This window comes from Beta vulgaris, chromosome 8 (assembly GCF_026745355.1).
Source record: "Beta vulgaris subsp. vulgaris cultivar EL10 chromosome 8, EL10.2, whole genome shotgun sequence".
NCBI lineage: Eukaryota > Viridiplantae > Streptophyta > Magnoliopsida > Caryophyllales > Amaranthaceae > Beta > Beta vulgaris.
Window position 1 is genome coordinate 57,185,073 of NC_079209.1, and position 144,179 is coordinate 57,329,251.

Here is a 144,179-nt window from a genome sequence, read left to right on the forward strand (position 1 = left end):
TGGTACGCCCGGGTGTACCATAAGTGAACTCCTTCTTATATGCAGCTTTTTTAGTCATTGCATGTCGAGGGATGATAAAACGTTAATAGCTAGTGGGCATACTGCCCACTAAACAATTATTAATTATTTTTTCCAAAAAGTTACCTTTTTATTAAAAAAAGACCTTTTTATTAAAAAAAATATGACAAAGACAATATTTTGTCAAAAAATAAACTTGTGATATTTGCTATAAAGTTAAACTGATTTGCGTTGCCCATTCAACTTTTCCCCCCAAAAGTGCAATTGGTTATTTATAAAACCCCTGTTTGTATGTTCAAAACACGGATTATTGATAAATAAACCCAATTTTGTGTGTTTGAAACCCTTATTTTTGTCAAATCAACTCTTATTTGTGTGTATAAATATGTTGAAATGACAATATTATCCTTATTAATTGGCAAGGAGCCCACTAATTATTAGCATTTTTGTCACCCCTCCTACATGTCTGCATACATCATTTTCTTATTTTCAAAGTAAGGAGAAAACATTTCCCTCAAAAAAAAGAAAATAAACATTAATTATTTTTTGCAACTTTTAGTCGAGTAACTATATCTTTACTAGTAAGTGTTGTCTTTATCACTTTGCAAGCATCAATTTCACTCTAGGGGCTTGTTATATTAGTTATTCAGAGAGGCGATGGTCCTATTTAGCAATTAGCGAATAGTTGTTAGCTGTTAGCCGATTGTATTAGCTGATAGTTACTAGTTAATTGTATTAGCTGTTAGTATAAAGGTGTTTGGTAAATATATGATAGTTGATTGCTACATTATTGTGTAAAATAATCAATAAGGACATATGCATAATCTATTGTTGTATCTTTCATTATTTATTAATGTAATTTTTAACAACTTTGGGACATAAATGTAATTGCTCCACTCATTATCAAACCTCTAATGTCAAAAAGCACATACCCCCAACTTTTTCAAACAGAGATTTTTGGACTCAATAAGCTAATTGAAACTTTTTTTTACCAAACACTCAAGTTAGACAATTGACTAATCAAATCCTCTAATATAATCTCGAAACTCTTATAATATAGCAAAAGAAGAAGTTTTACCTCTACTCTAACTCAACCCTAAAATGTACACTCATTAGTCTATCTTCCTTGATTGACCTACCTTTATTTTGGACAAACATTAGAGTAATTTAGACGTCTAAAAACTAAGAAGATACTATTAGTGTAGCTTAAGATCCGAGATCAAAGCTAGCCTACCATGTGTCAACGACTCATCAACGGAAATCTCACCGTGATCAACTACTTTTGGAATAAACTCGTTTGATTCCATTGACTTTTTATAGCATTCTAACCGAAAGGTTAGTTCTTGGATCATGCATGCATGAACACACATATAGTGTTTCCTACCCAAAAAAATGCAATAATTGGTGTTTTTATCAAGGGATACTTTGTTGGGGACATGCTCACATTCAAAAGCGTGAAGTGATGGGCATGTTTTAGTTTGAAAGATTGGCTTGTCTTTCTATAATTAATCGATACTACTACTGTTTTTCACTGTTTTCTCATGTGGCTTTGTTGGATAATGCCCAAATAAATTTGTAGTACCCTATAACTAATAATAGATGCATGAATTGAGGTCGTCGTTGGTGTCTTTCTTAAAGGATAAAGGAATTATGGGAATTGCGTTGGGAAGGAAAATAAACATTAGGGTTTATAATTGAGGAGAAAAGCTCTTGATACCATGTATGGTCCACTTTTTCAATTATTATGAAAGTCTTAGAGCATTCAAATTTCAAACTCATTGGAAAATAGAGATTGCTTTTTATAGGGGTACTTTTTACATTTGTCTCCCACATAACTGTGCAATTTTGGTCCTCTAATACTATCTCAGTCGAGGCTGGTAAAGGCCTGATCTCAGATAAGTTTTTGTGGCATATTAAATATATATATATAATACATAAGTTGTGTTAATTATATAAAAGATCTTGTAGCGTAATTATTAAAGATACAACTTTTAGTATAATGTTTTAGCGATTAAAAGTTGGCATCTCTTAAGTTTTTTATTCAAGATCAGCCACCTGTCTATCTATCGTAATTTATACTTCTTCTTTGACATGATCACAATTTATACTTTTTTAGATAGATAAGTTGAAATCTCTTACAAAGGGTGCGTTCTGTTCAACTTTAAAAATTAAGTTTCAGGTCCAATAAGTTCAGATAAGTTCAGATAAGTTGCAATAAGGTCTAATAATAAGGGCAATAAGCTCCAATAAGGTCCAATAAGTTCCAATCAGGTGCAATAAGTTCCAATCAGGTCTAATAAGGTCCAATAAGTTCCAATCAGGTCTAAGGGTGCGTTCTATTCAACTTATTGGACCTGAACTTATTGGAACTTATCTGAACTGAACTTATTGAACCTGAACTGAACTTATTGGAACTTATTAAACCTGATTGGACCTGATTCAACTTATTGGACCTGATTGAACCTGATTGGAACTTATTGGACTGATTGAACCTGATTGACCTTATTGACCTTATTGGAACTTATTGACCCTGATTGAAACTTATTAGACCTTATTGGACCTGATTGAAACTTATTAGACCTTATTGAACCTGATTGAAACTTATTTGACCTTATTAGACAAAAACATTGACCATGAATAACATAAATATTACCACTAACGTAAATACTACCCCTCAAAATTTTTATGGAATAATTATTATATCGTCCTTTAAAAATAATGATTATTAATTATCTCTTATGATAATTAATTTAACAAAAAAATTACTATTTATATATTTGCCTATACATAACTTTCATCACTAATATATCTAATAGTGTTGTTTTAATTTTATAAAACACTAGTAGAAAATCAAAAAATTAATTTTATAAAATACTAGTAGTTACTAATCTAAGCTGAGCAAAAGGCAGTGAACTTTCATTGTAAAGGGCTTGATTATGGGCCTGATTCTCCTTTTCCTAATCAATGAAAATAAGCTGAACATTTATTGCTAACAACAACTCCTTCATTCATTTCTTCAGCTTTCTTCACCTTTCATTTATTTGAATGTTACTAGAAGAAAGAGAAAAAAATGTTCAAAGTCACAGTAGCTTCAACACCTCTCAGATTTCTTCTCATTACTTCTCCTTCTCTTCTTCTCAACACAGTAGCTTCAACACCTCTCAAATATTTGTAATTATAATTATTATTATTATTGTTAACCTTAATTATTTGACCATGATTATAATATTATTCAATAGCAATATGAATAATCAAATAATAGACAATAATACAAGTATAATACTATACATTGTGATACTTTAATAAAAAATTCTAATAATAACATAATCAGCTAATAGTAATATGAATAATAAAATAATAGACATAATACAAATAAATAATAAAATAATAGATATAATACAAATAATAATAAAATAATAGACACTAATACAAGTATAATACTATATAATCATTGTGGTACTTTAATTAAAATTCTAATAATAACATAATCCGCTAATAGTGATATGAAATTATGAATAACAAAATAGTGGACAATAGTACAAATGTTTATTAAACATTGACTATTTGGACCTTATTGGACCTTATTAGACCTGATTGGAACTTATTTGACCTTATTAGACCTGATTGGAACTTATTGCACCTGATTGGAACTTATTGCACCTGATTGGAACTTATTGGACCTTATTAAACCTTATTGGAACTTATTGCACTTATTAGACCTTATTGAACTTATCTGAACTTATCTGAACTTATTGGACCTGAAACTTAATTTTTTAAGTTGAACAGAACGCACCCTAATAAGGTCCAATAAGGTCCAAATAGTCAATGTTTGATAAACATTTGTTTTATTGTCCATTATTTTGTTATTCATAATTTCATATCACTATTAGCTGATTATGTTATTATTAGAATTTTAATTAAAGTACCACAATGATTATATAGTATTATACTTGTATTAGTATCTATTATTTTATTATTTATTTGTATTATATCTATTATTTTATTATTTATTTGTCTTATGTCTATTATTTTATTATTCATATTACTATTAGCTGATTATGTTATTATTAGAATTTTTTATTAAATTACCACAATGTATAATATTATACTTGTATGATTATCTATTATTTGATTATTCATATTGCTATTAAATAATATTATAATCATGGTCAAATTATTAAGGTTAAAAATAATAATTATTATTATAATTATAATATTTTGCAATTCGTCTTTAAATAATTAGAGATAACATGTTAAATATATAAATAGTAAATTTTTTTTGTTAAATTAATTATCATAAGAGATAATAAATAATAATTATTTTTTAAAGGATGAATTTTATTAATTATTACTTCATAATAAATTTTGAGGGGTAGTATTTACGTTAGGGGTAATATTTATATTACCAATAGTCAATTTTTTTGTCTAATAAGGTCAAATAAGTTTCAATCAGGTCCAATAAGGTCTAATAAGTTTCAATCAGGTCCAATAAGGTCTAATAAGTTTCAATCATGGCCAATAAGGTCGAATAAGTTTCAATAAGATCAATAAGTTCCAATAAGTTCCAATAAGTTCCAATCAGGTTCAATCAGGTCCAATAAGTTGAATCAGGTCCAATCAGGTTTAATAAGTTCCAATAAGTTCAGTTCAGGTAAGGTTTAATAAGTTGAATAGAACGCACCCAAAGAGAGAAATATAGGAAATTCCTCTTGCAAAGAGAGTGTCTTGAACTTAAAACAGTGTATATTTTTAGAAGATCAAACATGATACTAATATTAGTATATCATCACCTACTTGTCTAGATACTAGTTACATTTTAACTCAATCATATATATATATATATATATATATATATATATATTATATATATATATATATATATATATATATATATATATATATATATATATATATATATATACATGAAAACTGTTAATTACTTCCTCCGATCTTTATTAGTTTGCTCTCATTCCTTTTTGGGATATCCCTTATTAGTTTACCCCTTTCTTTTGTTTTTATTTTTGGAATGGGACCACTAATTTTTCATCACACATATATTCAACTTTAATATAAAATAATAGTTTCTCTTTTTTTCTATGATCCATTTCTCCTAAAACTCTGTGTAAAAAAAAAGAGGGTAGACTAATAAAGTCCCGAAAGAGTGTTTGTGAACCATTCAGAAATTGCCAAAAGCTGTAATTTCTGCTTTTCTAAAGCTCTACAAGTCTACACTCTACTATAGTATACTATTGGCCCGTTTGATAGTCGATAATAAATTGCGGTAATGAGAATGAATTTTAAGTGTAATTTATTAGGGGAGCACCCTTAAAATCTCCATGGGGAGGTATTTCTTTTTCCATGGACAAATAATCTCACCTCTAAACTTGTGTTTTTGTCTTCAAGGGGAAATAATTTTCATTACCACTCATTACCACCTACAAGGTGGTATTGGATGAGAATAAAAATTTAAAAAGCAACTTGACAATTTAGGATAAATTAGCATTACTATAGGAATGAACAATGATATTTCACAAATTTACACTCAAATTCATTCTCATTACCACCATTTATAACCAATTACCAAACGAGCTGTATATGTCTATTTGGCTGCATTGGGAGGGTCACTCTAATCTCAAAGTGGCACTAGTATAGATCATTCTAGTAACCACGTGTCAATAAAATACAACTAAATAATGCACAAGATCTCAAACAGAAGGTGCCTTTTACGATTTTATGGGCCCATGGTCTCAAGAGTCCCCACAAAATGGAAATTTATCTTTTTCAAATTTAAGATAAATAGGAATCACTTTCAGTTGCTTTCTACAATTTCAGGTCAATGTAAAATTGCACATATCATGGAGAATTGAAGAAGACATGGACATTTAAATTGATTTTTAAGCCATAGTGTGCCCTTTTTTTCTGACAAAACACATGTGATTACTTTGGATAATCTTTATTTTGTGCCACTTATTATTATTGAGAACGCATTGTGTCGGACTCGTCCGACCATAATCTTGGTCGGACGATTTTCAGGTGGTTCCAATTTTTTTTAGGTAGTCTTTATTTTTTTCAGGTAGTCTTCATTTTTTTTCAGGTAGTCTTCATTTTGTTTTCAGTTAGTCTTCTTTGTTTTTCAGTTGGTTTTTGTGCTTTACTTGGGTTTCAGTTGGTCTTTATTCTTTTTCAGGTAGTCTTCATTTTTCTTCAGGTAGTCTTCATTTTGTTTCAGTTAGTCCAATTGAAAGAAAACAGAGTCCAACTGAAAGAAAACAAAGTCCAACTGAAAGAAAACAAAGTCCAACTGAAAGAATACAAAGTCCAACTGAAACAAAACGAAGTCCAACTGAAACAAAAGAAAGTCCAACTGAAACAAAACAAAGTCCAACTGGAAGAAAACAAAGTCCAACTGAAAGAAAAAAAGAACTAACTGAAGAATTAAAAAAACCAACTGAAAGATAAAAACAACTAACTGAAAGAAAAAAAAATACTAACTGAAAGAAAAAAAGTACATTCCCCCACTCTTCTACCACGTATAGTTATTGAAGAAAAAACTACTACCACGTATAGATCGAGAGAACCTCGTATTGATGTTGAAGAAGGGAGGATGCAAAAACTACCACGAAAACTCCAATCATCAAGTTGGAAAAACGAAGTGTAGAGGTGCAGTTAAAAAAAGGCTTAGAAAGAAAAATAAAAGGAAAAAGAAAAAGGTAAAACCAAAAAATCCCAAAATACATCAGACCCATTTGTTTTCCTTCTCTCGTCTTCTTCGCTGTAACTTCATCACACCACCAACACCAAATCTTGCGGTTGAAATCGCATCATTATCATCAAGTTAACAACTGTAAGGAACAAAACAATGCTGCTTTCTACTTCCTATTCATTTCCATTCCATCAGGTAATAATACTACAATGGCTAATCAAAACCAACATGGGTTCACCCTTTCGAGTTCATTAGATATGGAAGATGCTGGGATATCTCCTAGAGGGCCTAAGAGACAGAGAAATGATGATCAAGTTCTTCGCTACGACGAGAGTAATAATGGAGAGATCATGATAAAGTTTGGGAATGAGAAGCAAGGAAGAGAGAATGAAAATGGGTATCCCATTAGATCTGGTGGAATGAATTTTATAGGAATGGGAGGAGAAATAGCGGACTTAGAATATTGTATAGTATTGGGCTCAGCCCGTCTGACGAGAATATTGAGTCAGACGGTCTGACCCAATACTTTCACATTATTATTTTGTGAGGTGAGAGAAAAATTTATTAGAATAAAGGCATATATCACTACAATTAAAATATTTTCTATCATATAAAAAACTGATCAATAATATTACTTCCTCCGTTCCGTTTTAAATGAAACGTTTGCTTTTTCCCAACGCGCTTCTTTAGTCATTAATATCTATAGTTGTGTACACGTAAAAAATATAAAAAAGTTATAATTTGATAATATGCATCGAGACGAATCTAACAAGATCCCACTTGACTATGTTTTTCTTTATATAATAGCGATAAATTGGAGTCAAATGATCAATGAATAGTGTCATTTCATCTAATGTTTCATTTAAAACAGAACGGAGGAAGTATAACAATTTCCTACTTCAAAACATTTATTCTAATCATATTTAAGATACGTTACTCTAAAAATTATCGTTTGATGTCAAAGCATCATATATTTCTTAAAATCGAATCCAGTTATACACAGACACTTCTTGTCTACATAAATTAAGAAGACTACCAAGAAGATTTTGAACTGCACCAAAAAAAACTTACTTCACTCTTAAGATTTATTAAAAGGAAAATTTATCAAAAAAAACCTTTTAAAGATTCTATTTTGCGAAAAAAAAAATCTTATAAAGTAATTGTTTGCAAAAAGAAACCACAAACTTAATTTTTCTGAAGAAACCTATTCCTATTTTTCGATGTGTTTCTTCTTAATATCGGAGTTAACTACGACACCACCCCTTCAAAAACCACACCGGACAATGGAAATAGGTTTCATCTTGCAAGAAAATTTAAGTTTGTAATTTCTTTTTCGCAAAGAATGCTTTGAAAGATTTTTTCTCGCAAAATTGAACATTTAAAAGGTTTTTTTTGACAAATTTTTATGGAAAAATTACTTTCAACGATACCAACTATTAGCGACATATTTTAAACGGTATCAACTATCGTTTATTCAAAAACAGTACCAACTATTGGGCCTATTTGCAATAAACGATATATGGTGACACGTGTCACACTCTTCCTGGTTCATAATCAGACAAATTATTGCAAATAGGTCCAATAATTGGTACCGTTTTTGAATAAATGATAGTTGGTATCGTTTAAAATAAATCGCTAATTGTTGGTACCGTTGATAGTAATTTTTCCTTTTTTCTCATAAAATTAACAAAAAAATACTAAAACAATTAAAACAAAAGGTCCGAATTAGAAATTTAGTCATTTCCAACATACAAAACACCAGTAGAAGTATTTGTAAACAATAGAGACTAGAGAGGTGGAGGGGAGATAGAAGAGTTAACACTGCCATGTTATGCCCTAATAAAAAAAAATTTAGATAACCTCAAACGTGTATAATTAACAATTGTTTTTCCATCAAAAAAAAAAAAAATATAATTGTCTTTAATACCATGTTATCTCACATGAAAAAAAATGAGATTATCAATAAAAATTATACAAATAAATAAAAACCATATTATTGATTTTATAGGAAAAAGTACTCCAATATGAAATCTTATTATAAATGTCATTAATAGTCAGGCAATATTACTTCCATTGTGGATTCATCATTTCATATATTGTAATATTATCATATCTCTGATTACCTGCATTGGTAAATTCCACAGGCACATTATACCAATAAATAAAACTATAAGATATGTGATTCCCCATAATCAAACAAACTACCAATATTTAGTAATTTCAATCTCTTGTATTGGCTGAATATATTACAATAACGACTCAGGACATTCCCCGAAATCATAACATAAATTTTCTTTTCTCATAACAACTTGAGCATTTTGAGTCGTTCTTCATGCTCCAGATCTAGCTTAGGTGGGGTATAACACCCATGTAAATCCTCCACAATGTATTCCTGAAAGACACCAGAAGACAAACATCAAACGTTGAAGCACATTATCATTTACAGGTCCAGACACTCAAGGTCAACGGTACAGTAGTACCAACCCTTACACCACTTGAAAATGTCAGAACAATGTGTCAATCCATTTTAAAAAAGTAATCTCTCCACCCCAAACTAGTTTGCTAAGTTCATTTTTGAATTCAGTTACATGGACTCTTCAATTCACCTCAAGTATCTTTGTCGGATCCTTGACACTCGGACGTGGAAACAGACACTTGGACATTTCATTTTGGGTAAAAATCATTGAAAATTTTCACAGAATAGCAAAGTCAGACACTTGAACATGTACCCGTGTCAGACATGGGTATACGAGTCCACGTGACATAGTTGACACAATATTTAGAAAGTGGGTGAATGTGGAAAAAACCCAAAGTAGGCTCCATTTGGTTTGAAATAAAACATTTTCCATGACAAATGGTTTTTCATGGAAAATACTTTCCAGTGGAAGAGGTAAGGGAATACTTATTAGTTTCATTCGTTTAGTTTGATGGAAAACTATTAAGTTAAGGGAGGAAAATGGTTTGCTTCAAATTTTGGAGGAAAAATACAAAGGGAAGGAAAATACTTTTCTACCTTAATTTTCCTTTTAAAATCCCTTGTTCAACCAAACAACAAAAAATGGGGCAAAATTATTTTCATGAAAAACGTTCCCCTCCGAAACAAACGGAGCCTAAATTCAGCGTGTGTGAGCTGAACTGGGTAGGGGATACCATGGCAATAGGGCCCTAGTCCAAGCCTAAGACTGGGCCTAGTTTCATTATCCAAAAAAAATTTCTACTCTGGACATCCTAGTAATAACTAATTTGGGACACAGGGAATTGATGCAACTGCTGAAGTACACCAAAAGATTTCTAGACCAGAGATAGCGTACAATAGAACAATTCCTGATGGAAATGGCTACCCTGGCATTCAGCTTCTGGATGCAGTTATTCACTGTGGATTTTTCTAAAAGTTTGAATCATGGATCAAATGAAAATGCAGCACAAAGATATTTGTGTACGAACCTTTGTCAGTTCCCTCTTTGTGAGGATATGGTAGTGTCTCTGCCATATTCTTTGGACAGCCATGGTAGCAGCAAGAAAACCATAGGCGATTCCTAGTATTGCAAAGATCACCACAAACACAATGACAAGTGCGAAGCAAGCTTCCATTGATGCAGGAAAACAATCCAAGATACCCCATCCATAACAGCAATTCTGGCAACCAGCCATGTGAGGATCATTACTGTTGAGGGAGGTGCAGTGGATTATGAGCCCACAGAACCCAAGCAACACGAAGAATGTCACCACGCCTAATCACCAAAGGAAATGAACATCAGGAGCCGAAATATGTAAGATGAGAAGCAATCCATGCTCCATATTAGCATTGACAAAATAAAGTCGTATACACTGTACAGACACCAATAACTACATTGCAGTTACCGGTCAACAAGGATAAAATTCGCATGAAGCAAGTTGGACACGTCACAAGCTGGTCAAGAGAGAATAAGACCTTATAACCTAATACTTTCTTTTGCCAAGAAATATGGTACTCGATCTAAAAAACCCATTGGAGTCCTCCGATGACATATTTGCAAGCACATAAAGTAAAACACACAACACACACACGCGCGCGCACACGCACACGCACACACAGAATACGGAGTATCAGTAGTTTTTAGCAAGGGCAATACAAAGCAGTAAATATTATTGCCACAATTATTATAAATTGCCTTGGGGAAGTTCAGAAAAAGGACAGAAACAAAATAGACAAAAATGTTTCAGTTTTCTTTTCTTCAAAGCCACACAGATTCAATAAAGGCTTTGCCCCGTTTAAAGTTTAAAAGATAAATCAAAAAGTCAAAGTATCCTAATTATCCTATATTCCTACTGCTTTGGCCTATACAATGTTTCAGTTTCCTTTTCTTCAAAGCCACACAGATTCAATAAAGGCTTTGCCCCGTTTAAAGTTTAAAAGATAAATCAAAAAGTCAAAGTATCCTAATTATCCTATATTCCTACTGCTTTGGCCTATACCCCTCTTCCTTTCCGATGATTCAGGGTGTCTCCAGATTAAGTGCTCTTGGGTGCTCCAATGGTTGCCCCTCAAGGGATTCAGTATAAAGAGTTGTGAGTGGGAAGCCATAAAACTTACCATAGGTACTTAGCAGCAAGGCATCACTGGCAAGAGAAGCAGGCGAAATTACAGAAACTCACAACAGACTCCTATTCCACTCTTCTATCTCCTCTTAGTTTGTAGTGGCCAGCAATTTTAGTTACACAAATACTTTAACCTTGCAAACGTCATACTCTCTACTTCATAACTTGCTCTTCCACTCATTCGGCAGCTTCTACTTTGCTCTCGGTATGGGATTAAATCAACATAACCCCTTTCACTCTAGCAGACTCTACAAATCCTTTAAATACAAGGGCGCCTTAATAAATTTACCTATGCAGTAGTAAAATGGTATAGGATGCTTTGACAATATACGATCCCATCCATCACTAAATGAATTCCTGAAAGCCCCATCTTTGTCCATGAGATATGCAAAGGCTCCCATTGCTGCAATTGCCTGAATGGCACAACTTGTCAGAAATGATTTTTTTACAAAAAAAAAAAAACAGTGGATAAAGTATCTAATCTAAAAAAATATGATTATGCAGTAAAACAAAACATTCTCTAAAAATTAGAAAAATATACCATTGTCCCAGGGAAGTTGCACCCCCCCCCCCCCGGTTTACATTTGCATAGTCAAAAATAAGACATAGTGGAGATTAAAAAACTGTAATATCCTAAGTTTCCGTCCATAACTCATAAGTAGTATTAATTGAGATCACGGAAGTTGAAAAATTGATAGTACAAATGGGACAACGAAAAAGTGTATTTTTTGACAACATAGACAAATGGGAGGAGTGAACTGTGAACCCCCAAATTTCACACTTGTTATAAACCAAGCAAAACCCTCCAAACTAAATACACATATAATGTTCCAAATTCAATTTTCCTGAATATGATCTCCTGGTTTATGAACCAAGGCCTGCAAGCTATATAGAACCCTTAAATCCTCCATGAAAGAGGGTTACGCAGGGATAAAGTAAGTCACTAAATGATGATCAAGCCATTTCCTCTTCAATTGCTCCTAGTCATTGGTGATTAACGCATCCAATAAGCATATGCGATATCCTAGATACAATTCAAAAGATAACCTTACTCGGAAAACAAGGTCTTCAAGCTTCCATGAGAAAATCATCCAAAAGAAAATGGAGAGAATCACACTCCTTGTAACAGGCAACATCTTCTATCTCAAGAATTAACAATCTTCATCCCCAAGATGTGGACCTCCCTTATCTATTGGTTTATAATCAAACATAATGCACAATAACTCATTTTTAGTAGCACTAGGTAGTTAACAAAATTAATCTGCAAGAGAGCTTTCCCTTTTCTGATGTTATGAAGTCCTGAATGCAAGAGAATTTTCCCTTTTCTAATAGATAAAAATCCTCAAAATAAAATGGAAAAGAGTGGCATAAAAACTTGGTACACACAAGGCGCAAAAAGCTTGAAAACATCTGAGAGATTGAAACCTGAAACACTTACCCAATGAGTGCAAGTTTCATACACCTCAGAAGCATAAAGCTCCAGCACTCACTGACTGTAGCAGCAGACTAGTTAAAATGACCAACAGGTTAGAAGCCTAAGATTGTGGTACATACAGAAAGTGCTCTACACACCTAATATGCCAAAGCTAGAGATGCTTTTGCAAACAGTTTGAATAGCCCAGAACACGCTAAGACGAAACCCTCTTGCTTAAACATCCAACTTGTCTGCTAGTCCCATAGTTCAACGACCCATTTATAAACTCGGAATTATAAACCTCAGAATACAAATCTAGCTGGATGTAACTAAATTACATAAAATATGGCTTGTAAAAAAGCAATTTGCGTCTTGCTTGGTTAAGTACCAGGTTTGTGCCTTTGGTGTGTAAGAAAATTGGCACTGTCACGCCTTGAATCAAAGATAAAATTTAAGCAATCACATATACTCCTCAAACAATATTACTGGAAATTTGCTGGAATCAGAACTCAGAAAACTCTTGCTGACTTGTAACAAAATTAAAAATTGTCAAAAAAACAACTATTAACTCATGGTGTTTGTGAGACAACACCTTTTCTGATTTATACTGTGCGGAAGTATTCTAAGAACTCTAATATGACTGGTGTTCAATTTCCAGCTTGCATATCCCCAGAACTCTAATACGAGAAGAAAGTCAAACCACTGTTTAGCAAGAATTATGCCTTTTCCCTTATTTATATCCTGCGAAGCTAGCCACTACTCAATACGGAGTAATACATAAAAGCAAACAGCCACACCAATAATAAAAGTGGGAAAAATGGTGATATAAAAAATGGCAATGCTTCACATATTCAGCTACCAAATTATCAAATTTGTATACATATGAACCTCCCCAAACCCTGGCCTTAATGGAGATCCATATTGGGAAGCTTTTATTAGTATTACCTAACTCAGGCGCACAAAGAACTACAATCACCTAATCAAATATTTCCCAGCTTATCCAAAAGCATTTAAACTTAAGTACTTAACCGCTTTCACTGGTTTACCACTAGCATCTTCATAAAAGGAAAGAAGGTTGAAGTTCTACTTACAGTCTGTACAGCCAAAAATACAAGAAGAACATCTCTAGCAACAAATAGCCTGAACTTCAATTTTCGCCAAGAGTTGTCTTCAAATGATTCAACACGAAGATGAAATTGCGCTTTGCAAGTCGTGCAATGTGAAAAGGCAAATCCTTCCTGCATAAGATTGTAGATAGAGTGATAAATCAGTTCTACTAAACAAACATTGTAACTTATCATTAATAAATATACTCCAATAACAAGATAGTCATGACTCGAACAATAAAATTTCACAAACAACAACTTGCCTTCACTGAACGCCAATGATCAAGACATGAACGATGAACAAACTGTTGGGTGCCTTTGCACATGCATGGTGATATCAGCTCATCATCTGCGGAACAGACATAGGCTGTGTTGGATGCCAGGAGAAAGGGTATGACATAACTACAAGGTAAAGGCTGCCAACGAAAGTGGCTTACTTTACACTATAAATGTCCACAGCAGTTGGAAGAAATATGACAGTACCCCCCCCCCCCATGTATATTATTATATCTTGGCTTAGTATTACAATACACACATAAAAATCACTGGAGAATAAGTATCATCCAAAACTACCACTGGTGCATACCCATACAAGTCTCTTAGATTAAAGATATTTTCCACAATTACAAGTAATTCACAGAAATCTATTCATCTGTGACCATGAAAGATCCATGCGATGACTAGATAAATCACCACGATTCAGCTATTATCAAACCTGGACAAAAACCTTACAAACACAACCACAACTACACAAAACGCCAGTAAAATTAAAGGTACTGCATGGCCAAATCTTAAACCAACATAGATAAAGCAACAACGAAGACTACAACAACGCCAACAATCAAACATGTATCTTCCCTACGGTGAAGCCACATCTACAAAAAGCTCACCCTAACCTCCAAACATTTTCAATCAGCAACCAAAAAACAGATAAAGTATGAGAAAGGACCCAAAACACCTTCCATTATGCCTTATATTCCAAGATGACTATCAAACATATCTCTTCCCTCTTCTTCTCATCATTTATCCCAAATCAACATGATCTTCAAATTACCAAAACATTACTAACAAAACAGTTAAATCAAAAAGTGCAAGGAAATTACTAACTTGATGCTGATACATCATATAGTTAAGCTACACAGCTGATTTACCCGGTTCTCCATCTCCTAGTAATTAAAAAAGTGTGATTACTCCAAAATTTCAACAACCATTTCGCGAGTGCGAACACTGTTTCAAGCTTAACTCCTAACCCTCACATTGTAACTAAGGATAATTAAACAATTTCCATGTTCTCCCATCACTCAATCTATGTATGAACAACTTATTCATAGCTATTTCGAATTTTCTACAATCCAATCCAAAAAATCTCACACAATCTTAAAAGAAACAGATAAATTTCTTTGAAATTGATGTAATATCCTAACATTCAAAAGTACAAAATAAATAAATTACCATCCTCTCCATCACATTCAAGACAAATGCGACAACAAGGAGCAGAACCGGCTTCAAGATCATTACTATCGCCGCCATTACTAACATCAGCTTCACCTTTCACTATCTCCGTCGAAAAAGACGACGCTTTAACAGCAATATCTTCATCATCCATTCTCATCGGAAGTAAAGGATCAGTATCTGTCTCTTCTAACTTCCGCACTCCTCCAAATGATGATGATGATGTTTCCTCCATTTGTACCTCTCCTTTCATCTCTACTCACTCAATTTCCCTAATTATCAAACCCTAACAACAACAATCAATCATCAATCAATTCAATTCAACAAAAATCGAACCATAATTTCAACTATACGAAATCAAATTCGAATTTTTGCAGCACAAATTCGCCATTCGAAAACAATAATTTGATGATGATGACGAACTTTTAGATTGCGTTTTACGTACCGATTGAGTCGTCGAGAATCGAATTGCTGAGTTCAGTATCCTGTAAAATTGCAGAGAAAATGGAGAAAAAGATAGAAGAGAGAGAAACGCGTTTCTTTATTTTTAATATTTTTTGCTAACGTAAAAGTTGAAGTTGTTTTTTTTTTTTTGGGAAATAAAATTGGTGAAAATGGAAAAGATAAGAGAGAAGAAGAAGGGAATTTCGCGAAAAATGCCAAACAGTGTGCTAACTGCTACTTACGTCTTTTTCTTTGGCGGTACTCCTAATGGACTTGGGCTTTACCGTGGTCTTTATTCTTTAAGTAGACTGACCAAATTAGTCTATCTATCTAGCCATTTAGGTCCCATTCTTTTAAATCGATAGAAAATAAACTGAATTGAATTGAACTTAGTTGAACTGAATTGAAATTAAATGAACTGAACTAAATTGAATTGAAATTAAATACACTGAGAGAAACTAAATCGAACTGAACTGAAATTAAGTAAGTCGAACTGAAAATGAATCTAAAAGAACAGGGTCTTATACTGTCTAACTCTTTGTTCCTTATCCGTGCTCCTAGTTGAAAATTTGATATTTTTTGATACAATCTAGAATCTTCTAAATTTTTCTTTATGTATAAGAATCAGCATAGTTGTGTGGGGGCTTATTTGATTCATTTCAATTAAGACTTTGATAATATCAAAATTTTATATTTTTTACAAATATGTTATTACAGATATTTATAGTTAAAAATGCATATTGGCGGATGTATAAGTCAAACTAGGAACATTATTAAGGAACGAATGGAATAGTTGATTTTGAGTTAGATTTTTTTTCTTTTTCCATATTAAAGTAGGGATTGACTTAGGTGATACCCTAATTTATTGTGTGTTCTATAGATGATGAGTGGTGAATAAGATTAATGAATATGTAAATTGTAACATCAATCTGGTGGAAAATAAGATGCTAGTGAAAGAAGAGGATAGTTCATTTATCATGTTATGCATATAAATCATTATACCTTAAGGATTTGTTCTTTTGGATTTAAATTAAATTAAGTTTAATTCAGTTCAAAAGTAAAAAGCTTAAATATCATCTTCATTTTCTAGAATAGAATTTTTTTTATAGTGAATCATAAGTAAGTCTCTTTCATGCATAATTGAGGTCACGAATTTAAGGCTTGTATTGACAATAATTTGTACTTATTCTTTAGATAAAGTATTGGGTCAAACCGTCTGACCCAATATTCTCGTCAGACGAGCTGAGCCCAGTACTATACAATTTTAGTTTCGACTTCCCTCCACAAAATCAGCACCTCAATCTTCTGAAAACAGCCCGGGTATATTAAAATGAAGTCGACGTCGTCGATAACATCAACCTCGGTGGTTTCCGGTGACGGATCAACAGTAGATTCAAGCATGAACTGGGTAACATTAGGTGCCTTGCCCTGGAGAAGGTGGCTGCATCCCTTGAACTTCCATGTAAATATCAAAGTTTTGGATATGCCGACATCGATTATCAATGATTCATCAATTATCAATTTAGCTCAGGAAAATCTGACTCTTTATAAGATACAAACACACGACATTTTTTTTTTGGAAAAGAACAAAAAAAGGGAGAGAGAGATTATGGAGTATAATTAGTTAATTTTGAAGAGAGAATGAGTGAGATTGAAGCCTTCAACAATGGAGAAAAAGGGAGAGAGAGATTCGGTTATCTGAGGAGAGAGAAAGAGAGAGTTGATCTGAGGAGTTAGAGAGGATCCGTAATGAGTAGTTACTGATGGGCCGGCCCATATCAACTTCGTACTTCACTTTCTTCTAGGTTGGAAGAAAAAAATCAGCTAAGAGGAATAAAGAAGAAGGAGAAAGTGAGTGAAAACAAAGGTTAGTGTTTTGTTTTCTTTTCAGTTGGACTTTGTTTTCTCTCAGTTGGACTTTGTTCTCTTTCAGTTGGAATTTGTTTTCTTTTAGTTGGACTTTGTTGTCTTTCAGTTGGACTTTGTTTTCTTCCAGTTGGACTTTGTGTTCTTTCAGTTGGACTTTGTTTTGTTTCAGTTGGACTTTGTTTCGTAATATGTATACCAACTGAAACAAATAATGGACCAACTGAAACAAAAAATGGACCAACTGAAAGAAATAATGGGCCAACTGAAAGAAATAATGGACTAACTGAAAACAAATGAAGACTACCTGAAAAAAAATGAAGACTACCTGGAAAAAAATTAAGACTAACTGAAAAAAATTGGAACCACCTGAAAATCGTCCGACCAAAGATTATGGTTGGACGAGTCCGATACAATACGTGTTCTATTCTTTACTCATACATATGAGGATTGCATACAATCAACGTCATCATAAAAGGGATAGTAGTCATAGTAACATGTGCAGATGTACGATATTGTGAAAGGTTTTTAGAAACAACTAGTTATTGGGCCCGGGCTATGCCCCGGGTAAGAAAATTTTCCATTTATTAATATTGCACTTTGATATAATAACACTAAATACAACTTGGTCTAGTGGTTAAAACTTCAGTACATGAACCATGAGGTCATGGGATCAAAACCTATACTATGCAATTTCTAAATTTTTTATTGTACATGGATTACATGAACTAAAACTCCCTAGGGAGAGCGCCATGTGACACCGTTCCTCGTTTACGCGCACCTTTTTATATATTAGTATAGATTTAATTAGATGATAGTTGCCTCACTTCACCAAGTGTTTGATTAAATCATATCAACGTTACTCATTTATTCTTGTGGCCATATTTCCTATTCCTTCAATTTCAAACGCATTAATAGGGGATTACCATAAGAATTGTTTAAAAGATCACCTCTTATCAGGCAAGTAATGAAATAATCGTGTTAATTAGTTGATTGAGTTAACCAAGATGAAAATAACAAGAATAAATAAATAGGAGTGACACTATTTGCTCGAGTCATGTTGATGTATCATATGGTTGCACCTCATTAGTAGCACTGTGGCTCACCTTAATTCGCTTGAGTTCACTATACAAGTTTGGATGGAGTGGTCCAAGTGTGGTGGAAGATGTAATTGCTTCAGATTTTGCTTAATTATATTAATAATGGATCTTAAATCCTTGATCTTGCCCCTCAAAAAAATAAAACCCAATTATCAATTTATGATGTTTCGAATACTTTGTAACAATTTTTGTTATCCCTTAGACCTTAAATATTCTGTAACCTCTTCTCTTTTTACTTCTTTAAATGTTTATAATTCTCATTAAATGCGGGGGTTTCAAAACTTGAGCATTCATTATATTTAGTTCTCTTGTCTATTAATCGTTACCCATTGTTGAGGATCACATATTATATTCGTTATAAATTTGGACATAAGTTTATTTTTCCACCATTTTCCAAAAGTGATTATAAGAACTAACGTTGTTTTTAACCATAGATAGAAAATGAATCGTGAATATAATTATCACCTACATTACCAAATATCATTTACAATTTTTTGTAACATGATGATTTAAGATTCATCAACTATTAATTTAGAGGTCGTTGGATATTCGAAATTTGGCCATATTAATTTTCACTCAGGATCCGCCACGGCTATAACACACCCCCACCGTCATGTAAACTCAGACACCAAAGCTCACATTAGCCATGCATCAGACCCTGCATGCATGCATAGAAAAAAAAAAAGTTATCAGATTATTATTAACTTGTAACTTCAAATTACGCACTTGCATTATCATAATGTGGATAACAAATATGCGTGTATAGATATCATAATTGAGCCTATTGCATGTGTGTACGTGCAAGTTAATACTCCATATATATTCTCTATTAATGTTTTGATTTTGACTTTTCGGCTTTCGCATTATTTGTGTTCATATTTAAAGTAGGTTTTCTTATTACTAAGTTTACAAATAACAAATCTTCTCACTAACATTAACTATTGTACAAGTGAAAGTATTGGGTCAGACCGCCTGACCCAATATTCTCGTCAGACGACATGACTCTCAACTCAAATTAAGGTTTCGGCGCCACCTCTTCAGCTTCACCTTCACCATCTCTCTCCTTCGGCGCCGCATCACCAATATCATCAGCTCCTTTTTTTTTCTCTCTCCTCCGCTGCTACTTCTTCTTCTTCGACTCCGAATTTCTTTGGATCTTAATGATTTTTCAATTCATTTTTCTAGATGTCAGTTAATGTACAACGCCAATAATATATGCTCTAGTATGGCAGCTTAATGATTTTTCAATTTAGAAAGTCCATATGGAACGGAGGGGGAAATCAGATTTGGTTAATGAGGGTCGGAAAAGTTGTATATATGCTTGGCCTGAGTTGACTGTTTTCCTAGTTGTCATGTTCTACATCCAGGCTTATGCAGAACTCCTTGATGAGGAAAATATAAATGTTCCAGCATGGTTTACTTTCAATTCGAAGGATGGTGAGAATGTGGTGAGTGGTGATTCCTTGCTTATAACAATGCCATGGTTGTTTTTATCAATTCGAAGGATGGTTGTTTTCAGGTTAGTTTTCTTTTCAGTTGGACTTTGTTTTCTTTCAGTTGGACTTTGTTTTCTTTCAGTTGAACTTTCTTTTCTTTCAGTTAGACTTTGTTTTCTTTCAGTTGGACTTTGTGTTCTTTCAGTTGGTCTTTCTTTTCTTTCAGTTGGACTTTCTTTTCTTTCAGTTGGACTTTCTTTTCTTTCAGTTGGACCAACTGAAAGAAATAATGGGCCAACTGAAAGAAATAATGGACTAACTGAAACAAAATGAAGACTACCTGAAGAAAAATATAGACTACCTGAAAAAGAATAAAGACCAACTGAAACCCAAGTAAGTCTAACTGAAGCACAAAAACCCACTGAAAAACAAAGAAGACTAACTGAAAACAAAATGAAGACTACCTGAAAAAAAATTGGAACCACCTGAAAAAAATGAAGACTACCTGAAAAAAAATTGGAACCACCTGAAAGTCGTCCGACCAAGATTATGGTCGGACGAGTCCGACACAATACGTTCTCATTGTACAAACTTGTTTAAAAGAGGGGTGGGGATTAATTAAAAGGTGAAGATTATAAAAGGTAATATTACTTACTGTTGAAACTCAATATTAATAATGCTAGTATCGGAAAGTGAAGTAGAAGAAGAAGAATTGACTAGCATATCATAGGCATTGTTAGATAAGAGCATAGTAGTGCCAGGAGTAACCACAGGTTGTGAAACTGCGGAATTTGCATAATCAACAATTTTGACTTGAATAGCGTCAGTCATTGCGCAACTTAATGGTTCAGGAGCACTTATGCACCGTACCAAATATTGCCTCCCACAAGCTGCCCCATTGTTCCATATTCCATCTCCGGCCGCCGCAAATAGGTTGTTTGACGGGAACTCCGTGGCGTCTCCCGAGTAGCACTCGGTTGCTACATGCATAACATTAACAAAAAAATTATTCATCCAATTTAATCCCGGTAATGTGTGTTTCAAGACTCAAACACACGACCTCTCATTTGATATGTTAACGAGTTATTTGGCTCGAGCTATGCCTCGGATAAGAAACACGATGATATATTCTAATTTTCTTTTCTAAAGTTATATGGTAACGTACTTAGATTAAACTTCTATAACTAGATAGTACTTACTAAAAAATAATAGTCCCATACCACCCCGGTTTCATTCCTTATTCAAAACCTATACCACTTTGTGAACCAAACATCCCTAAGAAGGTACTTATTAGGTTTTTTTTTTGGGTGTTTGCACCCGGTTCACCCTTCGGGCTACATCCGGATCGAGGCCAAGTTCGGGGTGGTTAAATACTACAGTATAGTTATTATTTAATACTTTTTCTATTCTAAAATAAGAAACACTCATCTTAAAAAGTTATCACATATAAGAAAGAAGTGTTTCATTTATTTGAGAACATAGAAAATATAAACATAATGATAGTGACATACTCACTCTGTCCCTAATAAATAGAGTTCCCATTTTTCCATTTATATTTATCCCAATACATTTTTCATTTCCTTTTTTGGTATGAGTTTACCAATTAAAATATTATTTATTAGCTTTCACTTTTTATTATACTATCCACCTCCTTGTAAAGTGGCCCACCTTCTTTTTTTCTCAATAAATAATTCATGAACAGTGTATCAAATTCAATTTTTAATTCTGATTTAATACAACAAAGGTTTCACTTATAGTTATATTTGTGGCCAAAAGAAATGAAAACTCTATTTAGAAATCGAGGGAGAAGATTGAAATTCTTCTTTTCTTTTTTGACGGGGAGAAATATAGGAACTTCATCAACATGCACATTTAAAGATGTATGGGTATAACCCAAGTGTACTAGCGGACCGTTTTGAAGAGTCCACAAGCATAATCAAGGACGAGAGCATGATAATATCATCTATAGCTCCACCAAAGTCAGTTCATCATCGTGATCCGGCAGCATTGGCGGACGCCTAACAAGACAAAAGCAAGGGAATCTTCCCACCTGTCAAGTGCGTCACAGCCCTACACGTGTCGAAAGATTACACCCCCTGTCAGAGGAATAGTACTTCTATAAATACCCCAATAGTACTATTCTGCAGGTACATTCTCTCTCATACTAAAAATAGTTTATCTCTCTCTAAATCCTAGTGGGACCAATACTGACTTGAGCATCGGAGGAGGTTTCCTCGCAACCACCCCGAGAGTAGCTCACGTTTGCTTACTGTGCAGTTATTTACCAAGAACGTTACTCTTCACATCTTTGGCGGACTCCACTGAGGCCGCTAACCGTTTCACAACCGAAACAAAAGAATTTTAAAATTAGGTGCTGAGTCTTATATTAATCTATATATTATTGAAAATCTTCGAATCATTGACTGGTTGTTGAGGTTTGGTCCAAGTAGGGCATACATCTACAATAATGCGTTCTAGAATAATTGCGTAAGGAAATATCTTGCTGAATCACTGTATGTTCGTCAATTGAGATGGTTGTACTACAGTCATCAGTTGACGAATTGTGTAATGTGTATGTCATTTATCTTAATTGGTAAAATCTTGTGACGAATAGATAATACTCGAAAACATGGGATCGTGTGCTATCTATATCACTATGCTTAGTGGCACTCGCTCTAACACCAAAAAAAATCAATTAATTGGTTTTAAGATAAGATACCTACTAGCTTGGTATATTGAGTCCGAGATTTAATTTATCTTCTTAATGTTGTCATCTTTGTAGACAACATTGAAGTGTTTTCTACTTCATGCATCTGGGTGAATGACTGAATGGTAATACATGTGCTAGTTAAGAATTAAGAATTTAAGATATTTCTATCAGATTAATATCAAAACTTTTTTTCAGGGGTAAGACAAGGATAAGAAGAAAACTCTTTCAAACTTAACTAGAAGTAGCAAGCATAGGACTCTGAAACCTGAACATCGACATTATTACAAGTATGATTTCGTGTAGATTTTAAATTTCATTATAAAACATCTCGTAAATAGATTATCAATTCATATCACTAAGACAAGGTAGCCACTACCACTAACCAACTGGGATTTGCGTGAGTAGTTAAAGGTCTCCGCTTCTTAACAAAGGTCTCCGGTTCGAGTCGTATGGAAAAAATTCCAACTGGGAGGAATGCTATCTTGTGAGATACCCATGTAAACCCCCGCACAAAATTAGTCCAATCGCGAGTCCGATCCCTCGACAGGTATCAAAATTAAAGAGGGGCATAACAATTACACTAGTACCAAGTTCCCAAAAGTAGATTCTGAAATATGATTATGAAGTTAAGAAAAGAAATGAAAATCATGAAGATGTAGGAAATACTTACGGATATAGGGAGAAGAATACGGGGCAGCAGCACCAACATCCCCAGAACAAGTATGAAAAATATCTACTGATAAGATGTTGATGAAGATACAGAACAACTCTAAACGAGACATGCTACTTCTTTACTGGATAATAATATACAATTTGGGGTTTTAGTTGGTTGATTAAATAATATGATAAAATTGGTTAAGAAGTTGAGCAGTATATTTAATTTCTTCTTCATGTCATTATTTATAAAGGTACACTTGGATATTTTTAGTCAGTTGAAGTCAGCGGACTAGGCAAATGATGGAGGGGTCCAGTCAACAACTTATCCAGTTATGCAACTATGCAAGTATCAGAAACGAAACGTATAGACTAGGAGGAATTCGTAGACTTCTACATAAATATGAGAGATGGAATTCGTTTTTAAGACCTTTATGCTTAAATCGGTGTCAAATTAGTAAAAAAAAATTCGATTTGTATCTAAATGACAATATCTATTATCAAAGTATAAGACATTCACGCTTTACGAAAATTTGTTTTGACTATAAATATCTCTCATAATATGATAAAGATAAATTATACCGTTGGATTCATCCTGAAAAATACTGTAATAACATTAATATTTTAAATTTTTTATCCACGTAAATTGAGAGTAATTAACCGTCAAAGTTCGACTTCGAACATCGTGTGTGTCTTATATTTTGAAAAGGAAGGAGTAGTATTATTTGAAAAAGGTTTGGTTATGGAAGCTCAACATCATGAGCTAAAACCACTAAAAAAAAAGAGAGTTTCAAGGACTAACATATGCCTCTACTTAAACAAAACACATATAACACTAAGGTCTTGTTTGGTTGAGCTTTTTTGGAGTTTGGAAACGCATTTAATAATTCAAATCCGTTACTCTTTATTTGGTTTGAATAATGGGTTAACCATTATCCTTACTTGAGGGTAATCCAAACCCTCAAAATGTTACCCTCCAAATTAAAGGAATAACAAAATCCTTTCCATTGTTGAACCAAACACCCTATAAAAGTAACAATTATTGTTACCATTCCTCCCCTTTACTCGATTTCATTCCCTTTCCATTTCTCTATTTGAACCCAATGTCCCCTAAGAATATGTTTGGTTTATGATTTTTGGGCTCCAAAAAACAAAATCAATTACTGATTTCTTTTCTTTTTGTTTGGTTCATGGTCTCAATTTGTTACCTTTCTCTTCCCCTCAAGTAACAAAATGCATTATTTGATGGTAATAGTTAGAATTACATATCCATTTCATAGCTTGAGTCAATCACCTAATAAAAGTAATCATTTTGTTGCCATTCCTCTCCTCTATTTGGTTCCATTCCCTTTTCATTTCATACCTTGAACCAAACAACCCCTAACTGGAATCAACCATCAAAATGTGCTAGAACCCTAAAAACAATTAAAATGAGAATTCAATGACTAACGTGTGTTTGATAATTGAACAAACACATAGTTCAAAGTATTACTAGCCAAAAGAAAAACACATATTGATAATACTGATAGGAATTCACCTTGTACTATTCAAATTCTGTGCTTGATACATGAATATACGACATTACAATTTGGGCATACCTGAAATCAAGAAATGGAAACAAACAAGGAGCTGACATTCGAACTGCGTACATCAAAAATAATGCAACGCATTGCAATTTGGAGTTTTGAACAATACATCGAACCAATAAGGATTCTAACCAAAGACTTTAATGAACATTGCAGGAGTAAATACATCAAAACTGGTAGGAAACTTATATTCGTCCAAACAAACATGATCAAATGAGTGGGAAAAACAAATTTCCCGTAAATTGTGAAGAATGTACACACACATAATACATCGCCTTCTCTCCAAATACTCGAAAGAGAAGCCAACCCTAGACCAAAGCTTATGTAACCAGGTTACACAACTATATATCCCCGCCAAGCTTATACCATTTGTTCAATAAGATACCAAAGTGGATGATTGACTCAACCCATACTAGAAATATTCACGGAAAAACCTCTGATAACACGACCTCCTATTCCTCAATGATATCACACAACCAAAACAAGTGGCTGAATTCCGTAAGTTCACTTTGTTGCTCTGAGATAGATATGTGATTGATAGCACCTCGACACAATATTTGTGTTGCTTGGCCAAAAATTGCAACTGTCAGTGTTGGCGCGGAAAGAATCGACATTGATACCATATGAGACTCCGGAGATGATAATAAATTCATAAAAACAATGCAGTTTCAAACTCTTTTACTTTCAAAGAAGTGAGACACAATGCTGTCTCAGTTCAATGCCGAAAAACATTATATCTGATACTTCGACAACTTATCCTTCACCGCTGGCTCCAAAGACGAGACACATTGTTCCCACTGTCCATTTCCAAGCATCTAAAAAATGCAAGAATCAAAACTTAATCTTTGCCGCCTTCAAAATGTCACTGGTACAGCAACACTTAGAAAGACGTAATATAATTAAAAACTGACACAACATACAAATAAAATGGATTGCACAACTATAACAAAGTTATATCTCTAATTTGGAAGAAGCATGTTGCACATGTTGACTTATGTGTTAAGGAAATATACGTGATTATATTTTGTATATCTTTTATGATATTGTTATATGCTATTGTTATCTTTAGAATATACTATAAGATACTTTCCTATCTTTTAGGAAAGAGGTTTAGGAGTTGTTATATAAGGTTGTAAAGGTGATTGTGAAATATACAACATTATTATTTTCTCCTAAACACATCTCTTAACATGGTATCAGCCTCTCTTTCCTAGGGCGTTTTTTTTTTTTTTTTCGATCACCTTCTTCGTGGTCATTGTGGTCTTCTGATTTGTTTGTTCCGCTGCGTTTCTTTCGCTGCTGTTGTTCTTCCCTGTAACCATGACGGAAAAGAACAGCGAAGTAGACAGTTCAAAGGGTTCTCGTTATGAGCCCTTTACTGCGTATTATTTGCACCCGAGTGAAGGTACGGGCGCGGTTATCAGCCCTATTCTGTTGACCGGAGATAATTATGAAGCTTGGTCTCGTTCCCTACGCAACAATCTGCGTGCCAAAAACAAGCTTGGTTTCATTGACGGCACTATTCAGGTACCCGATTCCAAATCTCCCGATTATTCTCAATGGGGTATAGTGAATTCTATGTTAGTTGCGTGGATTTTTAATACGTTAGATGTGTATGTCCGCTCTACTATGCGTTTCCCTGATACTATTAAGTCCTTATGGGATGATTTACGTGACCGTTATTCTCTTGGCAATGGTCCTCGTATCCTTGAATTAAAAAATCAAATCCGCGATTGTCGTCAAAACGGTAGGTCTGTGGCTGTTTTCTTTGGTGAATTGCGCCAATTGCAGGATGAGTTATTAAGTTACTGTAAGCTGCCAGTTTGTACATGCTCAGCTGCCTCTGAGTATGTTCGTTTGCAAGAACTCGAACACCTCCATCAATTTTGTTTAGGTTTAGAACCAAAAAAATTTGGTACTTTGGTCTCTGGCTTGTTAATGCAGGACCCCCTGCCCTCTCTTAATGTCGCATATGCCAAAATTATTTCCGATGAACGGAAACAATTGGTCTCGGAGGCTCATGATGGTGCTCGACCTGATGCGGTCGGTTTTAATACTTCTGCCAATCTGTCGGGTGTACCGGGTCCAGTAGCAGGTGATACTCGTGTGTGTACTCACTGTGGCCGTACGGGTCATCTTAAAGAACGGTGCTACGGGCTCATTGGTTGGCCTGATCGCAAGGGAGGTCGTTCGGGCGGTCGCGGTGGACGTGGCGGTCGTTCGGGTGGCCGCGGTGTTTTTGCCGGCAACACTACTCACAGTCCTCGTGAGGCAGCTTCTGTGGATGACACTGATCGTGCTCTTGCCCCTACTCTTACTGACGCTCAATGGCAACAACTTATGGGTGCTCTTAAAGGGGTTAATTCATCATCTTCCACAGAAAAGTTGACTGGTATGTTTGATTCTAAAAGTTGGATAATTGATTCTGGGGCTTCCCATCATATGTCTGGTAATCTTCAATTATTTTCCAATCTGTGTACTATTTCTTCCCATGTTGGTTTACCTAATGGCAAAACCACTATTGCAACTAAAAAGGGTACGCTTGTTGTGTCGAAAGAACTAACATTGGAAGATGTTCTCTACGTTCCCGCTCTTGATTGTAATTTGATGTCTGTATCTCAATTACTTTATAAACAGAAATTAATTGTTCTCTTCACTAATAAGCTGTGTTATATACAGGACCTCACTTTGACGAACCTGATTGGAGCGGGAGTGCAGTCTAACGGGGTCTATATTTATTTTTCAGTTCGTGATTCAAGGTGTTCTGCAAATAAAGTGGTGCAAGTTAATGCTACTAGTTTACTCTGGCATCGTCGTCTCGGTCATCCGTCTCTCAAAGTCATTTCTTGTTTACCTGGTTTAGCTGCATAATACACATTGTGATTTTGATTGTCAAATTTGTTTTATGGGAAAGCAACCCCGTACTTCCTTTTCTTTCAGTAATCATAAAGCTGCAAATGTGTTTGATTTGATACATTGTGACATTTGGGGTCCAAATAAAATTCCAGCTAGTTGTGGTGCTCGTTATTTTCTTACCATTGTTGATGATTGTTCTCGGGCTACTTGGATTTTTCTTATGCTTGGCAAGTATGAGGTGGCACAACTTATTAAAATTTTTTATGCTATGGTCAAAACTCAATTTAATAAGAAACTTAAAGTGTTACGGAGTGACAATGGTCAGGAGTTTCTAAGTTTACATAGTTTCTTTGCTCGCAAAGGCATTTTGCACCAAACTAGTTGTGTTGATACAGCCCAGCAGAATGGTCGTGTTGAGCGTAAGCATCGTCACCTTCTTAATGTGTCGCGTGCTTTACGTTTTCAGGCCCGGTTGCCTAAGTCTTTTTGGGGTGAGTGTGCCTTGACGGCGGCTCATCTTATTAATCTCACTCCCACGCCTGTGTTAAATGGTAAATCTCCTTATGAGTGTCTATATGGTGTTCCTCCTACTTATGCTGATGTTCGCACTTTTGGGTGTTTAAGTTATGCGGTTAATCGTGGTCGTAAAGATAAGTTGGATTCTAAGTCTCGCCGTTGTATTTTTGTTGGGTATCCGTATGGTAAAAAAGGTTGGCGTCTTTACGATTTGGAATCTCATGAGTATTTTATTAGTCGAGATGTGCAATTTTTTGAGAATTGTTTTCCGTATGTGGATTCTCTCTCTGAGCATGCTCGTCAACAATGGGATTCCTATCTTGCACTTCCTACAGTTTGGGATGATGCTTATGATATGTCGCAGGCTTTGGATCGGCCGATTTCGACGCCCGTGGCTGCTGGGCAGCTCCCCTCTACTTCTGAGCCGTCAGTTGGCCCTTCGTCGCCCACTACGGTGCGTGTTGGTGACTTTCATTGTGATACTTCGGTTGTTCCACCTTCTCCCGCTCTTGCTCGTGAGTCTTTGGCTGTTGTCGGTCCCACAGATTTGGGCCGAGGTCGTCGCACTAAAACTCCGTCCGTCAAGCTTCGTGACTATGTTACGAATACTATTGTTCTGAAAAATATAGACCCCCCTACTTCGACTGCTCTTCCGTCTTCTTCACGTTTTTGATATAGCTTGTTGTGTTGATTATAATTCTTTTTCTGTTAGACATCGGTGTTTCTTAGCAGCTATGACTAAAGGGGTTGAGCCTCAATCCTTCCGGGAAGCTACGTTCGATCCGGGATGGCGTCAAGCTATGAGTGAGGAGATTGCGGCTCTTGAACGGAATGAGACGTGGCGTTTGGTTGATCTGCCACCTGGCAAACGTGCTATTAGTAGTGGATGGATTTATAAAATCAAATACTCTGCAGATGGTTCGGTTGAGCGCTTGAAGGGCCGCTTGGTGGTACATGGTAATCGACAGGTTGCTGGCATCGATTATAATGAAACATTTGCCCCTGTTGCTAAAATGGGCACTGTTCGAATTCTATTAGCTGTTGCTGCGTGTCGTAATTGGGAGATTCATCAGATGGATGTTCATAACGCCTTTCTTCATGGTGATTTAGAGGAGGAAGTGTATATGAAGTTACCTCCCGGATATTCTTGTTCCTCTCCAGGCAAAGTATGTAAGTTGCAAAAGTCTCTGTATGGTCTGAAACAGGCTCCTCGGCAATGGTTTGCCAAATTATCTGGTGCCTTAAAGGCGTATGGTTTTTCTCAGTCGTACTCCGACTATTCGTTGTTTAGCTACAACAAGGATGGTGTCTCTCTTCATGTGTTGGTGTATGTGGATGATCTAATTATTGCTGGTTCCTCTGCTGCTGTTGTTTCTCGTTTTAAACAGTATTTAAGCTCTTGCTTTCATATGAAGGATTTGGGTGTGTTGAAGTATTTTCTTGGCATTGAGGTGGCTCGTAGTCCTGCTGGTATTTTCTTATCTCAACGTAAGTATGCTCTTGATGTTTTGTCTGAGTCTGGCATGTTAGGGTGCAAACCCATTGATACACCTATGGAGCAAAATCATCGCCTGGCCCTCGCGGATGGTGCGCCTATGGACGATCCGGATCGCTATCGCCGGCTTGTTGGTCGTTTGGTTTATTTGTCCGTTACGCGCCCTGAGCTCAGCTATGCCGTCCACACTCTTGCTCAGTTTCTGAGTGCTCCTCAAGACTCTCATTGGGAGGCCGCTGTTAGGGTCTTGCGTTACATTAAAGGAAGCCCGGGTCAGGGCCTCTTACTTCGATCCACTAACGATCTGCGTTTGACGGCTTATTGTGATAGTGATTGGGCGGCGTGTCCTATGACTCGACGTTCCCTCTCTGGGTATCTCGTTTTTTTAGGGTGTTCTCTAGTTTCTTGGAAAACTAAGAAGCAACCCACCGTCTCGCGTTCTTCGGCGGAGGCCGAATATCGTTCTACGGCCGTTACTACTTGTGAGCTAAAATGGTTAAAGTCCATCCTGTCGTCCCTTGGTGTCATTCATTCTTCTCCTATGCGATTGTTTTGCGATAGTCAGTCTGCGTTGCATATCGCCAAAAATCCGGTGTTTCATGATCGTACAAAACATATTGAGACCGATTGTCATTTTGTACGAGATGAGTTATTGGCTGGACATTTGTCTACTGCCTATGTTCCTACGGGTCATCAGTTAGCTGATATCCTAACCAAAGCACTTGGTCGTCAGCAGTTCAGTTTTCTTCTTCACAAGTTGGGCATTAGTGATCTTCATGCGCCAACTTGAGGGGGGATGTTAAGGAAATATATGTGATTATATTTTGTATATCTTTTATGATATTGTTATATGCTATTGTTATCTTTAGAATATACTATAAGATACTTTCCTATCTTTTAGGAAAGAGGTTTAGGAGTTGTTATATAAGGTTGTAAAGGTGATTGTGAAATATACAACATTATTATTTTCTCCTAAACACATCTCTTAACATTATGATAAAATTGTCCTTAGTGAACAGGCTGTCACAGCTTCATTAAAGACTTTACACATGGTTTAACTTCTTTTTTCTTGCATCATGTTTAGGCTACATTTCAATGTACAAGATCATTCTCCCCAGAGTTTAGGGAAACTGCCTGTTGTTTTTCAATGTACAAGGTCATTCTCCCCAGATTTCATAGAAAAGTAAGGGGAGGAGGTGGTAAGTGAATCGAGCAGGCTTTGATCTAGGGAGACATAATAGTCCCTCCGACTGTTATTTTGTTCCATTCAACTTTTGAGTATTCCCATATCCTATTTTGACCATGTCATCATTGATAATACTCGTATTAAAAAAATGTTAAAAGTGTCTTATCAGATTTGTATCAGTGTATATTATCAAATTATCGACTTTTTTTTTTGTAACTTTTACAAATAGATGATTAAAGATACTAATTACTAATAGTCAAAGTTGTTTGTTGCCAAACGTCAAAGTCAAAGCAGATCAACAACAACAACAAAAAAAAGTAGAGGGAGTATTATTGTAGCAACTAAATTGATTGAAGGCTACATTAGAGCACATTGTTCTACTAGGTAGATGGTAAAATTTGATGTTAGCAAGGCGCGTGATTTCCTTGAATGGCCTTCCGCCCTTCCTACAGATAGTTAAGTTTCCCTCAGCAAATAGTTCACTGGATTATGGCATGTGTAACCTCTGTATCCTATTAATGGGAAAGCAGTGCCTCTTTTTCTAGCTAGAAAAAACAATTGAGGCAGGAAGATCCACTCTCTACTTTTCTCTTTTCTACTGGTATGGAATACCTTGGCACTTGGCATCGCATGACTTCTTTGGTTGATAAACCCGACTATAAAATTCAATCTCAATTTTGAGAAGCGCAAGTAGACTCATCAGATGTTTGTTGATGAATCGCTTCTATTTACTAGAGAGATGTCAGCTCAGTTTAGGCTTTCATTATATCATCTAATAAAGCTTTTGTTTTGGGAGCTAATATAGATAAAAGTAAATTTTGCATTTGTAGTGTTTCTGAGGATGTCAGAGATGCTATTTTGATCCTAGTGGTTTATCAAACAGGTAAACCTTTCCTTTAGGTACCATGGAGTCTCCTCTCAAATTATAAGCTCACAGATAGATAATGTAAACCTCTGATAAATAAATTCTAATTAGGGCCAAATTGTGGGTGTCCTTACGTTGCAAGGTTTCACATGGTGTAGTAATGGCTTGATGTCTTTATGCTGCCAGGCATCATATGGTCTAGTTTAGCTTACAATTTTCTGGAGCTAGGACTGGTGGCAAAACTCATTCTAGGATAACTCAAATTGTTTGGGATGCCATTCGTACACCTTGAGTGGCTGGAGGATAAGACATTAAGGACTTCTGCAAGTGAAACAAAGCTTCACATACTATACTAAAATGGGACTTGACTTAGAAAAACTCAAAAGGTTCCCTTTGGACTAAGTGTATGATGCATATAACATCAATAATGTTAAAACTGCTTGCAGGTATGGACACTGATAGAGATAAGAGGGATCATTTGATCAGCGTTACACGAAAATGTTGCTTGCTTCACCCTTCCTAGAAAGTGGGAACCAGTGGACACTGATATAGGCATACAGCTGAAGAGTTCAGTTTAATGCTTTATTGTCTAGAATCATTGTGGTGGTAAACACTTCTTTCTGGATGTCATTATCTCTCTTAAGTTTCCCTCGAATAAAAAATCTTTTCCTTTTTATGTGAATGGACAGAGGCATAATTTTTTTTAAAAATTCTCGAAAAAATAGAGTGAATGGAAGATAATAATACTGAGGTACTGCAGACCTGTTTATACCCATGCAACACCTGACATACTTCATTTTGCAGATCCGGGCTTTTAATTTCCTGGGGTCAATAAAGCAACAAATCAATAGCTGGAAGAATCATTCCTCAATCTCTCTATGCAATAAGAAAATATCTATATTTATGTATCTTACATGCCAGCTTGCAATTGCTTTCACCAAGAAGGGAAGTGAACTCAAGGCTGCATTAGGATTCATTTTAACCTGAAAGAGTAAGATGTATATAAATATATCAACAGCTAATCACAACATTAGGCATGAAAAGATTCACAAGCCATGATAAATACACTGACCATCGCACATAGACCTCGAAAAGCATCTTCTTTTTCGACGTCATCTCGTATCCTGGCATACCACAGTTGATCAGCAAAATCTAAAGTTTTAGTTGCATTCTAATAGTTTATTTTTAGGTTCAAGAAAATGTGTTTGTGAGTGTGTTGCAAGACATGTCACAATGCACCTCAAAACATTGTTGTTGCTATTCTTTATCTTTAATGTGAAATGTCTCCCCAATTTCTAGAAAATTCAGAGCCTTTTTCCTAACATGTCCAACTCCAAAGAGAACCGAACATGAACAGCTTAAAAATTATTTTAAAATATCACGGATTAACATGCATCAGATAGAGAATCCAACTACCAGACATAATTATAATACATTTTATTTTCCTCTTTGCTTGGTGGTGGTGGTGGTGGGGTGGGGGGGGGGGGGGGGGGGAGGTAAGTCATGTAACTTCTGAAAAAAGGTACTCACATGGCCAATGCACTGCACCATGGTTGCATGAAATGCTCCATATGTGGAGCTACAAGATCAGGACAGGCCCACGCAAACCTTCCAAGAGTAATGGTAGCATTCTCTGTAAGCGACTTGTTAAGCTCCTGTTGATAGCAAATCACAAAGTTATCTATATGACAAATTCCAGCACAGAGCCTCATCACTAATTGAAGAAGGGCAATCACCTTTGCATGTTGAAGTATTAGAACCAAGGAAGAGATGACTGTCATTACAACTGGTGAGATATCTTGCTGAGCCTGGAAATTATGGATTACAAGCAACACAAAAATTTGAAGAACCATCATCAATGGACTACAGAGAGAATACAATTAGCGCAAGAAGCTTGGCTTCATAATAATTAACCACTACATTTTACATGAAGCATATTTGAAAACCAAATATCATGAAGCATATCCAGAAGCCAAATAACATGAAGCATGTTCAGAGGCCAAAAGGTATCTTAGCCAAGAGAAAGGGAAAAAAAAAACAGAAATTGAAAAACACTACAGAAGACAGTGAACATCACCAATTACAGATATATAAAGACCACCTCATACTTAGATAGCATAAAGACGGAAACAAACCCAATAAATACTCTATAAGTAACCCGACCCAAGCCCAAGCCTTCCAAGGGTCAATATCTCATAAGTTCAGCTTGTCTCACTTATTTTATTTATTTTGTTCTCTTTGTTGAGTGGTGGATTTCCTTTTTTATATTGCTCTTTCATCTATTTTTCAAGTATTGGTGTAATTTAGTTTTGTTGGAGAAGCTAACTCTGGTTTTAACTTTAAACCCTAAAAGCAAATTTGACATCCAAGGCGAGGCACAACTGCCAAGGCTCATTGCTCAATGACCAAAAAGACCAAGGTGGAGCTTGAGTTTATGGAGTCAAGCTTCATGCTGAATTCAACTCAGAGCCACCCCATAGGCCATATATACTTCACATTCCCCTCGAACTGTATTTCAGAAAACGCATACATGCCTAAGAACGTGTGAAAGATACTCCAGATCACACTCAGAATGAAGACAATCATGAAAAGGTGGTAGACGTTACAATAAGACCAAGATACTAAAAAAGAAAATATAACCCTTATCTCGCTTCAGATATAGCAAAGAGCTACAATCGCACCAACTAGCCCATCTTCCTATGAAATCAAAAAACCAACCTGTCCACGGTGGCCCGGATAATAAATCATGGTTTGACCAGCACATGGCAAGCAATGTTCCTCTTAGACAATCATCGCAAACTATAGGATTAGACAGGCATATTCTACAAGACATACCAAGTCATCCCAAGATTGAGTAGAGATTACACCTGTAAATGTGGAGAACTCACTCCCACCAAAACCAAAAGCCATTTTAAATTTTGGATAGAGGTTCCCCAAGAGAATTAGAGAATACATCAAACATATGATGTACCCTAAAGGTTTTCAACCAAACCGGGACTGCTATTAATGAACCAAGAGCATAACATCTATAATAGTTTGGTGTGGAACGTCACATTGCCTTATTAATACAACCCAAGAAAATTCTCAAAACTTATTTTGTCGACTACCAATGCAAATTCTAGATATGTCTTTTGCACAAGATAATTAACCGAGCAAGATAAAGGAACAAGACCCATCAGAAGACAAAAAACATATACACTTTTAAGAGTAATCTCTTGGAGTAGTCATCATCTAAACGCAGAAAACAAGTAAGCATACCTTGACAGCTAATTCACCAATTGAATACATCAAACATATGTATGTGGTTTTTGTATCCTAAAGGTTCCCCCAGAGAATTAGAGAATTAGAGAACATATGATGTACCCTAAAGGTTTTGCAACCAAACCGGGACTGCTATTAATGAACCAAGAGCATAACATCTTTAATAGTTTGGTGTGGAACGTCACGTTGCCTTATTAATACAACCCAAGAAAATTCTCTCAACTTATTTTGTTGACAACCAATGCAAATTCTAGATATGTCTGTTGCACAAGATAATTAACTGAGCAAGATAAAGGAACAAGACCCATCAGAAGACAAAAAAAACACACTTTTAAGAGCAATCTCCTGGAGTAGTCATCATCTAAACGCAGAAAACAAGTAAGCATACCTTGACAGCTAATTCACCAATTGCCCAACAAGCGTTATTTGCTACGGATATTGTATCTTTCAGCTTGGAAATATCCTGAGGTTCAAAAGCCATAGAAGTAATTCCAAAAAAGGTCAGATATCAAACACATTAAGGGTCTATTCTATTCAACTTATTTTCTCTGAATTTAGCTTCATTTTTCTGAACTTCTGTGAGGGAACTTCTTAACTTTCTTAATTTTTCTGAACTTCTGTGAGGGAACTTCTTAACTTTCTTAATTTTTCTGAACTTCTGTGAGGGAACTTCTTAACTTTCTTAATTTTTCTGAACTTCTCTTAACTTATGTGAACTTTTCTTAATTTTTCTGAAATTAAGTAAGAATACAAGTTGAACAGATGAGACCTAAAAAGTTAAATCCACCTACCAATTGCTTTGCGGTGATATCTAGAAACTGTGGCAAAGAAGGGCGAAGGTGAACAGGACAAACCTATCAACAATAACAAACACATCAGTATCTAAATCTTAGTCAATCTTGGAAAGATAGAAAAAGGAAATTAACAGGACAAAGCAACAACCAAAGGTTGGTCCAAATGCCACCCTTTTTCTAAATGACCAATAAATTATAGTAACTTACTCTCGCCAGGTCACCAAGAAGTGCAAAAGCACTCTGCCGGACATCAGGAGCATCATCCATACAACATTGCAGAAGCAGATCTCTCAAGACACTCTGTGAGACCTGTTGAATAATTACGCCATAACATGTCAACGATAAGGCGAGCAACTAAGAGCTCACATGTTGTAATAAAAACACTAATCATTGATCACAACTATTACTGCTGAAACAATGCCAAGTACAAGAAAAACAACCAAATATTTTTGTGTAGACATCGATTTCCAAAGCAACTAAGAGTGTTTTACAGAGAAAGTAGATGGTAACAGTTAATAAACAGAAACAGAGTAAATGCATGTTTGAAGTAATTTTGAGATAAGAGAACAAATAATCCCAAAATATACAGATCTTTTCGGGGAAGTAGGTAGCGTTGACAAGCAGATGGAGACAATGGAGTAGGATGCTGGCAAAGATGCAACTCGTTATTATAGGAGGGGAGTGAAAACATAGATTTGATGGGAGAAAAAGAAGTTCCTGAAGGAGTAGTTAGAGATTTGAAAAGACAAAAAAATGGAAGAGGCTTTCGATATCTTCACGTCCGGCCAGGAGAATGCGACAAATGATATTCTCATATGTCAATGTTTCATAGCCAGCTATTCACATACAATTTATTTACATAAAGCAAGACAATTCATTATTTTTTCGAGCAAAAAGGAAAAATTCATTTGCATAGAGAAAAAAAAACCACTAGAGTAACAAAGATCCCATAATCAGACAATGTAAAGGGGCGTTTGGTTGGTGGTGATCAACTAATCAAGAAAGGGAAGAGAAAGAGGACTCTTGTTTCCCTCACATGATGTTTGGTTGAGCAATTTAGTAATTCCCTTCACCCGTTTCCAGTTTCAAGACACCTCAAATCCAATTTGATGATTCCCCACCTAACCCCTAAGGGATTTGGATTCCCCAAAATCCAACTATTGTTCAACCTCTACACCATCACCCATCCACGACCTATACAACCAAACCACCAACCTAGCGACACCTCGACGGGCCGTCGGTGACTTCAGCACCAACTTCACCGCCTATGTATTGTCAATTGAATCAAAATCCAGCCATACCTCCATGGCCCCATTAACACTCACCCCCACAACCAGAAGTAACCTAGACCGTTAGTCAGCCAGTCCTACATCAGCAACCGCCTCCGCCAACACATTTATCACCAGCCACTCCATCTACTAACATGGTCCTTAGTCACCACCAACACTCCCCATCTTCTCTATTGATAGTTTGCTACCCCCCATCCACAAGCTTCACAACCCACCACAAACATCACAAAACACCTCTGAAAAAATGACAGAAAAAGAAAATAAATCTACTACCAATGCTTCCGTCAGGCATCATGAGAGAGGTAAACACCTGTCAATTTAGCATCCATGGTCCAGGATGTAAAAATCTGACCCATTGATTGTTAGATCTGGCTATCAAGGTTCCAGATCTGAAACCTTGGTGGTCAAATATAACCACCTAGTACTTGAAGGTAATCATCCAACGTGCACGGGGGACGTGCGTGGTGTGGTTAATGAACTGATAATGATGATGGTTGGCCATGTGTTAGATCCAACCTTCCTTTACTTGTATTTTGTTTATTGAATGCTTTCTAGTGTTATGTTTTTAGCTCTTGTTTAGGATTTTATCTTCCATTATTATGCAACTACAAGTCTACAAGTGTGTGCAGTGGGTAGAATAGCTATCTCACAATTAACCCTCTTTAGGGAGTATCATTGAGTGAATGAAAATATCATCTTCCATACTTATGTTTTGTATTGCAATATACGTCAAAAAGCCCCCTCCCTGTCAAGGTCCCACTCATCGTCTTGGACCCGCTTGTGATAGTTGGGCGCACACAAGCCCCGGCCAACCCCCGCTCTTTTGTCACCAAATAGGCAAAACTGTCCCTTAAAGAAAAACAACGTTACCCGTGGTTCTACGAGCCACAAAGATCTATTTCGTACAAGGCTTGTGCCCTCGCCCTAAATAGGAAAGAGCGTGCCGCGACACTTGAACAGTGACACCATGGACATGGCTGGGTTTGAGAGAGCCAAGCAAGGGGAAGGTTGTTGGGAAAAGCACTCAAGGAGGCAGATGGAGAGTACATCACGGATTTCTTTAAGTTCCTTACAGTTGAGAAACCAAACATATAATAGAGAACTGGTTTCATTCCGCAGTCAAACTAAACGATTTTTTTTAATTATCCTTTCTCGATTCATTTCTGAACATTTCCTTTCTTGATTCTTTCTCCTTTCCCTTATGTGAACCAAACGGCCCCTAATTGTCAACTGACTTCAGAATTTCAAATTCTGTCAAATTAATCTACCAAAGTAAAGACACCGGTCTTAAACTTTCTTCATTGAACAGATAAAAACTAGTGCCAACTTCTGAATAAGGCCAGTGAACATATTCCACCTTGTTGCTGCCAAGACTCACACCACAAAGTCTTTGACTGAATTAACTGGCGGAATAGCCATAACGCCATCTCTCCAAGCTGCTAAATACAATGCTCTCATCATGGACAACAGTTAACTGAAGTTCCAACTTTATCATCCTGTTTTCTATCAAATACAAAGGCCAAAATCTGGTCTATAATAGCGTTGGAACCATCTTCATTCAATCCAACCATTGTGTACAAGGTAGGAAGATTATGCTTCCTCAATAGCAAAGCATCATTATCTAGACATTTGTATACAGAAACAATCATCCGTCACTTCTATAGCTGGAACTTAACAATCATCATTCACTTTCGTATCCAGGGTTGGAGCATGATACTTGAGCACCTTTACCATAATTAAGAAATAAAGAATCGGCATTTTTGTTTGACTAGGACTCTGTTCCATCTGCATTCTTCATTATAAATACTTCCCAAAACTGTAGCACTCTTTTACACACATAAAAAAAAAACTAAAACTGCTTGAAGTGTACTTCAGATATACAACACTCCCCACAGCACTTATCAATAGCCTCAGTAGTGGCATCACTAGCTTCCAGACCCTAATCAGGGAATCTTAGTCTAGAGACTGATGACTGATCCTTTACTCCCTTTGTCATATTCTTACTATGAATTAATTAACGTACACGGCATAATGTCAAGGTAGAACAATTCCCTACGCACGATAGCATCCTGAAGCTAGAGGCTAATAAATGCTAGGACATTGCTTATAATAAAAGATCTCAAATCCCTTGAATGTCCTTGTTCACTTCTTCATGGGAATATCCATTCCAGCTAGAAGCTAATAGGTGCTCATATTAAAGGCACAACCTCAACAAACATTCTCGTGACTACCCACTTTCTCATGCATGTGACCCTGGCAATAAAGTATTACATCTATCGCTACACATTGCAACCCAAGCTACAAGCATCTTCATTCCATACGCTTAAAACCTATCATTTTCCACTCAATGACCAGGTCCTATTTGTCTCCATCCATGAGGAACCAAGCCTAAAGGCACTTCACAACTAGCCACTGCTGCCGCACCAATGACTCTGTCAATCCACCCTTAAAACCTGACAAAGAATTCCTGTCTTCAAAAACCAACGGCCTTCACCAATGTCTTGCATGCAAAACCCAATATGGATCTATTTTTAGAACCATATTTCATATTTATCCATCCAGAATTCTTAACTTTTAAAGATCTCCCTGATAGGAAAAAGTGACCTGATAAAACACCCATCCACCAAGTCACAGTCATCTAACACCAGGAACCTATGAGAAACTTTTCTTCCCCTACTCCTCGAACTCAAAAACAAATAGTACTATTATTGATTTATTGAGGTTTTCGACAGACAGGTACAAGGCTTTCGATTCTATCTGCAAGGATGGATGAGAACTGGGACGTGACCATCAAAAAAGACAATAACCTTTATGTGAGGAGAGAGACAAAAGAAAAGGAAGAAAAGGGAGGGGAAGGGAGAGGAGGAAACCAAGAGATTCATCATGTTGGATGCATCATAATCAGCTGCATCTTTCGGACCCTTTACCATTGCCATGTTTATGGTTCCTTTTTCTCTCACAGTTCTAATAGGGACCCCGTACGGCATCCTTAGAGCATAAAGTGCCAAGAAACCAACTTCCATAGAGCTCTGCAGTGAATTGTTTGCAGGAAACTCAGCAACGCAACCTCGCCTGGAACTCAGCAATAGACCAATTCTGTACTTGACAGTTTTAAGTTTCACTGTCACTAAACAGTTAAAATCTTACAACCACGGAACATGGGGGAAACTAGCTACGGAATCGACTAGCCAAACACTTCAGGAAAGGGCAAAGGAAGTAGTGGATGTATAACCATGGCGAATATTCCCGATAGTTGCAGAGATCAGCTCAAAGAGCTATCTTGATAATTTATAATATTGTAGCCAATAATTGTCATGTATGCATAAACATAATTTGACAATATCTTGGTTTTAGATAATCCTTTAACCCCTGTAGAAAAAACAATTGTAATCTTGTTTCTGATGTGTTTGAGAGCTTAGGAGAACGGTCCCCAAATGATGAAAAGAAAACCTCAAAGACGTAGGAAAAAATAAACCAAAAAGAAAAACAAAATAATGGGAAAAGGCAAAAGATTACCAAACTCTCTACGCCGCTGCCAAGGCCCTCTACAAGTCCAGAGAGCAAATCAAGAGAGCAAACAACGAACTCTCTATCATACTGAACACCAGTAGAAGCTGAATTGACCTGAAATAGAACAATTATAAAATACTCATGCCAATATCACGTCATAATTCTAAATCTAACCAGAAATAAGAGGAAGGGGGGATTGCGAAAAGTCTAGTGGGTAAGAGAGGCGCAATCATATTTTGTTCAATCTAGATTGGCAGCAGACAGCAGATACTGTTATTCTTGGCACAACTTGCTAAAACACATTCTCAAGATGGATGTGAATTGAAAACCTTCAAAAGTGTGACACGGTGAAGTGGAGAGGGGAAGGAGGGATTGAGAAAAGTTTTAATGGATCTCTAAACTAGGTGGAAAGGGGAAGGATGGATTGAGAAAAGTTCTAATGGATCTAAACCTTCCTAGTATATTCAGTGATTGGTTTATGTTATGTGTCACGACACTAAGCTACTAAATTTATTTTAATATCTGAGTGGCTAAGCCCTTCCCTGCTAAAAGAGAAATGAGACAAGGAGTTCCTACATAATCTCTTTTTGTTTGGATTATGTTCGAAATGCGTACACAAATTTTTAATCATTACGAACTTAAAATTTCATGTTACTTCTTTGGTTGAAGTACAAATACATAATATTTTAACTCTTTAACGTTATTTCAAGTACTCTATATCTGATAAACCAAGGAGACAAGAAGTATGATTTGAATCAGAAATAATGGCAAATGTAAGATTACCAACCTTTGTCATTTGTTGTGTTTGGATGATGTTTATGCACCTCTGAAATACAGGTTCAGCAAACTGAGAAAATCCTGGACCCAACGCCTGAAAAATGATGGGATTTTCAATATTCAAGTTTCAAAAACTTATGTGACATGTGTCTAACATACTCATTGAAGGTCTCATACTCTCGTATAAACAGCAATATAGCATCATTGAGGATAGCATAGTTTACAATATATGATACAATCAAATACACATATTTGTTATTTTGTTGGTGGTTACAACAATAATGATTCCGTTGCATTAGATCAAAAAAGAACTACATTCATTTGAGGTCATGCCTTACATATAACTTAAAGCTGTGGTGTGAACAAAGCAGTAGAATATGACGGAATTGCCGCCTGAAGAAATGGTAAGATTCACGTCTTAGATCCTTTATTGTATGGTTGTATGGTATCCTTTATTGTACGGTGTCTTAGGTACATAAAACCTCTTAGCAATGCATTCCGAAAATTTTCACCCTAATTTAGACTGTTTATAGAGCTTCTTCCCTACTAACTCTCTAACTTATTCCTCAAGCAACCCCTAACTAGCATACCTAATATGCCCCTCCCCTTATCCATCAGTTCCTAATACGCACTCATTGTGATCCATAAGTGTTCCAACATGGGGAGTTTCTCTGTGCAGAATCTGCAGATAGATACCATAGTGTTCCCCCTTATCGCAGAGGAGGGATCATCCATGTAGAAGTTCTTGTATCATATTCTATTATTCACACTTATATGTCTCCTTGATTTGGGTGAGTTATTATTTAACCATAACAGGTGGTCAGAGACAGTTTATGAGCTTATCCACACAAGGAGAATTATCAGTTCCTTCTTGTTAACCACTTTGTCATAATTTAGAAACTTCTTTCTGTCCTTATCCGATATTTGGCCCTCCATGCATCTATGGCATAGCTTTGTCCATGTTGGTACGCCAATCAGAGATCAGGCTTCATGCCTTCATTCACTATGGAACAAAGGAAGAAAATACATATAAAGTACAGATACCCACCCCAACAACCCAATTTCATTATGTAGTCAAAATCAGGAACCACATTCCATATATATAATTAAGGTCATTACCCCTTATGCAGATACTAAATGGTCGTATCAAGCTGCCCTTACCAGGCTACCTGGAGAAAATGAATCGGCTTGTAATATGTGAGTTCTCGATTTACAGGTAAGTGGTGGATACTGGAAACTCAAGCACTTGATTTTCAACCTTGACCCAGTCTTGCAAATCGGTTGTTTAGCTCTAACATCCCCCCCCCCTCCCCCCCCCCCCCCACACACACACACACAAACAAATAAAAGGAATGAAATTACATGAAAACAAATTTAGATGATAAGCTGTATATAGTGAAAGACTGATCGTACTGTAACCAAAAATATAATAAAGACATTGCACAAGTCAGAGGAAAATTCGCAGCAGACATCACCCTTCTTGGGCAACTTCAGATTAGAATAAATTCAGCGTGTCAAAATAAAAGTAACACTGCTTTCAAGTACAACAGGCCAAGAGCTTTGAACAGAATGTGGCATTACCTGTGCTATAGATGTAAAGCACTCGAGTAACGGGAAAATATCCCTATCAACATTAGAGAGTTGCTGCCACTTTGCAATCAGCGGAGGCATAAGGATTTCTAGATGCCTAGGCTGCAATAATATAATATGAATCAAATATTTTGGAACCCGTAACACATTTTAATACAGGATCGTTAGCCAAGTTTGGCATGCAAAGCAAGTGCTTGTACACAATAGAACATTAAAAGATTGAAAATCACAACAATGGCCTACTGAGCAAGGGAAAATACCTGATTTAGCTCCCCTCCGACGGCATCAGCTAAAGTTCCAATAGCATCATAGACAATCCGCAAATTTTTTTTCTACAGAAAGTGCAAAAGCAACAGAGAAGTAAACAATTAATTAGAGTCTATATATGAGGAACATTTGTGGCAATTAACAAAGGCAATTTTAACTTGAAACAAAAAGAACCTGGTATTTCCCAAACGCGCACATCAAGTGTTGCAATATAGTTTCTAATCGTGGTGCTAACTCTTCAGCAGCTTCCTATTTAAGGAAAGCACCAATGAGATTAAAGGTAACACCAAAACTCTGTGAAAAGGACCAAAAAACCACAGCACGAACCTCTTCAAGTGTCGCAAAAGCCGAACAAGCAGCTTCCTGGACACGTTTGTTTGTGTCCAATATTCTTCGTAGAAGACCCATCAGTACCTTCTCGAATTGCTCATTACCTTTTTCATCGCCAATATTCTGCAATTGCATATACCTCTAATTAGATGCAAAATTCTGAAGCATATCTTAGAAAGATGTTCAGAACAATTTCACTTCAAATTTAATGAACAATCGAGTTCTACTGATATAGAAGTCTAATAGTGAATGCAACTCGCTGACTATGCAAGATAAATTATGAAATTTATGGGCACCATCCTTTGGTAAGAAAAAGTTTCTTATGGGTCTCTAAGAAACTCTCTTATTAATACTTTGGTTGGAGGTACACAGTATACACACACTAACTGGCTGCTTTTTCTTATCACCTTATCATCGTCGAGAAAACTAAGATGAAACTTTCCATTTTTTCTTTTGGAAGATATATGATAAACTACACAATGTAAACTGAAGAACATCATCCCTGCTGAGACACACCAATACATTAACTTCTAAGTTCTAACTGCACCAATATATCAACATAATGTACTAAGAGTCCTGCATTATAGGAAATCCATCATCAAGCTAATATAACATATAGCAGATTATGTAATCTCTCAAAACAGGCTAAATGTAGCATCTAGCTAAAACATGTCTTCGTCGTCTTTCTTAAGAGATATGAAGGACAATACCGTTTTCTTATATAACAATGAAAACAACACACGACAAATGCACATTCAAGACCATAGGATCATCAAATATTCCACTGCAAGATATTCCTAATTAAATGACGAAACATCGTCAAATGGCTAGTGAAGAATTAACATACTTGGCCCAGTCATATATTCTGAGCCACTTGGCCCCAGTCATATATATGCACAGGTCTGGCAGAAAAATTCCAATATCTTATGTTGATTCTGCTATATTTCCTCTGCTATACACACGTATACACCATACCTGAACAACAAATTTGCTGAAACGAGAAAGTGTCCAGCATGAAATGCTCCGTATAAGAGGAAATTTATCATCCAGAAGAGGAATGAGAAAACCGACAATCTGCAATCAAAAATATTAATCCCACACTGTTAGCGTAAATTAAGGAGGAGAAAAGGCAAAGACGGAACCGAGTATACAAGGTAACCTGCATGTTAGGTTGCACAAAGAGCATACTAAGGACATCCACAATTCTAAAAGATCGAAGTGTTCAAATACGCTATGATGAAATCCAGTTTTTTGCATTAAATAGCAAGTTCAACCAGAATTGGATTCCAGAAGATGGAGGTTCAACATACTTAGTATTATGCAGACATGTACTAATTCCACTTTATGTATCCCCTAGGAATGAATGGAATGAGAAGGCATACAAAGGCCCGTACTAAAAAAATTCGGTATGTGTATATGTGGACAAGCCACGTCTTATTAAGATGATGGTGTTTATGTGATTGATTCAATGTCAATTTTGGCTAGTTCATATTATTTATTAGTAACATTATAAATTGCAGGAATTTGTACTACTATGAAGAATGAAACAAATTGGGTCATGTACAAATTAATCTACATTCACATTATGCCAAGTTTGAGTTTCTATCTAATTTCGTGTTAGTTTTGGGTCATATTGTCATGTCAGGTGAAAGATCGCGATTCGCGAGCTCTACTCCATTTACATAACTAGTTACTCCTATATTATATGCTTTGGTCTCCTACTGTGAAGATGGAGTGTGAAATACAGACATCTTCTCACAGTCCATCACCAGGCTGCCACACAGTTGTTTATAGCTATTCCTCATCTTGCCACCTCCAAACAACATAGTGAAACATAACTACGTCTCCCAAAACTGCAAGCAACAAGCTCATCCTATTTTCAGTGACCTTCCCCTTCTCCTTCAAGCTGGTCACTATTCAGGATTCAGCATTCTGTTCAAGAACAGTTTTCCCAGCCCCAAGAAAAGCGTTGCATCCTTCATAAAGATGTGGATTGTGGAGAGAAGCCACACAATCACAAGTTCTATTTATGCTAACATAACGCAATGAAAAGCATGAACTACTCAAATTGTATACAGGTTAATACAGAACCTACAAGCATCAACCTGACATTAAAAAACGAAAAAGGGAATTAACCTCTGATAGATGAGGGTATAAACCATTTATACAGCCCTCGCCCACAGCACCAATGGCTAAAACAGCGGCTTCTCTATGTTTCCAGGATTGATCATCACTAGCTGATAAGTTAGCCTACAGGAAAGCAGAAGTATATTGTAATTATAACAGTAATCCACGCAAACCTTCTTCAGATACAAGCTCATGATTAATCTAGCAGGAGAATTGATAAGCATACAAGAAATACAGAACAAGATGCTGAAGGGCTAAAGGAAAATTTATTGACAAAAACATGCACACCATGACAAAATTAACAAACGTCAAGAGCGATAGCTAGAGTCAAGTTCCACACTTCTACTCAATAACAGACAACAAGTACGAGGACTGTGAAACCGCTTTGTTTCATAGCCACCCATCAAGAAGTGGTAAACTCGTCAAGATCCCGCGGTTCTTCTGGAACTAGATGCACCAAATAACAGCTAACACACATTTTAACTATATTTTGCTCTATGCTATCCAACAGGACCATAGAAGCCTCTAAATTTCTAGGACCACCCAACTTTTTCAAACAAAATATTGAAACAACGAACAGTCCAACAAAAGGGTCAATGAAGAGGGAAGTATCGATATGTTTAGGGTCTGTTAAAACAAATATCTTGGGGTAATTTACATCATCAGGTATAGAGCTGACATCTGTTAGTTACAAATTACAATGCAGACAAGCAATGAGTAGTCGTCCTGGTATAGAACTACAGAGGTCATTTATCCAGAACTAACCGTTCAGACTAATAAAAAAAGGACCTGTAAAGCACAAATCCATATAGGAGAGCAACTTGTAATGATTATTTGAGATAACCCTAGTGAATTACTTCATCAGAGAAGAATTTCACGAAACTGAGATGGTACTTCTATTGTCCAACAACTTCTTTTCAAATTACTGACTCACAACACTGATCAAAATTTCTAAAGGGGACATGATTGTCCAACAGATTTTAATCAGAATACAAGTTAAAGAGTTTGTAAGCTTCAAAGGCTTTACATTACCAATGAAAATGGGACAAATGAGCTGCCTACCCAAGAACCTAGCTAGTAGCTACAGATCCCATCTCACTCAATTTAAACCTAACCCTCTTGTCAAGGAAAATTAACAATTAAAGTGAGAATATGTACAAACACAGAAAAAAAAAACCTACAAAAAATAATTTGTGTGCCATTACATGGATCAAAGAATACCTGAATTAAAGGCATTAGTGCAGGAAGAATCTCATCCCCAAACACATTGGAGAGAATATCCAAAGCAGCTGCACTGCATTTCCGTAGATTCCATATATTAACAACATCATCCTGCAGAAAAGTCGAGATGATAAAAAACTGAGTAATACGATTCCTCTAGCAACATAAACACAGACTGCCAACAATCATGATTTAGAGACAACTACATAACTTATTCAGATGCAAAAGTAACGGGAAAGAAAAGCATACATCATCCTCCACGTTGTCTGATCCATGAAAACGTGATGAATGAAACCTGGGCTTCAAATCCTGTGACACCAATCATGACTTAGAGACAAGACCATTTTTATACATCAAGCCAAAGGACAGTGTATGAAAAATGCAAAATAACACAAGAAAGAAGATATAAACAACTATTACCTGATCACGATCAGGTACAGACTCATCCTCCTGGAAACAGATGTTCAGAAATAACACATTAGATTAACCATACAAATTTCCAGCCTCATTCTTAACCAACAGCACAACAAGCTTACCTCCGCTTCGGTTATTGACTCGTCATCATCAGCATAAACCATATTAGACAACAGAACCTACCACAATTTGCAATCAGTTAATGATTTATTTCAAATTTTCTTCTATCAAGACTCAAGAGACCCAAACAGGAATAGGAAAAGCATTATAGACAAGCAGAAGAACCAATTTCCAAGAGTCGAGGGTCAAGTGAGAAGCTGCTTAAGAACAGAAGGAATAAGGATGATACATAAATATTGAATAACTCTGCTTATAAATGCATAAACAACTGCAGTAATATACATCATGATCACGATGCATTTTTGAATGCAAACACATAACAAGTTAACATCAATATTATAAAAGAAATAGTCAACCTAACAAAAAAAATACATAGTTGAGATTCAAAAAATTATGTACCTTATAATGATGTATATGTACTTCAAAATTATACACCCACACTTTAGAGATTATATAATGTATCTAAACTTCAATTTGTGTACCTGCAGTGCATGGCCTTCTCATCCTTCCCGTTTTAAGCGACTTCTCATTGGATCTCCTTCCGAATACATCCTCTGTGAATTCGCTTATTAAGAGAAGTTGTTGAAGGCCAACTACAGGTTCATAATCTCGAGGTGTAAATTTTTTGAACTGTTAACACATGTTTGTTGAAAAAGTTGACATAGTGAAAACTTCACTTTTTGTTCAATAAAGTTTCACAAAATGTTGATGTCTTGTAGTACAAAAATGATGTACTATCAATACAAGAAGGATGTCTTGCAGTTTAAAAAAGAACCCTATCCCTTTGCAATTTAACATGCCCTCTCATTAGACCATAAATACATACATGTGTGTGTGTGTGTGTGTGTGTATTTGTGTGTCTGCGTGTGTTTGTTTACGTACATGTATGTAGTCTGTTTCTGTGTGTGTTTTAAAAGATAGAGAGAGAGAGAGAGAGAAACAGAGAAAGATGTGCATGTCCATGCGATCCAGGCAAAAGAATTCCTTGAAAATTAAGAAAAGGCTAAAGAAGTCTTACAGGAATAAGTCGTGGTAAGAACTCCCTCAAGTTCTCAGGTGGCAATTGTGCATCACAATAAGCAGACCTGCAACCATCAAGGATATGTTGTGATCAGTGCACATAAGAAATAGTATTTCCCAGCCTAAATTTTATATTTCTGAAAGACCGAGGCACTGCATGGCACATGCAGACCAGATACAAAGTTACAGGGACCCAGAACACATTTCGGAGGAAATGGATAATCATAAAAAAAAACTCACAAGTATACCAGAGGAAACAAGTAAAGTCACAATACTTTTTCAGAAGTATATCAGAGTCAATAGAGTAAAACATTATATCCTTATAAGAGATTTTAACTGAAATGCTCCATCAGCAATATCCAATTGAGAAACATTAAAGGTACAGATTTGTCATTTAAGACATTTACATCAAAATTTCGAGATCAATATACTCTAACATAAAGTTTCACAGATAAACTCTAACAAGCTAACACTCTTGAAGGCAAGAGCTCAGCAATGAAAGTGAACAAGCGCAAAATTTCAACACCCTCAACATGTAATCCATGTAAGATTTCATTTGGAACGGGTTCAAGTCATCCATGGATTTGAGTAGATGTCCCCACCTTAGCAGTAATCATTCCATTTTATATAAAGTTGCACAAAGGGGACAACTGTTGAAGAAGCACAAACTAACTACTGTAAGCCTGTAAGAAAGATGTACAAAGAAAAACTTCCTTTTACAATTCATGCCAAGCACTAGAAGTGGCCATTAGGCACCCAAGCCCACCCAACCCAACCCGATTAACCTAGTTCTTTATAAGAAAATTTTCAAAAAAAAAAACACATAATAAATTCCAAATCGTTTGACTCAGGCCCATCCCATGCCCGGACCACCGGCACAACTTAGTGTGTGTTTCGGTGTCCAACTTCGGAATTGAACATGCCAAGAAAGTTTTGCACTGCCATTTTACTTCCCTTTCAGGCATCATATAATATCTACTATGGAGCATGGTAGAAACCAGAAACCCTTGAACGTCTTGAATGAGGGACTGTAATAATATGTACATGACTGCATGCTTTGTCCTAGTATTTCCACATTTATTGAGTGTGCTTCAGCGAATCTGTGCAGACTCGTTAAAAAATAACTCATCCTTTGGTGATTTCCCCTATTAGAATGAAGGCATAATGCAGCTTTGTGAATCACAATCACCGCACAATGTCATGAGTCTCTAACAGTCATCTTTCATGCAATGTCAAGATAGTGAAGACGAAAGGCTGTGATACAGAAAAAGAAGAACCGTGTTGGCCCGTGAGATTTGAGAACCTCTATCACATATTGTTGTTTTCACTAATCCTCATGAGAAGGTCTTGTAAAGTAATCCGTGATTTATCTAACTTCACCACCTTATATGCAAGAAATTTGTAATACTTACTTTCCCAACAAGGTACAGGAAGACAATTTATGACGAGAAGAATATACAAAAATAAGCAGGCAGCACTACTTTAAATTCTGAAATATAAAAGTCAATGTAATAATCAATGGTTTGAAATATAAAAGTCAATGTAATAATCAATGGTTTGATATATGCTTCTAAATAAGCCTTTTCATCAAAGCTCAATGGAAATTGGAATGCCTTAATCCCTAATTCAGGGTACCTGGTTCTTAGTATCTTTCGATGAGTGGAGTGGATAACAAGGTATGTGAACATAATTTATAACCATTTGTGATTTGTTGGAGTAGCCCCTGTGCTTTTTGAAAATGTAATAAATGGATAACTAATTAGACCAAAAATCAAAGTTTTCATACATCATATAAACATAAAAGGGAATGATGAAAGCCTTGTACAACCACTATCCCAATACAAAAATTAACAATCGGCTTTCGGGAAGTGGGGGGAGGGCACCACAAACTTTTAATGGTTGTGTTTACATTATACATATCAAACTTCATAGAAAGAAGGGGGGAAGAGCGAGAGATGTCACATGAGTCTCCTAATTTAAAGTCTGCATTGGAATAAAGGATCAGAAAAAAGGCAAAAAGAAATGAGATTGAGATCCTATGCGAATACTTACCAAAATTCACAAGCTTCGAGCGCCACTTCGTCATCACCATCCTTATTGACTTGCAGCATGTATTCTAAGACATTCCTCAAATGGGGCTGCAGTTTTAGTACAGTAATAGTGTGATGACACATAGTTCCACCCAGGGGAAAGAAAGAAAAAGGCAATACATAATGACATAGCAAAAACAAAACTCAACCTTCCCCCGATAAGGGATTAGGGGAAAAAAGTCAATCATAGAATCAAGATGCTAACCTCGAGAAACGAGGGCTTAACTTCAACAAGCTGAACAAAAGCCGAACAGACCTGCTCAATGTGCAAGCATCAAAATCTTTTAGAACAGGTATGACTCCCATGAAACTTAAAATTGTAAGACGCAGAATATGGTTTTCAATCTTCATCACCAAACTTATTATATATAATTATTTAAATTAAACTTTCGATACAAAAGTAGAACCACCAAGCAATAAATACAACATCAGTAGCCAAAATAAAAGATACTAACATACAGTGGTGCCAAAGCTCTTCCTAATAGGATGGGGATGACTAGTTGACCCAAGATTTCATCTCAAGTGATCATCTAGATAGATCCTCAGCTACCCTTCTAATCTAGATACACTAGCCCTATAAACACGCAAATGCATGCGAAAGCAAATACAAAGCTCAATTGCGTAATAATATTATGTACGAAAAATTGTTCATACAGTTCATGGTAATTTTGAATTTATTAGTTTTAAAAAGAACAAAAAGGAGAAGTTGTTATTATATTTTTGTTGAGTTGAGGTATAATGGTAAAAGAGGGTGGACACCAAGTCCTCCCCCCTTCAATACATAATAGAGATAACATAGAATGACAGAAACAATAAGGAAACACTTCTCTAGAAAGCAAGGATTTAAAATAAAAGATAACAGTCTTCAACAACCATCAAACTGCTCATATAAACCAACATTTACCAATTACATAATCTGGCCGGCGACTATTTTAGAATTTACCAGTCAACTTATGCAGGAAAAAAAATTGCGATACAGATAAACCATGTGCAAGGAGACTATTTCATGATAACTAAAAAGTTTTAAAAAACAACTTACCAGTTTCCGCACCTCTGGAGCAGGATCATTAGCAAGCAGAAACAGACCATGGAGGTATTTGTCCATTGACATATATAGATACTGAAACCAAAATCACATACATGAAGCCTACATACAAAATAAATTAGTCTACGATGTTAAATTTTCTGGACTCTTACAGAAGGCATTAACATAATGTATTGATTGACTGAATTCAATGCAAGCTTCCTCAGCGTGGCCTGTGTTGATTGAAACAACTGCACCGCAGAAGCAGACAAAGGATATAACATAAGAGAAGCAATTAGACATTTCAACAATCCCAATATTTACAAAGATTCTAGCATGAAGAAGTAATGGACAAGGCAACAAAGCAACAAAACAAGTACCTCAAATAATTTTGGAAGAAAAATGTTGATTGGGCGTTCAGTCATTCCTGGAACATCTGAATCAAGCACTTGAGGTACATCTTCACAAATCTGTCAATGATGCCATCTTAAGTTTAACTTGGAAAGAATTTAGTAATGTGATATTTACTTGCAAGGATTGCAGCAAGTATAATATCATATTGAAGTATTTGTCAATTTTGACTTGCAACCAGTGGTGGATCTAGAAATTATATACAACGGGGTCACTTATCATAAGTACCCGAAATAGTAATGTTAATGTAGAACGTGGTCCTTTTTTTAGTGTTGAGTGGGGTCCCTTTTAGGCTTTTACTACTAATTAACAATTTTATCTACTTTTATACAATAAAAATTAGGTTTTTTCTTATATTATTTTCCCCAAAGTGGGGTCAAGTGACCCCACTTCCATGTACATGCATCCGCCACTGCTTGCAACAAGACAGCTAATTGAGTTTTGACAATTACATCGAATTGCAATGATGATTTTTACCTTAAAAATTATGTTTTGGGAGCCCATTGGCCATAATGTGCAATAACAGGTCACTATATAAGACACAGCCATAAAAGTTAAATTTTAGGCATAAAGAAACACCCCCAAAGTGCTAAAAATCTCCCGATCAAATTCAAGTGAAAGAGAAACCCGCAAAAGATTGATGTAGATAATCCATCAAAGTTTAACTTTATAGCTCCTTGTCATCCACTGCCATTTGATCACATTGCAATTAATGTAGGGTCTATGTTAACGCACAATGCGCGTAGAAAGTTGCTTGTAACTAGTGTTGCATCAACAGTTGTCATCATCATAAGAAATGCAAATTAGCCTTATAGGTTATACCTCAGGTAGAGAGGCCTGAGCATGTATAATCAGCTTATGGGGCAATAGATACTCTATAAATGAAATGCTATTGTATTGATAGGTAGAACATTTTCAAATACAATGCCGATGGTGCACAATGAATCAAGAGACCATGTAAATTATAGCCCGTCACATAACCTCAAGTTTGAAAATCCATAATATAGGAGTCATCAATCACCATATAATTGAATGGCAGTATTAAGTTCCATGTCCGACACTATCTGGATTTCCTACTCGGAAGTAACAACTAACAAAAGCAGAATAGCATAAAAAGTGGAGAAAGACTGTGATGTAGCCTTCATGACAAACCAATTCCATATACAACAAATGTATAAGATATACCTGCTTTAACTTGCCAATCTGATGACAATATGCTACCATGTCAGGCAAAGAGGCATGAAGAAGATTTAATTATGATGATAAAATATTATGGCTATAATGAGAAGCATATTTCACCAAGCAAGCGGCTAGGGTGATTTAGAAGTTTGTAAACGGAGGAATGAGGTTATATTTTCTCATTTGCTACAAGATGACAACCTAATAATAAAACCTGCTGAACTTCATATATTCAAGCATGTTCTCACTTATTGTAGATTTTTTATTGGTTTAAGGGATGAGGATCATAAGATCAATATTTTCCTACACAATTTAGCAGCACTAAAATTTGATCAAGAGCCTATTGGAGAGTTTGCTGCATTTTTGGGCGTCAAAATCCAGCATGGCTACTCATTCATTTGAGGTTGTCACGAGGAGCTAACTTGTATTCAAAGTCACTTAGAGAGCTAATGATTGAAAGTGTTTCAAAGAGATTGGATAAGTGGAAGAGACTCTAGAAATCCTGTAAAGGTACGATAACTTTGATACAATCTTGCCCAATGTTACCTGGTACATAACTGGATTCAAATGGATACGTTATGGAGCTCTAGTTGCATAAAAGGGTACGATAGGTTATTTATATTATAAAAAAGAAAAAACTCAATGAGATACTATAAATAAATTAAACTCTTTTTGTTATTATATTAATTCAAATTAGAAACAAAAATAAATAAATAAACTAAGTTGTAAGCACACAGAGGTCAATGAAGTGTATGGCTTGAAGAAGACCCTGTGGCCCCTGAATCTCGACCCATAAAACACTAAAGTAAAATTCGCATTTCTACTCATTCTTTATAGAAGTCAGGGATCTGAAAACAAAATCTCCTCCCAGCGACTCTCCCCCTTTCTCTATAATACACACAAAGAATGATGACAAAAAGCTGAAGCCAATGAGAATTGACACTCCCTCCGTTCTGACAGCGAAGCCCCTCAGTTTTTTGTGCTTCATAGTTCATATTTCTCAATAGTCAATGCTTCAATTTCTAATCTGAGATTACATCGGTATTGGATTTTGGGACAGAAAAGACAATATGTAGGTGTCCAGGAGTGATGACACAGGCGCACTAATCAAACGAGCGAGTCACGTTCCACCCCCATTTTAGGAACCGAGATCAAGTTTGCAAAATCCAGCCCATGATCACTAGTCTTGCATACCTAGTACTCTGTTCTACTATGTCAGCAGCAAATACAGAGAGTATTGAACATTCAAAGACTATGAATAAGCATTAAAACAGCTCCAAACAAAGGAAATGACAGCAGATACATTAAGGGTGCTGTTACTTGTCATAAGAATTTAAAGTTACATTTGAATATCAACCAATGATAAGCCATACCTTTGATAAAGCATCCATTGCTCCTTCAACTTGATGAAGATCGGTACTCCCTAGACAAGTTAAGAGAGCCTGCAACAGCTCAGGCCAACCGATAACTCCCACTAGCTGCACAATGACACTAATAATGGTCCCAGCAGTCGTACGAATGTGCCTATCAGGTGATCCTAGACAAGGCAACAGCTCTGATTTTATATATTGCTGATTAGCTGGGGCCATAGTTTTGAAAGAGGTCCTAAGATTATTCTTCAGAAGTAATCCAGCAGCTTGCCGAACTTCAACTGGTTTCACCTGTTAGGAGAACGCAAGCAACTTTATGGGGGGGTATTCACCACTCCTTCAGAGCACAAGAAAGCTTAAAAGGCAAACAATGTTAAAGTGATAATTTTCAGTCAGCCCTAAATGTGCAAGATATAGGAGTAATTGAATATTGTTTGCCATTAAAAGACTTGTTAGGCTTATTACACAAAGATTCAATTAAAAGAACGGCCAAAAGAGATACCAAGAGAAAAGTACACAACAGTGGCAATACCCCGTAACAGACGTTGATACATCAGGAAACTAGTCTTAAATATCTATATACATAATACAAGAGTGAAAAGCACCTTGTTTCTGAATTATAGAGAGGCCGAAGGAATACCCTTGCTTAGTTGTATGCCTTTTTTTTAAGATTTCTCAATAATTTTGTAACAAAGAGAAATAAAACAGCTAATTTATCTTTTTACTATTCAAGTAACAAAAGAAGAGAATGGCAGGTTCCACGATTTCGGTTAATTTTCATCAAAACCAATAAAATCCAATGTCCGACCAAACTGAGAGCTAAGTTTGAGATGCACCTCATACACTTAATAAGAAACAAAACTGAGAGCTTCTATGAATATGTCTAAAACTCTCATTTCTAGGCTTCAAGCCTTCAACTTGACTTGCTTACTGTATAAACACACATCTGCTCACCACACGTCTCATCACTTTTCCTCTAAAACACAAGTCAAATAATGGCTCTATTTAGAGAAAACAAAATTTAACGTACATTGTAGGCAAAACCTACCCCTCATCCATTAAGAAAGTGTTGGTTAAATAAAGAACCTTTTTTCCCGGAAAAGTGTTTTTTCCTATTTTCCTTTGTTTGGTTTATGAAAGTTGGAGAACATGTTCTTTCTCAATGTAAGGAATGCCACATTTTCCACTCTATTCTTCATCTTCCTCCCAATCTCCCATCAATCCATTCCTAACTCTTGCATTCCGTTCTTCCTTTTAAATAAGTAATCTACTATTATGTCTTCCTTGGAAAATGTTTTTTCACAAAAAATAATCTTCCATTGACAATACTTTCCGTCCAACCAGACAAAGCCCAAAAGAGACCAACTACAATGAAACCTCTAACCTAGCATCTTCAATCAATTACAAGGAGCTCCAAAAAATATTTACACTAGCCGACACCAATCACAACTCCTCCAAACCTATCTCCTAAATAAGTTAAGTTAGTTAACCTAATAAGTCAAAGACATGTTGCATAAAAAAAAATAGCAAATCAAAATTCAATCACAAAAATTGCTGGAAACAAACTACTATGTATTAAATTCAAACTACTTACACTAACTTTTACAACATTAAAAGCATCTTATTCATTAACAGCAAAACAATCAATCAAATTAAAGCTCATAAACCATAAAAATCCAATCAAAATATCCAAAAATCAAAACTAAATAAAGAGATTAGAGAGATACTTCAGCATGAGACAAGATGAAGGCAAGATAATTATTGAAATCAGGAAACTGAGAATAGTGTTGTAATTGCTGCCAAATCTGCGATTTATCAGAAACAGGTGAAATTTGCTGCTCTAACAATCCACAAATCTCCTTAATCCCTTGTTCTTGAGGTTGCCATGAAGAATTGTTTGCTGTCAATGGCGTCATCTCTTCTTCAATAGATTTTTCGACGGTAAATTGAAGAAATTTTCTAGGTCAAAATCTCGATAAATTTTTGAGAGTGTAAATTTTTCAATGAATATGAAATTAGAGTTTGAACATTTGCTGGAGAAAAAAAGAAAGAGAGTTGAAGACAAGTGAAAAGAAGGGGGCGTGTAATTAGAGTGAATTCGATATATCAAGGGCGGCACACATGACACAGCACTAGCAGTGCACAATAATTGGGAACCAAGATGAGAGAGACCCAACCCAAAGTTATAGAATTTTGAAGCACGTTGAGTTTTTTGGTAAAATTGCCAAAATGTTTCAAATATTTTAAAAAAAAAAATTAAAAAATTTAAAAATAAAAAATAAAAAATTTTAAAAAAATCTTAATCATATAAGTATTTGATTAAAGTGTTGGCAAAGTTTGAATTTTTTTTATGAAAGGTTCAATGAAAAGCGGGAAAATACTCAAATAGGTACATTTATTATTAGTGACAATGACATGTTTGAGTAAAAGAGAATTTATCTTTTATACTATATAGTTATACACTTCCTGGATATGCGTAAAGAAAATAAAAAAGTTTATATTTATGTGATAGTTTGAAGTCCAATTTTTTATTTTCTACTACTAACTGGTTTGATACATAATCGATTTATTGATTGCGATCAATGTGCTATGGAGCATGTGTCTGCTTTTCATCCATAAACCAATTGAGTCATATCAAAATCAATTTCAAAACTATACTAGATCAACGAAGCCCCTAGTGGGAGAGTATGAAAATAGGAAGAACTTGGACACTGCTAAACCCCTAAATCAATTGAATCGTCCTTCAATTATCTTTTGCTTTTTGTGGCTTTGATTGAACAAGCTAGAAGCATCTTTATTATTATTTTTTTCAGGTTTCCCCCTCTCTCTTTTTCTCTCTAAACCCTAGTCTCCTTTACCCTTTCTTCATTAGTTAGGGAGCTGCCATGGATGTTTTCATCCATGGTAAGCCCCTCTCCCTCTTTTATTTTCAGTTTTTATTTTTGTTGAATAAATTAGTATTTCTTTATGAGATTTTTTAGTACTCTCTGCTGTGGAGATCTCCTTTTCCCCTATGGGAGTTGTGAGTATGGTTTTTTAGTTTTTAGGTATGAGAAATTGTTCTCATTGGTTGAAGTTTGAGACTCAACATGAAGGTATTGGAATCTCGGATGCGGTAAACATGGCTCGATCAAAATTGTTCTTCCCAAACTATGTCAGAATGATAGACTTCCTCATCAATAGTTGTTTGATTCAGCAAATACAAGGGGTTGCGCTGTATTGCTCAATTTGGTTCATTGTAGTTTTTTCGAAAACGAATTTGATTTAACCTTGTTTGAATGTATCTTGTTTTTCTTTAATATCTATTGTAGATGCCGTTTGACCTTCAATTAATGAAATTTCTCCTTCAAAAAAAAAATTATTTTTTTCAGGTAAGATGAAGATCTCTTCCAAGTGGGAAAGGGAGAATTCGAGATTCCTTGCAGAGGAGTTACAAAAATAAAAGAAAACCTCCAACCAACTAGGCCAACCCTTATTCTTTGAAATCATCTTTAACAAAACTAGCAACCAATCAAAGAAGACACAAGTAATTTTTCTCGTAAAAATTTAAGTAAAACATCCACACCAAAAGAGAGAGGTTCTTCTTTTGTACATGATGAGAATGCAGAGAATCTAATCCCTATAAATATAATAGAGGTGGAATAACCTTACAATCAATCCATCACTAACCCAACCTTGATCCTCACTTGAATGATAAATGGATAAAACACAATAAAGCGACATATGTTTTCGTACATTTCAGCAGTCGTGTGTATTTAACGGTGCAGTGGTGCATCAAAATCTCCAAATGCAAAAAGAGTATGAGCCTCGAGTTTGGCATTACAACATAACACAAGACTTTCTTTCTGTTTAGATAGTTAAAAGGACACTGCAGTCGTGTATACACAGTCCAGCCCTGAAAAGAAATGAGAATACATCGCTGAAATGTACTGGAAAAGAGAGAATAAATGCTAAACACTGCAAACCAGATACACGCGATGGTAATTTCCGATCTTTACCATTTCTCTTCCTTATTAACACATGCCAAACAAGCAAATATCCATTACCAAAATCCATACTCATAACTCATCCACCCACATTTCCATTTCCATTCCCTTATTTTAAACCCATTACTATATTACAGATGCGTGTGACATTCTACATTGGATGGGAATGAGATATGTGACTACACACAAATTACAAGGAGATTTCTGGTTCTACTTCCACAGTTTGCGCAGAGACATGTTTTTGTCTGTATCCTTCTTCATAACCTTAGCCACTGCCATCTCAAAGTCTTCCTGTGTTACATGAATTCTTCTCTCCCGCAGAGCGAACATGCCAGCTTCCGTACAAACCGCCTGTAATTGTAAGCAAAGCAACATAGTTACAGCTTACAAGTCTCTAGAAGATCATCAGAGTCCCACTTACATAGCCACAACGGAAGCTTCGGAAAAAGAAGAAAAGCGATAACTGAAGCTCCAGATTTGAACATTCGAGCAGAACTAGTGCATCTCCGAGATGAACTTCTTTTAAAATTTTTGCAGCACAACAAGGATGACAAAGGGAGAGATATAACATATAAATGATGCTTTTGGGAGTTTGGGGAAAAAATCCGCTAGCCTCCAGGGTGAACTTTTTTTTTTTGACATCGAGGAAGATAAAATTACCATCCCCTTGAAATTGGAACTAAAGTGGAACTATTGGGCCAAGCAAGACTTCAAGAACTCAAAGAAATAGAGGAGAAAGGATGCAAAGGAAATTATAGCACATATTGCTCTTCCTTGCAAACAAACAAGAGCTTCATGAAAATTCATTTGTTAAAGCAATTGCCAAAAGACACTAAAGAGAAGCAAATTGCCAAGACTCATAATAATGATAGCTTGCTAAAGGGAAGTGAAACAAACCTTAAGCTCTGCACCAGATGCACCATTCATCTTCTCTCCAATCTTCTTAAGATCAATTCCCCGCATCAAATTCATTCTTCTTGAATGGATTTTCAAAATGTCAAAACGTGACTGCAAGTGTACACAAAAGCAACAAGAATTAAACACATATTAGAGTTGTGAAAATTAACATCAAGTAAATATAACTGCAATGGAGCCATAATCCTGATATCCGGACAAGGTTACAAGTGAGACAACATAAATACTGACCCAAGAAGTTGTAAATTGCGACGGAAAGATATTTAAAATTGTAGTGTAAAGAACAACCCACAATGAAGAATAGTTTTGTACTTTTGTAATACTTCTGTTTCTCACAATCCCCTCCCTCCCTACCCCTCCCCCCTCCAATCAATCAATAAATAAATAAAAAGATTCATTTTGAGTGGTAGAGAAGCGCCCTTGTAGGAATTTATGTTAGAGCATGCAAACATGTATATTAAAAGCATTAAGCATACCTCTTCATTGGGATTTGGGAACTCAATCTTCCTATCAATTCTTCCTGGCCTGAGAAGAGCTGGATCTAAGATATCAATGCGATTTGTGGCCATCAGCACCTGCAAATTGCAAAATGTTGATAAGCACCAATCAACAGCATTTTGACTATACCAATTCAGGAATCCCTAACGTGTCAAATCTAATCTGAGCGTAAAATCGCACAAACAAGCATACCTTGATCTTGTTTGATGCTTCAAAGCCGTCAAGTTGGTTGAGAAGCTCTAACATTGTTCTCTGAACTTCACTATCACCATTTCCAGAACCAGACTCCATTCTAGTAGACCCTATACTGTCAATCTCATCCATAAAGATAATTGACGGAGCATGCTCTCTGAAAGCAAAGAATACAGACATTTTCTAGCATTAGAGGAAATCACTAATTCAGCGGATGCACTTTTTTGGTGTAGAAAGAGCCACAAAGGCAAACTATGCAACGGGATTTGATCCCGGGTCTTCGTACCACCTCCCAAGACTTTAACCGACTAAACTAGTTGACATACACAATTCGCCAGATGCAATTCAATCAATCGATAATATTTTTGACATAATGTCTGCATTATCCCAATTATTGTTTCTTTGTTATCTGATCTTGTGGCAATGAGTTGAAAGAAATGAGACCAAAAGCATATCCAGAGGAACCATGCTCAGCAACAACCTTAGTACGACATGAAATAACTTTATCAATGTTTCACAACAAGTACAAACCTGGCCATAACAAAAAGTTCTCTAACCATCCGAGATCCTTCACCAATGTACTTCTGAACTAACTCAGAACCTGATACCCTGATGAAAGTACAATCTGTATGATGAGCAACAGCTCTTGCCAATAGGGTTTTACCAGTTCCAGGAGGACCATAAAGGAGAACACCCTGATAAGAAAACAATTTTACTGAGATTAGGCTAATTTGAAGCATAAACCCTCATTAATGCACTCCAACGGGAATGCAACTTCCACACAAACCACAACAATAACAATTTCAAATACCTTCGGTTGAGCAATTCCCAGACTCTCAAATAGTTCTGGATGCTTTATTGGTAGCTCAATCACCTGACCAAATGACGAACAAAAAGATGTGTGAACAATCAAGAAATCAGCAATAGCAAATCTGCCCTTGATCAATAGGAGTATCCAATTATACTGAAAACGGAAAGAAACAAAACCTCCTTAATTTCTTTAATTTGTTGGTCAAGACCACCAATCATGTCATACGTAGAATCAGGAACTTTCTCAACTTTCATCAGATTGACCAGAGGGTCCACTTTACTTGGCAATACCAAATGCAAGACATAGCTGTCATTACGCAATGCAACTCTCGTAGAAGGTGTGAGCTTAGTGATGTCAATACTTTTATCAATATCAACAACATATTTGCCTTCGGGATGCACCTGAACAGCATGAGGATAAATAAGGCAGAAAGATACAAGTTCGACAACAAAAATGGAAGAACAATTTTACCAACAAATGTTTAAAATTCGGAAGAAGATGCAAACAAAGTTTGTAATACATTTTAATATCCAAAAGACGATAATTATCATGGTAAGCCAGCAAGGGATAATGCTTCAACATATTCTGAATGTCCATAACACAAAAATTTGTCAACGAATGCCACTCCTATTCACAATTGTGTTCTGAAACCATACTGAGAAAGTCGGTGCTTGCGATTCTTATGATAAAATGGTGTGAAATGGGATTCTACTGCAATCTCAAAGAGTAAGCACAAAACTCTACACAATATTAGTAAAAGCACTGTTGTAGCTACAATGCTACAGCAAGTTTATTTAAAAATAACATATTATCAAGGACTTCCAAACTAGAGATAATTATATGCTGCAAGGCCCAGTCAAATTAGGTTATGACCAATACATATTCATCCGAACAAGGTAGCAAAGACTTAAATATCAATATATTCAGTTTCATGTGAGGGACAAGCAGCAAAAGCAATCAAACACCACTTACTTTGACAAGAACCTTGGATTTTCCCATCACTTTAACGACTTCACCAACATATGAGCCTGGTTCTTGAAGCAATTGTAACTCCTCTTTCAGTGCTCTAACTGTCAATTGTACAAGATTCCATGTATTAGAAACTAACTGTAACAGATTGCATGTTGAGGACAAAAACTTCAAGGAAGATAAAGATTTAGATGGATAATCTGGAATAGATGTAACTGTAAGAAGATTAAAATTAAGTAGAGGATCTTTTTTTTTTTGGGTTAATGTAAGATGAATATCCCTTGGGAGTTGGGGATTCCATTTTGTAAGGGGAAAGAATCGAACCCTCGTCAAAGGGGGAATTGACCTTTATAGCAATTCTCATACTCTTTCTCCTTCCTCTCCTCCGTGCTCCAACTAAATTCTTTTTTCCTCAAGCTACTTTTAACCAACTAATTATGCAATACCAATAACAACTCACCACTTAGGCCAATTCAAAACAAATACATACTAAAGTATATTAATCAATCCTACAAAATGGTAGACCTGTTCTGGCCAATTAACAATAACAAAAGATTTACCCACCCCAAATTGATAAGTGAAGTAGCACTTGATATCATCCTATGTGCACCTAACTTGTGGAAACAGAATAGCAGAATAGCAGAAAGCTGTAAGCTTTCCTCACTCACTCATTCCTCCTATGTCTAATCTTACAAGCTTTCTCCCTTTCTTCATCTTTCCCTGTTTTTCTTGTTTTTATCTTCCTTTTTTGTGGAGAGGAGGGCGGGGATGGGATAGCTACTAGGTAGAGGCACCCAGCAATTCAAGGATACCTTTATGTCAGAATATCTACTTTCTTTAGTACAGTTAAAACATTTTTTAAAGATATAATTGTAGTTTTTTTTTTAAAAGAATATAATTGTAGTTGCTACTTGAGAAAATAAGTGGACCTTAGCTAGCTTTATGATAGAAAGGAAATACATTACCAGAAAAAAGAACTCTTCAACTGAAATAACTCCAAAAAAAATTAAAAAATTGTCTACGAAAAGTATACATCATCCAATTTTGTTCTGTGTGTTTTAAGAACATAGCCTTTTCAAGGCAATAGGTTCACCAATCATGTAACTAGTGCTGAATTTGGGATGAGCCGATGAGATACACAATACACCTGTGACCCTCACATAATATGCATATTGTTTTCCCCTGAACAAGTAAAACCCCTATCAATATGTAATACTAAAACAGCAACATTTGGTGGGATTCTACATCCATCCAATGAAATAAAGCCAGGTCTTCAACCCATAATCAATCGTCATAATGTCCAGAGAACCTTAAATGAACCAATGTCAAGTGACGAATCGACCTGCTTGTTTGCTTTCATTTACATAATACATTCAACCTAGCAAAGCATCCTCCTAAAGCGGGGAGAGGTCAGCAGTTCTACATATTTCTCTCGATTAAGCAAGGGTTTTTGTGTTGTGCAAAAAATTCGTACTTCTCGACTTTCTGCAATCTATTCTCTTTGATTTCTAATACCACAAACTACTAGATGGTTCACCTCAAAGTATTTTTCCTACTTTATAACAAATTTGTTCCAGGGAATAATAGAAACATAGCAACAAAAGACGCAATCTTCAATCCAAACCAATACTAGTATATAACATAACAACCTATCCCCAAAATAAATAGCAAAAAAGAGCATACTATATTCATAAAAACATGCATATAGCCAAAAGAGCAGAAAAAACTAGTAAAATCTCTTCTCCAACAAAATCAACAACAATATACAGTTGGAAGTTACTCAATTCAACTTAAACAGTTCGTATAAATCGAATTAAAAAACAAAAAAAAAAAGTAGAAAATCACCAACAAACTCAACAAATTACAAAGCATGAAGTAAAATTAAGCAGAAAAAACAGCAAGAATAGACAAAAAATAGGGTTTATAATTAGAAGAAAAGAAAAAGGAGACCTCGAGAATTGAGCTCGTTGCGCTGAGCTTCAAGACGTTGAAGATTGTGAGATTTGTCACGGATACGAAGCTGAAGTTCATGGATATGCTGAAGGTAGTACTGTCGCAGTCCTTCTCCTTGTTTTACCGTCTTCTTTTCTACTTCTGCTGTCGCCATTTCTCTCTTTCTCTCTCCTCTTTTGTGTGTGGTGTGTTTGGAGTGTTTTTCCGATGGTGAGTTTCAGTGTTTCAGCCGGTGAAATGGGTCGGTGACCATAATACTAGTAGCCTATGATCCGTAGGTGATGGTTTATATTCTAGATAACGTTACACGGATCATGTAGGTAGGGCGGTTTATGAACCAAGCTTGCTTGTTGGAGACGGTGGGGAACTCGCCTCATGATTTGAAGGTCATAAGTTCGAACTTCGTTACTTACTTGTGCTTGGGAGTATGAATTCATTTATATGTCTTACTCTCAAGCGTTGACTTGTGTAGTGAGGATGACGGACCTAAGCGAGGTGCTGGTCTAGTAGGGTTTTTCTTCTTACCAAGGGGTAGCTAGTAGAGGCTCGAAAAAAAGTTGAATGGTTTATGAATGGGTTGAGTTACTAGACTCTGTTTATTTGACTTATTAGTTTGAATAGTAGTTCACAAATCATGATACTAAAATGGGATCAAGCTTCACTAGTTACCATCCATTGATATTAATAGGTGGATATGGATAACATAAAAAAAATCGACTTGACTCGGTCGTTTATATTTTTTAAGTTTTTAATTTTCAAAGATATTTAAATATTCAAAAATCATATCTATGATAAACTCATAGTGCTTATATTCATTCAAATGGTGATTATTTTAGAAGTGGACATGGCCAACTTTATGTGGTTTCATATTCCTACATTTTAGTTTTTTTATCAAAAAGAAACTGAAAGATTATAATTAAAAAAATTGATATATGTTTATTTATATATGTTGCAAAATAAAGAGAGAAAGGTTGCTTGGTTACCATTATGGATGAGTAGGGTTGACAATGGGTCGACCTGATTGAGATACTCAACCCAACACAGCCTGTTTAGCTTAAAGGGTCGGGATTCTCAACCTAACCCAGTCTGATGATATATAGGTCAACCTACAAGCGACCCACTAGCCCATATAATAGCATATTCCAATTTCAATTAATAGCGACTCGATTAGTAATTAGTTAATTAAGTACTCCCTCTGTATTTTTTATCTTTCTCACTTGAAATCTTACATTATTTACAATTATAGAGAATCTTCTAAATTATTCTCAATATATAAGACAATGTATAGTCATGTGATGTATTGTTTGATTAGTCTCACTGAGTACTTTATTAATATTCAACTGTTATAATTTCTACTAATATGTAGTGAAATATATACAAGGTTGGAGAAGTGTATTGGCAAACGTGCACAATTAAAGTAGGAAAGATAAAAAAAATAGACAGGGAGTACCTCACAAGTCACATCTTAAGAACTTTCAAGGAACACACATCCAAATACTTGTACAACCCATTCCATTGTTCATTCAACTTGAAAATTTGTTTTTTTTTAATGGAAAAATAAATGGGTTAGTGGGTGAACCTAGCCCGAAACTGACTCAAGTAAGTGAACGAGTTAGACCGGTTGAATTCATGTTGAAATTTCCACCTTGACCTGACCCATTTAACTAAACAAGTTGGGTTGGGTTGGGTCGACCCATTTAATTAAATATGTTGAAAATTTTGGACCCAACTCGTTATTATTGGGTTCGATTCGGGTTGGGTTGGTGGGTAAGACCGATTTTTGCCAGCTCTAATTGTGAGATTAACAATACTCTTCAGTTTTGTAACTAAGCTTTGTTCTTTTAGAATGAACTGCATTGAACTTGTCTGAACTGAATTGAAATGAATGAAAAGTGTGAGAGGAAACTAATTAAAATTAATTGAACTGGATTTTTTATTAATTTATTCCAAAAGAATATAACCTAAAATTCACAAACTCTTGTTTTCTCAATTACCGTAAATGACATGTCATTTCACATCCCTTGTGGTTTATATATTGTTGTTGAGTGTCGATTTGTGAAATGCGAGTAAACCTTTTGTTTATTAAACAAAAAAATATTGATTATGAGTACTCTAAATTCTCTAAGAGGACCTTTTTATGCTGTGGTAGCTTATATGGAAATCCCTCGCTTCTAATAGGGAGGAGTGTGGACAAGGTTGTCAAGTTCGTAATTAAAATGCATAGTTTTAACAAATCAATTTGCATTGACACAAAGGAAGATAAAAAAAGAGTTTGTCCTGAATCTAAATGATCACCTCAAATGTCAAGCTTATCGCAAATCATTAAAAAAGAATTCGTAAACAAGTGTCATGTGTTGAAAACATTTAAAGAACATGGTTTTTTTTGGGTACCTTATAAGTTCAACTTCGTAATTATATTACACGCATCAAAATTCAAACATAAACAACATATTTTCGTATTTTTAATCTAAACTAGTTATTGAGACTAGATGATGACTCAAGTTATTTTTGTGTGTTGCATCTAAGTATATGAAACTTCTAATGTCTTTTGATTCCATTAGGCAATGTTACTAACAAACTAACATGCCTTTTATATTATTGTTTGTCCAAAGTGGATATAATATGAACTCTTACTTAAATTTCATGGTTCTAATATTCATTATACGTAGGGATGGCAATGGGTCTTGGACCCGACCCAGACCTGTTAGGACCCGACCCATTTATAAGGGTCTGGGTCCAGCAATTTTAGACCCAATGGGTCTGGGTCGGGTCTGGGTCCCGAAAAGCATGGCCCGGGTCCACGTGTGCTAGACCCAAATTCTCCCCACAGACCCATTTACATATTAGAATTTTTTTTTTTTACTAAACTCTAAAATTTTATGAGTTGTGATTTTGTGAACTCTTTAGTGTTGTAACTCCACTAAGACATGTAACTTTATAAGTTGTAACATTTTAATATTTTATGAGTTAATTATTAAAATTTTATTTAGAGAATGCTTTAACCATGGATACAAGAACCTAAGGGCGAAATTTTTTAATTACATATATTCAAAAATGCGATGAAAACTTAAAACTAAGAAAGACCCATTTAGGACCCAGTAAGGATCCATGGACCCGCTAGACCCAGCGGATCTGGGCCTGGGTCTGAAAAATCTAGACCCAACGGATCTGGAGCGGGTCTGGGTCTATGAAAAATAAACGGGCCTGGTTCTGGGTCCAGGTGGACCCGCCCCATTGCCATCCCTAATTATATGATAGTATTGCTTTAGATTTTGTTATTATAAATCATCAATGTTTGCTTTGTGTACAATGTAGTTGATAACAATCGAGTTGGTTACCATACTTATATTATACTGAGATTGAATCAAATGAGTAGCTTTCTTCGTCGCTAAACATTTGATAACTGAAAACATCAATTTTTGCATCACCAATCATACAAAGCACCAATCAAAGATCCTCAATTTCATTTACATCATTATGACAACTATTAAATTTGATCAACTTAACATTGAATTCAAATTCAATTTCTCATTGCTTCAAAGAAACTAACCAACCGGACAACCGACAAACTTTATAGTGATTTCAAGATAGTCATCCGACAACGATTTTACCGGCTTTTCCATATAATAATGCATTTCAACTCGTCAATCATAAACCGATCCATTATCTTAAGCAAAAAAACCTAAAACTGATATCCTTAGAGCCTGTTCTTCCCAACTTATTTTCAGTTCAATTCAATTTAGTTAAATACAATTGAGTTCAATTCAGCTACGAACAATACTTTTACTCTCACATATCACTATTCAATTCAATTCAGTTAAGTTCAATTTAGTTCAACTCAATTGTTTTATGCCGAAGTGATCATACCCTTACTCTATTAAAAAAAAACACCCAACTTGACTTATTTTTCAATATCCAACAAAGAATACTTCAACATAAACTCAACATGATTACATGACCTCTCCATCAAATTAAACAAATAATGAAACAACATAACCATTAACCAATATCCTTGACCTACACATGAAGAGTTGAGTGGTCAGCCATCTTCCCTTACCTCCAAAGTTCAAACGAAACCCAAATTTACTGATCTAAGTGGGCCGAATTCTTAATGGTGCTCCATCAATCTTCACACTTTCATCTGGTACGACAACGTACATACAATCAACACTAATCCACAACAACAACAACACAAGTAAGAAACTTTAACTTTACCAAAAACACCCTTTGAAACTTACTGATCCTATAAAATGGAGATGAATTTCTATACCCAGTTTTTTTCTTTGCGCCTAGCCCTTGGGATTTGAAGAGAGAAAAAAAAGTTGGTAATTTTGTTAGTACCCAGATTGTTCTGTAAAACGTTTGATCTTTCAATTCTCTCTCCTAAGAAAAATATTGAAATTTTTTCATAGGGTTAGGAGGGTGAGGAATTTCTGAAGTTTTTAGTTTCTGGAAAACCCACAAAAAAAATTTACCCAGAAAAAAATCATTTGGTTTGATCTTCCCACCCGCGTCCAAATTTTATCCCTTTATTTTTAACAATTTTTGTACAAATATTTTACATACATTTTGCTTAGCCCTTCTTTTGATCTTCATTACAATCCCCAAAAAAATTGTTGTTTTTGTCAGTTGTGTAGATTTCTAGGGTTCTTTAATACTTGATAATACAAATTACTAGTAATTTGGAAAAAAAATTAGAGAGTTTCCTGATATTTCTTTGATTTTCTATTTGGTTTTTTGGTAAAGTTTTGAGTTTTCTATTAGTAAAGATTATATCTTCTTGAGAATTTGTGAGAAATGGAGAAGAAAAAAGTTGCTGTTCCTCTTGTTTGCCATGGACATTCTCGCCCTGTTGTGGATCTATTTTATAGTCCAATTACACCAGATGGGTTCTTTCTCATCAGTGCTAGCAAGGGTATGATTTAATTTATTTTGCCTGTAATTTGATTTTGTTGTTGTAATTTAGTATATGTTAATTTGTCATTGGGAGTAATAATGTGTGAGTTTTATGTTAAGTTTGCTTGATGTTTGATTATCTTAATTTCATAATTACTAAAGTGTATTGGGTTTGAGTAGCTGAATGTGTTTTGTGTATATTTCTGATCATATATTATGCAAGCGTTGACCATTTTATGTATTTGAGGCTCATCCATGTTATTTGTTATGTTATTTGCAATCAATTTAAACTCGTGTAAAGTTGCTGTTATTTAAAAAACTGGATGCATATGGATATGTGTTGTGCTAATATGTTACTATAACTCTACAAGGCTAACAGTATATGATCATTGGAATTTGACATTTTGTTGGACATGGTTAAACTTTTGTGCATATTCCTCATTTAACTTCATTTATATTGTTAGTTGATACTTGATATATGTGATGTACCACACTTCCTATATGGTAATGCTCTCTCCCTTCAAATTGACGTCAGAGCTGTTATTGTTCATGCAGATTCTACTCCCATGCTTAGAAATGGGGAAACTGGAGACTGGATTGGAACTTTTGAGGGTCACAAAGGGGCGGTTTGGAGTTGTTGTTTAGACACTAATGCTCTATATGCAGCAACTGCTTCTGCAGATTTTACAGCGTATGTTACCGGTTTGTTCTTTACATTTTATTCACTGGTGAATTGGTTTAAATGTTTGTTAATTTATGATGAATCACAGTTGAATATCTGCCCCCTGCATAGCTGAACTTTGGTGTTTGATGTTGATTTGTTGAGAATAACATAGTATCCTAATTGATAGAATATTAAATATGATATTATTATGATGATAAAAATTTTGGTACTATGAGATATGATGAAAGTTCATAAGATAGAATTAGGAGATATATATTTTGTATTATACAAGTAGGAGTCTAGTTGTGTACTACATCCGGTTTTTATTAGTTTACCCGTATTTCTTTTTGGGACGTCCCTTATTAGTTTACCATTTCTTTTCTTTCTATTTTTGGAATGTGATCACTAACTTTTCATCACACACACACATTCAACTTTAAAATAAATTGATCTTTTCTCTTTCTTTCTATGTCCACAACATCATTTCTCCTAAAACGCTGTTCAAAAGAAACGGGTAAACTAATAAAGATAGGAGGGAGTATATATTAGTAGTTAGTGTTTAGTAAGGTTTCCTAATATTGTACTATAGTGATTGTTTAGTGAGAAAAGGTGTGACCAATATTGAGATTGGTGGTTGCCACAGAGAAACTTAACATGATTGCTCAGTTGGATAGTGCATTTCACACTCATTTGTTGTGAAGTGCCTTTAATGGTTTTATCCTCTGAGCCTATGTAGGTTTGTTTTACTCCGTGCTTATGTGAGGTTTTGTGTCTTTGTAGAACAAATTATCTACCTTATTGCAGTAATTGATGGTAACATGGTTTCTTAGCATGGTCACCTGGTAGTTCCGTTTTTATGAAATTCTGCTGTTATGGTTACGACCTCTCTTCTTATATATATAACACGTTTTCAGTCAATCAAATATGGTAGAATACAAACCTTTCATTAAACTAGCAACTTGTGACCTCATGTTTTTTTAAATGAGTATATAGCTGCATGTCAGATGCCTAAGTTTTTTTTCCTGTCTGACCCGTTGGGTATTAGTAAGATGATGTATTTCCAGCTTTGATACTTAGACCACTGCAGTGTATGTGGATAATCATAGATAGTATCATTAGATGACCTGTTTTACATCAAGAGGCTAAGTCTACACTACCAAAGCCTCGTAATTGATATGCATCAGAGGCTTCTGTCAAATTGGTTTTCCCTCTTCAAAAGGGCGAAGCAGAGCCTAGAATATACAGATGTCTGTGCGAAGGGGTGAAGAACAAACCCCTTGCATACAGCAGGACTAAGAAAGTACCTCAATATCATGTGTTATAATGTACATACTATTTAACTATGTACTTTATTTAGCTTTGGTCAATTTATTAAACATGTTTTTCATACAACTATTGATGGATTGAGAAGAAGGTAGAAATTTAGTATGAAGGAGACAATGAGAATATTAATTCTAGGAGTAGAATTGGGAATAATCAACGGGCCCAAGGATTTATCAATTCTGAGGGTTGGGTTTGACCCATCATTTGGCAGGATTTACTTGTTTGGTTGATTTTGGGATCCTTTTGCAATACTTCTGTTAATATTTGAGCTGGGTAAAATCTTGCTAGAGGAAAATCGTGATATCCGATCCACTAAGGCCAACATTGTTGAAATTATGTGGTACTTGTGCCATTTGCATCTCTTGTAACCTGAGTTATTAACTGTTTGCACCAAATTTGTATAAGATGAAGTCAGGGCAGTGGCAGGATACACATCTAAGCTATACGAAGGAAAATTAATCATGTGCCCTTGGATGCTTGATGTTCAACGTATAAACAAATTACAAAATTTAAAATTTTTGGAACGACTTTTTTCTTTTCTTATAAGATGCTCTGTTATCATATGCATAGGCATTGACAGTGCTTTGTTTGATTGATGCAGGAAAGTATGGGATGCTATCACGGGCGATGTGAAGCATTCATTTGAGCATAAGCACATTGTTAGGTCATGTGCTTACTCTGAGGTAGATGCCAGAAACATTTTTTTTTTTTTTAACAAGTATATAATTATATCAAGGAAGGCCAGTCATATCAAGCATCTATTAGGCTTCTGAATCCTGATGTTTTATAAACTATTGTTTATGCCTTAGAGTCCTTTCTTGTTGATGATGAGCATTGCCTATCCTGCTGCTCAGTTGTGGTATGATGTTTGATCTATAATTGCATGGGACTTAATCGTTGCATTTATTACCTTCTCTGCTGCTGTTGAGTAATGAGTATATAATCTCTGTTTGTACTGGCTTATATGGATATAAATTTGCTTGGAATGTTTAACTATTGATGTATATCCCTGCATCCCCCCCTCTCAAAATAAAGTTGGGGTGCTCTGTCATGATCTGTTTGGTTAATTAGAAGTTCATGTGATGTGACTGTCAATTCTGGGTACAGGACACACACCTTCTTTTGACTGGTGGGATGGAGAAAGTCCTTCGCATATATGATCTGAATCGTCCAGACGCTCCTCCTCGAGAAGTGGATAAGTCTCCTGGTTCAGTCAGAACTGTTGCCTGGCTTCATAGTGATCAGACTATATTGAGCTCTTGTACTGACATTGGTGGAGTTAGGTATGCTTATTAGGCTCTTCTGTGTTAAATTTGATGCTGTCACATCTGTTGGTCCACTTGTTCACTTGATCGATCTATCTTACTTTCAAGAATACTGCGTTGAAAGATTTTGGTACTTGAATAATCATGATGGGCTCTCTATATGAATGTTTGATAGATTCTCTTAATATTATGTCTGCCCTAGGATGTCACTTCCTTTGCTACAAGGGTGTTAAAGGGACTACAGCCTCACAAGAAGGGTGTTTGACATTTCCTGGTTCTCAGGCTCCCTTGGAGGCTGGAGTTGCGACAAGGGGACAAGGAAGAGATTAAAGGAATCGCCTTACCTTTACCTGAATTCTTTATTTCAAAAATCTTGAGCTACTACTTTTGGATGTATTGTGGTATACCAATATTTAAGTTTTGAGCAGAAATTAGATAGTAAATGCGTTGTATGGCCGAATTTGACCCTTGGACCTATGCCCAGTATCTAGTCCCATGTTGCCACTTGAGTTGGCTGAAATCTGATACTCATGGGTTGTGAGCATGGGACATTCGGGACAAGATTGAGAAAAAAATGGAGTTCCAGCATGATGTTTTATGGTCACTAGCATCCTGTGACCTTGAAGTTAAAACGGTTGCTCAAGGAATCCAAGTTCCAATCAGCTAACCAAGGCTTAACCTGGTTTAAAGGGTAGGCAACATGGATTTCTCATCTAATGACCATTGTCATTGTGGGAACCTCAGTTCTATATAGGTTTACTCTAAGTTGCTAACCGGTAGTTTCCTATTGGATATTTTTCTTAGTAAGATGAGATAATGAGATATAGTGGCTGGTTTAGCATCTGTTTGTCAACAAGATACAGTTGCTCTGGTCGATGATTCTGGTTTTCATTGAACCAGGCTTTTCCTTGGATCTGTCATATTGACTTGGAACAAAAGTCATACGTCGTTCTGATATTCCTCCTGTTTGCAGATTATGGGATGTGAGAAATGGCCAGATCGTTCGAACTCTTGAAACAAAGTCATCTGTTACTAGTGCTGAAGTGAGTCAAGATGGTCGCTATATTACAACCTGTGATGGTACCAGTGTTAAGTTCTGGGATGCCAATTAGTAAGTGCTTTATCAGAATCATTGTATTGCTATCCACCAGTATGTATATGTTGCTAAAAATAGTTTTCTCTCCTTCCAGCTTTGGATTGGTCAAGAGTTATGAGATGCCATGCACCGTCGAATCTGCCTCATTGGAGCCAAAGTATGGAAATAAATTCGTTGCTGGAGGAGAAGATATGTGGGTCCGGATGTTTGATTTTCATACTGGTGAAGAGATAGGTTTGTGCTTTGAGGTCTTGCTTGAAAAGTTTGCTTTTTTTGTTGTTTGCCTATAAATATTTTGGTATCTGACTTACTATTGAGAAGAGGGTATCACGGACTGCACAAAGGTCTTCATGTACCCCCTTTTTTGAGGGAGTAGTTTCGCTCTAGGTGTTTGGAGAGTGCAAGTACTTTGGGATATTGATGCGAAGGGGTGGAATTGTTAGTGGCATGTCCGTGCTTGGAATCGGGTGAATGTGCTAGGTGTAATAGGGAATCAGTTTGTGGCTAAGGGTCCGTTTGTCTTGAAGGAAAATGTTTTCCAGGATAATAGTTTTCCACATTTTCCGTTGTTTGGTTGGACAAGGGATTTAAAAAGGAAAACGAAGGTGGAAAAGAGTTTTTCATTCCTTTGTAACCATTTGCCTCCAAAATTCTAAAGGAACAAACTACTTTTCTCCGGTCTCTCATCTCGAACCTCTCCTTTTTCCCCCTTTTTAGCTTAATAATTTTCCATCAAACCAAACAAAGGAAAACTATTATTCATTTGCAATTTGCAGCAAATTTTTGTTCCATGAAATACCATTTTACATGGAAAATGTTTTCTGTCAAACCAAGCAGATCTTAAGGGAACTGGTTCTTTAGACCTTATGGTGGAACCTAGTACTCCCATTTGAGAATATTACATCCGGTTTAAAGTGATCTTTCATTGATTCTGTCCTTTCCCTTAATTATTGAGACTTGAAATTTGATGCAGCTTGCAACAAGGGTCACCACGGTCCTGTTCATTGCGTGCGATTCTCACCAGGAGGGGAATCATATGCCTCGGGATCTGAAGATGGAACCATTCGGATATGGCAGACAGGTCCTTTGACACCAGAAGAAAACGAGACGGCTAATACAACTGGTGCGTCCACCGGAAAGGTTAAAGCTGCTGCTGGAGCAGAGGAAGTTGTTACTCAGAAGATGGAAGGTTTCCAAATCACTGATGAAGAGAAGGCAAAAGAAGAAGTAACAAATGCTTAATACTTAACAGAGGATAAAGAAAAGAAGAAATAATGCTTTCTTTTTGCCTTTTGTTTTCTCACTCTGGGTTTGTCTGGTTTCATCTACCCAATACGGCATTATTAACAGACACTCGGATGTTTTTGTACAATTTGTTGTCTTCTGGAGTGCTTTTTCATCACTCTGTTGATTACTGAATTAATCCAGTATGGTGCTTGAGTAAAAATAGATGAGTTACTTACAAGTATATACTCAAAGGGTAATTTCTATGGTAAATTACTAATTTTGCTATCCTGATATACTTTGCTCTGTTTTTTTGGACTGAATTAGTCTGAATTGAACTGAAATAAATAAGTCTAAACTGAACTGAAATGTTTGAATCGAGTATTATTAATAATTACGAGTAATATTTTTATCATCATTGATAATGATAATCAATAACAATATTAATGATAATAATAATACTAATACTGTATTAATACTATAATATGCATAATAATATTCTTTTGAAATTGAATAATATTAATAATAACAAGTAAAATAGTAATGATATGAAGTAGTAATATTATTAATAGAATATTTTCCTTCAAGATTGTTATTCGCAAGCCAATAATAATTCCATTGAACGCGCATTTGGTCACTTAAAGAAAAGGTGGGAAGTGTTTCATAATATGCCACAAATGTCAGAAAAATATCAGATGTCTATTTGTAAAAGAAGATGGACACCAAGTCCTCCCCTCTTCCAATATGTATATAATAGAAATGCATGCATATAATCAGGCATAACATTGCTTATAAACTAATGAAACTTAGGGTACTTTGTTGTGATATCTTGTGCGCAAAACATATACAAATTAGATGAGCACATATTGACGACCTCATTGTAAATGATTTGAAAAAGAAAAGCACCACCAATTCTTTAAAGGAAGACTCATAAAATTTAATTAGATTTTGGGAAATCATAGAGATAACTAAGAGACTTATCCAATGACTTCACGATTGGTCAATGAACCAAAGCTTGAGTTCGGGGGTGAGGGTACGAGTATGATCAAGAACCAATTTCGCCCATTGTTGGCTTCTACTTAATGCGATTCATGTCTAGATTTATGTGATAAACAACCATGCAATATGTTACTGCAATATAAAAATTAATCTATGTTAGTTCGTTAAATATAAAAGATTAATTTTCTGTGATATGTTATTTATACTATCAAATTATAGGAAACCTAATTCTATTGTCAAAATTATCTGAATTTAGCATTAGGACATTTATTTAGGTATTGTAATTAGCGATAATAAGCATATGCAATAAACATATAAGCATGCAATATGCATATGAATATAATAATGAAAAATATACAGAAATATGAAAAAGATATAGAGTAAGTTAGAATATACAAGAAAGTACGATCTATTTGAGGATCAACATCATGACAATAGGTTGTCAGTAAAATAAGGAATTAATTGAAATTGACCCTCAAGAATTATACCTTTGTTGTCTGGGTCTTGAATGACAATCCATATGATGAGCAATCTTGAAGGTTGAAATATGAAATTAATTTAGATTCCAATATGTATGAAATATGTGTTTGTTGAGAGAGTTTAGATGTGAAATATTTGGAGAATATGAGTGATAATGTGAGTGGAAGTCCATAGGAAAGTGTATTGTAGAGTCATAGTTAAAGCGTAAAACGTTCGTCGTAAAGCAGATCTACTTATAGGAAAACAAGTTCGAGAATCTCGCGAAGAAGATAGTGCGCATGCACATATTATTACGTGTTTCTTTGTTTCACGAATTGTCTTGAGATTGCGTGCATGCATCCTGATCCGCTTGACGAATCTGGTTGCGCGTCATGCAACCACAAATCTAACCATATTTTGTTTGCTAAAAGATTCCTTCTTATTTTTAATTAAATAAACTCTTTTAGATTCGAAAACCAATTATCTTAATGAATAAAAGTCTGATTTTCATAATATCATTTAAAAAATAATCATAAAGAATAACTAATATTTATTACAAATACAATCAATTATCAGGAATAATATACTGGGATTATGAAAATGGGCTTGAAACTTCAATTAATTTCCAACATGTGCTCTCACAAGTTGGAGTGCTCTAAGATTTGGGAGAGTGCAAGTAGTTTATTGGGATATTGATACAAAGGGGATGAATTGTTAGTGGCATGTCCATGCTTGGAATCAAGTGAATGTGCTAGGGATAATAGGGAATCATCAATCATGTGGCTAATAAGGGAATGGTGCATGTGAACTGTGAATCAGCTAGTTGTTTGGACTTTATGGTAGAACCTAATACTCCCATTTGAGATTATATTTACATATGTTTTAAAGTGATACAGATACTTCAGTGATTTTGTCCTTTCTCTTTCCATTGTAGATTCTGAATACAATCCTCTGCATTTCTTAAGGGAGACTGATTATTATTTGAAGGTAATTGTCAGTTAAAATTTAGATATCTGAATATGAAATAAGAGAGTGACAGACCCTACATAAAAAATGCCTTCGCAATTCATCTCTCCGACATTAAAATAATAAAATCTTAGATATATAGTGAGTCTCTTATTTATATTACAATAGAAACTCGTTGTAGTTTCGACTTAAAGTCTTTTTCATAGTATATGATAGCTTGAAATTGGACCACTTTGGCACAATTTTGATATAGACAAACACTTCTCTCTCAGATAATAATAGTGTTACATTTGTAATTGTAATGCAAAATGTTAGGTGAATGAAAAGCATATGGAGGGGAAGGGATTGTTAATTTCCTTTCCAAAATCCAAATGCAGAAACATGTCAAATATTAAAGTTATAATCTTGTAATATGATCCACGTACTTGTTGCAGAAGTACAAAACCATCATAATCTGGAGAATGACATTAGAAGTTTCTTTCAACAAGGAAGAAAAACAGAACCAAAATTTTCCAGAACTAGACGGTTTGCTGAAAATATCAGAATACACCAGTATTGACTACTGGATGCTTGTCAAGTTCTGGGAAGTTTCTACAACAGGCTTGAACTGTCTTCTTTGTCACACTAAGTGTTTCCATCTACAATTCAACTGCATGATTGCTCGCGAGCGAGCTGCAGAAATGGTGAGATGTCGTGGTCATAGCAGATCGTGAGTTAGGTACAACCTTCTCTGGAAAGTATTCGCGGATCTTCTGATTGATGAGTACAACCCTCTAAGAAATAAAGTTGAAGAGCCTCACTAGATTGATGAATATTGGTAGTATTGGCTAGGAACATATGCCTCTTCATAGGTGCTATTTATAGATACCTGATAGTGGTGGGAGGAAGTATGTTTAGTTAATGTTTACTTTTTATTTGGATGATGTGAGAATATAGAAGTTCAGATAGAGTTATGTTGTTTATGTATAATTCGCAAGGAGTTCTTGTATTATGCGTTTTTGACATTTGAAAACGCACCTTAGAGAAGGGTGTCCTAAATTCTTCGTTTGTAATGCTATCCACAGGGAAGTTACCCAATTCTAATGGTAGAAGAATCTAACTCAGCAACAATAAATAAAATTTCAGTCTATCAGAGGTAGATACTGCGCACATTATAAGTAGATGTAGCTAGCTCAGATATATCCCTTCAAATGATAGGCTTCAAAAGAGCCCTAAATTGGCATGAAAAAGATTGGGAGTTCAACATGAAGATATGGTACAAGTGAACCATTAATGGAACAAATAATAAGAAGATCAAGGAGCATTCCCAACAGCAAGAAGATACTTGAAGAGAAAAAAGAACTGAAAAAACCTCAGTACATTTCAAGTGAAAGATGAGGAGAAATGTCATCTCCAAGAGAATTTCACCATACAAATATCGGCATTTGCTTCGACCTCTCTACATGCTGAAAGATTTCCCAAAATTTGTCCTTATCATTTTTCTAAGTCATTAAGCAAAGCATCGCAGCGATAGTACAGGGATTGCAACCCATTAGCAAGATGGGTAGAACTGAATCACATAAAACATGAAAAAACAGAATTTCAAAATGGAGAAACCAATGGAACATTAACCGGGAACTTATGAATCTCATCCATCCATGGATTTTTCTCCTTAGCCGGGTTTATAGTTCTTAAGGCTTTCCACACCGCGCTGTTGCATTTAAAACCGGATCCAAAAGCAATCTGCCATACTCGGTCTCCTTTCCTCACCCTCCCCTTAGCTTCTGAGTATGCCAATTCATACCAAAGAGAGCTACTCGAGGTGTTCCCAAACCTATAGAGGGTCATACGTGATGGCTCCATGTGCCAGTCGCTAAGCTGCAAGTTCTTTTCCAGCTCATCAAGCACGGCTCTTCCCCCGGCATGGATGCAGAAATGCTCAAAAGCCAACTTGAAATCAGGAATATAAGGTTTAACCTTCATGTTGAAGAGTTTCTTCCCTACCAATGTGGCTAAGAAGAGCAATTGCTCGGACATTGGAAGAACAAGAGGCCCTAGAGTAGTAATGTTAGTCTTCAAGGCATCACCAGCAACTGCCATCAATTCTTTAGAGAGAGAAACACCAACTTTCCCACTAGGGTCTTCTTGTTGGTAAACACAAGAAAAACACTTGTCATCGGAACCTTTGTGGGTTCTCACACAATGAACCAATTGATACTTGGATCGTCTTCGATCTGATCTTTTGTTAGAGAGGAGGATAGCGGCTGCACCCATTCTGAACAAGCAATTTGGAAGAAGCATCGAACGTTCATTCCCGAGGTACCAATTTAAAGTGATGTTCTCGGTACTAACAACCAAAGCATAAGAGTTTGGGTGAACTTGAAGGAGTTGCTTAGCAAGTTCAATGGAAATGACCCCGGCACTACATCCCATTCCTCCTAAGTTGTAGCTCACAATGTTCCCTCGGAGCTTATAATGGTTCACAATCATGGCAGAGAGGGATGGGGTAGGGTTAAACAAACTGCAATTTACAACCAAAATGCCAATATCCTTAGGTTTCACATTAGTCTTGGCTAAGAGCTCATCAATGGCACCATACATCACATCTTCAGCCTCGGACCTAGCATATGCCATAGACGGGTTTGGAGGTGTATTATGAAGAGCCACAGGGAGGTAAGTTTCCTCCCCAAGGCCAGACCTCTCAAGGATTTTTCTCTGAAAAGCTAGAATTCCATCAGAAAACACCTTAGCAGTCGCAGATTGTTCCATGAAGTAGGGCCGTGGGCATTTCTGGGATTCATTCCCCTTGTAGCACGAGAAATTAACAAGGTAAACAGGACGAGGGCGAGTCATAAAGTATAGAGTGGACAAGAAAACAATGAGGGTTGAGCATATTATCACAGAAATGAGGTTATATTGAAGATGCTTCCAAAGCAAATTTATGTCCTCTATTGAAAAAGTGGAGAGTTGAGCAGCAAGTATGACTACAAAAGGAGTTAGAAAAAGGTACATAGCATGGGTGATAAGGTAATGATAGCCAAGCTTGACATACTTCAACCTCACAGACTGCTTGAAGTCGGGTAGCTTTCTAGATGACGAAGATGATGAGGCGGTTGTTGATGGTGGGATCAAGGGTGTTGTGGGTTTCACCTCAGCCATGTTCCTCCCTCTTTTACCCTCTGTAAAAATTAGATGCTTGAATTAGATTCAATGCAGTGATGCAAAAAAGCAAGTAATTATGATCTAAATCAAGCAAAGAGCATGATAAAAAAGCAAAGTGCTGATAATATATGCATCAAATATCAGTGAAATCATGAAACAATTTGTTTTAACTTTCTCAAAATCAAGTGTGAGCTCATTTGCTCGATATTAGAGCATGTATCGCGCTGTTCTTTTTTTCCTCGGTTAAATTCGTGCTTGTTAGTCTAAATGGCTGATGTTTCCTTGCAGAATAGGATTTAAGATCACCTTATCTCCCCTGCCTTACAAGGACTGTGCCATCTAGCCAAGTTGATCTCAAATCACCAAAAAGAAAAGAGACAATAAAACAAATTTGAGCCTTAGACAAAGTAAAAACACATAATATCAATTCAAATTTGGATTGAAAAGTTAACAGATTTCTAATTTCATAGCAGATTCACTCAAATCAACCGAAATTATGTAATTTCCCACATGAACAACACAATTAATTAATCCTTAACAACATAATTCAGATCCACAATGAAAACATAAACCTTTTTCTAAACTTCACAGGAAATCAAAAAACAATCCTAAATCAATCTCATCATAAATCGTAACTAAACCCTCAAAAATCCTCATCTTTCACATCATGAAAATTTCATCACATCACCTCCATACAAAAAGTCAACCGAGAAACATAAATCTATATCCAATTTAACACCAACATAACCAAACATCACAATGCAAGCATATCATTTCATCCAAAAAATATGCATATAAATGCAATCATTAGAAAACCACATTAAAAAAAAAAAATCTGATCTTTTTTCCAATCATAAATCCAGATAAAAAAAAAAGTTCCCATCTTTTTCTTCATCATTAGTAAATAAATCACACCAACTCAGATTTAAACTAATCATGAAATCATACCACTTCAACCTAAATATAACATCAAAAAATTCAAAAAAATGCAAGCAAAAAACCCAGAAATAGAGAGAAAAAAACCCAGATGAGAAAAACTAACCTGAGTAAGATCCCACCAAAGCAAACAAATGACAGAGTTGTAAAAAAGGGTCCCTCCAAATGAAAGGATGGAGGAGGAATCTCACCCACGTGAAACCCAAAAAGCCACAAAATTTTTTAAAAAAGATTGACTTTTACAAAATAAAAAAAAAAAGTTTTTTTTTTTTCTAAAACAAAAAAAACACAAAATCTCTATAATTAGACAAAACCCCAGTTGAATAGTGAATATATATTAGCATATAATAAGTGGAGAAGATAATGGGTAGCCACTGAAATGAAGAACTGGCAACAGCAAACTTACGCGTTTATAGGAAGATTTATTAAGGCCTTAAACTCCTAAGTACTAACTTCTAAGGCTGAATGAATATTACTATTATGTGACCAAACACTTGCGCGGCGGCGCCTACTGGGTTTGAAATCTTTCAAGGGTGTTTTTTTCCTTGTTATGAGTTTGTGTCATCAACGGCTATTTTTATAGTAGTACTAGTGTACCATAGCGTGGGAAATCCGTGCTTAACTGCTTACGCAGTTACGCTTACGTTTGTTAATGCACTACTTTGAGTCTTGGATTATTATTGTACTAGTTTTATATGTACGCAATGTGTGCGTTAATTTTACAATAGTGCTTTACTATCCCAACTAACACAAACGATCACTATGAACCTTTAATTAAATAAAATGATAAATTATCCTAATCGACACATAAGACAATATAAAAGACAAAAAATGAAAAAAAAAAAAATTCTCCTTTTTTTTTTCTTGATATATTTATGTTAATCTATGTTCTTTGAAATTGTGATTGCAATTAGAAGTTTAGTTAGAAATAAATTTTATAAGTTCTTACTTTTTAATTGTTTGAAATTGCTTTAGTTAGATTAGTTTAATTTTCAATCAAAAATATCTCTTTTTAAGCATAATTTGTTGGGAAATATGTTATGGCTCTGTTTGGCATTACTAGCTGAAAATAAACTGAAACTAATAAGTTAATTGAAACTGATAAGATAAAGCTGAAACTGATAAGGTGCTAGAACTGATAATGTAACTGATTAGTTTAACTGTTTGGCAAAATTAGTTGATTAGGTTTAAAATTGTTTTAGCAAAATTAGTTGTTGTCCAAATTTTGGAAAGATTTTTCAAAATTTCAGTCACCTGATTTTGAAAATGTAAATTTTTTAACTTATCATTTAAGTCATTTTAGCCACCTGAAATTTTATTTTAGGTGCTCTCCAAACTCTACTAATCATTTTAGCACCTAAAATATGTTAGCACCTTATCATTTAAGGTAGCTAAAATGCTTCCCCAAACAGAGTCTATGTGTACATTACATCTTATAATAAGTTAGGCAATTTTAAGTTTTCTTATTAGTTATAACACATAAATATAGATCAAGAAAAAATTGAATATTTTACAATTAGTATTTTTTGACAAGTGAAGGGTATAAAAATAATCTTACAGGAGGACGCCGTAGGCCCGTAGCTCACCCCTTGACTTATGTAATATAGAGACATATGTAAAGATTATAAAGTTGATATTATGAAAAGATGTAACCAACGAGACAAGTTTATCAAAATGGAGTTCATTCATCATACACACGGGCGTACCATGGTATGGTACACCGTACACCCCAAGACTAATTTTTTATGACTTGCTCATTTGGAACTTTTCATTTTGTACATTTTGCTCATTTGGATGATTTCAAATGAGTAACGAGCAACAAAATAGCATTGGATATACCATACTTACGGTACACGATGTATGATAAATTTTTTGATAACATTGTTATTGTTGTGTACTTTTGCTGTTTTTTATTTGATAACTCATTTTCACTTTGACACTATTTACATACATGTCTTGGACTATTTCTTGTGATTTGTATTTGTAAAAAAATATAATCACGTGAGATCTTGTTAGATTTATCTCAATGTTTATTTTCAACATATCAACCTTTTGAATTTCATTTTTTATTGATCATTAAAGATATTAAGATTCAAATTAGTGTATTGATAAGTGGGTATGAAGAAAATGGTCTATTACACCACATTATATTAATGTAACATCAAATTAAAAAAAAAAAACTAGCCTCCTCTCTCCTTTTCTCTCTCTCAAACCCTAGCCTCCCATACCCCTTCTTCATCAATTAGGGGCTTCCATGGATGTTTTCATCCATGATAAGCCCCTTTTTCCCTTTTATTTCCAGTTTTTAATTCATTTTCTTGTTTTCTTCAATAGTCTCTCTTATAAGATTTTCTCAAACCCTGTTATGGGGTTTTTAGTTTCTGTTTTGGAAATCTCCTTCTCCCCTATGGGAGTTGTGAGTATGGTTCTTTTATTTTTAGGTATGAGAAATTATTCTCATTGGTTGAAGTTCGAGACTCAACATGAAGGTATTGGAATCTCGGATGCGGTCAACCTAACTCGATCAAGAATGTTCTTCCCAAACTATATCAGAATGATAGACTTCCTCATCAATAGCTGCTTGATTCAGCAAATACACGAGGGTTGTGCTGTATTGTTCGATCTGGTTCATTGTAGTTTCTTCGAAGACGAATTTGATTTAGTCTTGTTTAATTATATCTTGTTTTACTTTAATACCTATTGTAGATGCCGTTTGACCTTCAATTAATGAAATTTCTCTTTCAAAAAAAGAAAAGAAAATGGTCTATTAATAAAAAAAGGGAAATATGATAATATAAGATGATCAAAATATAATACGAAAATAGTGTGGAAACTTAATATGATATAATTGAAAATTCGGAATAAGTAGTATAAGTAAAACACAAAAAACCTGATGGAGAGGATGATGTTTAAAATTCAACTGATTTCACTTTAATTAATGGTTGGCGGTTGCAAATTAAATAGTGGTACTAGCAACTTCTAGTTGGTGGGTTTAGAAGAGGTAATGTAATGGAGTAGACTACAAAAATTGTGTCAAATTTGACGATTTATTTTGGTCAATTGCTTGAGTAGATCTCGTTTTCTTCCTACAAAGCAATCTAGTTTTTAATTGAAAAGGAGTAGATTGTGGGATATGACATATGGTATGAGTATGACTTCCCCACAAGAATAATAATCTTTATCTTATCCTCTTACGAACAATAAAAAATTCATTTAGTAAAAGAGATAGTTAGTGGAAGGATCTACGTACTATCACATGAGTTAGTGACTTGGAAGAACTGGAATTTTTCAAGAAAACTAATATGGGATGAACACAATACAAGTTAATTTGAGGATGGAGGAAATAATTGATAAAGGTATAACTTATAAGAAGAAATTGTGATACATTATCCGTTTTCCTAAGTTGTTCCCAATTAATTACTATAACTCTAATAACTCTAAGAGAAGGTATTGGGTCAGACGTGTCCGACCATAATATTTGGTCGGACGACTTTCAGTTGGTTTCAATTTTTTTCAGTTGGTTTCAATTTTTTTTCAGTTGGTTCCAATTTTTTTTCAGAAGACCAAATGAAAGAAGAACAACACAAGATGAAAGAATTTACACACCAACTGAAAGAACACAGAAGACCAAATGAAAGAAAAACAACACAAGTTGAAAGAATTTACACACCAACTGAAAGTCAAGTAATCTCTCACCAAATTATTACTATCTTCTTCTCTACTCCTACCTCACCCCTCCCCCTCAAAGTCAAGTAATCTCTCACCAGATTAGATTACCAAATACAAAATTCCTAAAACAGAAAGAAAGATGTGTTGTCCTAGTAAGATTTGCATGTTCTGTATTTGCCTCATCTTGGTGGTTATCGCCATCGGTTTCCTCTTCAGATTCGGCGTCTTCAAGAATGGTTTTCACAAATCTTAGCCAAACCTCTACCCTTTTTTTTTAATTATTACTATCACAATTGTTCACAATTGTTGCTACAGTAGCATAAAAGTGTATACATACCGAAGAGAATAATATCCCAACAAATTCCAAGAAACCTGGAATTATTACAGGAAGCACACCCAGATGCGGAGAGAGAAAGTTGTTGTGGGTTGTTGTTGTTGTCCGACCGAGAGTTTCGGTCAGACACTCTGATACAATACTTTCACTAACTCTAAAAACTAAGAAAAATAAACTAGTAATGTGTTTTAAGTTACTTTCAAGGAAAAAAGAGTAGAAGTGAGTCTCATCATGTGGTGGAGGTTTAGAAAGATAAAAGAGGAAAAAAAAACTTGCAACCAAGGAATAAAGCAAACAAGTGTATAACTTTGAAAAAGTGAATGTAAATGAAAAGTGAGTAGAAATTAGGAAAATAGAAGGAATACTACATACATATGACATGTTTAATTCACATTATTTTACTTATCTAATTTACTCTCAACATATTTTTACTAATACTTACTCTCTCCCAATATAAGCAATTTGATCTAAATAACTGCGTGTCTTTTTAAGTTAAAAAGGTCCCTTTTCATAAGGGTCACTTTAACTTTATAATAGCCCATTTTACTATACGTGATCTCCTTATAACGAAAAATTACTCGTCCTACTATAAATAATTTTCAAACGGTCTTATATAAGATTTTGTATAAGTGATATAATTATTTTATATATTTAGATTGATAAAAAAGTAAAATCTACATTTTTTTAATTTCTATATCTTATTTTTAAATATTTTTATACTTAAAAGTATATATATTTCCTTGGTCCGAAGCTAAATAAGGGGCGGCCCCTTGATCCTTCATCGTCATTTAAAACATAGTACTATAGTAGTGATACTAGTGAATGATTGTTTAATACTACTACAACCGACCCAGTGGGTTCTAACCTCAACAATCAACATCGTGGGAACTATACTTATGAACGTCACCCACGACTCAAAAAAAAAAGAATTCATTCTAAAGTTTGGGGTGGAGCCGTGTAGGTTGATATGGGTAGTGTTCGACTTTGGGATAACTTAACTCGACTTAACTTATAAATATTAGGAGTCGAGCTAATTCGAGTTGATTGTCGATTGTCGATTGAATTGATTTTTTTTGAATAGATTTGAACTCAATGGATTTCGGATAACTTATAGGTTGTCTTTTCTAATTATCAATACATATTAGATTTAGTCATTTTGCTTTGATAGAAATCGATAGTTATGATCATGAGTTACTTACAAGTAATCGAGTAGCTGAATTCATTGCCAACATTTTCAGTGAATCTCGACTCTTGAGTACTTTGCAAGCTATTTTTTTTCTCATTTAAACACTAATTTAGATTCAAAAAATGTCATAAGCATGAAATTTCAGACTTGTGTTATGACTAATGAAATGTTACTTATTTATATAATAATCAATCCAATTTTAGAATCCATATTTTGTGATTCATTTCAAATATGATTCTATCCCGATTTACCTAATATTTCATTATGGTAAAGCAAACAATACCAGTTACATTCTATGATGAATTGATTTGGTTTACTCGTTCATATAATGTTCAGTTCTAGTCCGGTTGAAATTAAGTGGTCAACTAAGCACATTACCCATCTAATTCATATATTTCAGATTTAATATCCAAATATGGATTCATTTTTCCTAGATCAAGTTCGAAAAAATAATTTATGCTCTCTTTTTATCACCCATTTAGTATCTCATTTGCTTGACAATTCTCCATCTCTTTTAAACGATTTATGCGTGTTGCTTTCTCATAATTTTATGGAAAAATTGATGGGAATAATCTCACCTTTGACCGATCTGCTCAAAATAGTCACACCTTGTGAAATTTTGACAATAAAATGAGCTATTTTGAGCGGACATACCTCAAAGTTGGGATTATTGCAAAAATTTCAAGAGATTAGACTATTTTGAGCAGATCGAGCAAAAATGTGGTTATTTCTATCAATTTTTTCGAATTTTTTCCTTCAATAATGCCAAAAAGGGGATTAATTTCCAAAATGTGCCACAAAAAATTTTATTTCCCTGCGTACCGTCCACGTAGGACGGCACGCGAAAAAAAGTTTTTTTTTTGTTTTAACGGAGGTAAACCGCTACTCGGAGTAGCGGTTTACTTCAAATAAAACCGCTACTCCAAGTAGCGGTTCATTCACATAAACCGCTACTCACAGTAGCGGTTTTAATGAATGAACAGCTACTCTGAGTAGCGGTTTCCTCCCTCGGGTAAACCGCTACTCCAGGTAGCGGTTCATTCATTAAAACCGCTACTCGGAGTAGCGGTTTTGTACCCATTACACACCTCACTCCATTGTTTCCACATAACTGGCCAACTGGCAGAAAGCCAAAAAAATTCCAGCAATCCCAAACAAGCATCCAACCTGCAATTCCAGCAATTCCAAACAATTATCCAACCTCCAATTTCAACATTATCCAACCTGCAATCCCAACAATTCCAAACAATTATCCAACCTCCAATTTACAACATTATCCAACCTCCAATCAATAATATCAATCATCAACCTGCAATTCCAGCACCAAATTCCATTCAACAACACCAAATATAAGCCACACATTGATCACTCATCACCAAGTTCATACACATTCAAATGTATGTAAAAAAATTTTAGTTACAAGTTAGAGTGAGAAAATAATGTTAACTAACTACATAAACAATAAATGAAACTTCTAAAACCCTCTCTTCTTCTTTTGTGAAGGTGTAGATGAGCTAGGTGTGTTTCATGAGTCTCTGCAATGGCATCAAGAGAAGGGGGAGTAGTGTCAGAACGTCGTCGATAGGCCCTCTGAGTGACTGGAGGTGAAAGCAAAGCTGACGTGGTAGATATATGGGCAGCAGACGTAGAAGATGTAGAAGTCGATGTATATCCAGCAGAAGTAGGCACGCCCTGTACGATGTGGCCATGTCCAGCTCGGCCAACAACATCAACACACAGTCCCCTCATAGTCTGCAATGTCTGCGCATACAAGTCACGCACCATATCTGGAGGCAATGACTCAGAAGCCTCTAGCACAGTACCGCACCTATGAGCAATATCAGATAAAGTATGTGCCTGAATAGAAAGAAAAAATACATATTATATAGTTGTATAAATAAATAAAAGTGCAACTAAAAATCAGTGAACTTACCAGTACTATATCTGCAGACGCAGGCTGATAATGTGTAGAAGGTGGTCGCCTCGATGGATTCGTCAGGCGTAACCTCGTGATGCGACGAAACCATATCATATACTCGTCAAAGGCATGAGTACGACCACTAAAAGGAGTGCCCTGAACTATGTGTCCCTCCGCTCATCCCAATGTGCAATGTAAGGTCGATGTCTGAGCGGATAGTTCTTGTTCTTCGACCTCCGATCTATGGCATGAAGGGTTGTGCTCGTATCAGAAGGTGCGGGAATCGTCGCTCGAATCCAAACTGGCGCATAACTCGACCAGGGAAATGGAACTCTACAATGTCGAAACAGATAAGTGGGGCCATGTGCGCCATACATGTCGATCAGCTCGACATATAGCAGGTAACAACGCCAGTCTCGCATCAGTATATGGCTGCCAAGTCATCTACAAAAAATAGAATCTTACAAATATTAGGCAAAAGAAGAGTCTACCAATGTATATAATACGCAGCCTATGTACCTGCTCGTCGTCTGATGGTCAAGTGCATCCCTGTAGTAAGGAAGCCCACCTGCTGTGTGGGACCTACTGATGTGTACTCGAAGCCAACTGAAAAGAAATATACGTTATTATCCATGAGAAAAATGAAACTAAAGAATGTCAACAAATGTGAGACATTGAATATTACCTGACAGCTAAGGGGTCAATCCCCGGAACATGCTGGGAGCCTAAAATAGGAACGCCTCGTCAAACTGTGGAGGTGGGTCCCGCACCCTCGAAATCCGAGGTCTGCCAATGTGTATGTGCTCCCATGCCCAAATCTGTAACAACAACACAGGGCCACCTAACTCCCTCGCACCCCTATGTGATGCTCGACATAGCTGCCGATACAGGTATGCAAGGGTCGCACTACCCCAACTATATGTCCCTGCTACGTCGAGATCAGCTAAAAGTGGGAGATAAAGAACCTGGACTGCATCTCCACTCTTGTCGGCAAAAAGAATGGACCCCATCAATGCAAGAATGTAAGCCCGGGCAAATCGCTGTACAGTCACCTCATCAGCATCATTCGGCAACAAGAAAAAATGTTGCCGAAGCCATGTCAATCTCAAAGACGAACCCTGGAGAACTTTGGGCTCGTTCTCCGGTGTGTTGGGCCAAATCCCTAACAACTCGAAAACTAATGCACCAGTTACCCTCGCCTCGACCAGTAACAGGTGCCCCGTGCACTCTAAGTCCAAGGATAACAGCGACATCCTCCAAAGTAATCGTCGCCTCCCCAACAGTCAAATGAAATGTATGGGTCTCCTGCCTCCATCGCTCCACTAATGCCGTCAGAAGTGGTCTATCAATCTCCAAACCTCCCCCTACCAAACGATGTATGCCGAGAAAACCAGCCCGCTCGACATACCGAAGAACCCTATCGTGAATCTCCCAGTCAAGATAGAGACTGTGATGATGCAACCGACACGATAGTACCGTGTCCGCTACTCCCCTCCAGACATCCTCACTCCGATGCTGGTCCTGGAGGGTGAGAACGCTGCGATCAGTGGGGCCGGGAAAGATGGACTGCGCCATCAGACCTAATAAGAAAAAAAAAATATATACCGGTTAGTAACAAATGGGACTATGAAAATAATATAAATTTTGAAATTTAACAAAATATGAAAACATTTACCCAGATGTTCCTTCACCGTTCTTATTAGGACATCTTTGCTTATTGTGTCCTGAAACCTTACAAATGCTACATCTATATTTGCCAGACCTATCAGCTGCATCCATTTCATTTTGTATTCGTGTAGACCGTGGACGTCCAGCTCCACGTTTTAGCCTCTCATCAGCTATAATTCTCGGACCATCATATGGAGAACAATTATGCATATCAGGCACAGGCTTGAAAAAGGACATATAAGTAGATCGATACGAGCTAGTCAGAAATGAAGCGTCCACAAAACCACTATATGACAAGCTCCGGTGAAGACATACCGCAAGGACATGAGAACACGGCAACTTATATATTATGACTTTCTCACATGTACATGTCTTCTGCATTAAGTTAACCGTGTGTTTCTTTCCACCTTTCCCTGCAATACGGTCTCCACGACCAGTAGTGACCTCAAATAGCCCTCGCTCATAATCAAACACAATCACCTCATGAGCACCCGCCTTCTCCATGTTCTTTTCAATGATGTTTCGGGCTATAATCATGGTCTTCCTCAAGTCTTTTTCTACCTAATTCTCTCCTTGTAGCAAAATAAGAATTGACACGATAAAATGTCATTCTTACCAAAGCAGTGATCGATAGACATCTTGCTCCTTTTAGGACACCATTAAACACTTCAGACATGTTGGTGGTTTGCACACCATATCTACACCCACCATCATGATGTAGAGACCATAGATGAAGGGGAATGTCCAACAGATATCTAGCTGCCTCGACATTAATGGAGCCAATTCGATCCATATAGTACAAAAACTTCCTTTTCTGCCTAGCATATGCAGCTTTTCCGAATAGGTTCTTGATGGCAGCATTCTTATACTTCGAATTCAAGTTCGAAGCAAGATGACGCACACAAAAGCGGTGATGTGCATATGGTTCCTCCCATCCACTCCCAGGCTCATTCATAGCTGCAAGGATACCCCTATGACGATCAGAGATGACACACAGATCCTTTCTATCTGTGACGGAACGTCTAATGCAAGCTAAAAACCAAGACCAGTCCTCCGTGCTTTCTTCCTCCACAACAGCAAAGGCAAGTGGGAATAGCTGGAAATTAGCATCTGTTCCCATAGCAATCAATAATTTGCCTTTGTATTTCCCGTACAAGTGAGTACCATCTATAGTGATAAGAGGCCGACAATGACGGAATCCGGAAATGGAGGGTTTAAAGGCCCAGAAGACCCTCCTAAAGATGTGCGTAGTAGGATCTTGTGTTGGGATCGTACTCCAGTAAACGACAGTGCCTCGATTGGACTCTTTCAAGGCTTGCAAGTACCTCGGTAACTCTTGATACGACTTTCCCAATCACCAAAAATATTGCTGATTGCCTTTTGTTTTGCTAACCAAGTCTCTTATATGTTATTGAAAATTGATATTGGTTCTTCACAAAAGTAAGGATGGACTGAACTTTGAATGAAGGATCAGTCCTAATGAAATCCTCGATAAGATCAGCAACGAAATCTGATGAAATGAGAGATGGTCTCCACATGTTATGTCTCCTAAACAATTGCTTGCATGTGGACCAACATATCGTACAATTTTGAATGAGAACGACTTAGTCATGATTGCACGCAACCTCCATGGACAGTGACACACTTCCTTTCTAGCACATTCAATGACATACTTTGTGGGCTCTGACTCTAACACCCGAAACATCTGGTTTCTAGAGATCGACCATGCTTTCACAAAATTCTTTAATTGCTGCAATGAGGCGAACTCTTGTCCTATCTCAAATTAGAAGCCACAGTTAATGAACCAGTGACATTCCAAGTCATCCATGAATCTATTAACCTTTGATCAACTTCGTCAACTCTAAGCCAATCTTGTGAAGGAACACCAGCCTTTATTGCCTTGTCAGCTAATTCTCTTGCATCATCATCCTCATCCCTATCAGAATCCACATGCTCCTCCTCGTTTCCCAAAAAATCAACATCATTTTGATGTAGAGTGTCAAGATGGAATGTGGATGGTATATGGGGAGACGAAGCAGGAGAAATAAACTCATTCATGTGCTGATTTACATAATGTGGGTCTGACAACATGCTAGTAAATGATTCAAATTGCATATTAGGAGCTGATGTCGGTACCTCCATGCTATCCCTAAAGTCCATTGAAGGTACATAACCCACATTACTTTGCACATTTATCTCTTTGGGAACTTGTTCAATGTACACCTCCATTGCCATGGCTGACGTTTGTGTCACTGAAAGCCACATAGCACTCAGTGACTCGTCATCCTCTAGTGCAATTGGCACATATTTTCCCGGCATCGGATATCTCATAAACAATTTAGTTCCACATACATACGATCACATCCAACAACGTCATATACCCTATTCAGAATCTCTTGAAACATCATACCGGAATTGATGAACAAAAACTTTTTCCTTCCACCTCTATACACAATATCAACATCATTTTGAGATAATTCACCATTCCAATAAAGGTATAGAGGATATTTAGGTTGTTCCATATTCTACATACAAAAAACATAATGTTTAATTAAGTTATTCTTATTCTACATATTCAAACAATATGAACACTATTTTTCACCTATACTAGTAGTATTTACAACATAAACACAACAATTCATGCAAAATCAACCATCACAAAATGCTCAAATCCATTTTTAACCAACCAACAACTAAATTATACTAATCAAACAACTAAACAATATGCTAATAACTTTCGAATTATACTAATCACCTTCCAATTATACTAACCTTCCAATGATACAAAATCAACCATCACAATATCCTAAATTTTTAATCATCAACAACTAAATTATACTAATCAAACTAAACAATTTCCATCTAACAAATATGGCATGCTAAACAAATTAAATTAAAAAAAAACAAAAAAAACAAAAAAAAAAACTCACAAAGATGGTTGTGGTCGGAAGAGAGAGAGGGAGAAGTGACGGATCCGGTGAGGTGGCACTGTCGTCGGAAGAGAGAGAGGAAGAACTGACGGACTGTCGCCGGAATAGCGCACCGGTCGCCGGCGGTGAGGATGTGCGGCAATGTCGTCGGAAGAGAGAGAGAGGGAGAAGTGAGTGTGAGAGAAAAAAAAATTCGAACGTTTGTAAATTGGGAAATTGGGGATTTAGGTCTGATTTGGGGATTTTTATAAACCGCTACTCGGAGTAGCGGTTGTCTTTAATGAACCGCTACTCCGAGTAGCGGTTTACAACGGGTCCAAAAATCTTGTAAACCGCTACTCAGAGTAGTGGTTCATTAAAGAAAACCGCTACTCGAAGTAGTGGTTGATTTTAAATATGACCGCTACTCTGAGTAGCGGTTTTTATGCATTAACCGCTACTCTGAGTAGCGGTTTTACTGCAGTTTTAAAAAAAAAAAAATTTTCGCGTGCCGTCCTACGTGGACGGTACGCAGGGAAATAAAATTTTTTGTCACACATTTTGGGAATTAATCCCCTTTTTGGCATTATTCAAGGAAAGAATTCCAATTTTTTCTAATTTTATTACTCCCTCCATTTCATTTTAATCTACACTCTTACACTTTTCACGCATGCCAATGCAAAACTTTGAGGATATATATCTTTAGTTTTGTATTTGTAAAAATTATAAAAAGTACATATTAATAAAATACATGTTATGATGAATCTAACAAGATCCTACATGACTATATTTTCATCCGCTTATAAATCACAAATGATGGTCAAAGTGAAATTTGTGAATAGTGTAAAATGTCAAAGTGTGTAGATTAATATGAAACGGAGGGAGTATTTTATAGGCTTCCATGGCGTATGAAGTCAAACTACTACAAAATTCAATGGATGTTGCTATCTTTTTCCAACCAAATGAGTGGCTTCTTAAAGCCTCAAGTATTAAAGTCTCCCATATATCTTTCCTTTCAACTTTTGTTACTAATTAATACAGCTACAAACTATTGGGTGTAGAACTCTTTTGACCAAATGGGTACACATGCTTCTGCAAGTCACAAGTCTGGAACTATATCTCTGATTGAAGTTCATATAATGAACTACGCGTGAATAACGTGGAGGAAAAGTCATTAGGCCCAAAAATAAAACCTCAATGGAAAAGTCAGCAAGTCTTTAGGAGAGCAAATTGAATAGCAGATCTTAGTAGTTTATTTGACAGCATCCTTGTCTATTAGACTTGATATATTGTACAATGAATTTAAAATCAGTCATATTTATATTAAACATGTTTAATTTCGAAACTAACTTAAGAAAACCAAAACTAATTTGTCTAATATCTATGTTTTTGGTTCAAAATTAAAAAAGAAAGGAAGAAATGGAAACTGAAGACCAAAAATGATAACGAATCCGACCCTTCATAGTTTGTTTCAATGTTCATACATTTCATATATGCAACACTGTATGCCTAGAATATCATGAAGTAATGTATGTAATCATTTTGGTCTATCTGCCATTGCTATTTGCTAATGCATAAAGGCTTCAATTCTGGCTCGCAGAAGGCAACCCTGAGGCCTGAACCAACATGACAACCAGTTTGTTCTCTGCCAAGTGCCGAAACGTCGTGTATTAAAAATCTAAGCTAAAGTCTTCAAGCCATATCAACACTTCATTCCTCTTCATCACAACCACCAAAAAGCAGGAAAACAGAGCAAATGTAAGAATTTATAATCAAGAAAAATGTTCCAAAAGCTGACTTTGCATAAAAGAAGCTTCTTACCATAATGAACTCCCATGTTCGACCAGGATCATTGTAGCGAGCAAAAGAACACCCTTTTCTTGGTTTGAGACCATCCCTGATTAGACTATCGCGAAGTTCTCTTTCTTTTTGTCTGACGATATCTTCTGTGGGTTTTCCACTAAATTTCAGCGCTGCAGCAATTCCTCCTTCCACCTTCCTTAGGCTGAGTGTCTCTTGATTAGGGTCAGGCAAACTAAAAAATGAACACATTTGGTCATTTTAGCGATATAAACAAGCCTTTATAACTATATAAACAAGCCTTTATAACTATATACACCTTTAATCCCAGCTCAAGGCTAACATCTTTCATAATCTCAAAAGTAACACCATACTTTTCCTTAGAAGTTGGGATCCACATTAAGTTAACCCACCTTTTTTTCTCTGCCGTCCCTCGATTCCCCTGCCCCAATACTAAGTTAACCTTGAGGTAGGAAGGAGGTTATACTAATTAATGAAAGATAACGTGATAAATAATATTGCCTCCATATTTTCTTTTCATTAGGACATTGTAACTTTCATGGTCTCTGTTGAAACCCATTGAAAGTCCACTTGTGAGTGTCCCACATTGGAGAAAAAGGAGAGAATAAACCACTTTATAAGATAGGAGTTACTCCTCCTATAACCAATTGGTTTTAGGATGGAACCTCCTAGCTTGTAAGTGGGCTAAACTCTCCTCCTCCTTATTGGATCACCCAGACCCATTTTCATATAATCTAAAAATTAACATGGTATCAGAGCCCGAGTTGCGAGTCTCGTCTAAACTGAGTATTTGATCGCTACTGGATAAGGATTTACCTCGATAGGATGTCCAACCCTTAAGAGGATTATTGCTCTGACCTTTCCAGGTAACTCTGAATTTCTAAGGACACTCACAAGTGAGGGGGTGTGTTGAAACCCATTGAAAGTCCACTTGTGAGTGTCCCACATTGGAGAAAAAGGAGAGAATAAACCACTTTATAAGATTAGGAGTTACTCCTCCTATAACCAATTGGTTTTAGGATGGAACCTCCTAGCTTGTAAGTGGGCTAAACTCTTCTCCTCTCTATTGTGTTACCCAGGTCCATTTTCATATAAATCTAAAAATTAACAGCCTCTCATGTGAACCTTTGAACATTGATATCTTTAATAGCATACGAGTAAATATAAGAAATTCATATTTTAAAGATACACATTAATACGAATCAAACAAGATCACACATAATAAAATTAAAATAGTTATTAGTAAGTATTTAAGGTCAGAGGCGGATTATCTAAGGGGCGGGGCTTGGCCCCCCATAACTGTATAAGATAAATTAAGTAAATCGTAGTTTATATCATAAAACAAACTGTGACATAGTGGCCTTGAATCAAGGTGTAAAAGGAAGTTTAAGCCCTAGAGGTTGCAAGTTCAAACATTGCATCAACACATTTGTATTTTTTTGTTTTTCTTCATTTTAAATGTTTCTCTTTTTTCTTTTCCTTCTTTCTTTTTTACTTCTTTCTTCTTCCCCTTTATCTTTGGCTTATCAATTTGTTTTATTTAGAAAAATCTTTTCCATTGATTGTACTATCTTATATTCTTCTTCTCTAAAAAAAAAATTTCTGTTATATTTAACTATAAAAATACTTCTTATTTCCTCAAACTCATTCCTAACAATCATATAATATAAGTTTATCCGTAGCCATTAATAATAGTATATTTATATTTTGGTGTGTATTAGTGTTTTTAAATAAATCATTTAAAAACTCGGCCCCTGTTAAATAGTAAGTTAAGATCCACCACTGTTTAAGGTAAAAGCTTCCTAACTTTCACCGCAAAAGTTAAATGTCCCTTCAACAAAAAAAAACGAAGGGAATACTTGCAGCGAAGGAATAAATTCAATAATGATAGCCAAGGCTTTGGAGGAGTTCTAGTCTAACCTGTCAAGGTCTTTGTCTTGTGGAAGGACTATTTGAATGGCCACTTTTGACTCTCCAGCACCATTGGTCTCAGTGAAGACAGGGGTAGTCATCGATATCTTCTCAGCCTTGGAGTTCTTTCCAAATATGTAACTAAAATATAAGAAAAATTATTACTATTAATCATACCTACTTTAGGAGATGATATGTCAAGCAATAATATGGACCACTTACCCAGCAACAGAATTAAAGCCAGCTGACCCAGAGAGCTTGTCACCCTGAGTTTCTACCACCACAAATGGAGAATACTTTCTTACCTGTGATTTTGCATGAAACAAGATTTTTGTGAGATATGTGAGTTTTCTCTCAATATTTCAATTAAATTTAAGTAACAGAAGTAGCAGGAAGGCAATATATGAATTTCTTCAGGCTTGTGTTGGTGAAAGATCCTACCCCTCAAAGAATATAAGTGATTAATAAAGGCAGAAGGACAAAACGCCACAGATGGAAATGCATATTAGAAACCTATGTTACTTGAACCCGGGTACTCATATCAGACAAAGTGTCCTAGTGTCAAACTCAGCTATTTGATGAACATGTTCCATGATTTTGGCCAAAGATGAAGTGTCGAAGCAGAATGCCGAGGATTCAAAACGGTGCTTGAGGTAAAATGAAGAGTTCGACTAAAATGCTCGAATACTTTATGTGAATATTCAATGAATTCACATGCAAACCCCCAATAAAATCTCAGTTTGTGGGGGTGAGTTCTCAACTTCTCATTTATCATCCCTTTTTTATGCATTAGTAGTGTATCAGAAACTTAAGCTAGTCAGTAGGATCTTTACGCAGTTAGATATGCAATAAACACAACCATATGATTTACTCCCTCCATCTCAACATAACATGTCATATTTCTATTTTAGTTCATCAATCTATCAGACTACTTTCTAAGTTAAGTAATCAAGTTTGCCACACTCTCTAATGAGTAATGATAGTATGATACCCCTAAGGCCTAAAAGAACTCCAAAAAAAACACTACATAGGTGTGGTGGAGTTTTGAAAATGCAAATGGTCAAGGATCATTACGGTTCTTCTTAGCTAAGTTCTTTAGCTATGACCTATATTTACACGTGCCTATTATCCAGGGACAGAAGATTATTAATTTTCATTTTTACAATTCGATAGTTGAGTTACAAGTCCTTAAACCTGTCCTTTAACACGGAGGAAAAAAAATCGTAGATTTCATGTGGAAGTGCACCCACAAACAAAGAGGTACAGCCAACACAACTCCCCCAAATGTATAGAGAAGCTAACCTCGTAGTCTGCAGCTCTTTTCAGTATCTGATACTCAGGCGTTTCCAGGTCAGGTGTCTTGTACATCCGAAGCTGCATCAATGAATATGTTTAACTAGATGAAGAAGCTAAATAATAAATGACAAAAGTTCATTCGACTGATTGAGAGCACGAACCTGTCTGAACACATCCGATAAGCCTTCCAAAGAAAAATAGTCATTGGCCTTTATAGAATCCCAGTAATCCTACATATTGCACAGAGTCCCAATAATTTGTATAAGGCTATTCAAGTTGACATGTAAGTCAATGCACCTACTATATTAATTCACATGATGATGGAGCTTACCACATGACTACAGAACTTTCCTGTTGCAGGGTTGATGCCCATCACTGAAGTTCCAGTGAAGACCAATTTTGGTTTCCATGGCAATAGAATAAATGTCATCACCATAGTCCACCTTGTAGTTATCTCATATGGCCCTGTCTACAACGATTATATGAGCTAAATTGGAGAGATGGGAAATTTCCATACAGATGCAAGCTCACGCTAGTGGCTAGAAAATGAAGAACCACATTGAATTATATCACACAAAAACCCTACACCACATTAATCTTAGAGTAATGAGGTTGGTAATTCAGTCATAAACAATACTATGATTATAAGCGGATCTAGAAAATCTAGTATCTTTGTAACTCACACAAATTGTGATTTTGGCTCAGTCTAGGACCTGTGGTTGAACGAAGTACACAGAATTTCAGAAGGAGCTCAATTCTTAAGGTGGAGGCACATTACACCATAACCTTGAACAAGAAGCTTCCCTTGAACACATTAACAACTTGCTTAGCGATTGGCATGTAATGAACTTGTGTAAAATTTTGTAAGAACTTTTTCTGTCAATGTTTATGTCTTTATGATAACAAAACATTGCCCCTAAGTATGTCTTTTTCTTCATAATTTCCATTGCCCTTCAACACCAATTCTAGAGTGGTAATGGATGATTTATGATTATGAAGAATAAACCACACCCTCGGTTTACAATTGCATTACCGATACTATTGGCCTGACACTTTCTTTGCAAAATTACAAACAAACTCATTACTATTACCACAACTCATTATAGCCTACCAAACGGGTAAGTCTTCTATGGTCTGCCTAACCAGTTGACATAATAGCGTGTATGCAGCTTGTCAACTTCCTTATCTCATTGCTAAATATACTCATTAGTTCTGCAATTCTAAGTACAGGTTATTTTGATCAATTCTACTCTTAATGCAACTTCATTGTTGTCTGTGGACACCTATATCAACACGAAAATACCTTAACCACATAAAGATCACATTCATGATTTTTCAACATAAGTTAAAGTTGTCACTAGTGCAATTAGGGGTGTAAATGAGACAAGACAACTCGCGAGACACTCGAGATCAACTCGGTCAAAACTCGATCACTATTCGGTCAAAACTCAACTCAAGTGAGCTCGAATGAAACTCGAGCTCGACATGATAGATGTTGGCGAGTCGAGTTGAGCAACTCGATACTCGACTCAAAAGTTCGTGAGAAGCTCAAATACGCCATTATCAACAGCAAAGTACCTAAATTAAACATTGCCCCTAAATATGAGACACTTACAAGCTATTCGAAATCTAATCGGTCAAAACTCGACTACATTTAAGCTTGACTCGATCAAAATCTGACTCCACTGAACTCGACTCAAAATGCTAACAAGTCGAGTCCAGCTAGATCAAACTCGAACTCACTCAGCATCATTTACACCTATAAGTGCAATATTTCACCACCTTCTTCCCACTACAGCCTACAGGATAAGAGCATGTTCACTTTGTTTTCAATCCTTATAATAAAAACTAAGTTAAGGTAAGGTCTATTAAGTTCAGATAACCAAAAAATAAGGTCTTACACATCCACAAAATAGGTTTAATAAGTTTAAATAAGGCCTAAAAAATCCATATAAGCAAAAATACGTTGAAAAGAACACACCTAACTTACAATTCAATGGTTTTTTTTTTTTTCCCTTTGACACAAATTTTGGCCAAACTACAACCACTAACACCAACTTTGACACATTAACATGTAAGTGAAAGGGTAAAAAAGGGAGATTACATTTACCTGCTTAGCCCAATGTAAGAAGAAATCAGGCCTAAAAATCTGTTTCAAAAGAGCAATATTAAACAAATACCCAGCAATTGTGTCATGCTTAGTAATGGGGTCCCTAAACATCACACGTTCATCATAAGCCGTCTGATCAATCCCTTGATCATCAAACAAATGGGGTAAATCTTCATACAAAAAATCTACCATTCGTTGAATATCAACCGTTGATTTTGATGGGCTTTCACTCTTTTCTACTTGTAAACTTAGCTTAATTGCCCACTTAGAATTTCCCCATTTTTTTTGGGTTTTGGTAATTGGGTTTTTGGGAAATGATGATGGAAAAGTAATTCCGGGAAGATTTCGCCGGAATTTTGGGGATACGCCGGAAATTGGCCGGAAAATTGAGTGAGGAAGTGGGGCTCTAGCTGCCATTTTTCTGAAGAGATAGTATTTTTCATATTTTTTTTTTTTGTTGATGAGAATTAGAATGTGTTTGGGAAACTGAAAATAAATCTCAGCCACAAAAAGAATTTGTCAATTTGTTCTGTAGTTCATTTTGGAGACGGTAAAGATTCTAAGCCTTACATCCTTGGGGCCACCTGCCCATGGCCCATTGGCCCATATGGCCATATGTTTGGAAAATGAAATAATATGGTTTATTTTGCGTAGGTGCAATGTAACATTGTAACTTATTAGGGGGTGTTTGATTTATGAAGGGAAAAGGATAAGGGTTTAAAAAAGAGAAACAAGGAAAAAGAAAAAAGAAAATTCTTTAATTAATAATGTTGTTTGATTGAGAATAATGAGAACTCATTTTCCTCATCTCACTATTTTCCCCCTCTTTCCTAAGTATCCGCGCTCCCACCGCCCTCTCACTGCCGCACATCGACTCGGCCTCTCAATGTCGCCCCTCAAGGCCGCCACCCACCGTCGCCATCTCACCGACTCCACCTCAACAGTCCCCCTTCCTTCTTTTCCTTCTTTACCACCATTGAAGGTCACATTTGAGGTTTTAAAGGTAAAATTCAATCATAGAAACTTCAGATTTGAAGTTTTTATTACCGAATTTGACCATCTAAAGCCATAATCAAGGATTAGAGTTGGGTTGGGATTTTTTCGTGTGGGTGGATTTGGATCGAGTGGTGGTCTCAGTCATGGCTACTTGGTTTTCGGTGTGTTGGTTGGTGTTTTCGACCATGGTTTGGTGGTTTCGGCCTTGTGTTGGTGGTTTTCGGTGCATGGGGTGGTGGTTTTGGTGGCGTATAGCAATTTTAGGAGTTAACATGGTGGTTTCATTGGCGATAATGGTGGTTTAGGTGGCGGTGATGGTGGTTTCAGTGGTGGTCAAGATGGTTAGGGGGCTTGGAGTGGTGGTTAAGTTGTTGGGATGGTGGGTTCGATGGTTGATGTGGTGGTTGTGTGGCTGGGTTGGTGGTTGGGGGGTAGTGGTCAATGATTGGTCAAGGCTACCATGGGGTAGAATAAGAAAGAAAGGGTAAGTGAAACCTTGGGGGAGGGTGGAGAATGAAAATTGAGGAGTTTGGGAGAAAGGAGAGGGTAAAAGAAATGATTGATATATCTTAACAAACAACAAGTAATTAAGGGAATCGAGCTAGTTGATTCTCTTACCCTTTCTTGAAAACCCCAAACCAAACGCCCGTTAAGTTTTTCTTCCCTTATTGGGGACCCCTTGGTAAGAATAAAGACCCTACTAGACTAACACCTATCGCAAGTCAGTTAGCCCAGTTACACCGATCAACGCTTGAGAATAGGAGGATACAAGGGAATTCCTACTCCAAATTCAAGCACTAGTAGGTAGTGGGGTTCGAACTTGTAACCTCAAAGTTATAAGATGAATTCTCCACCACCTTGACCAAACAAGCTTGGTTAATGTAACCCATTAAGTTGACACTGGACTCATATGAGTCCCAAGTCCTAAATATATCTTGTATATTACGTAGAACAATTGATTAACTTTGAATAGTTTTTTTTATAGAAAGAAAAAAATATCATTAATAATAAGACATATACAATGATAAATTTGAAAAATACAAATTTGGCAAATCACAACTATTTTCCCTATGAAACCAATTAATCTTATGCATACTAGAGCGCAACTCCAACTCTAACTCTAACGCTTCAAAATTGACGCGAGTAGTGTATCTCGATGTATTTGCATCTTTCCAAGTAGAGGCCTTTACAATCTGATTTTGTGGTACAATTGTTTCCAGTGAAGAATTGCTGAAAAAACCCAAACCTTCATGAATCCAGATCATATTCCAAATTATTAATTAACACCATGAAAACAAAAAAAAAACTCATACAAAAATGATAAAAAATCCATCAAAAAGGGGGAGAAACTCTCACAAACGAGGAGAACAAAATAAAAGAAAGTAGTAAAGAAGATAATAAACCTAAAAATGAGAAGGTAGGAAATAGTTTAATTTTCAAAGCAATTAGACTATTTTCGGCCTGGGGGGGGGGGAAACCCTAGAAAGAGAATTGGAGAGGGAGAGAAGAGGAGACGACTCTTCTTTTAATTTTGAACTAGTTATTAGGTCCGGACTATGCATCGAGTAAGAAAAAATTTCATTTATTAATATAATACTTTATGATAATAACACTAAATACAACTTAGTCCAGTGGTTAAGATTTTAGTATATGTACTTGAAGTCGCGTGATCAAACCTTATACTGCGCAATTTTTAAATTTTTTTAATGTACATGAATTACATGAACTAAAACTCTCTAGGGAGAGCGTCACGTGACACAATTTCTTGTTTATGCACGCCTTTTAATATATTTGTATAGATAGATAGTTTTAATTGTAAAAGATTCCGTAAGAGTTAGGATTGGCTCAAGGGTGAGCTTTCACATTTTCTTAGTAAAGTTTAGGGTTCAATTTCTAACTAAGCAATTTGCTTAGAATTTAAATGGGGGAGAGGGTTAGGAGGGAAGGGGTATCTCGCTTATAATGGTCCTATAGATAGGAGTCCTAAACCTAAACCCTGAACTTGTGATCTCAAATATTTATGAAAAAGACTTATCCACTAATCAATTGTAATACTACTTCTTTATAAAAAATTAAGATGATATTATTGGTTATAATGATACTCTATAATTATAGTAACAATAATAAAGTGTACAGTATAAATGAATGGTTGATTCCCTCCTTTTTACCAACATCTTTTCCATACAAAACTAGTTTGTAGTTTGGGGCTTTCGGCATATTCCCCGAGTACTTATAGTTTTCATTATTAATAATTTCCTTTAAAAATGATATCACCAAATATCATTTGGTCTAGTAGTTAAGACTTTTGTATATAAATTTGAAGTCACATAATCAAATCCTATACATACATTGCATTTACCTTTTATTTTATGATTGTATATGATCACGTATAGTAAGACACCCAAATTAAGGAGAGAGCCAAGTGACGTCGTTCCTTGGTTAGACCATCTTTTAATAAATTAGCATAGATTGATACCACATAAATCACAATATTTGTTCATCACTCTTCATATGTATATTGTATATAGGGGTTATAATAACTAGACCAGTCACTAGCTAGTTTGGTTTTAGTTTGGTTTTATAATATGTTGAAGATCTTAGAATTTCCCGACTGATTCCAATCAGATGGAGTTTGGCGAGGTCTAACCTCCTAGTGAAGTCTTAATCCATAACTTAAAATTGTGGCCTTACGTATGACATGTTTAAAATCCCATCTATATATCAGATAATTGTAGTACATATGTAAATATGCCTTCTCTACTAATATAATCTCGACATGTTTGATTCTCTAAAACAAAGATACACAAGTATCTTTTTAGCCAACAAATCAAACTAACAGACAAGCTAAAAGCACAAAGATAAAGCCATATAAACCTTATCAAAAGATGCAGATTCACACATTTAGAAGCCATGCGCCTTCACGTTCTCTACACATTCCTACCTCCTCCATTGCTCACTTCTCCGTGATTCCAACATATTTTTCCCTCTATATATAACATGGTATATCTCTAACAATTAAGCAATCAATTATCTCCTACATTAGTTGTTCATAAATTTCAAGTTTATTTTCAGAACTTTTTCACGAGATCAAGAAAAAAACATGACTTCTACTCTAACTATTATGCTTAGTTTATGGTGCATGATCATGCATGAAGAGATGCATGATCACACTCTTGCACATATTCATGGCTATCATGTGGATGGTAGTCGCGTGATTGTTGTGGAACCTGATGGTGATAATGATGATGATGGTGATGATGATGCTACGTATGATTATGCGCCAGCTGCATAAGGAATATCACTTGCCATATATGGGAGTGTTATGGTGCAAAAGTATCTAGCAGTCTATAACCCTAGTCCATAGCTAAACCCTAACTAGCTAGGATTATTATGCATAGATATATATATATTTATACAACAGTAGCTAGGAACATACTCTTTAGTTTAATTGTCCGATCATATTATGATGTACGCCTCTTAATTAGCTCTTATCATATATCTATATATATGCGATCTTTGCAGAAAGCCAATGGATGAAGTAATATTACAGGTATTGATATGAATTTCATAGATTTTTTTTTCATTCTTCGTGATTGACTGAAATTGGTGATTTCTAAGACATATTTTGATCTTCAAACTTATGATTATTGATTGACTAAAATTGGTGATTTTTAAGGCTATGTTTGGTAAGTCAAGCAACTTTAATTGATCAAGGGTTGAAATATTTAAGGTACTTATATTGTGTTAAATTAATGCTCACAAATGGTGTAATCAAACAAGAATAACAATAACAACAAACAAGAAACAATAATAAAGGAACACATAAAGATTATACATAGGAATCTGATAGCAACGAGCAAAAACCATACTGATGCACTAACACATAGATCGAAACGATGTCATGTGACGAATACAAGGGTATCTCAACTCAATTTATATAGTCTCACAAAGTCTTAGTTCTAAGTCTAAGCCCATGTTTGATTCATGCTTACAAAAAGAAACGGAAAGGTATCATATCAAATGGAGGAATGGAATGTTATTTATCTGATTCCGTTTCTGTGAAAAAAATGTTTGGTTCACCAAAATATAAAACTCATCCCAATGCATATCTAATTCCGCTCCTTTAATAATGGGAGGTGAGTAGTCTTGTGTTATTTCCCCCATGTAACATATTGTGTTACTGCTGAGGGAAGGAGGGTAACATTTTAAGGGATTCAAATTCCCTCAAGAAACGGAAATTAAAAAATTGGGAGTCAACCAAACACAGAGAAATGGAATTGTTGTTTCCATTCCGTTACCAAGAGCCAAAAATTACTAAACCAAACATGCTCTAAATGTATTTCAACTCTCATAAACATCTCACAACATTATTCGAAGTTTAGGGTAATTTGACTTGGATTAGGATGTAATATTATTCGAAGTTGGTTAGATCTTGTTGCAAAACATACACGACCAACACGCACGGACGTGTGGATACATAACAACACGATGGTATCCTCTCCTGACTATAGACAATCTTTTGCTTCCAAATTTTGAACCACGAACATCGAAAACTTTAAATCTTCTTTAAACTCATTTAAACATCTCTACACTCCTAACATATATAACTAACTTGTCAAAGGACCAACTCAACCAAAAAGGTTAAGCTTATGGTTGAGGCCCCAAACTATGTTTATACTCTATCATGCCCTTCATGCGAGAGCCCTTTGGGCTTGAACTGGGATGAATCGCAGACATCCCTCATACCTTGTGCTAGATATTCCACTTAATTAGAAAGGAGGGGTGGATGAGATTTGAACATGTGACCTTTACCCCACGCTGGCTCTGATACCATGTCAAAGGACCAACTCAACTAAAAAGATTAAGCTTATGATTGAGGCCTTAGGAATAGTATTATACTCTATCATAACTAAGTGATTGAATTGGCATTACATCTTATAAAATTTAAGGACTTGCAGTTGACATATATAGATTAAGATAATAAATTGAATAGTTTCTCAAATAATAAGGAGCTAAATAAATTTTTATACCTATATTCCATCTTAAGTTTTTTTCCAAAAAAAAATTAATGCTGAGAATTTTAGTTAAATAAACAATTAAGTTTTTAACAAACGACTCAAATAGTTAAGAGATTGTGCTGCATTGCATTTTAATAGGAAGTTAAAGAATTAAGTTACAGTTAGAAGTTAAACAATCAAGTTACAGTTAATTGAATCAACTCAGTTGAAAAGAGAAAGATAACTCAGTCTTTTGCATTCATTTATTAGTTTTAGCTAGTGCCTTTCAGTTTCATTTAACATATCAATTTCAATTTCTTTACAACTAGTGTTACCATATATAGCCTAAGACGTACTTCCTCTATTCCTCAAAGAATGCAACACTTGTATTAGTAAATAATTATCAAAAAAATTGACTATAATGCATAATTTGACTATAATGCATAATTCAATTTCATTTAACGTACTTCCTCTATCTCTAATGCATAATTTGACTATAAATATATTTAATTATGTATTAGTAATTAAAAGTATCGAAAAAATATATTTTAAAACTACAGATTAACATGAATTTAACTAGATCTTACATGACCATGTTCTCATTTATATAGTGGTGTGAATTCGTGGTCAAAATTTGTAAAATCTGACTCTAATAATAATAGAAGTGTTTCTTTTTGAAGCGGAAGAGGTATGTAAAAGTAATTTTAATAAGTGTAATTTATACCCAGGGAACTGAAATATATATTATACCATGTTAAGCTCATTTTTAATATATGATAATTTTCTTGCTATTAATAATAATAGAAACTTAAATATGTATTTTTTTTAACAAGGTCTGATTAACTGAGCATTAGGTGATAAGCTAGTGGTACATATTGGCATCATCTCCTATTCCATCATCATTAGATCAAGTCTCATGACCCTTTACAAGAGGTATCCTCAAATACCCGATTGCAATTTGCAAGATACTTCAACTTACCTAACTAAATAAAGCAAGGTCGACATACTCGTGCTTTTGTATATCTTACACTAGCCTTATATGCATGCAGCCAACCACATATAATAATTAATATACAAGATATTACTTAAAGTTTTTTTAAAGGTTAATCATATAAGGAAAAGAGGTTGATTATGTCTTAATATAATTGTCTTTCATGCACGTGACGTGACTACATGGTTGTTAATCATATGTGGCGAATCATGCAGAAGACTGGCTGCATACACTCTTATCTTCCAAGTAACCTATACCATCATCTAATTGAAATACACTACAAGGACATCTAATATATAGTACTATATACTATACAATTATACATAACATGAGAGCTAGTCAAACGCTGCATGAGCTGATGAGCATAATCATATCCCCCGCCATCATCGTCAACCAATGAAAAGTATACATACTTTTACGGTATATCACAAGCATGCATGAGTACTATACAGAAGGTGCAATATACACGTATAGTATTACTACGCTAGTATATAGAAGATTAGTTTTGATGTCAAATACTCATATAAGTACTCATCGGAGTACTATACAAAACATAGCAAGCTAGACAGAAGGTGCATAATCAAATGCATCAACTGTATCCCCTTGAATGTATACATGCATGAACATACATAGTGCACATAATAGAAAACAATACACGTGAATAAGTGAATTACATGTACTAACTTACATTTCCTCCCTTCTTTAAGAATTTTATTTTAATATCAAACATCCACATAAATAAACTATCAATAGCTTACCATCTATTTTTTCATATTAATACATTAGTAAAAAAAAATATGGTCAAACTGACATAGATATATATGAATAGAACAAAATCAACAAAGTATATGGATGTTGTAAGACTTTGCTTCTACCTAGGCAACAATTGCACCATTATCGTCGTCATCACCATCGCAATGGATATTATGGTCACGATGATGCGGGGACAGGAAGGCAGAGATAGCAGACTGAAGACGGAGCACAAAATGACCGAGCAACGCCGGGCAAAGAGAAGAGAGTATGATCCATGGATGAACATAGAGGAAAACCTCAGTTGGACACATAAGAGAAAATATAAATGCAACTGTAACGTTAATAGACCATTCGTTACGTGCTACACGTATATGGAAATAACAATCACGAAGTAAACCAAACGAGGTAATTAAGGGGATTTTAGAGGAGGTGAAGAGGAATATGAGCAGAAATATGCTAAGAAAGGCTTCTTTAAGGAAACTTAATAAAGAAATTGTGTAATCCGATGAAAAAATGAAGTAAAAGTGAGGTCTTAGAATAATGTTCATAGGAGCTAAAACAAAGTACCTAAACAGATTCATGGAGCTAAGGCCAGCCGCAGCGGTCCAGAAATTTCTCACCTTTTCTTTGCAGATGACAGTTTACTCTTCACTAGAGCTTCTCGACAGGAATGCACCGTTATAGTTGATATTCTCAACCACTATGAGCTTGCATCCGGGCAGAAAATTAATTATGAAAAGTCGGAGGTCTCTTTCAGTAGAGGAGTCAGCATCACACAAAGGGAGGAGTTGAAAAATTTGTTGAACATGAGGCAGGTGGACAAGCATGTAAAATACCTTGGTATCCCCTCTATCTTTGGTAGATCAAAGAAAGCTATTTTTGATTCACTTTTAGATAGAATTTGGAAGAAACTCCAAGGTTGGAAAGAGAAATTGCTATCTAGAGCGGGTAAAGAGGTCTTATTGAAGTCGGTGATCCAGGCAATTCCCACTTACCTTATGGGTGTTTACAAATTCCCCTCTTCCATTATTCAAAAGATCCACTCAGCGATGGCTCGTTTTTGGTGGGGTGCGTCTGATTCGAAGCGGAAAATCCATTGGAAAAATTGGGAATCTATGTGCACTTTGAAATGTTTGGGTGGTATGGGGTTCAAGGACCTCAAAGTTTTCAATGATGCTCTCTTGGGTCGGCAAGCTTGGAGGTTAGTTCATGACCCTCACTCTCTTTTCGCTAGAGTTATTAAAGCTAAATACTATTCTAGCTGTGATTTTTTAGAGGCTCCACTTGGGTGTTCTAGAAGTTATTCATGGAGTAGTATATGGAGTTCGAAGGCTCTCATTAAGGAAGGTGTGGTTTGGAGGGTGGGAAATGGTACCCAAATAAACATTTGGGATGATCCTTGGGTGGTTGATGAAAATGGGAGATTCATTACTAGTGAGAAAAATGAAGAGTTTACTACTGTTAGTGAACTTATTGATTTTGAGAGGATGGAATGGAGGATTGAGTCTATTGAAGCGTTGTTCAATGAAAGAGATGTACGGTGTATTCTTGGTATTCCTCTTAGTTCTTCTCCCATGAGGGATGAATTGACTTGGGCTTTCACAAAGGATGCCGGTTATTCTGTAAAAACCGCTTACATGCTTGGGATGCGGGGAATTTGGACAACTTCCATCAAGCTTGGGTTAGTCTTTGGAGTATGGATGTTAGTCCAAAGGCTCGCCACTTTCTATGGCGCCTTTGTTCTAACACTCTCCCTGTGCGTAGTCTACTGAAATTCCGTCACATGACGGAGGATGATGCTTGCCCACGGGGCTGTGGCGAGATTGAAACGCAAGACCATGCAATCTTTGGCTGCCCTTTGATACGTGACCTGTGGATTAACAGTGGCTGTGAGGCTCTCTGCCCGCTGGATTCTTCCATTTCTATGACTGAGCTCATTGTGGGTTGGTCCAGCCTTGATGCAAAGTCGTCGCGAAAGGAGTTTTTCTGGCTTGGATTATTTGGGGAGACCGTAACTCTCTTGTCTTCAGCAGCAAAGTTTTCCCGCACGATATCCTGCTGAACCGGGTCCATAGAACTGCCGAGGACTTCGGTAAATATGCAGCGAAAATCTATAATCCCACTCCTCATCAGCCGGTTGTGAGCCCGAGAACCTGGACTGCGCCACCTAGGGATGTTGTCAAGCTAAAGTGGATGCCTCGCTCTCAGTGGAGGGTTGGATTGGACTTAGCACCATAGCCCGGACTTCTGACGGCAGTGTTGTATTTGCAGCCACCCGACGAGTTCGTGCGTACTGGTCTGCTGAAATTGCCGAGGCAAAAGCCATTGAAATGGCCGTGCGGTTGGGTAAGAGATTTGGTCTCCAAGAAGTTGTGGTGGAATCGGATTGTCAAACTCTCATTCACCGTCTCTCTAAGCATGCTATCTTTCTTGCAGAACTCGACATTATTCTGCATAATATTTTTTCACTTTGTACTTGTTTTAAGTCCATAGTTTGGTCTCATGTGAAACGTGAAGGGAATTATGTAGCACACCATTTAGCTAGAATTATTCCTTTTGGCGTCGAACAAGTTTGGGAGAACCACTATCCTCATGAAGTGGCTCCTTATGTATTGATGGACAATTTGTCTCTATAATTTATGATAGCTTGCTTTTCCCCTCAAAAAAAAAAAAGTACCTTAAGTCATAATATATGATTTCTTGCTCGTCGTACTCTTGAATATCCATGCCTTTCCTACTTGTATATAAGTTATATAACTTTAAGTTGAGGAATAAAGTTTAAGTGAGGAATAGAGTGCAGAAAGATGTTATAGATGGGTGTTATAGTGTTTTAATTTGCCTAAAAAGATTACAAGTGCAAGCAAAACATGGCTTAAGAACCTAGCTGTTCATGTGTGTATGTAGTGGTTTTGAGGGCCTTGGGGTTGGGGTCCAACCTAATTGATTTGCGTCCCCTTGACTTTTTTTTAAGTGTATACTTGCTTTGAGCTTAATTAATATACTTACTTTTTTAGAAAAAAAAAGTTCAAAATTTTTTCTATGTACTAAGTACTTTAGTTTTTGTCGATTTTTTGAATGTTGGCAGGTCTCTTTATAGTACTTCAATAATTTTGATTTGTTATTAATTTAATTTTGACTTAGAAGTGCTTCATTTGATCCATCATGTCATGAATGATGATACTAATATTATCTTTTCCTTTCAATATGATATCAACACAATTCATGACAAAAGTGTTTATTTTTTCAAGTGAAATTGCGGAGAAACACAAGCAAGTACGTGAAAGGCAATGAGGCATGCCTCTCAATTGATGAGGTGAGATATAATTTAATATTGGTTGATTGTCATTTGTTCGGCATATGTTAGCTATACACGATAGCACTTGCTTCATACCTACATCTACCTTGTAATACTTTGTCCGCGTCTTAATAGATCTCTCATTTCTCCAATACATGTTTATTTGTAAATGCTTGCTGTTTTGTATCGTTAATATCTTTAATTACATATTAATAAAAATTATAAAAGTTTGATTTTTCTAATGTATACAATGAGATGAATCAATCAAGCTAAGACCCCCCTCCCCACATGACTATAATTTTTCTTAATATTGGATTTTTTTTTGAGGATTTCCTTTACCTATAAATGGTGTCCAATTAGAAATAGAAAATCTATTAAGGGAAGGAGGGCGTGTGTATTAGAAAAAGAAAATCTATTAAGAGAAGGAGGGCGTGTGTATTAGAAATAGGAAATCTATTAACTTTAATTTTTCTAATGTACACAAAGAGGCGAATCAATCAATACCATTGCATGACTATATTTTTCTTATATATTATTGAAATTGTTTTTTTTTTGAAAATTTTCTTTACTTTTAAATAATGTTCAAATATAAAATAATACGGATAGGTATTTTGGCAAGTAGGGCGATTATGACAGGGGGAGGGCGGTACGGAGAAAGGGACAAAAGAGGTGGGGCGTGTGGTAGGGAGCGCGGAGGGGGATGGGGAGAGGAGGGGGAGGGAATACGAATAGGAGAAGAGTTGTGCTAATACTGAACTAACTGCTTGAAATCAATACTGATTGAAGGATTTTAAGAATAATGAAACAAACCCCCTCATATGAATAAAGGTTTCTTAGTTTTGCGTGTGGGACCCACAAGGTGGAAAGAAATATTAAGAAGGTAATAAGAGACCACCTTTATAAAAAGTGGTCTATTTCTCCTATTAAAAGAAATCTCCGTTTAAGAAAATAGGTTTTTTTTAATTAAATAAAACACATACTGTTAAATTAAGGTGGTTATTATTGGTGGTTACTTTGCACATATTTGTAATAGTGATAGGAAACCTATTAACACCGGAGTGCGTGTGTAAACCCCCTGAACTCCACGAGCTCAGGGTGATTATTCACATAAGAATTATTCTTATTTATTTCTTTTGATAAAGAAAGAAAAACTTAGGCAGACCCCTTTATTCAAGAGGCCAGCCTAAAACATTCTTACGGATGATAAGAGAGAAATCAACATCAAAAGGAGGAAAATAATACACAAGCGAAGAGTTGTAATGGCCTCAGTTAGCCATATAATCCGCCGCTCCGTTGGCCTTCCTGAAGATGTGAAAAACTTGGACACTTGTAAACTGCTGAAGCTCCAAACCTACATCACAAATAATATTAGCAATTTCCCAAGGAATGCACCAAAGCTTTTTCAAAGCATTGATAACCGCTAAATGATCCCCCTCTATGATGATATTACTAAAACCATGAGCTAGAGCAGCTCTAACACCTTCTCTTAGACCCCACGCCTCCGCTTGAAGGATAGAAGTAGCAATCCCTAAAGAATTAGCACCAGATACTCGGATGATGCCCTGATCATCACGAATAACAAAACCATAGGATGATTTCCCACACCTAAGTTTAGAGCCATCAAAATTGATTTTGACAAAACCCGCCGGGGGAGGGGGAGACCAGATCACAGAGTTCCCTTGTCGAGGAGCTTTAACAATTCTGGAGCGAGAGACAATAGAACCCGACTGGCAGTCACTAGTCTCAGAGCAAGCGCGCAACCAGGTTTTAGCAAAGTTGTTTATGACAATCGTTGTTGACGAATGGGAGGAGGGAGCATCCTGGAAAATAACTTGATTTCTAAAATACCATATAAACCACCATCCAATAGCTAGCAATCAAATTGAAATCAGAGACAGAAAGAAGAGAAAAACAATGGCTAATAATTTGACTAAAGGACTGGTTAGCCAAGGTAGAAAGCGAAGGAACAGAAGGCCAGGCATAAACCACATGAAGCTTAGAGAAAATATCAATCATAAAGAGACAGAAAAAGCATAGATGATTAAGAGTGATAGCTACAAAAAGGACATTCCTGGGGCACAAAAATATGACTATATTCAAGACGTTCCTTAGAGGGAAGGCCATCATATTACACACTTTCCAGAGAAAAAACTTAACTTTAGGAGGGACATTGAGTTTCCAAATCCACGCATAGTCTACTGGAACAACATTATCGTTTAATAATCCTTGAGCTAGCCGGGACCCTGACTTCACCGAATATTCCCCATCCGCAGAGAGACCCCAAGCAAGGGAAACCTGTTGGGGGTGAGAGGGAATAAAACAGGCGCAAGCTTTAGCAACCATGCTAGGGGGAAGAAACTTGGCTAGCATGGCTCCGTCCCAACACTTACTAGGCGAGATAAAATCACTAACCAAGAGGGCAGCAAGCTCGGGGAGGGGGGGGGGGGAGACTACTAAAGCTATAGGATACTGAAATAGCCAATTATCCTCCCAAAACCGAATATTCGAACCATTCCCTATTTGCCATCATAATCCTTGGCGAAAAATACCCCGAAAACACATAAAATTTTTCTATTGCCATCGCAATCATTTTAAATTTTGCAGTCAAAGCTATCGTAATAAATTTAACCACATGCATTCAACATAGAGCACCTATGTATTTGTTTTTTGGGTACGCTTAAGGAAGTAGATATAATTTATCATAAAAGCCACGTACTTCTACATCCTAAAACAAAAGACTAGACGCATATTATTCTAGGTTGGTCTCGCAACTCCTTAGTTGTCTCCAATTCTATAAACAATAAAACAACTATCAAATCTGAGAAAAGTCTATGTATATATGATAAGTCTATGCCGTGTCCGTGCTCGTTATTTTTAGGACAAAAATATCCCGTATATATATTTTATACTATCTACTAGTATTTGGGATTCGAGCAGATGTTCGTTCACCTCGTGAAAAAGAGGTAGACTTTAAATTTTTCAAATACTCTATTTGAATGTATTCTTATCCGACATATAATAATGTAATATTTTTAAATATTCTAAATCCAACATTGATAGGTTTTGTATAAATACCCTAATTCCAATTGAATTTCTAATTCTAATTACAGTTTACTACTTTAATACATTAATATAGTTAGTGTTTCTTTTTATATGTTACTTTAATATAAAATTTTAAATATAGTATAAATAAATCTTATTTTAAACACCTTCCAATTGTACAAAAAATTTAATTTTCAGAACTAAAAATTAAAATTTATAACTGATTTACTATATTTAAGTTATTCATTATGAACTTAACTCTATTTCTTCTTATCCTCAGCTCTAAATATATATTTTTTTATTTTTCTAACTCTTATTATTTTTAAAAAATGACATGAAATTAAATCAGCGCGACAAATGACATCCAATAAGGACTCTGATTATACTATACTTAAGTTTCTCATTGTGAACCCAACTCTATTTCTTTCTATTCTAAACTTCAAAGATATCTCTTTATTACTTTGCGACTCTATTTTTTTTATAAATAACATGAAATTTAATAAGCGCGATTAATGACATCAATAAAAACGTTAAATATGACGACCTCGTGAATTGACTTTTGAATTATGTTTTATATACTCCTCCATTTCATTTTAATTGTTACACTTTGACATTTTACAATATTTACAAATTGCACTTTGACCCTCACTTGTGATTTATTCGTCAATAAAAACATACTCATGTGGGATCTTGTTAGATTCGTCTTAATATGTATTTTATTAATATGTACTTTTTATAATTTTTACAAAATACAAAACTAGAGATATATATCGTCAAAGTTTTGTATTAACATACGTAAAAAGTGTAATTGTAACCATTAAAATGAACGTATGTAGAGAGTATTAGTTATATGTCTTTAACTATTTTAATGCTAGCAAGTAGCAATTGCACAATCTCAGATCATGATTGACTTCGAAAAAAAATGAGTTAATTGACTTTTTGTGCGAGCCTGTCATATCAGACAATTACTGGAGCTACATATATTATCCAGGGAAGCCAACTTCCACCTTGGTACTTTTTGTAGTTTACGATGCATAGCAATCCAAGTACTCAATCGATGACATTGAAGGTGGGAAAATCAATTCCAAACATCAATCTTCAAATAAAAAGAATATTTCTAACTTTTTTTTTTTGTTTAACATTGGTAAAATTTGCATAAAAGAAAATAAACGAACATACACTTAGGAGTTAGGACCCACTAATTTAGAGAATTCCTAATTTGACTACGATATTTACAAAAAGATAGACCATTAAAACAAGAGCAAACTAAACTAACATGTTTCTTCCTTATATGATAAGAGAGGTCCGACGATGGTGGAATATAGCTTCTCTACTTGGATCCTACTTTAGAGATGTCACAAATGTGATTTGTGTATCCTCTTCCTGAACCTTGTTCTGAAACTAGAGATTAATAAGACATCAACTCGTCCAATCGATCGTCTTCTCCTTACATTCAAGCTCTTTTCCTCTATGCTCGTAACAATTGGCATTTTTTCTTCTTCTTCTATGCGCACCTAAATGTTGATTGGATTGATCACCAGATCCTAGGAAATACTTATCAGTATATCCTACAATATTATTTTGAGTTTGAGGAACATAATTAACCGACTGTCATTTTTCAGAGAATTAAGTATTATTATTGTAAACAACACACCCATATATACATACAAACCGTATGTTTTTCTATAAGGTAAGATGAAGTTCCTTGCAAGTAAGAAGAGATTGGGGATTTCTCCTTGCATGGGATGAGACTCGATCCCAGGATTTTTGGAATTGGAGGTGATGGCAACACCACTATGCTATCACCTGCTGCTCACACATAATCCTTATGTGTTCCCCGTATATATGTGTATACATATTATATGTGCGTATTTGAGATTTTCTATATAAATATACAGTTGAAAAGAAACATACTCCTAAAAAATTAATACTATAGCAGTGTATATACTATGTAGTTTCTCTGTTTCTTTTTAAGTGCTGCACTTTGACTTTTGCACTATTCATACATCTCATTTTGACTGTAATATTTTTACTAATATATTATAAAAACGTAAATGATTATATAAATTGTTGTTGGATTTGTTTCAATGAATATTTTTATAATATCAACTTTTTATAACTTTTACAAATACATATTAGATATACTAATAGTCAAAATTGTGCGCTGGCAAATGTAAAAGTCAAACTGTTACACTTATTTAGAAACGGAAGTTAGTAGAATATAACATACCAAATTACCAACTACCATAACCTATAACTAGCTGCACCATATGAATAAATGATTACTCCCTCCGTTCCAAAATATAGTTTCCATTTCTATTTTGGGAGTCAAAATTTAAAATTTTTGACCAAATATTCTCATTAATGTATACAGGAAAACATATTCATGTGGGGTCTTGTTGGATTCGTCTCAACGTGAACATTCATAATATCAATTTTATATATTTTATACTAATACGAAATAGAAGATATAATAGGTCAAAGATACGTCTCGGAGACTGTGCAAAAAGAAATGGGAACTATATTTTGGGACGGAGGGAGTATAACATTTTGTCACTCACCATTTCCTTGAAACTACGCAAACAACCTGGAACATTGATGCCGGTGCTTATTCGCAGACCTTCATATCATCTTGCATTTTGCAATGCCTTGACTTCATAAGACCATAACCATTACAAAAATGGTTTTAAGTGATTCAAGAAAAATGCGAAAATGTAGAAAAATGTATGTATTGAAAGATATACTACTCGTACGTCCATAAATAAATGACCTCGTTTTTAAGACTGGGCGCTTTCGGTTTGTGGAGAAGAAGATTATTGGTGCTATAGGTATATACTTTGACTATTAGTATAGCTAAGGAGAATAATGGAAGCAAAAATAGATTTCAAATGGACATATGGTACGCCAAAGATATCCACGTGAAAAATGAAGGAAAGCTCACTAGAGAGTGTGCATGGCAAAGGCAACCACGTACCACAAAAAGTCAAAATGCATTGGCTACTTGCCCACTACATTCCATAAATAGGAGAGAAGGGCTATTTATGCAAGGCGTTTAGATGGGGTAGTGCCGTAGTGGTGACTTTTAGCGTGGCTCTTAAATTTTTTTTCTTCTTAAAATATGGTATTGGTTCATGTCAATCATCTATCTAGTGTAATTTTATTGAGGAAATATTTTAAAAATTAATATTTCATTTTGTCTATAATATTATTTATAAGAATATGCCTTGAATTGTGGTGCTCGAGAAGTGTTCGACGAAATGCACGAGAGACGCAAAACTGCGTCTCGCCCGGGCGGTCGGGCGAGGGAGCAAGTTGGAGAAACGTTGTTTCGCCCGGTCGGGCAGGTCTCACCCGGTCGGGCGCGCGTATACGTTTAGGAGAGCTGGGGACCGCCCGGTCGGGCGGATTTCGCCCGGGGGGGTCGGGCGGATCGGAGAAAAACGCGGAAAACGCGTTTTTTAGCTGTTTTGTATAAATGTTATTTTAACCTATCTTTTACACTACGAAAAACACTCTGTTCTCTGTAATCTGGTTTCTTCTCATAATAAAAATATTCTCTCTCTGCCGTGGACGTAGCCAAATTGGTGAACCACGTAATTCTGGTGTCTGATTTTATTGGTTTTTTGCATTCATAATTTGTTTCTCTCTCACGTCCGTTATAACAAACTGGTATCAAGAGCTTTGGTTTTCGATCTGTGTGAGAAAGATGTCTGGGGTGAATGTCAAAATCGATAAATTTACTGGGAGGAATAGTTTTAGTCTGTGGCAGATCAAGATGCGGGCGTTACTGAAGCAACAGGGGTTGTGGGCACCGTTGGCAAAGAAAGCAACGGATTTAGTCACCGCTGAGATGGCCGTTCTGGAGGAGAAAGCTCATTCAACGATTATGTTGTGTCTGGCAGATGACATAAGTCGCGGAGGAGGAAACCGCATCTGGTCTGTGGTTGAAATTAGAGAGTTTGTACATGACAAAATCTCTAACCAACAAGTTGCTTTTGAAGCAACGTCTGTTCAGTCTGCGAATGCAGGAAGGTATGCCTCTTAGAGATCATCTTGATCAATTAAATACAATTTTATTGCGTAATATTGATGTGAAGGTGGAGGATGAGGATGCCGCTTTAATTCTGCTTGTTTCTTTACCTATATCGTATGAAAATTTTGTGCAATCTTTCATTGTTGGTAAAGATAGAAGAAGTTAGATCATCTTTGCATACTAGGGAATTGCGCCATAAGGCATCTGGTAGTAGTACAAGAAAGTCAGTCTTCTGGGTTAGTGGCCAGTAGTAGTGGTGGTAAAGGACATGGTAAAAAGAATTTTAAGAAATCTGGAAATTCTAAAGGGGACCTAAACCTAATGATATCTGTAACTACTGTAAGGAAAAGGGGCATTGGAAGAAGGAATGTCCTAAAAAGAAGCATCAGGAGAACAAATCTGGGTCTGGTTCTGGTTCTGCTGCTGTTGCAGCAGAAAATTCGAATTCTGAGGATGACCTTGCTCTAGTGGCAAATGAGAAAACATATAGTGATGTGTGGGTTCTTGATTCTGGAGCGTCATATCATATGAGTCCTCATAGGGAGTGGTTTACTACTTATGAGCAGGTAGATGGGGGAAATATTTCGATGGCTAACAGTGCAGTCTGTAAGATAGTTGGAATAGGCTCTATCAAGATCGGACTCATGATGATATTATCTATACTTTGAAAAATGTTAAGCATGTTCCACAGATGACCAACAATCTGATTTCACTTAGTCTACTAGACAGTAAGGGTTTCAGTTTCAGAGGGAGTGGTGGAATTGTGTATGTTTGCAAGGGTTCAAAGGAGGTTTTGAAGGGGGTCAAGCGTGGTACTTTGTATGTTCTGCAGGGTTCTACTATCTCAGGTTCAGCTTCTATTGCATCGTCTGAGGTTCAGAAGGAGGATATGACCAAGCTATGGCACATGAGACTTGGTCATATGAGTGAGAGAGGAATGCAAATCCTCTCCAAGGCAGATCTTCTGTGTGGCCATAAGGTCACAAACCTGGAGTTTTGTGAGCATTGTTTTTTGGGAAATTACATCGTAGCAATTTTCCTAAGGGCATTCATAGAACAAAAGGTACTCTGGATTATATCCACTCTGATTGTTGGGGTCCTTCACGCGTGGAGTCTTTGGCAGGTCACAGGTATTTTGTTTCTTTCATAGATGATTATTCAAGAATGACTTGGTTGATTATTATGAAGTCAAAAGGTGAAGCTTTCAAGAATTTTAAGCAGTGGAAGGCATTAGTGGAAAATCAAACTGGGAAGAAGATCAAAAGGCTACGAACTGATAATGGTCTGGAATTTTGTTTGTCTGAGTTCAATGAGTTCTGTAAAATTGAAGGGATTGCTAGGCATCACACTGTCAGAGATACACCACAGCAGAATGGTGTAGCAGAAAGGATGAATCAGACACTTCTGGAGAGAGCTCGGTGCATGCTCTCTAATGCTGGTATGACTAGAAGTTCTGGGGAGAAGCTGTCAATACAGCATGTTATTTGATAAATCGTGGACCTCATTCTGGGATCAATCTCAAAACACCATATGAGATGTGGTCAGGTAAGCCTGCAGATTACTCAATTTGCGAGTTTTTGGTTGTAATGTCTACTATCATGTGAATGAAGGAAAACTAGAACCAAGGGCTAAAAGGGAGTGTTTGTGGGTTATGGGATGGAGTTAAGGGTTATAGAATTGGTCTCCGTCTGAAAAAGGGTTATACTTAGTAGAAATGTAGTCTTTGATGAAAATTCTATGTTTAATCCTATGTGATGTCCATTGAAGTGTCAGATAGTAGTAGTGTTGATAAACAGGTGGAGCAGCAAGACACTCATGATGAGAGTGATGATCAACACATTGGTTCTGAAGAACCATCATCTTCGACGCCTAGTGAAGAGGCGCCTAGCCTGGCACGGGAACGTCCTATAAGGACAAATTTTGGTAAACCTCCAACTAGATATGGGTTTGAAGATATGGTAGCTTATGCACTGCAGGTTGCTGAAGAGGTGGATGTCTATGAGCCATCAACCTATAGGGAGGCAGTTACATGTACGGAGTCTACCCATTGGCTTGCTGCAATGGGGAAGAGATGGAGTCACTCCATAAGAACGAGACTTGGGAGCTTGTGTCTACGCCTTTAGGGAGAAAAATTGTTACTTGTAAATGGGTTTTCAAGAAAAAGGAGGGGATACATCTGAAGAAGGGGTCAAGTATAAGGCTCGACTGGTTGCAAGAGGGTTCACACAAAGGGAGGGTGTAGACTATAATGAGATTTTTTCGCCTGTAGTCAGACATACTTCCATCAGGGTGCTACTAGCGATAGTTGCACATCAGGATTTTGAGCTTGAGCAGCTAGATGTAAAAACAGCTTTCTTACATGGAGAGTTGGAGGAGGAGATATATATGGCTCAACCAGATGGGTTCCAGGTTCCAGGAAAGAAAAACAGTGTTTGCAAGTTGAAGAAGTCCTTATATGGGCTAAAGCAGTCTCCAAGGCAATGGTACAAGAAGTTTGATAGCTATATGATGAAGCTAGGCTACAACAGGAGCTCATATGATTGTTGTGTGTATCATAACAAGCTGACAGATGGGTCTTTTATCTACTTAGTGCTATATGTGGATGATATGTTGATAGCTGCCAGGAACAAGTCAGATGTTCAGAAATTGAAGGAACTTCTCAGTGCTGAATTTGAAATGAAGGATTTGGGTGCAGCAAGGAAGATTTTGGGGATGGAAATTTATAGGGATAGGACTCAGAAGAAACTTTTCTTGTCACAGAAGGGTTATATTGAGAAGATATTGTCAAGGTTTGGCATGTCAACAGCAAAACCTATAGATACTCCAAGTGCTTCGAATAGTCATTTGTCTGTGGCTTTTGCACCTAAGTCGGCTGAGGAGAAGGAGTACATGAGTCGGGTTCCGTATGCTAGTGCAGTAGGGAGTCTGATGTATGCTATGGTTTGCACTAGGCCGGATCTTGCACATGCAGTCAGTGTGGTTAGTAGGTTCATGGGTGATCCTGGTAAGGAGCATTGGCAGGCAGTCAAGAGGATTTTTGTACCTTAGAGGTACGTCAGATATTGGTCTCATTTATGGAGGTGATATGGCTTGCTTAGTTGCAGGATATTCTGATTCTGATTATGCTGGAGATGTAGATGGTAGAAGGTCTATGACTGGATATGTGTTTACTCTTGGTGGTTCTGTGGTGAGTTGGAAAGCAACTTTACAACCTACTGTAACTTTGTCTACTACTGAGGCAGAGTACATGGCCTTGACAGAAGCAGCTAAGGAGGGGATCTGGTTAAAGGGGTTAATCAGTGATTTGGGTCTACATCATGATCAAGCAACTGTGTTCTGTGACAGTTTAAGTGCAATATGTCTAGCAAAGGATCAAGTCCATCATGAGAGGACTAAGCATATTGATGTCAGATATCATTTTCTAAGGAGTGAGACAAGGATTAAGGTGAAGAAGGTAGGAACTGCTGATAATCCTGCTGATATGTTCACCAAGCCGGTTCCGCAGAGTAAGTTCCAACATTGCTTGGACTTACTTAATATTCGTGATTGTTAGTTGCCCTCTTGGGGCAATTCTGGAGTCCTTAGGGACTAATCTGGTCTGGTTGTCTTTTGGGACAAATCTGGTGTTTGGGAGATTCTGGGCGTTGTGATCAATGCATCTGGTTTTCTGGTGATTATGAGAGAATTCAAGTCAAGGTGGAGATTTACAAGAATATGCCTTGAATTGTGGTGCTCGAGAAGTGTTCGACAAAATGCACGAGAGACGCAAAACTGCGTCTCGCCCGGGCGGTCGGGCGAACCTCGCCCGGTCGGGCGCGGGAGCAAGTTTGGAGAAACGTTGTTTCGCCCGGTCGGGCAGGTCTCGCCCGGTCGGGCGCGCGTATACGTTTAGGAGAGCTGGGGACCGCCCGGTCGGGCGGATTTCTCCCGGAGGGGTCGGGCGGATCGGGGAAAAACGCGGAAAACGCGTTTTTTAGCTGTTTTGTATAAATAGGTTATTTTAAAAACACTATGTTCTCTCTGTAATCTGGTTTCTTCTCATAATAAAAATATTCTCTCTCTCTGCCGTGGACGTAGCCAAATTGGTGAACCACGTAATTCTGGTGTATGATTTTATTGGTTTTTTGCATTCATAATTTGTTTCTCTCTCACGTCCGTTATAACATTATTTATATTTCCCTTTTGACTTTTCATATATCGAGAAAAAAACTTATATATTTAAAGAGAGTCTCATATCTGATGTACACTTATGTTTTCAAACAAAAAAAAAACTATACAATATGTGTGAGTTTGAAAATATATATGTACTAAAAGAATTGACATATGGTATTATTAGATTTCTAGATATTTAGTACTAGTTGGAAATGAAAATAATTTGGTAGATCGGTGTTACAATTGTTATCTTTTAAAGAACATGTCATTTTAAGAAACCTAGAAAATTTTGTAAAATGATCATTAAAGATTGTACTCCTCTATTAAAATATTTGTTACATTTTTTAAACCCTTTTATTTTGGTCAAATTATCTCAACCTTTTATAATTAAGCATATGACGTAAATTTACAGAAAATTCTTCACATAAAATTCGAGTCATTTCTCCCATTTACATCTGAGCTCAATTTTATGTAGTGGTACAGATATATACCCCGGTAAAGTCTAATAATTATGACATTTATAATTTTTATAAAAAATGACAATATAATTATTTTAACATCTTAAAATAGTACTTAAGTACCACTAATTAATAAAGTACTTAATCTTCCTAGAATTAATAATTATAATTTCTTAGGGCACCTTTCACATTCATTTGGGTCAAAGAGTGGAATAATGTGATACAGTAATAATCAACCTATCTAAGCCGGTTAGTCAGATTTGCTTCAATTGAGTGAAGTGATCGGATAATTTATTGTTCGTGTTCATCTATTACTTAAGTACCACTAATTTTAAAATCCTACAAAAGGCAAGATAATCAACCTACAATAAAGCTCCGAATCTATTCAACTTTTCCTCTTTATTCCATCTTCTCGATTAAGTTATTGGATTTTCAATTTGATCTCACCCCCTCCGTTACGATTTACTTTTTTACGTTTTTTAATGTAAATATTTGATTATTAATATTTCTAAATACACATTTGTAAAAATATTAAAAAGTTGATATTTTAAAAGTACATATCGAGACGGACTAAAGAAGGGCTCACTCATATGACTATATTTTTTCTTACTCATTAATCAAAAATGATAGTCAAATACTCCCTCTGTTTTTTTTTTTATCTTTCTCACTTTCCATTTACACATCTTTCAATGCACATTTTTTGAACTTAAATATCTTTCATCATATATTAGTAAAAATTATAACGATTGAATATTAATAATGTACTAATTGAAACGAATCAAACAAGATCCCACATGACTATATTTTTTCTTATAAATTGAAAAAAATTGAGAAGATTCTCTCTAAGTATGAATAGTGTCAAGATTCTAAGTGAGAACAATAAAAAAAAACAGAGGGAGTATAAATTTGTGAATGGTGTCAAAACTCAAAGTATAACCATTAAAAAGAAACCAAGGGAGTACATGCATGGCAAGACCATATTATTATGCATGGGGCGTTTAAGCTTAGCTTGAGGCAGGCCCGACCCCGGGGTTATTTTGAGGGGCAACCACCCAGATCCCATCAATATAAAGAGCTCCAGTTTTGATTTGAAGCTTGTAATAAAAGAAAGAAACAACAACGATAATCAACAAAATGATGTTTGACTTGGTGGTTTGCTTTATACTTGGTAGTGCAGAAGACATGGGTTCAAATTATTGGGTATATGGCATCATATAGAGCTCATGGAGGTGTATGGGTATAGAGATGAGGTTGCGTAGAGGGAAAACGTCATCTGGGACATAAGACTTACTTTGAATGCACATATATATCAATCTATAAATGATTTTGATGTGATTCAAATTGGAGGTGATAGCTTGTTCTAATTAAGAGCTTTCCAGCGATAGGTCATATGCCAAATTCCGCTGAGAAACGAGAAAGTTATGACTATTTTACGAAGAACTGGCGAAACTGTTTCGTCTTGTATCTCGCCCGGGTAGGTCGGGCGGATTTCGCCCAGGCACTTTCAGTCGGGCGCGCAAGCTGTTTTGGAAAAGTGAAAGTTTATTTTTTTATTCTATTTGGCAACAATTTGCTTTTATATATTAACTTCTTTTTTCATTTTATTTTTCTACATTTTTTCATTTTGTTTTTCTACATTTTTTCATTTTACACCCTTTATTCCACGATTTATTTTTCTATTTTTTTGGCAACAGTTTGCTTTTCTATATTAACTTCTTTTTCCATTTTTTTATCTACATTTTTTCATTTTATATCCTTTATCCCACGATACTTTTTACACTTTTTTTTATTAATCGTACTTACCCTTTGTAATTTTATTATTGGATACTACCCATTATTATTTTAATCTTTTAAACATGAACCACCACCCTCTCTCCAATTCAAGTAAAATAACCACTTTACTAACTCGTGTCATATCTAACTTTTCTTTAATAAAATAAGAATTCATACTAATATCTTAATAGGTGTAAGAAGTGATTTTAGACGAAGAAAGTAATTCATTTTAAAAGTTCACATTATTCATTTTAACATATTTCCCATTTTGAGTTTAATACTATTTAGAAATATACGTACATGACTTTCACTATTTATTTTAATGTGTGCTTAAGAAAAAACATGTACTTATTTTGCCTTGTAAGTGCCGGAGTAAGTACTAATTAGTGGCGAAAATTTTACCCTGCCACCAAATATAAGAGAACCTTATTTTTTCTCCGGATCTATAAAATGTCAGGAACAACCCTGACTTGAGGCTACCAGCCTACCACACATAAGAGCACATACTAAATTCACATATCTTGTGACTTGCGTACCTATCCTCCACTTTTTATGCACAAATTAAAGTCATGCAATCTTTTAGTGACACCCTTAATTTTTTTTTTGGGTTATGTTATATGCAGTCCTTAGGGCTGCATATAAGACATAAATACATTGCTTAAAATGGAATTTAGCTGTAAATTTATGACAAAAGTTTGCATTAATCTATGTAATAAATTATCAGTTAATGCTTGTTATTTCCATTTTTAGCTTCTTATATGCAACCCTTAGGGCTGCATTTAGCTTTTTCCTTTTTTCTATATAAAGCTTCATATGTTCTTTTCATGATCATAAACCAAACTCTTTTTTTAATACCAATATTACACTTTCATAACTTAGCTCTTCACGATTTACAGGCACAATGTTGTCAGCATACTCCGCCGTTCTCTTAGAAAATTGCAAGGGGCTAAGGAAAGATGATGACAATGGGAATCCTATTGTAGCTTATGCAATAGTGGAAGGGGATAATGATGATGATGATGATGATAGTACCTATGATTATGCGCCTGCTGCATAATTTAACCAAGAGTTGGTAGGCTTTGGAATGTTAAGGTCACTTTTGTCCTCAAATGGAATTTTGGAATTGTAAAATGGACTATCTCTGTAATATTTTTTTTGTCTTGGAATTAAAAATTTAATCGTTGATTAAATATGTTACATAATTAAACTTGTTAAAACGATTGGCTAAATCAATCTAGAGTGAGATAAATTTAGTATAATTCCGGTCTATGAATCGCTTTTGGGTCATATGAATCTATTTTTCCATTTTTTTTCAAAGAAATTGTTGTGTACCATTATTATAAGTTTGAAAGACGATAATTATAATAAGGGCCTGTTCTCCCCAACTTATTTTCAGTTTAGTTCAGCTCCAATAAGTTCAGTTCAGTTCAGTTCAGCTCCAATCAGTTCAGTTCAGTTCAGTTCAGCTCCATTCTTTTATAACCATTTTGTTAAATATTATTACAATGTTGGTATAATTTATTTTACTAATTACTCTTATTATTATTATTATTATGATTATTATTATTTAAATATATATCATTACTATCAAGTATTATTATTATTATTATTATTATTATTATTATTATTATTATTATTATTATTATTGTTTCTATATATTATTTTGTTTATTATAGCTTTACTCATTATTATTACTATTATTATTAAGAGGAACATGGTTTAGGTCAAAGCACAAATAAACCCGCTTTTTTTAGCCCATAAAACAATCAAATCTCATCAAGACAGTTTATGATGTAATTTTCGCGGTCCGACCCAATCATTATTTTTATTACTAAATATTTTTATATTATTAAATCTAATTATTAAAATAGTAATATTAATTTACTTCTTAGATATTATTGTTTAATATATCATCATCAAGTATTAATATATTGATACAAATAATATAAAATAATTATTATTAATTATCATTATTATCATTAATTATTATTATTAATAATTTATGATTATTAATATTATTTATTTATAACTATCATTTAAAAATATCCAAAATACTATTATTATTATTCATTATTATTACTAATCATTATAATTATTATTTAATATTTATATTATTAATGTTTAAAATATTATTTATATATTTATAAATTCAGTTTAATTCAATTTAATTTAATTCAATTCAATTCAGTTCAGTTCAGTTCAGTTCAGCTCCAGTAAGTTCAGTTCAGTTCAGCTTCAATAAGTTTAGTTCAGTTCAATTCAGTTCACTTCAGTTGTTTTATGCCGAAAAGAACAGGCCCTAATACCCAATTTATAATAATAGAACTAGTTTTTTTTTTGCCCGGACGATGTCTCGGATCAGTTACAATAAATAATTATGTTATTATTTTAAAATTAATTTCATAATTTATTTTGCAACTTTTTGTATTTTTTGTCCATTAAGAAATTGAAAAGTTCACGTCACGATGTGATAAGTAAAAAAAATTGAAAGGTTTGAGTTTAAAAACAATACCTTAAAAGGAATTGTAGTAAGAGAATATGACATCCATACATATTCTCTTGTAACTTACGTAATAAGAGTGTCAGAGATGTATATACTATGCTTGTTTAAGTCTTTTTAGTTAATTATAATTATTACAAGACTTCATCATATTTTATTTGAAACATTAGACAACAAAGTCATAGTGTATTAATGGTTAAGGTCTTACTTTTCATTTCAAAGATCACGCGTTCGATACCTTGCACGTACTCATTTTTTTAAAGTGAGAAATACACATAGACATAAAACATTTTCATTAGAAATTTGAGGAGAGTGCCACATGACACATAGGCTTTCTTTATGATGTAACAACCCACAAAGGCGTTATACCTTTGTAAACTCTATTAGGTGTTTCTTTTTACATAATTTATACATCTAATATCTGCACATTTTATATTTTGTTCATTAAACAAAGTACGTGAGAAGTCACAAATGTGCAAAGTAAAATGTGTTTGGGAGCACATAAAAATTTGCACATCCGCGCAACTGAGAGCATTTATTATGCGCTTGGGTACATATTATTTACTCATTTGGAGCTTTTTCTATTGTGCGAAAATTGCTCAATTGTAGGTTCAAATGAACAAAAACGTAACTTTAATTGTATTTTGTATATGCTTATAGTACATCTGTGTATATGATAAACGTTATATTTGCAATTCAGTATGTAGTTTTCACTTCATATACAATTTTCATGCCAATAGTTTAGCTATGAGATAAGAGCCATGCATCATACAAGAATGAGTTATTTCACCAAACACCATTTTTTTTTTTTAGTTAAACTCTTTGTAACTACTTGGAAAAATGGTTGCCGAATACGTCCTATATCTTACAAAGATAAGTTCCGAATATATTCTTCCAATTTTCATTTGCTTTTGCTACTTATTAATTATTTGACCTAGTTAGCTAGTCAGTAAATTCAGCGCAACTTTACCTCTGCTTTTGCCTTGCGCACAAGGGCGCGCAATTGGCAACATCCATACTACCCGCAAACACGATTATCCCCTCCTACTTTCTCGTGCAAACTTGTGCACCACTAAAAGTTGAATTTGCTTTGATCTCAAGTTCGCTATATATACACCCAATTTACGTCCTTAATAACTTCATCGAGCAACCTATAATTAACATATTACAATATTTCTTTCCTTTCACATACTCTTACTTCGATATAATCACTACTTTTTAATGGCCATTTTCCAAAAGATTTACAGTCTTACAGTGAGTATGATACTACTAGAACGGATGATAAATGCAATCATCTAGTAGTTGTTGATACTATATGGGAAGGGGATGACGACGACGATGATGATGGAACGTATGATTATGCACCTGCGGCATAATTACCTGATTATTAAGGCTTAATTAGTTTTATTTTTTGTTTTGAGTTCATTTTACAATGTTGCTAAGTCTTATAATAGTTTAGAACTAACACAATTTTGTTTGGAGAAAGGCGAGGCTATCTTGAGCTTTTAGAATATATTCGCAATTTGCAATTGTACCTTCAATTGGAATATAAATGAGACTCTTTTTTGTTTATCAAATGCATGTTTTAGTACACAATCCCGTATTTTGTTAGCAATAATGATTATTGTTCACTATTTGTGATGACATGGAAAATTTTGAGATTAGAAAAGGCACCACAAATTACTTGATGAAATTCAATGTCAAATTTTGCCAATTTTTATAGTAAGTTTAGCAATATGTGATGATGTTGCAAATATTGTCATATGTTAGATCACTAATAAGCACTTTTCCGATCCAAAATATAATCATCATGGACAATGTTACAAAAATCGGCCAATCGCGTGGTTAGTTTTTGCTAGATGATGCGCTAACTTCTAACATATCCATATTATTAGTCTAGATAACAAAAGGAATTTTTTGACAAACAAGCTACGTAAGAGGATAACTTATACATAAAACTGGCACGAATTTCACTATATAAGGCTTTTCACAGTATTTGAAACTATTTTGGTCATTAATTTATCTTAGCATAATACTATAAGTTAATAAAATTAAATATATGAGACACGTACGTAAATTTCATATATAGGGTTTTTGATGAATCTATTGGGTGGTTGGAACTGGAGCTTTTGTTTTCATTTTTTTTTGAAAATTTTGAGTTTGATTCAACAATTAATCAAAATAAACATCATAAATTTTTGCATAAACTAACTAAGATACAATTTTTTATATATACCAATATATCGCGATTTACCAAGTTTGTTGTGCATGTACATGTTATGTTTTGATGATGAAAATTAATATAATATGTTGTAGCATGAAAGTATGTAACAGTTGCAACAGATGCATGAAGAAAGAAATTGATAAACGAAGACTTTGAAGAAAAGAAGAATCAAGAATGAAGTTTTAGTTTATAATTTCTTAGAATAGTAACTTTAGATTAAAATGTAATATGCTCAAACTTGGTGATATGCTATGTGTCGAAATATAGATTATATGATATTAGTATAATTTTTATTTTCTTAGAGTTAAGGAAATAAATAATTATGTTAATGTTATATGTCTATATAAAAAGGAAATTAGTTTTCAAAATAAGGGAAATAGATTTTCGAAATCAGAAATAAAAAGGGATTAAGGAAAATGAGTTTTTAGAAAAAGATTTTGTAAAACTGAGTTTCTAAAAGATTTTAATAAAATTGAGTTTTTGAAAAGATTTTAATGAAAATAAGATTTTGATAAAAACGAGTTTTTGAAAATATTTTAACAAAAATCAGATTTTGATAAAAACGAGTTTTAAAGAATTTTAGAAAAAGAAATTTTCGGAAAAAACGTGTTTTAGTAAAACGTGTTTTGAAAAAAGGTTTTAAAACTGAATTTGAATAAAACGTGTTTTGAGAAAATATAAAATCAGATTTTATTTTGGAAAATATCTTTTTGATAAAAGAAAACAGAATTTGAGTTGAAAAGAAAATCTAATGTGGAAAACTTATCTTTTTAAGTTTAAAAGATAAAGATAGAAAAAGATAAAGTTTTATCCCTTAAATCAAGTATTAAAAGATAAAGATATTTTTAAGTGATTTTCGTCCTAACCAAGCCTATAAAAGGGAATCAGAATTCACTTTTAAATCACACGTTTTCAGAGAAAAAAACCGAAAATATTAAGAGCTGAAAATTGTTTCCTCCGGCACTGAGCATAGCACTGAGCGAGTCAGATTTAAGTTACTATTATACGATTGTAATTGTGCTCTACTTGCTTGACTAAGAAGAACATCATTGAGGATCATTCTTTTCTTGTAACTTTTACATTATAGAGAGTGTCAACACTTAGAGTTAAGTGTTGGGGAGTCATTACTAGGGTTAGTAGTGAGGGGAATCGTATTGTATCAAGAGTTTGATATTTTAGGATTCAAAGAAATAAAAGAGTTTTTGTTTCTTGTGGACGTAGATCTCAGAGGTGAGATTGAACCACGTTATATCTTGTGTCAAATCTAATATCTTTTAAGTTTATTATTCGCAAAAATGTAAATTAGCGATTTTCGAGTGTTTGGCTCAGAGCCTGGCACTGAGCCATAAAAGAATTTTTGCGAAAAACAATTAGATTTCATCACTCAATTCAACCCCCCTTCTTGAGTGTTCCCTTGGGTTCCAACAAAATTATTAATGACCTTAATTATTCAATTACCAATTTGGTAATCCGGCATATAAATAAGTCAAGAAGAAAAGCAAGTACCAACATGAAGAGACATAAAACTATCAGAGATATCTATTAAAAAACTAAGCATATCACCTGAGATAAAAAGGTGAATATATCCTTTATTCTTCATGACCTAGTGCTCGTATCAAAATTAGCTTTTGATCTACCCAATGGTCAATATAATTTATCTGATGTCCAGATCAGCATGTCGCCGTCTTGCTGAGCTGTCCTTTGAGTGCTCACGTGGAAACACCATATGATGCCACATATGATATATATATATACCAACCATTTGAGCTATGCATCCACTTCAGCAATTGGCTTGTGCTTTACCATTACTTAGCCAGTGTTATCTCGATCTGTTGTTGGCAGGGGTTACTATATGCGTAAGAATCATTCTAGTAGTGGCCCCTTAGTTCGAGAAATTCGAACATGATACTAGCTAGTATCGATTAGATCGGACAGATTACAACTAATATTATAAGCATCTGTCAAAAGACCAACTGAACCAAAAGCTTAAGCTTTTGGTTGAAGCCCTACGAATAGATTTATACTCTAGCGTGCCCCCTCACGCAAGAGCCCTTTGGGCTTGAAGTGTGAACAGCACAAGTCTCCTTCATACCTGAAACTAAATATTCCACTGAGAAAGGAGGGGTGGATGATATTCGAACCCGTGATCTTTTTGTCACGCTGGCTCTTGATACCATGTCAAAGGACCAACTAAACCAAAAACTTAAACTTATGGTTGAGGGCCTTGAGGCCCCAGCTAAGAATAAATTTATACTCTATCAGCATCATTCAAGTATACTCCTATTGCGTGCAAATGATGATTTAAGTCTAACGTTCAGATTTGTAATGAAAAATTTAGCATGCATGCTTCATCATAAATTTACCACTATTGCGTGCACTACTATACTCCTATACCTTTACTCTTATTGTCCATAATTAATTGATATATTGCTCTAATATCCTATAACTGAGTTTTTATGACATGATTCAACATGAAGATTCTTGAAAATTGTTGCATTATTTTTATTATTTTTTCGGCCGACTTAGGATATTAAAGATAACCATTGAGATTTAGAAAACCAAACCTAAGGTTACAACATTTTCTAAATAATCTCAAAAAAAAATCTATATGCGACTATTAAATTTGTGTGAAACAAATATTAAAAAAGAGGTCTAAAAAATTTGACTTATTATTATTTACTCTTTAGTTAATTAATTTACTTTTTTAAAAAACAAATTGGTAAGAAGAAGTGTCTTACTGAATCGGAACCAAGAATACAAGGCGATTAGGCATTTCCCAACAAGATTGAATACTGCAAAATTTTAGAGGCATCTAGTCATGCACATCAACTCCTCTAGCAAACTAGGAATACAAGGGCATATTGCATGCTTAATTTAAAATCATAGCTTCGACTATTCAAATGACGTACGTGTCCATCACTTTCCTATATCCAAACCTACGTGTCGCTGACTTGTCATTCAAGATCTTATGTGGTTGGACCATATGATGCCACATGGGCCTACCACAAAGACTACACTTAAGAAATTGGCATTCCACATTCTCTAGGAGAATCTCCTATTTTTTCCGTGTGTCGCCTTGTGCCTTAGCATTTGTACCTTTTCTTTGGTCTTTTGTTCAACTAGATAACCATCACATCATACATGCCCTAGTAAAGGCAGTCCACACTGCACATTATCATATTACAAAGGTAAACAAGTTTAGAACCAACACATATTAATTATTCCAACTTATCTTTTTTCAAAATGTCAATTATCTGGCTAGGTGGCCTTTGGTTCGAGAAATTGGAACATTGGCAATGGTTTCGATGATGATTGGAGGGGTTACGAAGATGTCTCTAGAAGAAAGTTCGAGGAACACGGTGATGATGATGCAATAAGTTATGATTAGGAAATCAAAATCTTGGACTTTCTTCTTTTTGACCGATTGAATTGTCCTTGTTAAATAGGAGTTATAAAGGTTTCTAGACTTGTAACAAAACATGTCTACTTACTAGCGACTAGCTCACTAAGGATGAGAGCTACACATTTAATTTGAATGATATGTTTGGTTTTAGAGAGCTTTAGGAAGAGGTGATTTATATATGTAAAGATTCTAGTAGTACTTGACGATGTTAATCAAATGAGAATTGCTTTTTTCTTTCTCTATTATATATTATTTGTGTCACACATAATAATCAAATTTTAATTACTGTGATAAAGTCTATAATATTTTTTTTCCTTAATTTGGTGTGAAAGTAAATACATAAGACGTAAATTAAATCAATCACTTCATTATAACTACACAACGATCAAAAAATTAGATCAACTTAAACGACACCCTTGATTATCATTAAAGAACAATAATATCACTTTGATTTTTTTAAAAGAAGTAATGAGATTGTTGTAAATGGGAGGGTAATATTTTTCATTTATAATTCACATGCTGAGAATTAGTAGAGAGAAGGAGAGAAATCTCTCAGTTGTGTTTAGAATAGATCAATGAAAGTAAGTTTGAATTATTATAGCATGACCCTTTATACTTGAGTTAGTTAGAGATATAACCAACTCCTAAAACAGAAATAACAAATTGGAAAGTAAACAGCTTATTACAACAACTTATAGCTGATTATTGACCAATATACTTCATATCCCCTCCTCAAGCTGGAGATCAGTAGCAGAAAGAAGTCCAAGCTTGGAACAAATTTGTTGATGTTGAGGTCCTAGCAAAGTTTGGTGAAAAGGTCTGCAAGCTGAAGAGAACTAGGTACATGATTGGTTTGAGTAAAGCATGACACCACATGATCCCTTACATAATGGCAAGACTCTATTTAGATGTTTTGTCCTCTTGTGGAATTTAGGATTCTGAGCAATATATTTAGCACCAGTATTGTCACAATATAATTTAATAGGCAAAGAAATAAATAGGTTGTTTTAAATCTTGATCAAACCCTCTAACTATACAATCTCGGAGGCAGCGCTAGGTTGAGATACTTCTATATTCAACCTCTGCAGAAGACTTGCTTACAGTCTTTTGCTTTTTAGTTTTCCATGAAACAAGGTGAGATTCCAGAAAAATACAATAATAAGCACTCAAAGATCTACAACTGAACATACATGATATGAACTCCAGTCTACATCACTGTACTGTATGCTTCTAGTTGAAGATCACTGTTAGCAGAGTAGAAAATGCCTAATTCAAGAGTGCTCTTGAGGTATCTCACAATCAACATACATAGCAACTTGAAGGTGAGGCTTTTTAGCACAGCTGATCGAGAAACTAACTTAGATATTGTGTTGCATAAGTTAAATCATACCTAGTGATATTTAAATAAAGCAACCTCCCAACAAGCTCTGTAAGGTTCTGGATCATCCAATATTTCTCCTTGATCATTGGAAAGGACAAGGCCCTGAGGAAGAGGAGGAGCAACAGGTCTGGAATTAACCAATTGAAGGTCTTGTATTATATCAGTAATATACTTTTTCTGATTGAGGAAGTACCTAATTCATTTCTCAACCTTTAGTGCCCAAAAAATATTTCAAGAACCCCTGGTCTTTTATAGTAAATGCAACATCTAAATCCCTTTTAATGACATGAGTTTGAGCTCGACTAGTCCAAGTGAGCACCATGTCATTTACATACACTAGGAAAATGATAAACTCTCCATGAAGCTTCCTTGTAAACAGAGAATAATCTTGAAGAGATTGAGTGAAACCATGAGCAACAAGAAATTTACATAATTTCATGTTCCATTGCCTGGATGCCTATTTTAATCCATATAGATCAGAGAACGTTTCAATCTACAAACTTCACCAGGTTTTGCTTTCCATAACCCAAAGGTGGTTTCAAGTTGACATGATGGCCAGTGAAGAAAATAGAACATACCAATATAAAATCTTTAGGAGTTACTCCTCCAATTGTCAATTAATTAATTAGTCTGGGATGTGACCTCTTTAAACTTCTAAGAACTTCGAAGTCTCTAGTTCATAAATTTATTAGGGAAATTCTACATGGTAACCTCCTACTTTGCACTTTTCTATTTGGTGGCAAGGCAAAAGAAGATTTATATCAAGTGACCACCAACTTTAGCTAATTACACATAGTGACCAATTCCACTAAAAATATAGCTAACTCTTCATTCATAAAGAAAATTACTAATCTACCCCTTAGTTTGTTGGATGAATTCAAGAAACTCAATGCGTAGATGCAGAAGATGGAAGAACGCCTTCAAGAACTGAAACACCATGCCGACAACGACATTGTGACCTTAAACTTGCTGATTTGCCCAGCTTTGATGTCGATAGGGATCATAATTCGTACTTGGATTAGGAGAGAAGGCTCCTATGTTTTGTTTGGGATTTAAAAGTTCATGGAGTACCAAAGACATATTATCTCATATCTAATGATGCAGCTTCTACTAGGACTACTAGGAGCTATGGCAGTAAGCATGAATCTAAAAGCAATCACCTTTTGGACTAAATTGTCGTAATAGTAGTAGAAATTAATCTATCATAGTGACAATTATTTCTAAATGGAGGACTTTAAAAAAAGGTTGAAGCTCTTGTTTTGCTCTTGATATTCAGTAATAGGAGAATTTCCTTGAGTTAATCAGTTGAGCTTTTATAAAAATAAATGATGTTAGTATTAAACTGTGAGTCATATACTTTGCATTAAAAATTCTAACTTAAAACTTCAATCGTGTTTGGGACTGTGCGCTGTGGTTGAATTGCAGTCCGAGTTGGGGGATTGGCGATGGTGGAGCATGGTGAAGGAGGAGGATGATGGGGTGGGAGATTTTCAAAAGATAACTAATTAGGGGTAGGTTAGTAATTTTCTTTTAGTTGGGTGATTAGTCATATTTAAGTGGATTAAGGTCACTATGTATAATATGCTAAAGTAGAATGTCATTTGGTATAATTTTTTTTTTGCCCCGCCACCAAATAGAAAAGTGCAAAGTAAAGGGCCACCATATAGAATTTCCCAATTTATTATTATTGACCTGAATGTTTTTATGGTAGCCTTCTTGAAAAAAAGCTATCGTAAGAAATTCATGTGAGTCGCGAATTTGTCCATGTCAGCGGATGACGTTTATGCTAATTAGTATGGATATACTCATATACTCTACATTCCTATTATGCGCATATGTATTTAAAGCAATTTTTACTCTTTAAAAATTAGTTATGGATTATTTTCTAAATTGCAATTTATAAATTCTAAAATTGATATTTGATATTTTAAAATGATATTTATGATTTATGAAATTAGCAATTATATATTTGGAAATTAAAATTTATAATTTACAAAATTAGTCTATATTATACGAAAAATATTAAATTTAAATACTGAAATTAAAATTTAAAATTTACGAAATCAGTTTATAATTTAGAAAAAAATATTACTTTTATTTCAAAGATATTTTCAAAACATGCAAAAAAATTGTAATATTTGGAAGAACTTTATTTTTAACTAGTAATTATTTTTTTCATGAAATAATTTCTTTTGGCAGGAGTTGATAGTATTATTGAAAAAGATGGCTATAAAAGAGCTGATTTTTTTTTTGTAAATTCAAATTATTACTTTTTTGCATAGAATGATTATCTTGTTGAAGTAAATTATCATATTTTTCATTGATTATAAACTAATTTATTACTCCCTCCATTTCATTTTAATTTAGTCACTTCACTTTGGGGGAGAACTAAGAAGGGAGTACAAAAAAAGTATGAGAGAGAAACTAAGAAGTGAGAGAGTGAAACAAAACAGTGAGTTAAAATATTAAAAAGTGAATGACATGGGTGGAAAAGGAGGAGAAAGTAGATATGATATGTTTCCAAAAATAGAAAAAGCAACAGTGTGTAGATTAAAAAGAAACAGACTAAAAAGAAAATTGTGTAGATTAAAAAGAAACAGAGGTATTATATTATAAAGTTTTATTTACGAAATTATAAATGACATTTTTGTATATCATATCAACTTTAATATAAAAAAACATTAATTCCAAAATATGTAGATTATGATTTAGGACATTATCTATAACGAATTTTGATAAGCTAACACTGCTCTATATACAAGCATACATTAGGAATATATCGTATTGACTTTATTTATAGTATCTAATCATAAATAACATACTGCTGATATGTACAAATGCATAGCTCACATTAAAATATTATAATAGCTTTTTTTTTAAAAGAAGACTATTGTAGATTTTCAAAAAGTTCAAGAAGGCATTAGAAAACTTCTCCCGAGTGTCGTAAAATTTGACATGTATTATTTGCATTAGTACCGCAAGCTTTCTCTAGTTTCTTATTGATGCCCTAACATTTTAAACTTCTTTTACATTATTTCCGGCCTACAAAAAGCAAAGCTACCTGAAGACAAAGAAGATCTCGGAATACAATCTTCCATCTTTTTTGCAACTTATTCCTTAGAATCTAGCCATTAAATATAGTCAGTCAATTCAGCACAACTGAGCTCCACTTTAGGCTTTCGCATGCACAAGAGGGCGCAGTTGGCAACTCGCACACTCTACGAGAAGATCTCCTTCAACTTTCACGTGTAAACTTGTGTCTGATCACTATAACTTTAGCTTTGTTAGCCATTATCATTGTTTGAGTTTGAGTTTGAGCTCTATATATAAAGCTTTTAGTATCTTTGTTTAGTTCATCAAGCAACTAATACATCTTACAAGACTATAATAATTTTGTTCCTTTCGTATTGTTTTTTCTTACAAGTTATTACTAGGTCTATTTAATGGCGATTTTCCAACAAAATTTTCAACCTAAAAGAGAGTCTGAGAGTACTAGTAGTACTGATGAGAAATGCAATTATCAAGTTGCAGCTTATGTACGAGAAGGGGATGACGACGACGACGATGACAGCACATATGATTTTGCACCTGCTGCATAGTTACACGATTACTATTATGTAGCTTTGAATAATTTGTTTGAGTACTTTTGCACATATATTGCTAGCTGATTCAGCTGAGGGTTGAGAATTAACACAAGAGAATGCCGAGGCAAGGCCATTATAAGCATTTTCAAATTGTTAATCTTTTTTGACATAAGCCGTTTACGAAATTTTGAGAAGACGCAATTGTTGTACCTTTGTTGTCAAATGTAATTCCGTAAGTTACGTTGCTAACTTTTGGGACTTTATTACTTTCAAGTATTACTAAGCTAAAGTCTTACCTGAACCTAGTCTATACAAAAACTAGGTTTTGGACCCGTGCATAATGCACGGGAACTTTAATACAATAAAAATGTTTATATATCCGCTACATTATCCGCTACATTGAAAACATATAAACGATTATTTACGTCTACTTGATCAAAAACTTTGTGTTTAAGAGAAATCCACCATGCGATAGGGATTGTCCTTGACTTTTGACACACGACCAACTAAAATTGCCTTTTTTGAAACCTCAGAGGAAATTTGTTCCATCTGACGGAATGAGTACCATACGGGGTATAAATACCTTATTCCACTTGCTACCTAAAATGACCACAATTTCGATGATATATTGTATCATACTTTATTCCCCATTTCATCTGGTGGAATGAGTATCATACAGGGTTTCCCCACTCTACTTTTTTCCTAAATACCTTATTCCCCGTTGCTACTTGAAATGATCACAATTTCGATGATATATTGTATCATACCTTATTTCCCATTCCATCTGACGGAATGAGTATAATACAGGGTTTCTCAATTTACTTTTCACCTCCCAAAGACTACCTCAAGTGACTTCAATGGTCCACAATTAACCCTTATTCATTAATTTCTTCCTAAAACCAATTTTCGAATATTTTAAGCGAAACTAAAGTTTTAATATTCATTAAGACTAATTTAGAAAATGTAAACAAATATAAATACGCACTACTTGTATAATATATGTGTGTTTTATAGGTTCTTTATAAGATGTACATTTCAATATTATCTTCTACATCAAAGAAAAAAAACCAAAACAAAGTTAAATAAATTAACAACTTTTCCAATTCAATAACTTTATTTGATCTTTTCAAAACAGTTTCACTCTATTATAAACCAATTAAACTTGAATACTTATGAATCCCCCCTTTTTTTTTTTACATATAAGCTTGACAATTAACTCATCTTGTTGATTCACCTTCTAAATTAGTGTCGCAATGCTCATTAGATATCTCTCTTTCCAGTCTAATATCGTCCACAAATTTATGGTTTAAAAATTATAACATTACTTTTATATAAAATTATAAGATAATTATTTTACTTGTAGTTCCCTAAAATGACCACATTTTGATGATATATTTTATCTTACATCATTCCCATTTCATCTAACTGAATGAGTATTATACAATATTAATTATATAAGAAATCATGGCGCTGCTTAACTTTAATGATGAATAAGTGAGAAATATCTATTTTAGCAAGCAAACTATATTTAATCATGCATATGAAATAATTATTGATATCCTATAATGTCAACTACTTCATGATTCACTCATACTTTCATATATAATTTGAGTTTAGGATGTTAAATTTATGAACAGTTATATTAGTTTTTTTTTGCAAGAATAATTAGTTAAAGAATATTGGATTATATTGAAGAAAAATAATTACTATTCTTAGTTTCTTAATACACGCAACATATTTATTTTTGGGATATTTCATAAAACTTGCAAAATAATTCGCAAACTATTATAAAAATTAAAGAAAGCTTTATTTTATAATTTAAGCACATGTGTCATGTTTTCACTCTCTCTCCTACTCTTTTTTTTATAATTTTTATAGAATGGGCCAAATTCAAAGTGTGTGAATTTTCTTTAAAAATGATATTAGTATCAAGCGTAAGTTCATAAGTGTATGTACTTATATCTTTGTTTCATTTGAAGTAAGAATGTGGGAAATATTTGAGTGACCCTAGTCCCTAAGCCTAAGGTTGTCAACCTTCTTAGTCGCAATAATAGAATAATATATTAATATATATCCAATAAATTGGAGAGAGAATTGCCATAGATTAATGTTTTAATGTACTCTTGACCTTAACTTTTTAGTAGTGAGAAGAATATCCATTTTTATCTTTAAACAACTTATCTTGTCTGACATTTTCTTAATTCTCCCTTAAGTTGTCTGAAAAACACTTAATTATTATATCTAGATTTGTTTAATCTTATCTAAATTTTCCAAACTTACATTATCATAGTTATGTCAAAATTAGTTAAAGTAGACAGATGCTTATATATTGGTTTTCATTTTTTTTTTACCTAATTCAATTTCTTGAACATATATATAGATGAACTCTTATTTTACCTCTCTCACTTTAACTTTGTTTTTAAAAAAAAAATACTTTTAGTATGTATTAGTCATGGATATGTTTTTTTTTATGATTATCATATTAGCTTACCTAAACTACTTTGGGACTAAAAATTGAATATTTGAGTTGTTATTGTTTATGTTATATGTAATCTCTAGTCATAATCATGGTGTGTTATATTTTTTTTCAACATAATCATCTTTTTATTTATTGTTTGGTAATAAAATAAACTTGCATTACTATTATTATTACATTTGCATATTTTCTTGAAGGGGCTAGCATCTCATGATAATGGTGTGGTATTCATTACCAAAAGTGAATAATATTAAAAAAAAAAACTTATTAGACTAATGTACCCATTGGCCTGAAATTAGGTAATTTTAAATTAATTATATTATATAAGTTTGATAGGTGTGATGAAAAACTTAAAGTTGTTATACCAACGCACCCATTGGCTTGTACTTAGCTAATATTTGTTTTATATTTGAAATTTCATATTTTGACTTTTTGAGTATCTTGTATTAGTGAAAAACTTAAAGTTATATCAATTCATCTTTTTCATTGTATATTTTCTCTCTCCTCTAAATTGGTATTTAGCTTGAAAATAATTCCATAACTGGTTTTTGTGAAAATAATAAGAATGACCGCTAAGATAATATATGATTTTCGTTTAAAAAAAAAAGATAATATTTGATTTGTTTCCTTAATTGATAATTGGTTGATTGATTCCTTTAGTTATTGTAGTTGATATTATTTCCTTCATTGTTACACAATCGGAGGAATTAATTGATTATTGTTAAAATTATTTTTAGCAATGCCACGTGGCATAAGTAAGCATTAGGTTGAAAAGTTGAGTGTGAAGGAGAACAGAGGAAGGTTGAGGTCTTGCCACGTAAGATAATTTTTTCTTGCTTTAATATTATATATGATTACTGCGTATTTAAAATTGTGCGCAAAACACATAGTACAACCTTTTGTTATAACATGTATTCTAGTGGTTTATGCATGTGTCTGATTCACAACCGTATAAAAAGGTCACTATATTTTAAACCAGGATCAATATGATAAAAATAAAGATTATTTAAGCATAAATGTATAAAGGTGGATTTATTTTAAGGAAAAATTGTTGGGAATAAGTTAACCTTTAACCGGTCTACTTTTGATAAGTTAACCTTTGGATTATCCTGGATTAAGCCATCTTTTATATCATTTAAGCATTAAACAAGTTTATTTACTGCTCACCTACTAAACCTGTAAACTAAACCTCTTAACCCCTCCCTCCCTCATTTGACCTTTTGACTAAACAAGTTCTGAAATTTTCCCTCCACAAAATTTCTCTCTCCTCCTGCAAAAAACCCCTCGCATTAACTCTGTCACTTCCAATTACACCCAGAAAACCACTGGCAGCAACAAAGCAAAGAGGGGCGAAATTGAAGATTTTTGAAGCTTGGCACGCAGCAACAAAGCAAAGAGGGATTTTGCAGAGGTAAGATTTTTTTAAAAAAAGTTTATTTGTGTGTATTTCATGTTTGAAATGATAAAAATCGAATTTGGTAGCCTGAAATCCGTTGAATTACGCAATTTAGGGTTTGAATTACTTGATTCTAGGGTTTGAATTACGCAATTTAGGGTTTCCATTTGAGCAACTTGTTTTTAAATTCAATGAATGAACTGTGGTTTATCATTGTCATTATGTTGAGGATGTTGATGAAAATCTCCAATTTTTGTATGCTTAATAGTGCACTCTGCTTAGTTCAAAAAATTGAGTCTTTCTATCTTGGTTGTTAGGTGATTATGGCTCCTACTATATGGGAGAATGTAACACTTAGGTACTGGCATGGTGGAAGGTTTAATGTTGCGAACACAGGGGAACAAATATATTTAGGGGGTGAGGGGAGAACATTTCAAATGCTACCTGATGAGTTGTGCTTTTGGGAAATATTGGACCTGGCAAAGAAATGTGGCAACTACCCTTCAATTGAGTGTGTATACTACCTGGTTCCAGGGTTGGGTTTATCAGAGGGACTTAGGAAGGTGGAAGATGATAGCCAAGTGCTTCAAATGGGTTAGATAGCAATGAAATATAGGTCAGTGGACTTGTATGTCCAACATGACAACAAAGGCCCAATGTTGAATTCTTTACCTCAACCCAACTCAGTGAGAAAACTAGGCCCACAAAATAGTAGACCCAATAAACTAACCCCAAAGAGGGCCCTACCTGCTGCTCCAAAGAAGGCAACCCATAAAGTGGATTCAAAGAAAGGTACACCTGCTGTTGTACAGTCACTAACAAGGTGCAGTGTGAGGTTGAGGGAAGTTTAGTTTTTGGGCACCTCATCAACACCTTTTGACCCTTCTTTTTTGATAAACGCATCATCATCCACATCATCCCAATTGAATGCATCAACTACCAATGACTTTGAGCAACCTGTGGTCCCACTAGCTGAAATAAGTTTTGGCTTGGATTCTCTTCATACAAACCCTAATGACTTTGAAACTACAGATGAAACCCAAACACCTCAAAACATAACCTCTGAACAGCCTATTAAACAGCCTATTGAAACCCAAACAACACACAACAATACCTCTTAATCAAGTGAGGATTCAGATGACCCAAGGCCAAATAGTCCACTCAAATACAGTGAGTTGTTCAGTGAATCAAGTGAGGATTCAGATGACCCTGCTTATGAACCTGAATCAGGATATGCTGATGAAAGTGACATAGAATTTGATCCTGAGTTTGTAATTGAAGAAAATGAGGTTGATGAGGATGAGATCCAGGAGATACACACTGAAGGTCTCTTTGAGGAGTCAGACAATAGTGATGAGGAGTACCATACTGCTAGGGAGAGAGTGAAAACTATCACTTCTAGACTGTTGGAGAGTTCTCAACAATTACAAAGGGAAGCAGCTGATGGTACACTTGTATAATAACAGGGCAAGAACAAGCAACCTGTGACTTCAGATGAAAGGGATTTAGAAGGTGGGTTTGAGAGTGAGTATTATGACATAGAGGATGAGGCAGATACACCACCAGTTAGTGGTGATGAGGCTGACACAGAGGGTGACAAAAAGGCTAAAAGAGGGTTATTAGTGGGGCCTTCAACAAATTTTTCTAAGTTTGTATGGAAGGTTGGGCATAGGTTCACTACAAGGAATGATTTCAAGCAAGCTGTGGCAAAATATGCTATTATGCAAGGGAGGAATGTGAGTTTAGTAGTGAGCAATAAAGCTAGGAGGCAAGAATTAGGAGTGAGGTGTTTGAAAGGGTGTCCTTTTTATTTGTACTCATCTTGGCATTCAAAAAAAGCAAGCTTCATTGTGAAGAGGGTGGTAAATGAGCATAGGTGCCAGAGGAATATGAAAAAGAATAGACAAATGAAAACAAAATGGGTGGCAAAGGAGATGTTGGAAGTGTTCAAGGCTAGGCCACATTGGCCAGCCAAGGAGATCATAGAGACCATTAGAAGAGCATATAAGGTGCTTGTAGGAAAAGACTTTGCTTACAAAGTCAAATACCATGCCCACAAACTTCTACATGGTTCTATGCAAGAACACTACAAGAAAGTGGGAAGATATATGGCTGCATTGAAAGAAGGAAGCCCTGGGACTGTCTTAGATCTGGTTGTAGATGGCAGCAAGCAAACAAATCCTCCCATATTCCAGAGATTTTTTAACTGTTTTGAAGGGTTAATAAAGGGCTGGAAAGAGGGTGTAGGAGGATTATATGTGTTGATGCAGCATTTCTAAAGACTTTCTTAGGGGGGCAAATTATTTCTGCTGTTGGAAGAGATTCAAATGAGCAAATGTTTCCCATAGCATGGGCAGTGGTGGAAGGGGAAAACACACTGTCATGGGAGTGGTTTTTCATCCATCTACAGTCTTGTCTTGAGCTTGGTGATGGAACTGGACTGGCAATAGTCTCTGATGAGCATCAGGTACATCAAACCCTTATTATTTCACTTTCATTTTATACACATGCTTTCATACTTGCTACATGCTCACTGTAATTTAATAAGATACATGCTTAGATTAGTTTTTCTTAGGTAATATCAGGTCTTAGATACATGCTCACTGTAATTTAATAAGATACATGCTTAGATTAGTTTTTCTTAGGTAATATCAGGTCTTAGATACATGCTCACTGTAATTTAATACCATACATGCTTAGATTAGTTTTTCTTAGGTAATATCAGGTATTAGATACATGCTCACTGTAATTTAATACCTTACATACATGCTTACATGCTCACTGTAATATCAGACATGCTTATACATTCTCATACATGCTTAGGCTATTTT

At 35.3% G+C, this 144,179-nt stretch overlaps 9 protein-coding genes across 12 annotated transcripts; 1 reads left to right on the forward strand and 8 right to left on the reverse strand.

Annotated features, from left to right (window-relative positions):
- Positions 1–8,879: 8,879 nt before the first annotated feature.
- On the reverse strand, positions 8,880–15,939 carry LOC104902110 (uncharacterized). Of its 3 annotated transcripts, none has more exons than XM_057391120.1 (7): positions 15,717–15,939; positions 15,272–15,557; positions 14,079–14,168; positions 13,805–13,947; positions 11,589–11,712; positions 10,166–10,452; positions 8,880–9,113 (listed from the first exon to the last, which is right to left on the reverse strand). In XM_057391120.1, exons 2-7 carry the CDS (start codon positions 15,522–15,524, stop codon positions 9,021–9,023), a joined length of 990 nt encoding a protein of 329 aa, XP_057247103.1. In that variant the 5' UTR covers positions 15,525–15,557; positions 15,717–15,939; the 3' UTR covers positions 8,880–9,020. The 3 variants fall into 3 exon arrangements, with proteins under 3 accessions (XP_057247103.1, XP_019106985.1, XP_010688092.1); XM_019251440.3 differs by having other exon boundaries at positions 13,805–13,951; positions 14,083–14,168; positions 15,272–15,543; positions 15,717–15,934; XM_010689790.4 differs by having other exon boundaries at positions 13,805–13,951; positions 14,083–14,168; positions 15,717–15,933.
- A 3,176-nt stretch (positions 15,940–19,115) lies between these two features.
- Positions 19,116–23,704, reverse strand: LOC104902111 (EG45-like domain containing protein). Its single transcript, XM_010689792.3, has 3 exons — positions 23,498–23,704; positions 20,773–21,097; positions 19,116–19,339 (listed from the first exon to the last, which is right to left on the reverse strand). Exons 1-3 carry the CDS (start codon positions 23,607–23,609, stop codon positions 19,333–19,335), a joined length of 444 nt encoding a protein of 147 aa, XP_010688094.1. The 5' UTR covers positions 23,610–23,704; the 3' UTR covers positions 19,116–19,332.
- Positions 23,705–25,093: 1,389 nt separating this feature from the next.
- Positions 25,094–56,960, reverse strand: LOC104902112 (transportin-1). Its single transcript, XM_010689793.4, has 29 exons — positions 56,507–56,960; positions 54,783–55,070; positions 52,200–52,289; positions 51,993–52,070; positions 51,835–51,915; positions 51,001–51,051; positions 50,758–50,843; positions 48,704–48,770; positions 47,688–47,744; positions 47,572–47,601; positions 47,401–47,460; positions 47,152–47,262; positions 45,940–46,053; positions 44,779–44,877; positions 43,801–43,926; positions 43,648–43,722; positions 43,467–43,538; positions 43,198–43,308; positions 41,627–41,710; positions 40,846–40,953; positions 36,248–36,349; positions 36,038–36,100; positions 35,635–35,709; positions 33,722–33,793; positions 33,516–33,640; positions 33,058–33,109; positions 32,900–32,968; positions 32,748–32,807; positions 25,094–25,882 (listed from the first exon to the last, which is right to left on the reverse strand). The coding sequence occupies exons 1-29, from the start codon at positions 56,693–56,695 to the stop codon at positions 25,799–25,801; spliced, it is 2,679 nt and encodes an 892-aa protein (XP_010688095.1). The 5' UTR covers positions 56,696–56,960; the 3' UTR covers positions 25,094–25,798.
- Positions 56,961–58,748: 1,788 nt separating this feature from the next.
- Positions 58,749–64,395, reverse strand: LOC104902113 (26S proteasome regulatory subunit 8 homolog A). The gene is made up of 9 exons (XM_010689794.3): positions 64,101–64,395; positions 62,154–62,251; positions 61,358–61,582; positions 61,182–61,244; positions 60,902–61,065; positions 60,371–60,527; positions 60,157–60,255; positions 59,663–59,773; positions 58,749–59,116 (listed from the first exon to the last, which is right to left on the reverse strand). Exons 1-9 carry the CDS (start codon positions 64,255–64,257, stop codon positions 58,976–58,978), a joined length of 1,215 nt encoding a protein of 404 aa, XP_010688096.2. The 5' UTR covers positions 64,258–64,395; the 3' UTR covers positions 58,749–58,975.
- Positions 64,396–68,106: 3,711 nt separating this feature from the next.
- LOC104902114 (uncharacterized) lies at positions 68,107–74,815 on the forward strand. The gene is made up of 7 exons (XM_010689795.4): positions 68,107–69,018; positions 69,555–69,690; positions 71,588–71,669; positions 72,094–72,269; positions 73,225–73,362; positions 73,442–73,581; positions 74,321–74,815. Exons 1-7 carry the CDS (start codon positions 68,901–68,903, stop codon positions 74,587–74,589), a joined length of 1,059 nt encoding a protein of 352 aa, XP_010688097.1. The 5' UTR covers positions 68,107–68,900; the 3' UTR covers positions 74,590–74,815.
- Positions 74,816–78,233: 3,418 nt separating this feature from the next.
- Positions 78,234–81,633, reverse strand: LOC104902115 (3-ketoacyl-CoA synthase 11). Of its 2 annotated transcripts, none has more exons than XM_010689797.4 (2): positions 81,479–81,633; positions 78,234–80,153 (listed from the first exon to the last, which is right to left on the reverse strand). In XM_010689797.4, the coding sequence occupies exon 2, from the start codon at positions 80,131–80,133 to the stop codon at positions 78,577–78,579; it is 1,557 nt and encodes a 518-aa protein (XP_010688099.2). In that variant the 5' UTR covers positions 80,134–80,153; positions 81,479–81,633; the 3' UTR covers positions 78,234–78,576. The 2 variants fall into 2 exon arrangements, with proteins under 2 accessions (XP_010688099.2, XP_010688098.2); XM_010689796.4 differs by lacking the exon at positions 81,479–81,633 and adding an exon at positions 81,179–81,451.
- Positions 81,634–87,350: 5,717 nt separating this feature from the next.
- LOC130589951 (uncharacterized) lies at positions 87,351–88,345 on the reverse strand. Its single transcript, XM_057391609.1, has 4 exons — positions 88,195–88,345; positions 87,743–88,118; positions 87,571–87,629; positions 87,351–87,428 (listed from the first exon to the last, which is right to left on the reverse strand). The coding sequence occupies exons 1-4, from the start codon at positions 88,291–88,293 to the stop codon at positions 87,351–87,353; spliced, it is 612 nt and encodes a 203-aa protein (XP_057247592.1). The 5' UTR covers positions 88,294–88,345.
- An 896-nt stretch (positions 88,346–89,241) lies between these two features.
- Positions 89,242–90,144, reverse strand: LOC125492461 (protein MAIN-LIKE 1-like). The gene is made up of 2 exons (XM_048634978.2): positions 89,855–90,144; positions 89,242–89,759 (listed from the first exon to the last, which is right to left on the reverse strand). Exons 1-2 carry the CDS (start codon positions 89,961–89,963, stop codon positions 89,242–89,244), a joined length of 627 nt encoding a protein of 208 aa, XP_048490935.2. The 5' UTR covers positions 89,964–90,144.
- A 4,052-nt stretch (positions 90,145–94,196) lies between these two features.
- On the reverse strand, positions 94,197–100,364 carry LOC104902117 (hypothetical protein). Its single transcript, XM_010689799.4, has 8 exons — positions 99,895–100,364; positions 98,116–98,253; positions 97,946–98,014; positions 97,791–97,862; positions 96,711–96,793; positions 96,498–96,629; positions 94,578–94,791; positions 94,197–94,474 (listed from the first exon to the last, which is right to left on the reverse strand). The coding sequence occupies exons 1-8, from the start codon at positions 100,309–100,311 to the stop codon at positions 94,427–94,429; spliced, it is 1,173 nt and encodes a 390-aa protein (XP_010688101.2). The 5' UTR covers positions 100,312–100,364; the 3' UTR covers positions 94,197–94,426.
- Positions 100,365–144,179: the final 43,815 nt, after the last annotated feature.

Coding starts and splice junctions, on each gene's coding strand:
- LOC104902110 (XM_057391120.1), bottom strand. CDS start 15,524: ATGAAAGGAGAGGTACAAATGGAGGAAACATCATCATCATCATTTGGA. Junction 11,713..13,804: donor TATTTTTGGCTGTACAGACT/GTAAGTAGAACT, acceptor TGTGCCATTCAG/GCAATTGCAGCAATGGGAGC. Junction 10,453..11,588: donor ACCATTTTACTACTGCATAG/GTAAATTTATTA, acceptor TTTGGTGATTAG/GCGTGGTGACATTCTTCGTG.
- LOC104902111 (XM_010689792.3), bottom strand. CDS start 23,609: ATGTCTCGTTTAGAGTTGTTCTGTATCTTCATCAACATCTTATCAGTA. Junction 21,098..23,497: donor GTATTCTTCTCCCTATATCC/GTAAGTATTTCC, acceptor TTATGCATGTAG/CAACCGAGTGCTACTCGGGA.
- LOC104902112 (XM_010689793.4), bottom strand. CDS start 56,695: ATGACGCCATTGACAGCAAACAATTCTTCATGGCAACCTCAAGAACAA. Junction 43,723..43,800: donor CTTTTGCGACACTTGAAGAG/GTTCGTGCTGTG, acceptor TTCCTTAAATAG/GAAGCTGCTGAAGAGTTAGC. Junction 33,641..33,721: donor TAATACTTCAACATGCAAAG/GTGATTGCCCTT, acceptor TGCTATCAACAG/GAGCTTAACAAGTCGCTTAC.
- LOC104902113 (XM_010689794.3), bottom strand. CDS start 64,257: ATGGCGACAGCAGAAGTAGAAAAGAAGACGGTAAAACAAGGAGAAGGA. Junction 62,252..64,100: donor CAACGAGCTCAATTCTCGAG/GTCTCCTTTTTC, acceptor TACAATTGACAG/TTAGAGCACTGAAAGAGGAG. Junction 61,245..61,357: donor AAATTAAAGAAATTAAGGAG/GTTTTGTTTCTT, acceptor TCATTTGGTCAG/GTGATTGAGCTACCAATAAA.
- LOC104902114 (XM_010689795.4), top strand. CDS start 68,901: ATGGAGAAGAAAAAAGTTGCTGTTCCTCTTGTTTGCCATGGACATTCT. Junction 72,270..73,224: donor ACTGACATTGGTGGAGTTAG/GTATGCTTATTA, acceptor TCCTGTTTGCAG/ATTATGGGATGTGAGAAATG. Junction 73,363..73,441: donor AAGTTCTGGGATGCCAATTA/GTAAGTGCTTTA, acceptor CTCTCCTTCCAG/CTTTGGATTGGTCAAGAGTT.
- LOC104902115 (XM_010689797.4), bottom strand. CDS start 80,133: ATGGCTGAGGTGAAACCCACAACACCCTTGATCCCACCATCAACAACC.
- LOC130589951 (XM_057391609.1), bottom strand. CDS start 88,293: ATGATATGGTTTCGTCGCATCACGAGGTTACGCCTGACGAATCCATCG. Junction 87,630..87,742: donor TCACAAAAGAAGAAGAGAGG/GTTTTAGAAGTT, acceptor CTTGGTGATGAG/TGATCAATGTGTGGCTTATA. Junction 87,429..87,570: donor ATTTGGTGCTGGAATTGCAG/GTTGATGATTGA, acceptor CTGGAATTGCAG/GTTGGATGCTTGTTTGGGAT.
- LOC125492461 (XM_048634978.2), bottom strand. CDS start 89,963: ATGAAATGGATGCAGCTGATAGGTCTGGCAAATATAGATGTAGCATTT. Junction 89,760..89,854: donor AACGGTGAAGGAACATCTGG/GTAAATGTTTTC, acceptor TTTTCTTATTAG/GTCTGATGGCGCAGTCCATC.
- LOC104902117 (XM_010689799.4), bottom strand. CDS start 100,311: ATGGCAGCTAGAGCCCCACTTCCTCACTCAATTTTCCGGCCAATTTCC. Junction 96,630..96,710: donor GGCTTTAATTCTGTTGCTGG/GTAAGTGGTCCA, acceptor CTTATATTTTAG/TTACATATTTGGAAAGAACT. Junction 94,475..94,577: donor GAACATGGGAGTTCATTATG/GTAAGAAGCTTC, acceptor GTTGTGATGAAG/AGGAATGAAGTGTTGATATG.